We start from the raw sequence: 144,179 nt of genomic DNA, 5'->3' as shown, positions 1-144,179 counted from the left end.
CTGCAATGAACGTGTGAGTGTGTGTGTGTTTTTTGGTAGCATGATTTGTTTTCTTTTGTGTATATACTCAGTTATGGGATTGGTGGGTTGAATGGTAGTTCTAAGTTATTTGAGGAATCTCCAAACTCGTTTCCACAGGGGCTGAGCTAATTTACATTCTAACAACAGTATATAAGTGTTTATTTTTCTCCACAGCTTTGCCAACATCTGCTGTGGGTTTTTTTTTTTTTTTTACTTTTTAATAATAGCCATCCTGACTAGTGTGAGACGATATTTCATTGTGGTTTTGATATCTCTCTGATGATTAGTGGTGTTGAACATTTTTTTCATATGTTTGTTGGCTGTTCATATGTCTTCTTTTGAGAAATGTCTGTTCATGACTTTGCCCATTTATTAATGGGGTTGTTTTTTGCCTGTTCAATTACTTAAGTTTCTTATAGATTCTGGATATTAGACCTTTGTCAGATGTGTAGTTTGAAAATATTTTCTCTCATTCTGTAGGTTGTCTAATTTGTCAATTGTTTGTTTTGCTGTGCAGAAGTTCTTTAGTTTAATTAGGTCCCACTTGTTAATTTTTGTTTTTGTTGTATTTGCTTTTGAGGACTTAGTTATAAATTCTTTCTCAAGGCTGATGTTTGGAATGGTGTTTCCTAGGTTTTCTTGTAGGATTCTTACAGTTTGAGATCTTATATTTAAATTTTTAATCCATATTGAGTTAATTTCTTTATACGGTGAAAGGTAGAGGTCCTATTTCATTCTTATACATATGGCTAGCCAGCTGTCCCAACACTGTTTATTGAATAAGGAGTCCTTTTCCTATTGTTTATTTTTTCTTCCACTTTGTTGAAAATCAGATGGCTGTGGGTATGTGGCTTTATTTCTGGGTTCTCCATTCTTTTCCATTGGTCCATATGTCTGTTTTTGTACCAGTACCATACTGTTTTGGTTATTGTAGCCTTACTATATAGTTGGAAGTTGGGTAACATGATGTTTCAGGCTTTGTTCTTTTGGTTTAGAATTGCTTTGGTTATTCAGGCTCTTTTTTGGTTCAATACAAACTTTAGACTAGTTTTTTTTTAGTTCTTTGAAAAATGACATTGGTAGTTTGATAGGAATAGCATTGAATCTGTAGATTGCTTTGGGGAGAATGGACATTTTAACGATATTGATTCTTCCAGTACATGAGCATGGAATATTTTTCCATTTACTTGTTTCATCTATGATTTCATTCAGCAGTGCTTTGTAGTTTTTCTTATAAAGCTCTTTCACCTCCTTTGTTAGATGTATTCCTACATAGCCATTGCAATTGGGTTGTGTTCTTGATTTTGCTTTCAGTTTGAACATTATTAATATGTAGAAATATTACTGATTTAGGGATATTGATTTTGTATCCTGAAACTTTGTTGAAGTCATTTATCAGAGTTTTAACTTCTAATCCAGAAAGTATTGATAAGTAGTAACCCACACAAATAAAAGCTCTTTATGATTCTCAATAATTTTTAAGAGTCTAGAGAAATCCTGGTACCAGATATATGTCAACTAGAAAACAGCCATTATATTGATATCATTTTATGACTACAATGTAATATAACTACCAACTAGTTAAAAAATACATTTTGAAAAGAATTCAACTACTATGAAGATAAAAATATCCATGTTTGTCTAATTGAAAATAAAAATTTAAAGCTCAACAATTTAGAAATTGCAATAATGAATGTCCTATTTATATACTCTTGAGATTTGCCCAATGAAGAGGCTCAGAGACAGATTCCGAGCCTTAAGTGTTGATATTATTAATTAAGTAATGCACATAAATTAAGTAAAGAGTAAATTAAAAGTAAGATGAATAAGAAAAAAAACCTAAACTCAAAAGAAACAAGAGATTATCAATACAAATGAAAGTATAACTAAACAACTTATGCATCAGAAAAAATCATAGACACACAGACATATGTTTGTCTTAGAAAAAATATGATGGATATATTCTAGAAATTTGTATTCAAGAAATGAGAAGAAAGGCATCAATACAAACACGTAAGGGCTGTGCTCTTCAGAACTCTTGCTTGAGACTCCATTCTAGCTCTGCCATTGGTCTACTTGGGAGCAACTCAATGGCATAGCGCTGTCTTTTCCATCTCATATATTACCTAACTTATAGTAAATGTAAACTACTAAAGAGTTCTTGTTTATTTGTTTATTATTTTATGAGAGAAGAAATAAACTGGCCTATGGAAACCATGAAGTGTGCAAGGTGACTTTCTATGCTTACCTTTTTGTGCTCTTTCCTGAGGCCAGATACCACTTTCCTCTCTTTTAATCCTTGACATGACTTCGAACTTTTCTTTCATGTGGAAATTTAAAATATTAAAACTTGGTTAAATAGATTGTTCATTCAGACATATTAAAATTTTAACAGAAATAAACTACTATGCTCAAAAGATGAATTTTGGAATGTAAATATATAGCCTTGCCCAGAATATATGCTTTAAAATGGATTACGTTTTTGATTAATAAAATTTTACTTAATACTATTAGAAAAGACTTTTTCTTATACTTTTGGGGCAGAAGAGAATTCAGGATCTATTTTCTCAGCCATCCTCGGTATATCAGTCTTCCTTTGTTTTCTTTTCTTTTCTTTTTTCTTTTTTTTCTTTTCTTTTTTTTCTCCCTTCTCTTCCCTTTCTTTTTTTTTTTTTTTTGTGTGTGTGTGTGTATGTGTGTGTGTGTGTGTGTGTGAAACAGGTTCTCGCTCTGTCACCCACACTGAAAAGCAGTGGCACAATCGCAGTTCACTGCAGCTGAACCTCCTGCCCCTGGGCTCAAGCAATCCTCCCACTTCAGCCTCCTGAGTAGCTGGGATTATAGGTGCATGCTATCATGCCCAGCTAATTTTTGTCCTCCCAAAGTGCTGTGATTATAGGCATGAGCCACCATGCCTGGTCAACAGTTTTGTTTTCTACCCAGACTTAATCCATGTTCTGAGGAAGAATAAAGTCCTTGAAAATGGCCTTGATATTCACTTTCATTTCCTTTTGTCTGGTCAGCTCTTCTGGGCAGTTCCCACTTGTTTTTCTATCCTTCTCCACTTTCCTTATGCTCAAGAGGCTAATCTTTATAGACAGCATGAAAGGACCCACTTGTCCTTTAGGGTCCATTTGGATATGGCTGTTGAGAAGCACCTACAAGTATTTGGAGAATGGGTAAGTGCAGGATCATGGTTTTTCCTTCTCTGAATTTCTCCTTGTCAGGTTGTCAAGGCTTAGCTCCATTTCTCTACTGAAAATCATAGCTCCTGACAGAAAATTGCCTCGTTCTTTTTTATAGATACATATTCTACATATTCTGGGTTCCAGTAACCACTCCCTCCTCTTGCTCCTTTTTGGCAAAGTTTTCCTAAAGTTGGTAGCCGTGGGGTACTCTACCATCTTCTGTTGATTTTTTAAAAATACATTCTACCTAACTTTGTAAATTTTCCCTTTATTAAACTCTTCTCAATAAACCTATTTGAATGTGTCATCTTTTTTACTCCTAAGACCATAACAAAAATAGCATACACTAAATTTCTCAAGTAGAGAGTATGTTCTTCAGTTCTTTACGGATATGACAATGATGCATATAACTACAAAAAGGGCAACCATACTGGCTAGCATTTAATAAATCCATGTGCTAGACACTATTTTAAAAGCATTACATGGATTGATCAAATCTTATAATTTCCTTATAAAGTTAGGTATTATTATTAATTCCATTTCATAAAAGTGTAAACTGAGGCACAGAGAGATTAAACTATAGGTAATAAGTGGTGGCAACCTCTTCACACATTGAATAGCCTCACCCTCATTTTGATATCTCTCTAGTAATCCTATACTTATTACCTCTTAGAAATCGGAATAGGGCATTCTAGACTTTCCAGATTAGTTTTATTATTGACTTGTTTTTAACAATTTAGCTGATTTTTAAAATCTGAAATAAATTTAATACCCTTGTAAGAATTCACAGTAATATATCTATACATTATTAAATTACACATTATTTGGTTTGACCATTTATGCTGTTATCTATTGCTTTGGAAAATATAGTTAAAAATACCATTATCTTTGGATCTGTGGTTCCTGCTTTTGGGCCTCTTCCCTCCATGTCCTCACTTCTCAGCTTATCAATGAACATTGCAATACCCAGCTTTGTCTCCCTTGTCTGCATAAATCTGTACTAATTAGAAGGGGAGGTCTGAAAAGGAGCAACCAACCAAGATAATCTGGGAATGACATAATATAAGAAGGACAGAAAAACAAATGGCATTTTTTAAACCATATATATCACTTTACTATTCAAAATGGGAAATTTTTAAATAAGATAAAATTAATCAACTCACCTAATGCTAATAAAGTTATTAGAGATGGTTAATTTACTTATGAAAAAATATCTATTTTTTCCATCAACTTATATTTGTCTCATTTATTAATGCATTATATTGAAGAATGACTTATGATGAAGACTTAAGTCCTCCCTGTCAAGTGTTAAATAAGATTCTAAAACAATTTATTAATAGCTCATGAAATACCCAAATGTCCCTTCAAAAGCAAAGTCATAAATACAAGTTAAACACAAGTAACCCAGGGAAGATCCCATAGGAATGTATATTAAATAACTAGAAAGAGTAATCAAGGAGTACCAAAAAATAAAAGTTGATCGCATATAAATATCAGTGATCAAAAGGGAGGACAAATGTCTGTGATAAATTAGCTTTACAACCAAAGTGGTCTCTTAAAAATGCTGCTTCACTATCTTGTCAACACCAAGAGAAAGGCTGCCATGCTGCAGGATTTTTTCATACAGGAGGGAGGCAAATCACTACAGCAGGTCCAAAAGCATAGGTACAGTCTTGTGTTCCTCTTAAATCCCATCACATAGATTGATTTCTTTTTGCTTAGGGTAGTTCTGCTTTTAACATCTTCATGGAGTCATCTGACTTTTACCTTGAGTGCTCTTTCTCATCATAGAAGGACTCAAGAGAATGACATCATAAAATATTTGTGCTTGGAAATATCTTGGAGATCCTTTAAATCCTTAATATATAGCCAAGAAAGTTAAAACTCAGAGAGACTGGGTGTTCTTCCAAGGTCATACTAATCCTTGGTGGCAGAACTGAATCATTTGACTTGAAATTTAGCCTCCCCCCGAACCCACCACACTTCTACTAAAAAGCAATAGGTTCACTCCGAGAATTTCTGTGATCACACATTATTTATAGTCTACTCAGACTACAAAATTTGCTAGGAAATGTGTCTTATTAGTAATATATTCTTCAGCCTTGCCAATTTTATTCTTTTACTTTCTCTGCTGTATCCACTCTCCCTCCCCACATTCCTGCTTGCTGGGCCCTATTCCATATGGGATACTTGGCTTTTTAGCCCCAGACTTATCAACCTTAACTCTTTCTTTCATAGATCTTACATTATTTTTTGACAACATCATTCTCATAGATCTCAGGAGGCATTTCCAAAACAGAGGAAAGATGGACATCATCCAAGAATTCAATGCTAGTGGGACTAGTATGCAGTTCCTCTGGATAGTGGTAGGATGCTTTACTGAAATAGTCACTGGTAGTAAATACATGTTGGAAGATTTCCAGTAAAGTTTTTAGTTAGGCAAAGGCTTACATTAGATAACTAACTGTGCCATTTCACAATGTTAAAATTCTATGGTATATAAGTGTACTTTGGGATTTTCTGTAAAATATTAAAATAGGATCATTATTCTAAATGCATTTAAATCATAACTGAATAAAGGCTTATGTAATTGAAGAACTAATCAGATCATGTGAATCAGATTGATGGGCATCAGCTGGGTCCTGTGCGTCCAGCTAGGGAAGTCTGGCTAGTGTGAGGACTGCTGGGATCTGAGAAGTCAGTTGTGCCCAACGGGCTAACGAAACAGGAAAACTTGCAGAGGACAATGGGCTTCTGATGTCCAACTAAAATCATTGCTCTAAACATGTTTCTCTAGCTGTGGGTCTTTCAACAAGGTGATGTGTTCTAAATCTCAGTACCACTGCTTCTGGTATTGGGATCAATCTTTTCAGAAAAACTAAAAAATATATAGATTTTATACATCTGCTTAGAACACATTTGAAATCTAGTCAGAGAGAAATATATAGAAGACAAAAATGAGACAGAGATAAGTCTGTTTTAAGGATCAATTTTCCCTTGAGGGAGTTTTCTGATTCCAAGCTGATTCCAGGCTGAGAATCTAAGAAAAGCAATGCTTTTGATAGCCTTAGATATTTAGAGGACAGAAACTGAAAAGAACTATTTTTTTAAAATAAGTTAATTATTTAGCATTTACTATGTGTTAGTTGCCATGTAAAGCAAGTATGCACTTGCACACATGCACACACACACAAACACAAATTCCCCAGAAAAATACAAAACTAAAGGCTTTCAAAATACCCCAAATTGCTGATTATGATGTCCTATAGTCATTTTCCAAAAATTGTTACTGAGTAATTCCTGAAACATTTCTTAGTAATCATGATGGAAGACAAAATTATTCTTTAGTAGGACCAGAATACAAATTAACCTGGGACCCAGGATAATAATCATTATACTTATTTATTAAATGATTTATTTAAAAATGTAAGGAATGTTCCACTTCAGTTATCAGTAATAGGAAATGAGATATTGCCCTTGACCTCAGAAGAAAAACCAACTAGGATGACACAAAATTTTCTTGAAAAATTCCAGTAGTCTTGTATAGCTCAACATTATTATTATCTAACAGACCATTGGTGTTAAACATAGACGCACTTTATATTTAGAATAAAAACAGTTTGGGGCATGGCATAAAAGCAACACTGTAGCCATATTACTAAAACTAGTTTACAAAATCAATTTTTTTTGTCAATTATTATGTATATCTTGCTTTCCCTCTTCAACAGTTTTTACTAGTAATTTTCTTTGTCTTTTCTTGGAAAATAAAATTTTTGCCAATTAAAAATGTGATTCTTCTTTGACTTCTGGCCTCAAGTGATCCTCTCATGACAGTCTTTCAAAGTGCCATGATTACAGGTGTGAGGCACTAATCTAGCACCTAAAGGAACTAGAAAAACAAGAACAAACTAAACTCAAAGCCAACAAAAAAAAAGAAAATAACTAAAATCAGAGCAGAACGAAATAAAACTAAAACACTAAAAGCATACAATGGATCAACTAAATGAAAAGATTTTTCTTTGAAAGGATAAAAAAGATTGATAGACTGCCAGCTAGATTTAAAAAGAAAAAAAGAGAGGATCCAAATAAACTGAATCAGAAATGACAAAAGGTGGTATCACAACTGATACCACAGAAATACAAAAGATCCTCAGAGACTACTATGAACATGTCTGTGCACACAAACTAAAAAATCTAGAGGAACTGGAACCCAAGATTGAACCAAAAAGAACCAGAAATCCCAAACAGACCAATAATGAGCAATGAAATTGAATCACTAATAAAAAACCTAATAACCAAAAAAAGCCTTGGACCAGACAGATTCATAGCCAAATTCCACCCAATATACAAAGAAGACCTGGTACCAACTTTTCTGGAACTATTCCAAAAAATCAAGGAGAAAGGGCTCTTCCCTAACTCATTCTACTAAACCAATATCATCCTGATTCCAGAATCTGGCAAAAACACAATAAAAAAGAAAACTTCAGTCCAATATCCCTGATAAATGTAAATGCAAAAATCCTCAACAAAATACTAGCAAACTGAATTGAGCAGCACATAAAAAAAGTTAATTCATTATGATCAAATTAGCTTTATTCCTAGGATGCAAGGATGGTTCAACATATGCAAATCAATACATGTGATTCACCACATACACAGAATTAAAAACAAAAAACATATGATCATTTCAATAGATGCAGAAAAAGCATTTGATGAAATCCAACATCACTTTATGGTTAAAAAAAACCCTCAATAGTCTAGGCGTTAAAGAAACATACTTCAAAATAGTAACAGCTATTATGACAAACCCACAGCCAACATCATACTGAATGGGCAAGAGCTGGAGCATTCCTGCTAAGTACCGGAATAAGACAAGGATGCTCTCTCTCACTACTCTTATTCAACATAGAACTGGAAATCTGAGACAGAGCATCAGGCAAAAGAAAGAAATAAAAGGCATCCAAATAGGAAAAAAAGAGAAAGTCAAATTATCTCTCTTTGCTGATGATATGATTCTATAGCTAGAAAACCCTAAAGACTCTGCCAAAAGACTCCTAGACTAATAAATAACTTCAGCAAAGTCTCAGGATACAAAATCAACATACGAAAATCAGTAGCATTTCTATACATCAATAACACTCAAGCTGATAAACAAATTAAGAATTCAATCCAATTTACAACAGCCAGACACACAAAAATAAAATACTTAATAATATATCTAACCAAGAAGATAAAAAATCTCTACCAAAAAAATTACAAAACACTTCCGAAAGAAATCATAGACAACACAACCAAATGAACAAAAAAAGCAAAACATTCCATGCTCATGGATTGAAAGAGTCAGTGTTATTTGAATGTCCATAGTGCCCAAAGTAATCTACAGATTCAGTGCTATTCCTATCAAATTACCAATGCCATTTATCACAGAATTAGAAAAACCATTCTAGAATTCATATGGAACAACAACAACAACAACAAAAAGCCGGAATAGCCAAAGAAATCCTAAGCAAAAAGAGTAAAGCCAGAGGCATCACATTACCTGACTTCAAACTATTCTACAAAGTTACAGTAACCAAAATGCATGCTACTGGTACAAAAATAGACACATAGATGAATGGAACAAAATACAGACCCCTCAGATAAAGCTGCATTTCTACAACCAACTGATCTTCAACAATTTCAACAAAAATAAAGAATGGGTAAAGGATACCCTTTTCGATAAATGGTGCTGGGAAAACTTGCTAACCATATTCAGAACAGTAAAACTGGATCCCTGTCTCTCACTATATACAAAAATTAACTCAATTGGATTAAAGAGTTACATGTAACACCTTAAACTACAAAAATCCTAGAAGAAAATTAGAAAATACTCTTAGACATCAGCCTAAGCAAAAAATTTATGTTGCGGACTCCAAAAGCAAATGCAACAAAATAAAAAAAATAGACAAATGGTACTTAATTAAACTAAAGAGTTTCTGCACAGCAAAAGAAACTATCGACAGAGTAAACAGACGATCTATAGAATGGGAGAAAATATTTGCAAACTATGCATCTGACAAAGAATTAATGTCCAAAATCTATAAGGAACTTAAAGAAATCAACAAGAAAAAATACATAAATAATCCCTCTTAAAAATAGGCAAAGGGCATAAACAGACACTTCTCAAAAGAAGATGTACAAGTGGCCAAACACATTAAAAAAATGCTCAAGACCACTAATCATCAGAGAGATGCAAACCAAAACCACAATGAGATACCATTTCACATCAGTAGAATGGCTGTTATCAAAAAGTCGAAAAATAACAGATGTTGGTGAAGTTGTGAAGAAAGGAGATCATTTTTACACTGCTGGAAGGGAATGTAAATTAGTTCACCTCCTGTGGAAAGCAGTTTGGAGATTTCTCAAAGAACTAAAAAGAGAATTACCATTTGACCCAGCAATCCCATTACTGGGTATACACTGAAAGGAAAATAAATTGTTCTACCAAAAAGACACGTGCTCCTGTATGTTTTTCACAGCTCTATTGGCAATAGCAAAGATGTAGAATCAACCTAGGTGTCCATCAACTGCAGACTAGATAAAGAAAATGTGGTAGCTATACACCATGGAATTCTATGTAGCCATAAAAAGAATGAGATCATATCCTTTGCAGGAACATGGATGAAGCTGGAGGTCATATCCATTAGCAAACTAATAGAGAAACAGAAAACCAAATACTGCATGTACTCACGTACAAGTGGGATCTAAACGATGAGGATGCATGGACACATGGGAGGAGAGAGGAGAGAGAGGATCAGGAAGAATAACTAATGGGTATTAGGCTTAATACCTGGGTGATGAAATAATCTGTACAATGAACTCTATGACATAAGTTTACATATATAACAAGCCTGTATATATACCTTTGATCTTAAAATTAAAAAAAATTGAGACTACCTATAATAGGGAGATTGATTTTGAAAGATATTTTGAAATTTATTAACTATGCACTTCTCAAGAGATTGTGTCTTCAGATTCAAAAATCAGTCTCTACTTGAACTATTTACCTTTTTACCATTAACAATTAATGCTTAATACATATAAATTAGATATGTAATTGACTATATCCAATTATCCAATAACTATCCAATTATTTTATTGAAATTCCAACTGAAATACTGGAATTCCAACTAAAATTGCTGACATTCTTATTAGCTTTCTTTCCTTCCTTTCTTCCCTTCTAAGCATAGTTCCTGATATTAGTCAGAATAAAACATTGCTTTCAAATGATTATCTATGTAATAGTTGAATAAATGTAACCCTGTCATAAGAGTTCTGCTCTAATGTGAGAGTGGGGCTCAGCACTTCTATTAAAAAAATACTCTATTAGGGACTAAAGAAAAAATAGTTATTTTACTAAAGATTTCACAGGGGAAAAGAAGAATGGCAGTTTTATTGCACCACTCATAATATTTTACCTTCCCCAAACTAGAAAATTTTTATCCATCATTTTAATGATTATTTCTCTTACTCAAATGCCACCAAACACCTATTCTTTTCCAGTCCCTCCTCCTCCAACTTCTCTAGTGTTAAATATCCCATCTTGAATCCTTTTAGGTTTCACCATTTCTTATTCAAGACAATTTAATGACCTTGACTTCTCTAACTTTATATTCACATATCAATCAATGTTATCTTCACAATGAAGCAATATGTTAAAATTGTTCTTAGCCAAAAAAAATCGCCTCTAGATATCAGAATCTACTTGCAGTAGATAGATTGAGGAAATATACACATATTTCCCCCCTGTAGGTATATGTATTTCTTTAACAACTTTTTTCTGGCAAACACATTACAGAAAATGAAGAAATTTAAGATATTCTAGTTTAAATGTGAATAAAGAATCAAATATTTAATTTCTCTCATTCCAAACTCTGCAGCTACTAAAGTGTGAAGAAGTATGTATGTACCATAAATATTAGAAAGTTCATACTTCTCAATCTATTCTAGGAAGATCATGTGTAAGCAAATGTGAAGAAACAGAGAGGAAGAAGGTAAACCTTAGTTTTTGCAAGTTTTTAACATTTTTTCTTTTTAAAAAGACTATGTCTCAATTAAAGAATAGTTGTGAGAAACAAACAAAATAATTGTTGGTGCTTGAGCACATATGGAAATGTAACTCTAAGGACTTTTCTTAATAGAACTGGATTCATGTATTATATACAGTCATAAAGATTTATTTACAGATGGTTTTTGAAAGTCTATTGCTACTTTTCTAAGGAAGAGTATTTTGTAAGTGCCCATTAAAGTTAGCCAAATTGAACTGAAGTGTGGTTGGCCTAGAAGCAATCACAAAGACTAATTCAGTTGTCAAGCACATTTGAAGAAGATCTATGGGTTTTCTGTTTGACTTTAGCCGCCTCATTGATCAATTCCAGGCAAAGATAACATCTCTTATCATCCCTTCATCTCTATAGGGCATATTTCCATGAGAAAAACAATTCTTCATTCTTAAAATGTATGGAATGGACCATTTTACTTGCCACTTGAAAAATGCCCAAACATGGCAGACCATCTACAGATGACAGTCCCCCTCTATTTCTAACCATGTGTAGTTTGACAATGACTTAGCATTAAGGAGGAGTGCCATTTTAAGTAAGCATCAGCATATATATTGAGTAATGATTTCACTACAGCAGCACTTCACAATTTTGATGTAGTCAGTGTGTTGTCTTTTATTTTCATGGAAAACCAATGAAAAATAGTCAGCTTCGGTTATTGTGTGGTTCAACACAGAACTCTATCTCTCTGGAATATCATTTTCCCTGTAGACTTAACTGCTTTTGATCTACCCCACTGACAACCTAGGTTTTAATTTTTGATTAATAGTATACCAAGAAGAATTAAGGTGTTTCCACAGCCAATTGATAATTTTATTATCAAAGTATTTTTAAAATAGTATTGTGCTTCAGTGATCATCCTGTTTCTACCCCCACTCCCACCTAGCAGAAGCACTTAAATAAGGAAAACAAAGCTTGTATTGAAAACTTTTTGTTTGCCAAGCGCTGTTAGATGCTTTGTATAGATCATTCAATTTTGTAAAAAAAAAAAAAAAACAAAAAACCCCTGCATTCTTATCTCTTGTTTACAGATGTTGAAAAAAAAGACTAACAGAGATTAACTTACTCAAGGTGATACAAATACAAAAGTGATGATTTTAAAGTGCATGAAATTTTCACTTGGTCTGAAAATGTCATGCTTTTATATTCTGTCTGATATACTATACACTCTCCAATAAAGCAGGGAGGCAAAGCATTTTTGAGTGTCTACTCTATGGCAAGCATGATCTTGAGGACAACTCATTAGGCAAATGCACTCCAGTCACCTCTCTTGGTGGCAGGAACTATCTTAGTCATTTTGATATCTATCTTCCGTTTTATCATTGAGTCCTCAGGCAGCTCCAAGGCAAGAATTATTCTCACCATTACAGAGGCAAAGAAACTAGTCAGATAAATGAATTAACCAACGCAATTTCCTTGTGCTAGTAAATGGCAATATCTGAATTCACACTTAGATGGTAATGACCACTACAACCTGTGTTCTTTCCATCACCCAGACTCCCCCTTCTCAAGACAATTGAAATCCACGACATCTCCTGGACATAAATGAATATGGTTCTCTTGTGTGCTGACAGACAGTGGAACAATATTGCATCTGGATGTGAAAAACTTATAAAACAGGAGTCTTTTTATTCTTTGGACTCTTTTCTTTACGACAGGCCCCATGTCTGGAATGCCATTGAACTTGAATTTGCCAAGGGAAGATTTCTGACTCTCACAAAGGCCACCTGAGCCCTTGTTTGGAGCTGCTTGTATGCTTTTGGCTGAGGACAGCTCTCCTCTATTATGAGAAGACCATACTCACCAATGCGGATGTACCATAATGTGGAGAGATGCAGGCAGCAGCGGAGGAGCAAGGAGACTTGCCTAGCTAGCATAGGTGCTAGAAAGATCTAGCAAATGGATTTACAAAGGTTCAACACATTTCATCTCCACACCCAGGCTGATGTGTTTAGCAATATTTCATCTCTTGGATTAGAATAGTGGAGGAAATCAATGTTCTGACCTGGAGACTTATCAAGATAGAGGAGAGAGAGGCAATGGGAGCAGTCCATCCCAAGTGCAGGCAATAAGAGACTGCATTGTGTATTAAAAATTTAAAACCAACAATAAACCTGATTCAAAAAATCAGTTTGCTTTTTACTTACCCTGCACCAGCAATTCTAGACAATGGGATTAATAGAATGTTTCCTCATCAGAGCAGACCACTCCCACCTTTCACTTGTTAAACCACTGGAGATGCAGACTTGTCTTTCTTTGAACCCGGTTGAAAACACCATTCAAACCATAGCCCTTCCATAGGCCTGGGGTGAAAAAGCCTGGTTTAGAATTTAGGGAGTATTCATTGTGTATTGTTGCTATTGTCTCCTTTGAACTCTGTATATCAAAGGATTCCTGCAAATGTATCTGTTACTAAAACAGCCCATGGTAAATGGGATCTTAACTGTAATAAGCAGCTCTCATTCTTCAACTGCATTGAAAAGTGCCTTATAGATACCTGACACTTTATAGTGAACCTGACTTTCACATTCATTATCTCATTTTGTCCTCATAATGTCCCTGGCAGCTCAGAAGAGGAAATGCTATGAAACTGGTACACTGACCAAGCAGGACATATGTAGGATAATCAGCAAGTTCATTCCATTCTCACACCAACCATCTGAACACGCTCTTAAGGGCTGGTTCCTCTCCAGCCTCTGGATGAAACCTAGAGCAGGTCTCACAGATTTCCTTGTCTCTCATAGATTTCTAGAAGTCCGATTACTTTTAGTGATAATACGGGTTCACTTGTCAAGTTCTGTGTCATAATCAAAACCTTGAAACTTCCCAAATTAAAGCAGGAAATGAGTACTGGAAAAAGTGAAAATGACTCATTTTCCCACCCAAATTCCCACTCTAGAGTGTATGCAATTTGTTGGCTCATGCCATTTCCTTTGTTGAAGAAGAAAAAGTTGAGGAAACAGAAAAGGGATTACATTCCTGGCCAGGTACCCATCTAGTTGTGGTTTCCTTTGGTCATGGCAGATGCTTAAAGTTTGTGCTTTCTTTTATAGGGCACTTTCTTAGGTGTTTCAGATTTACTCTGTATTAGTCAGAGTTCTCCAGAGAAACAGAACCAAAAGGTTATATATAGATATAGATAAATAAGATTTTTAAAATTTAAATTAAATGTTGTAATTCCAATTTTTTACACTGGAATTGGCTCATGCAATTATGAAGGACGAGAACTCCCATGATCTGATGTCTGGTGGTGCAATTCAGTCTGAGATTAAAGGCATTCGAAGGGGCAGTGGAGGTACTAGTATAAGTCCCAGGGTCCTAAAGCCCAAGAACCAGGAGCTCTGATGCCTGAAGGCGGGAGAAAATGCATGTCGCAAGTCAAGAAGAGAGATAATTTTCTCTTTTTCTGCCTTTTGTTCCATTCAAACCCTCAACAGGCCCATTGGAGTGGGTGATCCCTACCACATTGGCGAGGGCAGATCTCCTCTCTCAGTCTACAGGTGCAAGTAGACAAATATACCTGAAAATATTTTACCAGCAATGTGGGCATCCCTTAGCTCAGTCAAGTTGGCACATAAAATTTATGATCACATCCTTGAGTTTAGAAAATTACCATCTGCAAATCATTTAAAGTAGGTAAACGCTTCTACTCCAGTTGATTAATTATTATTCCTTCTTTTATCTAGGGCTTTACTATATATATCCAGACATCCTTTTTGGTTGAGTTCTAAAGAGGCTAATAACTAGGTCACTTTGACCCATCATCAACCCTGTTTTCATTTAGCTGCTTGAACAATTCTAGCTACAGCCCTTTGCCCTTTTGATTTATTAGGCAGAGACAGATACCAGTCCACAGCACACCACAAACTGTAAGACACACATATCACAGCCACTATTTAGTCTTCTTGAAACTTTGGGGTGAAACTGAAGTATCCTATTTTACTTTCCATGAGAGTAGAGAAAATTCTCTCATATTTAGAATTTCCCTTAAGGAAATCCTCTGTCTAATTTTCAACTCTCCTGTGGTGGCCAACTTTAATCCTTTTATACCCTAAAGTCATTGGCAAAGATTACGCAAAGGCAGAAGTGTTGCAAATCTGGGTTGTCTCTACTACATTGCAAGGTTCATCTAGATGTTTTAGCATCTCATTTTGAAAGGTAGGAGTGCTTGACCCCTCTATAGTCTTGAGCCTCAACGTTAACCAAGGCTGGGAGAAAAATCTATTTTAAGATGTGGTGACAAATATTCACATTTATCCTCCATACCCCTACTTTACAAGGCCACTGAGGGTTCATAGTTTAAGGTTTCTGTGTGTCTGGATTTCTTGGAGATCAGAATAGCAGCATTTCTGTGTTAGCTTACTTATTATTTTAGAGGAATATATTTTTAATCTCACAATATTTTTAATCTCACACTATATTCTCGCTGAAATTGTAACAATGTGAGCCAGAAGTTAAAGACTGCACAGCACTTTGAGGAAGGAGAGAGCTATAGTCCCGGTGTCATGGAGCATATTTCCTCACAATAAAGTTGGCTCTCTAATTTCCCAAGCTAACGGGAGCTATTATGCATGTATACTTGCCTGCTTTTGAGAGGGCTATGCGTCAGTCACTTTAGATATGGATTCTGAAGATAGACGGATAGATGATAGATGTATCACAGCTTCATTTGATTAGGGTCCTTGCATTATGAGTGTTTAATTTATTACTTCATAAACCTCTCTGACATGACTGAATTGTGGAAGGCAGCTTGCACCAGAAATAATCTCTGCCAGTTTGGTGTTCGGCCGCTTCTCTTTTCAGAGTTGCCAAAAGAGACTAGCAATGCATGGGCACACGTGATTATTTACTCTAAATGCTTATATTCTCAAAAATGAATGACCACTCATTAGGCAAAGCCTTGAACTAAAAGAGAGCCCATCAAAATAATGCAAACCACGCTGGAAGGCTAAGATGTGCGCCTCTCCTGATTTCCTTAATGGAATGTGATCTAACAAGCTCTTGTATTTTTAACTTACAAAAATAAAAGAAAAAACAAGGGAAAAATATTTCTGCTGAAAATAAAGTTTAATTAAAAGGAAGTCTAATAAAAAAGAAATAAGCCCAAAACTAGAAAGTATAAAGTGCAAATGCATTTTCTCGTGCACATAGCTTTCTACTACAGGAGCATATTAAAATTAGTATTCAGATCTATGGGATAGAGATTCTATTATTAAAGCAACTGAAGAGTTTTAATATTATAAATATGTATGACTTTTTGAAACTGTAAGAAATATATTCTCAAAGTTCTACTAATGCTGAATATTTTAATGAAACTTAATGCGTTTTTATACAAGTGGTATAAATTATCCACTTTAAAATTAGATAAAAACGATTTGAGAAATAATTATGACTATGTGTTCATTAGATTGGAGTTGGAGGACTGCTGGATAAGGGCAGAGGGTCAAATCCTTCATCTGCCTCCAGGCACTCAATTCCATGACAATGCCCCTAAGCATATTATGGCAATTGAATCTCAATATTTAGAGGATTCTAATTTATTTCCACTCCTCCTTCACAAAACTGAGTCATTCATGGGAACTACTTGTTTAAAAAAAAGTGTAAATTTTTTCTTCTGCTTGGCCAGGGAGCCTATCTGGCCTGCTACTAGTCTCTGCTCTCCAGAGTCTCTGCTCTACAACCAATACCTGGCCTTTTCTAGATGATAGCAAATATTCTGATTGTAATATGTACTTAATAGAGGCATCGCTTTATCCTTGCATTGAGGTTAATCGCAAACAACCCTGCTTTTAAATTGCACTTAGATATATTTGTTTTAAGATGCTATATCTCTTCTGAATGTCTCTTTTTCTCTCTTACTGTCCTTATTTTTGTACACCTACCCTGTCTTCTCTCTGCCATGTCAATGTCTTGATGCCAATGTCAGTGAAGCATTTGTCATATAAACTAGAAAATGTTTATGTTCAGCACAGGCTCATTTGTATAGTTGTAATATATTTGCCACTACAGTAAATACAGTTCTTGTGATGTATAACGTTGTTACAGTCAATTGCAAACAGCATATACATGAGTGGTCTCATAAGATTATAATGAAGCTACCCTATACAGGTGTACCATTTTTTATATTTTATGCTGTATTTTTACTATACTTTTTTAAGTTTAGATATGCAAAAATTTACATTGGGTCACAATGTCCTACAGTATTGAGTACAGTAACATGCTGTACAGGTTTGTAGCCTAGAACAATAGGCTATACCATACTGCTTCGGCGTGTAGTAGGCTAGACCTTCTAGGTTTGTGGAAGTATGCTCTATGATGTTCACACACAGACAAAATCACCCAATCACGCATTTCTCAGAATGTATCCCATGGCTAAGCAATGCAGGACTATATATTATCTATCCAATTAAAACACATTTCACACACTATTTGGATAACAGTTTATAGATCTAAAATAATACAGGTGTTCATTTTTAAGGAAAATCATACAGTCTTGACACTACCATATTTTGTATGAAAAACACTATGTTTTTAAAAATAGTCATTCTAAAAAGACTATTGACTACATAGAAATCTAAGTTGAGCATTTTCTAACCTGTGATACCCATCTAAGTGAGAGTAAAGATGGGAGAAGATGTATACGGAAATAACTTGGGTATATTGCATGAAGCTGAGATTTTTGGTATGAATGATCCCATCACCCAGGTACAAAGCATAGCAGCCAATAGGTTTTCAACTCTTGTCTTCTACTTTCCCTCCCTTCTCTAGTAGTCCCCAGTGTCTATTGGTGCCATCTTCATGTCCATGAGTACCCCATGCTTAGCTCCCACTTATAAGTGAGAACACAAGGTATTTGATATTCTGTTCCATAGCCTAACTTGACCACTCTCTTCCCTGACAATAACAGGTTAGGTTTCTCTGGGGATATATGTCTTTCTGTGCATGTTAGAATATCAGAATCTGTGTTGGGGACAGGTGGGAGGGGAAGAATGTGCAAGTCACCTAATAATTTGGAAACAACTCCCCAGAAGATTTTGATACAACTCTTCCGTTACATCTTGTCTATAAATCTAGGTTTTGTATTAGGAAAATTGATTAAAAAACCCTGTGTTGGCTCCAGCGCAAAGAAAACTATGGCTGAGCAACTGGAAATGGGAATGGGGAAGGGAGACGGGAGAAGAGGATTCTTGCCACATTCTGTCCATTCTTAAGCCCTTGGCTTCAATGTTTTCTTCTAATGAATAGGATCTTTTAGATCTAACAAGGATTATTTCCCCTCTGAGTATAAGATTTCTTTCGCTTAAATTAGTTTCAGTTTTGAAGGTCTTCTAGTGTAGACTCAGCATCTGGTCTCCACTATGTTTTTGAATTGAATAAAAAATACATACACTTTAGACCATAGACATTATTATTATTATAATTATCTTGGCTTTAAAGATTTAAAAGAGAAAAATAAGGGCTGCCTGAACTTAAAAATATATGTCCTTTGTAGAAACTTTCTTGACTTCAGCATTTAAGAAATACTTGTCTTTTTATTTATACCACCTAAAGAGCAAATGTAATGATGGTGATTGAGATAATATTGTGTTTACATAGTGCCTTATTGTTGGCAAAGTGTATTAACTTAACATTATCCCTTTTTTTTTTTTTGAAACGGAGTCTCACTCTGTCGGCCAGGCTGGAGTGCAGTGGCGCGATCTCGGCTCACTGCAACCTCCGCCTCCCAGGTTCAAGCAATTCTCCTGCCTCAGCCTCCCAAGTAGCTGGGACTACAGGTGCCTGCCACCATGCCTGGCTAATTTTTGTATTTTTAGTAGAGACAGGGTTTCACCATGTTGGCCAAGATGATCTCGATCTCCTGACCTTGTGATCCACCTGTCTCAGCCTCCCAAAGTGCTGGGATTATAGGTGTAAGCCACTGCACCAGGCAACATTATCTCTTTAATTTGCATAATAGCCTAAGGTAGAATGCTTCATTTGTCCCCCCTACCACCCACCGCCCTTTTTGTACTACCAAATCTTTTTTTTTTAATTTTTTTTTATTATACTTTAAGTTTTAGGGTCATGTGCATAACGTGCAGGTTTGTTACATATGTATACATGTGCCATGTTGGTGTGCTGCACCCATTAACTCGTCATTTACATTAGGTATATCTCCTAATGCTATCCCTCCCCCATCTCCCCACCCCACAACAGGCCCCAGTGTGTGATGTTACCTTTCCTGTGTCCACGTGTTCTCATGGTTCAGTCCCCACCTATGAGTGAGAACATGTGGTGTTTGGTTTTTTGTCCTTGCGATAGTTTGCTGAGAATGATGGTTTCCAGCTTCATCCATGTCCCTACAAAGGACATGAACTCATCATTTTTTATGGCTGCATAGTATTCCATGGTGTATATGTGCCACATTTTCTTAATCCAGTCTATTGTTGTTGGACATTTGGGTTGGTTCCAAGTCTTTGCTATTGTGAATAGTGCCACAATAAACATATGTGTGCATATGTCTTTATAGCAGCATGATTTATAATCCTTTGGGTATATACCCAGTAATGAGATGGCTGGGTCAAATGGTATTTCTAGTTCTAGATCCCTGAGGAATTGCCACACTTACTTCCACAAGGGTTGAACTAGTTTACAGTCCCACCAACAGTGTAAAAGTGTTCCTATTTCTCCACATCCTCTCCAACACCTGTTGTTTCCTGACTTTTTAATGATCACCATTCTAACTGGTATGAGATGGTATCTCATTGTGGTTTTGATTTGCATTTCTCTGATGGCCAGTGATGATGAGCATTTTTCATGTGTCTTTTGGGTGCGTAAATGTCTTCTTTTGAGAAGTGTCTGTTCATATCCTTTGCCCACTTTTCGATGGGGTTGTTTGTTTTTTTCTTGTAAATTTGTTTGAGTTCTTTGTAGATTCTGTATATTAGCCCTTTGTCAGATGAGTAGATTGCAAAAATTTTCTCCCATTCTGTAGGTTGCCTGTTCACTCTGATGGTAGTTTCTTTTGCCATGCAGAAGCTCTTTAGTTTAATTAGATCCCATTTGTCAATTTTGGCTTTTGTTGCCATTGCTTTTGGTGTTTTAGACATGAAGTCCTTGCCCATGCCTATGTCCTGAATGGTATTGCCTAGGTTTTCTTCTAGGGTTTTTATGGTTTTAGGTTTAACATGAAAGTCTTTAATCCATCTTAAATTAATTTTTGTATAAGATGTAAGGAAGGATCCAGTTTCAGCTTTCTACACATGGCTAGCCAGTTTTCCCAGCACGATTTATTAAATAGGGAATCCTTTCCCCATTTCTTGTTTTTGTCAAGTTTGTCAAAGATCAGATAGTTGTAGATGTGTGGCATTATTACTGAGGGCTCTGTTCTGTTCCATTGGTCTATATCTCTGTTTTGGTACCAGTACCATGCTGTTTTGGTTACTGTAGCCTTATAATATAGTTTGAAGTCAGGTAGTTTGAAGTCAGGAACAAAGCCTCCAGCTTTGTTCTTTTGGCTTAGGATTGACTTGGCAATGCGGGCTCTTTTTTGGTTCCATATGAACTTTAAAGTAGTTTTTTCCAATTCTGTGAAGAAAGTCATTGGTAGCTTGATGGGGATGGCATTGAATCTATAAATTACCTTGGGCAGTATGGCCATTTTCATGATATTGATTCTTCCTACCCATGAGCATGGAATGTTCTTCCATTTGTTTGTATCCTCTTTTATTTCATTGAGCAGTGGTTTGTAGTTCTCCTTGAAGAGGTCCTTCACATCCCTTGTAAGTTGGATTCTTGGGTATTTTATTCTCTTTAAAGCAATTGTGAATGGGAGTTCATTCATCATTTGGTTCTGTTTGTCTGTTATTGGTGTATAAGAATGCTTGTGATTTTTGCACATTGATTTTGTATCCTGAGACTTTGCTGAAATTGCTTATCAGCTTAAGAAGATTTTGGGCTGAGACAATGGGGTTTTCTAGATATACAATCATGTCATCAAATCTTAGTAACTGCAATTGTCTCTTATTTCTCTGATCATCCTTTGGGAACTTCAGGCACCATCTGTCTCTGTTTGTCTGTCTCTTGCCCTCTCTCCTTTTTTCTGTCTTCTTCTCATTTTGGGTTACTGGATAACAGTGGTCCGAGAAGTTACATATGTTTCATGGGACTTTGACATCTCTGTAACATTGTTGCAAAGACAGCACATTATAAGAGGTTATTTTTTCAATTCCAATGAACATGTTTGGATATGTATATGATTGCCATTTAAATAGCAAAAATATACGCAATAACCTACACAAAACTTCTGTAAAGAAAATGCTATTGACAGCTGTAATAATGCCACTAACATTTGTTTCCTCCTCTATTACTTCTCATAAAAGTTTCCAAGGCCTCTCATATTCCAAGACTTTTGCTCAGTAAAGCTAAACATCACCTTGCCTATAAGGCATAAGTACTTGAAAGAAAATCCATGCTGCCAAAGAAGAAGCAGCAGTAACCCATACTTTCTTTATTTCAACCATTTCAAAAATAATCAGGTTCACAGCTGAGCAATGATCTATCCAAGAGAAAAGTGGTGTGATGACAGATCAGGTGATTTGACAATGAGGTGCTAATGGCTTAGAGTTATTTTCACTTTCTCTATTGCTAGAAAGATCCTGTTCAGAATTCAAAATCAGCTATATGTTCAAACTGCAGCCTGTGGCAAGGAAACATACACTTGGCCTAAGACAGTGCAGTGTTTGAAAGTAGAGCTGACCTTGAATTCTGCTGCTTTACTACTTAAAGTTATTAATCTTGAAAGGAACCTCAAAGAAGGTACAGCCAGCATTTATCAAAATGTAGTCTCTAATTTCAAGAATTCACAAAAATCAAGATCTTGGGCTATGCTCCAGACCCATTTAATCTGAATTTCTGGGGTTTGGCCTTGAGAAAATGATTTTTAAAGAAACTCCACAGGATTCTGATTCATACTAAAGTTTGTGAATCAATATTCTAGATCATCCTTCACTTTGTATGAATTGGTGATTTATTGTTGCCACAAATATGCTGGTTGTTTGAGTGACCAAAGTAAAGATAATTTTCAGTTAGCAGGCTGATTTCCCTCCATTTGAGTTTATGATACAATATCTGCATTAATTTAATGAATATATGTATGCTTGATTTGCTACAACTGAAGAAAACATTTTTGGCAAGGGAAAATCTTTATGCATAACAAAAACTTTTGCGAAAATCTGCAGTTTTTTCTGATACTATATAATGCAAGAACCTATCTTCATTTAAGAGCCTGATTGGAACAACTCTAGGTTGTAACATCACAAAAACACATCCATGCATGAGGTAAAAAAAATACTTTCAATGACATTTTTCTTTAGACACAAGTTACTTGAAATAATATATCAATAGGTATCAAAGGCTAAAAAAGAAAAATACAATCGAGAAATCCTAGTTGCATGGCCTTGATGAAGATACACAGAGATAGGTATATTACATAGAATTACATGAGTACAGAAAACCCAGGGTAGAGTTTTGTTCAACTTTGCTTTGCCAATTTTCATCTCCTTTTAAAAATGTAGCTAAAACTTTTTATATTAAATTTTATGCAATGATAATAAACAGATTTTTTTCTGAATATATCTTTATAATTGCCTTGGCTGTTAAGACTCTTTGGACCTGTTGCTCACTTTCAGGATACATTATTTAACAAGAGCAAGAAATAGGATGCCAGAATAAAATCCTTCTGATTCCCCATTAAGAACTGGAACCAAACCTTAGGTATTAGGGTTCAAAAACCATGGTTAACATTTTTTCTTTCATTTTTTCATTCCTGGAACATGGCCAGGACCAGAAGCTGCAATGTTGAAACGGTGTGAAAAAGAATATTTCGTCTGTGTTGCTGGCCTGATTGAAAGCAGACAGTACATTGACTTTTATGAAATTCTGTCCAAATGAGACTCTGGCACAATTTTATGGACCCCAGAGATTGAGCTAAACTGGGAACTAGAGCAGAGTTTCCCCAACCTGGAGTTATTGTAGAATAAATTATTCACATGCTGTGCTTTGTTTGAACTAGAGTATGCCCTTTAATTGTATTGGTTGCTCCTTTGGGCTGTAGAATTGTAGTACTGTCCAAAGATCCCCATTCTTTTTAATCTCCTGCTTATCTTTATCATGTTTCTGTCACCATTTTATAGATGACAGCTCCAAAATTATCACTTCTACACCTTTTTGCAGTCATTGTTTTAAAATGTGTTTATTTAAATGCACACTTAAAGGCAAAAAACAGAGCTCAAGAAGGAATAGACAGCTCATTTAACTTAGGATAGTGTTTAGAACATTCATTGGCTAAAAGTATTTGCTGTATTGTGAGCTAATGCCAAGTGGCTGAGAATGTTCAGTACTTTTTCAAACACTAGCTCTCACTAGCTGACAACAGTCTCAACGTGAGACCTTTTGTTGAATTTGAAATTTAAATCTACTAAATATCTCCAGATTTGCTCTATTTTATTTTATATTGTTGTATTAGTTATCTATTACTGAATAACAAGTTTATTCAAAGCTTTGTCCCTTAAAACAATTGTTTACTATCTCAAAGAGTTTTTCTAAAGGTCAATAATCCAGAAATAACTAAGATAGGTGGTGTGTAAGGCCGTTCTTGCATTCCTATAAATAAATACCTGAGACTCAGTAATTTATAAAGGAAAGATGTCTAATTGGCTCATGGTCCTGCAGGCTGTACAGGAAGCATGGTGCCGGCATCTGCTTGGCTTCTAGGAAGCTCTCGGTAAGCCTTTTTTTTTTTTTTTTTTTGAGATGGAGTCTTGCTTTGTCGGCCAGGCTGGAGTGGAGTGGCGTGATCTCGGCTCACTGCAACCTCCACCTCCCGGGTTCAAGCAGTTCTCCTGCCTCAGCCTCCCAAGTAGCTGGGACTACAAGCGCATGCCACCACGCTCTGCTAACTGTTTCACATTTTTTAGTAGAGACGGGGTTTCACCATGTGGGCCAGGCTGGTTTTGAACTCCTGACCTCAAGTGATCAGCCCACCTCGGCCTCCCAACATGCTGGGATTACAGGTGTGAGCCACCGTGCCTGGCTCTCAGTAAGCTTTTAATAGTGGTGGAAGGTGAAAGGTGAACAGGCACATCACATGGCCAAAGCAGTAGCAAGCCAGTGAGCATTTGGGAGGGGAGGTGCCACATGCTTTTAAACCAGCAGATATTGTGTGAACTCAGAGAGAGAGCTCCCTTATCACCAAGGGTCCAAGCCATTCAATAAGCATCTGCCCCCATGATCAGACACCTCCCACCAGGCCTCACCTTCAACATTAGGGATTATAATTCAACATGAGATTTGGTGGGGACACAGAAACTACAGGTGGTTTTGTTTCAGGATCTTTCATTAAGTTCCAGTGAAGCTGTTGGTTTGAACTACAGTCATCTGCAGCTTTGCCTCAGGCTAGAGGATCTGACTCCAAGCTCATATGTGGCTGTTTTCAGAAGGCCTCAGTTTGTTGCCATGTGGGCCTCTCTGTAGGGCTGATCACAACAAGACATCTGACTTTCGTCAGATTGAAAGATTTGAGAGAGAGAGACCACACTGTATTTTACGGCCTAGTCTCTAAGTCATACACTGCCACCTTCACCTTGTATTCATTACAAGCAAGTCATTAATTCCAGTCTACATTCAACTGGACTGGACGAGGCCAGGATCTTTGGGGGCCATTTTTGTGGCTGCCTAGCACAGCCTTCCCTCTGGATTCACATATGCAATAATATAGTTATATCCTCCCAAGTTCTCTGAGATCATCCCATTGCTGCTTTAGCTCAGACTCTAGGATCTTGTCATTTAAATCAGGTCTAAGTGCGGGTAAGGCTCCTTCTGTGAACTAGAGAAGCTAGTTGTCTGCCCTATACATACCCATCCTTGTGGACATAGATATAGAATAACTGACATACACACTGCTGTTCGCAAAGGATGGGGAAGGGAAAAGGTAGCATACAAGTCTTTGGACAATAGCAGTTCTCTCCTACTCAGCCCTGATCCTTCTTTGGAGTTGTTCTCCATTGTTCTTAATTCTTGTCTATTGGCTCATCTCCCACCACCAGATTCATTCTCCATGAGAGGCAGTGTGTGTCTGCAGCTGAACAGTTTCTCAGCCTGCTTTCTTCCACTAGCATTTTATCAGTTCAACGGCCCCTTCACTTTATGCTGTCTCTTTCATTCCGAACTGGCAGTATTTCTGTTAATATAATTCTTTTAAACAGTTTATGGGTCTTCTGTAAACCTTATTGGAGTTTAATAGAGTAGATAGAAACCATATCCACAAATCTCTTAAGAGAGAAGCCCTTCGGGGTGTCTGCTGAGGGACAATGCATTTAAATTTCTTAGAAATGTGATTGATGAAGAAGATCTGTAAGTTATACCCTTAAAATATTTAGATGGCATTTTGTCTAACTGAATGCAGACAAAGGCACCTCCTTTGATCTTTCTGAGGTCTTAATAAGGATTTTATCATCATAAACTTCCTGTCATCTTTAGACCGTGATTGCCTAAGATTTTGCTGGGTTTGACCTTTACTTAGAAGCCATTTCTTAATTTTAGTATTTTTTTTTTCCTTGAAGAGAGACTGAGAATTTTCAAAACCAGCCAGTTGTGGCTTATTTTTGTTAAATATTCCTTCCTTTAGATTATTTCTTGCCTTTAACATTGTACTCATCAGCAAGAAGAAACCAAGTGGCACCTTCAACAACATCTGGTTAAAAGTATCCTTTGCTAAATCACCTATCCCCAGTTCAGTGTTCAAAATTCTATGAACAGTTGTGTCTAAGGCACTTTAAGCTTTCACTAACGCTCTCTTCACAATCCTTGCAGCTTCTGACCACTGCTTTGTTCCAAAACTACTCCTACATATTTGCTTTTTTCTAGCAGCAGTGGGTACCAAAATCTGCATAAATTATCCATCTCTATGTAACAAATTGTTCAAGATTTAGTAGCTTAAAACTGCAATGATTTGTTATTTGATTCAGTTTATGAGGATTAGAAATGTAGGGATGGCTTAGCTGAGTGGTTCTGCTGTAGGATCTCTCATGAGTTTATACTCAAGGTGTTGGCTGGGGCTGCAGTCAGCTACAACTTTTTCTGGGGCTGGAAAATGTAATTCCAAAATTACTCAAAGGGCTGTTGGCAAAAGGTCCCAGCTCCTTGCCACATGGACCTCTCCATAGGGCTGTAGATGAGATGACAGCTGGTGTCTCTCAGAACACATGATTGAAGAGCAAAGAGAGTTACATCACACTGCGTTTATGACCTAGTCTCTGGGTCACTTCTGCCTTATTCTATTCGAAGTGAATCAGGACGTCTAACCCACACTCAACAGGAGGAGACTATAGAAGAGTATGAATATGTGTCAGGAGGCAAGGATCACTGGGGTTCATATTGGATGCTGGCTTCTTTAACTACAATTAACAAATCCTCTTTACTTTAGAAAACTGGTTTATTCTTACATTGATTGGTTAATATAATTTATATTTAAGACTTTTATAGCATAAGAATACCTTAGCAAGAAAATAGAATTAATGATGGGTGCAATTGTGTGGCATCACTTTTAGACCTATTTTTGACATTGCTGCATAGCAATATCTCATGTTTTATAATGCTGCAAAATTTGCAAAATATTTATATGCAGTACCTCATTTGGTTATTACATTAAGACTGTGAGGGAGATAGGATGAGTATCATCTTTGATCTCCAGGTGAGAAAAACTCCCAGGAGCTTAGATATGGTGAATTAAGTGCACCATACACAATTCCTTATTAAGTCCAACAAAGTCAGTTTTTTCGTCATGGTAATAAATAGATTTCTGTTTCTAACTTACATGTGTATGTGTGCACGTGCACAATACACTTGATGGTATGAATCGCATTTAGCCAGATGAGAGGCTTACACTAAGATTTGGAGGTGACAGAGTGGCAGAAGGGTGTGAATAGTCAATGGGTCACAGGTAAATAGGCATAGCAAACTCACCTGTGTTTACTGTGGGGTCTACACAGGCTGACTGACAGGCAGAAATCAATAGCACTATTTACATTTTTTGTTTTGCTTTCTTTTTCTTTCTCTTTCTCTTTTTTTCAGTTTTGCTGAGTGGATACTTCTATCAGCATAAATTCATGGAACATATGATGTAAATGTTTTATATTATTAGCTTTGATGTTGACTGAAAATTATGACAGCTTTTAAATTCAGTGCAAAAACTTTCAGGTTTTCTTAATATATGACTAAGGATATGGAAACATGGCAAGCTTGTGAACATTACCTGTCACATGCGTGGCTACTGTTCAAATAAAAAGTTAACCCTAACTACTTGGTGTTGTGGTCCTTGGGATATAACAGTTCCCTCATGTGGCACATATTTTAGGCAAAATAATAGTGGTTGTGGAAGGATGCAGGCGAAGTTTTTTAACGCAACCAATGCCATATTACTTGTTTTTTTCTGAAGCCACAGTATTATATATAATATATTGTCCTATAATATGTATATCTAAAAGTGTTAAAAATCCAGTACATTAAAATGTTTCAAAAATTATGTATGATTTGTGTAAATCTACATGGCTCCCCCATCTCTTCCCCAAATCTTAAAACTTTTAGATTTCAGTTATCTAAATCTAGTTTTCTTTTTAAATTTTAGCATGAAAAGGTGTTTTTCACAGGTACCATTTTCTTGCATTGTTGTCTTTGCTTTGCTTTCCTCTAAGTAAAGGACTATGTTACTGAATGTTCCACAGAGTTTTATGGAGAACACAAATTTTCTATGATTCTAATATATTTTTAAAAGGGAAAGTTCACGTTTAAATAAGTGTTAAAATGCTAGGTTAAATTAAGCTATCTCAGTTTCTCTGTTTCAGGATTTCCTGGAGATCTTGGTGACTAGTGTGCATTATGAAACACAAAATGAATGGCATTTAGAAGTGCATTAACATTTTTTGAACTCAGAACATTCTTCTAGTCTCCTCATTTTTTTTTCCAGAAGTATTTTTCAGTATTACTATATATTTTTCTAGTAGAAAACATTTTTCTTCTTTCAAAGTTTGCCTAACCATAGCATTCTGAGCTTCCCAACTTGGAAGTGAAATTTGAAAATCCCATTTTGAGTTATCTTATTTCAAAATCATTTTGTGTTTGCAAACATCAATGAAATGTATCTCTGCATAAAGCTTATAGTCAAAGCCATGTAAGGACATAGTAAAATATAGGTAGTCATAGTAAGAAATTTACATTGTATTAATTCTAAAATGACCTTATTTTTCTCACATATAAGATGAATGTTAATGTCTCTACTATATCCATATGAAAAACTAGTTGATTTGTCCCAAGTATAGCTAGTAAGCAGGAGAGCTGGTATATGAAGACGTGAATTCAGATATTCTGTTTCCATTTTCAGTACTCTGTCCACAATGTAAAATATACTTAAAAGAATTATATTCATCACATATGCCCACATTACACAATGACTAATTAGCCACCTCCCTGATTATTTAAAATATTTAATACAATTGATATTGTGAAAAAATGGTGCTTCCAGATGCACCTAACAAAAATACAAGTTGCTTAGTGATTTATCTTGTTTTCATGCCACAGATTTCTAGGATAGTACTTCATTCACTACTAAAATGAAACTCTCTGGTGTTAAATAGAACAATAGGTCAGCAATACATATAATATCATAACACGGTTGTTGACAGGGTGTGAGAAAAATAAACTTGCTGAAAGAAACTAGAAAAATTCTACAAATGCCAGTTAGAATTAAAATAACACTGGTAAAACAAAATGTTACATGTCTTGGGGCATAGCTGTACTATACATTTTTCATTTAACAAAATTGACATAGCCTTCTTAGAGTCAGGAAAATTCCATAACTGGATAGCTTTAAAATTGTGAGGCAGGTTTATTTTATGAGGCCAGTATTTCCCTGATACCAAAAGCCAGAAAAAAAGGTATAGACAAATGTCTCTCATGAGCTTAAATTAAACAATTTTAACAAAATATTAGGAAACCAAATCCAGCAAAGTATAAACAGACTTTCACGTAAAGATCAAAAGACATTTATTATAGTTATAGATGGATGGAGGCAACATTGAACAATTAATCAATGTAGTCTGCCCATTTCAATAGGCTAAAGAAGAAAAATCATGTGGATACAGCAATTGATGCAAAGAAGCATTTGACAAAATTCAATATCCATTCATGACAAAAATCCTAAGTGAAGTAGAAATAAAGAATTTCTTCCAATTCATTAAAAAAACCTGCCTATGTAGAAAACTAAAGCTAATATCATACTTAATGTGGGAAAACTCAGTACTTTCCCCTAAATACGGAAAAGAAGACAGGAATGTCTGCATTTCTTAGACTTATTTGAAATAGTACAAAAAATTCTAAATTCTAGCCAGTACAATAAGGAAAAAAAAGATGAAAAAAAATAAAGAAGAAACAAAAGGCAGATTGAAAAGGTATAAATAAAATTGTGCCTATTTGCAGATGCCTTTACTGTCAATACAGAAAACTCAAAGGAATCTACAAAATAATTCTTAGAACTAATATAAGAGTCCAGCAATGTTGTAGCATAAAAAATTAACAGATAAAAATCAATTGTGTCTCTGCATACTACTTGTGAATGCATAGAAACTGAGGTTAAAAAAAAGAAATTTAAAAAACCATTTATTCTGCTTTAAAGAAAGTGAAATACCTCTAACTAAACCTAACAAAATATGTTTCAATTTTTATGTTGAAAATTAAATTCTGCTGAAAAAAAATCAAAGAAGACATAATACGTTCAACAAATAGAAAACTCAACATTAGTGAAGATGTCAATACTTCCCCAAATTAATTAATTTTAATTCCTATAAAAATATCAGCAAAGACTTTTGTAGAAATAGACAAACTTAGTCTAAAAATTATATAAAAAAGCAAAAAATCCTGGAATAGTCCAAGTAATTTTTAAAAGAATACAGTGAAAATAAATGTCTACTAGATTTTAAGGCTTTACTTTACTTTAAGGCTCTACTAGATTGTAATATAGCTGTACTATGAATACAGTTTAGTATTAGCAGAGGGATAGAGATGTTAATGAATGTCACAGAATAGATTACCCATAAATATATGCACACAAATATGTCCAACTGATTTTCACTTAAAATGCAAAAGCAATTCAAGGGAGAACAACATTTTAACACATGGTACTAGAGAAACTGGACATCCATAGGCAAGAATATGAAGAAAGAAAAAAGAAAAAAGGAAACCTTGATTTATACCTCTCACTTTGCAGTGAAATTAATTCAAAATGGATTACACAGACTTACATGTAAAATGTAAAACTATCAAAATTTTGGAAGAAAATACAGGAAAAAATCTTTGGGACTTAGGACTAAGTAAATAGCTTCCAAACTTGACACCAGTGGCAATGATACATAAGGGGAAAGCTTAATAAATTAGACCTCATAAAATCAAAAACTTTAGCTTTGTTAAGAGAATAAAAAGACAAGTTAAACAGTGGTGTGTCTATGTTAACTGAAAATATTTGCAAATTACATATATGACAAAAGACTTGCATCTGAAATATAACAAACTCTCAACACTCAACAATTAGAGAAAATTCAATTAGAAAATGAGCAAAAGACTGTAAGAATATTTTACTGAAGAATATATAATGATGGCAAATAAGCACAGGAAAAGATGGTCAACATAATTAGTCCTTGAGGAAATTCAAATTAAAATCAAAATAAGAGTTTGGGTGTAGTGGTAACCAAATGTAGTGATAACCTAGTGATAGTGATATCAGAATGGCTAAAAAAAAAAAAAAACAATACAACGACAGCATCAAATGCTGGAGAGGAGGCTGAGAAGTGATCATTCATACATTGCTGGTGAAAATATGAAATGGTATAGCCACACTGGAAAAATTAGGTATTTATCTTAAAGAAATGAAAACTTAAATCCACACAAAATGGGTACACAAGTGTTTGTAGCAGTTATATTTGTGATAATCCCAAACTGGAAACCTAAATATTCTTCACCAGCTGAATGAGTAAATGTGATACCCACATACTACAGAATACCACTACGCAATAAAAATGGACAGAGACTACTGATTCATGCAGCAATTTAGATAGCTCTGCAAGTAACTATGCTGAGTGAAACTCATCCAAAAAGTTACATACTTTATCATTGCATTTATGTAACACTCTTGAAATTTTTGAATAAATGTGGAGGTGGAGAACAGAGGAGCGGTGTCCAGGAGTTGGGCATGTAGGAGGAAATGGTGGGTGTGCCTATATAGATGGTAGGGACAGGGGGCAGGGAAATTCTAGGCAGACAGGGAGAAGCCCCACCCTCAAGCCGGATAGCCTGAGATCGTTGCCCAAAGTGAGAAGTTATATCCTTGTTTTCCTACGCCACCCATGGCCTGGCCTGCTCCCCATATCCTGTGCCTATAAAGACCCCAGACTCAGCAGGCAGACAGGAGAAGCAGCTGGATGTCAGGGACTACATCTGGACGTCGGAGAGAAGCGGCTAGGCTTCAGATGGACAGCTTGAGGGTGCAACTTCGGAGAGGAATCTGGCTGGAGATGGCTAGACTTCAGGGGAAGATTACCTTCCTGCCCTGTCTTCTTTTCTGTTCTCCTTCCCCCTGAGAGCTGGGCACACTGGCTAACGCCTGTAATCCCAGCACTTTGGGAGGCGGAGGTGTGAGGATCACGAGGTCAGGAGATAGAGACCATCCTGGCTAACATGGTGAAACCCCGTCTCTACTAAAAATACAAAAAATTAGCCGGCCGTGGTGGTGGGCCCCTGCAGTCCCAGCTACTAGGGAGGCTGAGGCAAGAGAATGACGTGAACCCACGAGGTGGAGCTTGCAGTGAGCCGAGATCGCGCCACTGCACTCCAGCCTGGGTGACAGAGCGAGACTCCGTCTGGAAAAAAAAAAAAAAAAAAAAAAAAAAAAAAAAAAAAAAAAAAGGTAAAGGGCCCACTGAGCTGTTAACATTTAAGCCATCACAGACAGCAGAGCTAAAAGAGCACTGTAACACGCCTTCTGGGCCTTTAGGAGTCACAGGTACCCCTCAGATGCTGCCATGGGGTCTGCACAGAGTTTGCTCCTGCCAAGGTTCATAACCTCTCACCTGGCTCCTGCACCTGCTCACCTGTGCGCTCCCTGCCACGAGGGTGGAACGCAGCAGGTCCAAGTGAGTGGAGCTCACTCCTGCCGGTGCCAAAGCAGCCAGCAGGTTCCAGCACTCGTGCACTCCAGTTTCTACCTCATTTGCTAACATGCTCCCTCCAGTGAAAAGTTGAGAGTGGTGGCCTGAGTCAACGAGGCACCACTTTTGCAAGTCCTGCAGAGGAGTCAGGGAAATATCCTGTTTCTAAGTGACAGCACCAGGAAACCTTTGGGGGAAGATTGAACAGCTGTGGATTGTGGCAATGGCAACACAAATTTTTTAAAAAGTGAGGCCGAAACATCTTTTGACTTTATTTTAGAAATAATTTCATCAAACTAGGGAAGTAAGAAGGAAGCTAAGATAGCAAACTATGGTAAAACATCAGCTCCTGCCTATAGAAAAATAAAAGGTAAATAATTTGATAAAATAATCTTGGGGTTCACTCTAGAAATGACTACAGTAAACATAACAATGGATTTCTAACAAATATAAAAATCATGTAATTATATGAATTTAGTATTTAGAAGAAAATATTTGAATATTTTTATAATATTAGAGCAGAAAAGACTTTCATAAATATGATCTCAAACTGAGATAGTATGAAGAAAAGAACTTGAAAAATTGTCTACCAAAAGTTTAGAACACCATTATATGATATTTAAAGGGCAAAAGTTAAGCTGCAGGAAATATATTTGCAATACATATGAGGAGAAAAGGCAAATTTGTTGCATTTAAAAAAATAAAAAAGTAATAAAGATGAAAAGCAATAGAAAAAAAAATTTTAAATTTAAAACAAAAAGTTTAAAGTTGTAAATAGTTAACTCAGAAAAAAAAAAAAAATCTGTGTCTGACACACGCAGGACCTAGGCTAGACCTCAATGTCTGGTTCAGTTTTGAAGAGTGGTTAGGATGACTCCATGCTTAAGTTACCTGTATTCCTATCTTACTGGTCCAGCAAAGAAGAAATTAAAGTGGATATGCATGAAATGAGAATACAATTGAGTAGACAAGTTCCCAAGCAACCCATATTCCTTAGGGAGATTGTCTCTTGGTTCATTTCTCAAGGGAGCCTGAGTACAGAAAAAAAGTTAACAAAGTCAGAGGATCTCAGAGCCCCATGTTTGTAGCTTTTACACTATTTTTGTTGGGAGAGACCTCCTGAAGCCTCAGGAGTTCGAGTTTCACATAAGATTGCACACTTTATGGTTTTTATTTCTGAGTCACAGTACCTACAGCAGAACTGTCCATGCCATGCCATAAGACACATAGAGGAAGCTTGATATAACTTAGGAAGAAAAGAAAGAGATCTATTTAATATTGATATTGGTTAGGGTGTATTTAATAGATACAATTACTGAGAAGAGAAAATCAATACAATCATTGTTAGAGGGGATGGTATTTAAGTTTATTTAAGCTTTGTGGTCCCAGAAAATATCAGTGGTTAAGAAACCATTCATCACCACTCTTTTGTGTTCTTTTAATGGCTTACTGTAAAGAACCATCCTTCCCCATGTGACTTAGGTAAGACTCACCAATGACCCCCTGTTTACCCGTAACGAAGTGAGACACGACCTTCCAGATTTCTGGGTTTTGTCTCACAAATGAGTAGCTGAACTGTTTGTCCCCATTGACCAATCTGGGCAAATGCCACCACCTTAACCTGACCAAACTTTAGTTAGACTTCCCTCTTTCCCCAATCAGCTGAATTTTGATCCACCTATGAACACTGGACCATGCAGAACAATCCTCCTTGACGTCCTCTCCCAAGAATCAGCTGACTTCAGGGAAAAACATTTCTTGATCAACTGTCAGATTATGCCACTAGCTCAGCCCACTCCCTAACACCTGGTTTTTAACTACCTTGCTTTCTCCTCCCTATGAAAAAGTAGCTCCTCTTTGCCAGACCTTTGAGATGCTTGCAGATCCCAGCATCCTTGAGTTCTCCCTCTATTGCAAATTCCCCTCTCTCAATTACAATAGTCCCCTCGCTCTATTGCAGTAGCCCCTCTCTATATTAAAATAGTCCCCCTCCTTCTACTGCAATAGTCCCTTCCTTCTATCACAATAGTTCCCTCCCTGTATTGCAGTGGTCACTCGCCCTCTCTTAGCAATAGTCCCTCTCTCTATTACAGTAGTCCTCTTTCCTCTGCTGCAGTCGCCCCCCTCTCTCCACTGCAATAACCTCCTCCCTCTATTGCAATAGTCCCCTTCCTGTAGTATGATAGTCCACTTCCCTCTAAACAATAGTATTTTGAATAAAGCTTCTCCTTATCTATATCTCAATTTTTCTTTTATTATACAGAGGGAAATTTAGCCATGCCTGTAACAACTTAAAATGAATATACCGTTTTGCTCAATAATTCCTTTCTCCAATTGTTTTTACAAAAATACTCATTCATGTATGACAAAAAATATATGTCAAGAATATTCACTCTAACCTTACTTAAAATGGTAAAAACAAACATAAAAGAAAATATTGAAAACCTAGAAGCAATCAAAATACTTATCATCAGGCACTTCTAAATAAATCATGTTTTCCATATATTAGAATATAATCGTTGTAAAAATAAAAATATTACTTTTGATTTTGTTGATATAGGAAGCTGACCATGAGGTCGTGTTAAAAGAAAAAGGTAACATACATAACAATAGAGTGTGATTTCTGTTGCCCAAATTTGTGTGTGCGTGCACACACATACACACACATGCAAACTTATAGATACTCCTATATGGATTTATAGATCTAGGTCTATAGATATGCATATTTATAAATACAAATCTAGATCTACAGCTAAGCATACTCTATACAGATATACATATGTGTACATACAAATAAGTGTATAGAGAGGAGACACACACACACACATATACACACACAAACAGAAAGCGAGAGAGAGGCATTTCCAATTCAAAGTAGAATTTGGATTTCAAGGAAGGCAGGAAGAGACTCAGTATTTTTCTTTATACACTTTCTCCTGTCTAGATGTTCTGCAATGCACACACACACACACAGGTGCATGCACACATACACCCCTGTGTGTATAGGTATATGCAGTTTTTATTTTTAAAATTATCATATGGCAAACTACATTATTTGTGTATACAATTTCATGAGTTTTGAGATGTCTAGATTTACGTAACCTTCATAATACTCCGGATACAGAATAATTTAATCATTCTAAAACCCCCTCATGTGATCCCTTTCCAGTCACACCCTCCCCCTGTACATAGCCCCTGACAACCACTGGTCAGTTCACGGTTACCATTGTTCTGACACAACATTTTGAGACTGGCTTTTTTCCACTCAACATTATACTCTTGAAATACAACCAAGATGTTGCCTGTGTTGATAGTTTATTCCTTTTTGTTGCTAAATTGTTTTCATTGTTGGGACCTACCATAGTTTATCAATCCGTCATTGAAAGACATTTGGGTTATAACCAGTTTTAAGAAATTATAAATAGAGCTTCTTTAAACATTTGCATACAGGTTCTTTGTGGTCATTTTATTTTTCTAGGGCAAATCTCTAGGAGTAGAATTACTGCATCACATAGAAAGAACATGTTTAAGTTTATGAGAAATTGTTTAACCATTTTCCAGAGTGGCTGTGCACCACATGTAGTTTTTACAATAAAAATTTAATTAAAATAGCATGGATATGTGGCCAATAATATTTGGTTCTTAAGGATGTTCATGTCCTAGGGGACCCTGAATTCTTCAGGACATTTGAAACACTTCATTCTGAGTACAGAAGGGCTGCCAGAAAGGCAGACAGATAAATTAAAGTATTTATATGACATTACTTGAGGTGCTGACATTCTGTAGGTTCTATATTAAAAACATTCAGTACAGATTTTATGTATGAAATTTAGTAATTTGGGATTGGTGGAGAGGACTGATTCGGAACTCCCCTCCCTAAAGTTAAGTTATAATAACAAGAACAGTAACTTGGAAGCAAAAACTGGGCTTGGTCAAGGAAGCTGGGTGGTCTAATATTCAAGTTTATTGCTAACTCAGGCAGGATTATAGCAAGATCTGGAGTGGAAATGAGGGAGGGTTTCAATCCAAGACTTGGAAAACTGTAATAAGAGCTTCCTATCAGCTCTCTTACTTGGAAGTCAGGCAGGGCATTAGAAAGCAATCCTTTTGCCTTATTTCCTTATACTTAAACTAGTTAAGGATTTTTTTGTGTGTTTTTGTTTTAGTCCCCCCACCCCTCAATAGCTTTCCTCATTGTATTTCATTTACTTATTCAAGGTCTGGATGACCTCCCTTTTAGCCCACCAGATCTTCAGCCTCTTACTGTCTGGGAATCATTCACTCGTTTATTCAAAACTATTTCCTAAGTTCCTACTACATTTCAGGCATGCACTGGAGAAAAAAAAACAGACAAAACTCCTACTCACAAGGAGTTTAAACTCAGTAAGAGAAGAGAGACAAAACACATTTTATACAGTGACAGATGTGAGGCAGAGAATTAAAATAGGGTGACATGATAGAGTTACCAGGTGTCTCTTATCAATAGGGTCATCAGGGAATGTTGTTCTAAAAAGGATGGAGTGAATTGAGATCTGAATAACTAGAAGGAGTGACTCTAGGAGGGCTGACATTAAAAACATCCAAGGCATGGAGAACAGGCTGTATATAGGCCCTCACACAGGGTGCTCGCCAGTAGAAGAAAGATCAGTGTAGGTAACAGAATGGACAAGCGGAGGAAAGGATGTAGGAGTAGGATCACTTTGCAAGCCAGGGTAAAAAGTCTTTGTTGCCCTTGAAGTATATTGGGAATTTTAAAGGAGATTTACGTAAGGGAATGACATGATTTGGATTTTTGTCTGTCAAAGATCACTTTGGATGCCTTGTAGGGGAAGGATAGGAAGCAAGGGTGCCAGAATGAAAGATATGCCAGTGGTCTGGGGAGGCTTAGTGGTGACGTGAACTGGGTAGTAGCAGTCGAGGAGGAAAAAATATGGGCACAACTGGGATGTAGCAAAGGCGTTAGACATTGGAGGGCTATTTTTCCTTTTATGTTTATTTAGGACTGCATCTTAGGTGCTATAATTTCCTTCCTTCCTTCCTTCTTTCCTTCCTTCCTTCCTTCTTTCCTTCCTTCCTTTCTTCCTTCCTTCCTTCCTTCCTTCCACCTGTCTTTCTTTGTTTTTTTTTCTTTCTTTCTTTCTTTTCTTTTCTTTCTTTCTTTCTTTTTTTCTTTCTTTCTTTCTTTCTTTTTTCTTTCTTCTCTCTCTCTTTCTTTCTTTTTCTTTCTTTTCTTTCTTTTATTTGAGACAGGGTTTTGCTCTATCACCCAGGCTAGACTGCATTGGTGCAATCATAGCTCACTGCAGCCTTGATCTCTGGGTTCAAGCAATGCTCCTGCCTCAACCTCCCAATAGCTGAAACTATAGTGCATACCACTGCATCCTGCAAAATTTTTAATTTAATTTTAATTTTTTTGTAGAGATGGAGTCTCACTGTGTTGTACAGGCTGGTCTTAAACTCCTGGTCTCAAACGATCCTCCCACTTTGGCCTCCCCAAATACTGGGATTACAGGCATGAGCCACTGCACCTGGCTCGAACTTTATTTTAAAGTTTGGCTGCTGAAACTAGAGAGAACAGAGGTTTGGAGCAACTGTTGTGCTTAATGATAGATGCTGGAAAAAATAAGGTGTATCTGGAAATCTTTCAATGTTAATTGAATTATAACATGTCAGGGCCTTGTACCAGAAGGACCCCTTTATGAATAGACATCAACAGTTCCACTCTTCTGCATCCTCTCTTAAAAGAAATCCTGCTTAGCAAGGGATGAGGGTTGTTATTGTAATAAACAGAGGAAGTGAAGTGAATAGTTATACCAAGAAAATAGTTGTAAAAGTTTTCATCTCTGACATGGGTGTCAGATGCCATATTGCTGCCCCCCATATGTTGGGTTAGCATCACTCAAATGCTAAAATTCACAGTGATCCTATGAGCTATTTTGGTCATTGTCTTGCATTCAATATTTTGAGACTTTCAGAAGAATGTATCTATTAAAGATGAGGAGAGAAGGTTTATAACAGTGGTGACATACTTAATGTTTCTCAGCTCTAATTTGTTCATCTATAAAATGGGAAGAATAATACTTATCCATTATCAATCATTGTAAGGAAAAAATATAATATGTAAAACAACATGTAACGCACATGGCATGTATCATATGCTCAATGAATTTAGGCTATAATATTAGGCTTTGAAACACCTTTTCAGATACGGGATCTCCAACCAGCAAGTCATAGAGAGACGGGAGAATCTAATGCAGAAATGGAGAGGTGACAACAGCTGTGGAGGATACTCAGAATTAAGCTAGGGTAGAAAAGGAATGGAAGGCTAAACAGTATAACTGACACATCTGAGAAAAAATAACGAGGCTCAGATAAAACATATAAAGAATTTTGAAGCAGATCCTTTTTCTAGACAATGGTTTATAGCTGGTATATGGGATCAGCGTCAGATAGACTGTGAGGCATGGATGGCATTCCCTATGCAAAGCTCTTTGCTGAGATACCATATCCTGTATCTGGAAAGCATGATTTAGTGTTTTCTGTTTTGTTTTGTTTTAAAATTCCCATTCTTCCTTACTGGCAAATCATGAGGCTTGGGAGTGCTGGTTGTTGAAGGTTGCTCATGAACTGGGCAGGGCTACAGCTGTGTGAAGTGAAGCATCAGAGTCGCTGGTGGGGAGAAAGAATGAGACAGAAGAAACCAGTCGGGCGGTGGATGCTGACTCTGAGGCATGACGGGGCATCCTCTGTCTTGAACCTATCAATTTCAGAGTTTGAGGAGTCTCCCTGGAGAGAAAGTAGTAGAGAACAAATCTACACTCGGATCCCCTTGTTCTTCTACTTTTTCCTCAGTCCCAGGGAAAGGGGGGTTGCAATTTGTTAAAGTATTGGAAGCTCTCTGGAGCTTCTCTATTGTAAGCTGCAGTTTATCACTTTTCTTTGGAAGAATAACTAGAGATTCCCATAGCAGCTTGTTTGTATTTCTTTCCACTCCTAGATGCGTCTTACAGGAAAAAGGATTCTACCTTCATTTATAGCCTAAGTTTGGGAGAGTCACTGCGTTTATTCTTCTTTTAGCTATCGGAAGTCTAAGTTGGGATAGAATGCTTCAAGGAAATAATCACAACTGCTGTGTCATCTTTCTCAAATTAATTTTAGCACTTTCCTTCATCTTCTCTACCTTTTTCAGCCTAACAAACAGACCAGATGTTACTAAATTGTGATCTTCTTTATAGTACAAGGCTGAGGTCTCCAGGGTTTTAGGCTCATATGCATAGCCTCTCCATCGTCACATGCCCAGGGAATGTGGCTGTGTTTGGGGTTAGTAAATCTGAAGACATTAATTTTATTTAGCATCTCCTCAGCAGTAGCTCTGCATTCACTAATGGCACCTTAGATCTCTTGAGATAGCCACACATTAAACCAGAAATACATAAATTGTCCCGATTGCAAAAGTGAGAGATTTTTAACTCCTGAGTAACCAACACATTTTCATGGAAGGAAATGATCAGAGGTAAAATTCAAAATTGTAATTCATAGAATTTGGAACCAAAGATAATTTTATTTTTTTCAGAAACACACCAGGACTTTCAAACTTAAAAAAGAAAGGTTTAAATGCACCCCTTTTTTGTTTGGTAGAGATTCTTAGGTAAAAATAATAAGATAAATGTAAAATCATTTGGCACTTTGCTTATAATTAGTTTCTAAATAAATGCCAGTGGCTAACATTTGTGGTAATCTCACCACTGGCCTTGGTGTACATTAGAATAGTATCAGGTAGAGAAAATGGAAAGATTCTTTAGAGTTAGAAAATACATTTGATAAAGTTTAATTTTTATATTTTTATATAGAAAAACTTGAGTCCTAGAGAAGGCAAACGGTTAGGGTGCTCACAGATTTAGGACAGAAGCAGGAGAAATTAATGGATACTGCATCCAGAAGATGCCAGTTTGAATCTTTTGTCTGATTTATATGATCTATATGACTTTGGCCAAATTAGTGAGCTTCTTCCAGCTTTGGTGTCCTCATCTACAAAATAGAAATAATCATGTATCTATACAACTGAATTCTTTTCTGGGAGTGAAATGAAATAAGTTGTGTTGAGTTATTTTAAAAACTACAGAAAGCTATAAAACATGTTTATTGTTCTTTTAAAAAAGCAAAGGTAACATTTATTGGGTTGATATAACATTCCAGGCACTTTTTCTGAGAGTTTTGCATATCCATGTCTACACAATATTTTGCAAAGATTGTATTTTTTTTATTCTTACAATTGGGAAAACTGAGGCTTAGAATCGTGTCTGGCCCAAGGTTTTTAAACTTGGTTTCAGCTCTTTCCTCCTCCTTTCATACTGTCTTTTATACTATCTTTATCCAGATGGTTCTTTTTTTTTTTTTTTTTGAGACAGAGTCTCGCTCTGTCACCCAGGCTGGAGTGCAGTGGCGTGATCTTGGCTCACTGCAAGCTCTACTTCCCAGGTTTATGCCATTCTCCTGCCTCAGCCTCCCGAGTAGCTGGGACTACAGGCATCCGCCACCATGCCTGGCTAATTTTTTGTACTTTTAGTAGAGACAGGGTTTCACCGTGTTAGCCAGGATGGTCTCGATCTCCTGATCTTGTGATCTGCCCACCTCGGCCTCCCAAAGTGCTGGGATTACAGGTGTGAGCCACCGCACCCAGCCCTACCCAGATGGTTCTTCTAATGCAAACACTCCATAGGTGTTTTGATCCACTTCACTGTATTATCCATTTCAAAGATATTTTTATAAAGCTGATAAAAATTGAATTTAGTGTTTAACTTGTTTTATCACTTAGAAAATCATTTTTTCTTTTCTAGTGAGGCCACCTTGGTAGGAGAAAGTAAGAAGATATGACCAGTTATCTCCTCCATCAGACAAAGGCACTATTGATTGTTCAGGAAATTAAGTGGCCCCCTTTGCACCACAGTGCAAAAAATGTCCTCTTCTTTGGTGAATCTTTATTAGGTTGATTGTTAAAGCGACATCTGTACATATTAAATGTTTTATGGCCTTAAGTGTTACAATCCTTGCTCTGTGTGTATTTACATTTATATGTGTATCAATATTCTCAAGCAGGAACACAGCACTGCCCTTCCAGCTCCCTCCCCCAGCTAGAGGACATCTGGCAACTTGACATTTTGGTTGTCACAACCTAGGGGACAGGGCTATTACTAGCATCTACTGGGTAGAGCCAGTGGTACTGCTAAATATCTTATAATCCATAGTACTGCTCCTGCAATGAAGAATTATCTGGCTTATGATGTCAATAAAAATAATAATTTTCATCAGAATAGAGTTGCATCATTTTCAAAACACTTTCACATGCATTATTTTATTGATCCTCATAAAGTCATTGTGAGGTAATAAGCTTTCTCTCTAACTTATAGATGAGGAAATTGAGGTTTAAAAGGGAAAAGTGACTTTACCAATGTCATATTACTAGAAAAGTGAAGGTGTTAGAGCATGAAAGTTAATCTTCAGCCCTCTCTTACTTTCCATACTTTTTCCTGGCAATGTCCTGTGGGCAAAGATAAATGTGCCAGTCTCCTTCACTTCAAGCCCAGCATGGTACTTTCCACTTGCTAGAGCTTCAAAAATGTGTTTGTTGACTGACTAATTATAAATGACATCAAGGACAGTCAACCGTATTATTCCCCCCTAGTTTTTAAATAAGAAATGTCAACTGATATGGTTTGACTCTGTCCCCACTCACATCTCATCTTGAGTTGTAGCTCCCACAATTCCCACGTGTGGTTGGTGATAGCTGGTGGGAGGTAATTGAATCACGGGGGTAGGTCTTTCCCATGCTGCTCTCGTAATAGCGAATAAGTCCATGAGCTCTGATGGTTTTATCAAGGGGAAACCCCTTTCACTTGGCTGTTACTCTCCCTTGTCTGCCACCATGTAAGACATGCCTTTGCTTCCCCTTTGCCTTCAGCCATGATTGTGAGGCCTGCCCAGCCATATGAAACTGTGAGTCAATTTAACCTCTTCCATTTACAAATTACGCAGTCTCAGGTAAGTCTTTAGTAGCAATGTGAGAACAGACTAATATAACAACTCAGATCCCTAGGCAAGATTTCTGTGTAATTCCACATACATTTCCTGTTTTACATGAATAGATGCTATAGCATGTCTGTGTGTTTTTTTTTTTTTTTTTTTTTTTTTTTTTTTTTTTTTTTTTACAATTTTGCTCTGGTGTAAATCTTAGAGTAGTTCAAAATGTAAAACCCCAAAACTTTTAGCTAGCAACACGATGTAGCCATTCCGTGGCTTCCTTTTAACTGAATATGCACAGGCAGAGGAGCCAAGAGAAGGAACCAGCTTTTCTGAGTGACAGCATATTTCAAAGACAGGTAAAGGACAAACTGGAACAGAACTGGGGGTAATACATTGAAAACAAAACAAAACCCAAAACAAAACACAAAAAGAAACAGTAACATGCATGGATCTCTGCCCAGATTCCCACCCAAAAACTAATTTATTAAGGTGATATGATAACACTGTGCAACAATAGCCAGGCTAGCTTAGCTTTATATTTAGCTGAAGAAGCAATTAAAGACAAAAACAAAAAGAACACTCATACTGTACATGATGAACAAATCACAAGATGTTCAACACATTTGTTTCGCAGACAGTAGAAACAATCCACCTGCAATTTTTGAAATGTTCTCCAAACTTGAGTTAAAATTTTGTAAAACTGAAGCAAGCAGCTAACTTGGTCAATTCAGTAAGGGGGGAAGAAAACCCATAGTTATTTGGCAATATGTCAAAATACGTTCTGACAGAGAAAAAAAACTCCACATTCAAACTGATGATTTGGCTGAAATTTTCACTTTTTAATTGGCGCTTCTGTTCTGATCTGAGGCTGGCTATTTTTTTATTTTTAGCATTCTTTACCTTCTTCCATGCTTAGAGCCTCATTTTTTTCTCATCTTCTGTCTCACAAAGATTCTAGCTACTGGAACCGATCTTACTTTTATCAGTACATGTATCAATTTTTCTACCTTATGTATGAGTGCATATTGAATTTCTTTTTAAAACTGAGGACAAAATTAACTATGAATCTTTGCTGTGAGTGCTTGATATTTAACATTGAAATATTGAATGAAGAAGGAGACAGATTTATGGTCAACATGGGAGATCGTGAGTTCAGTTTTTGTCTATTTCCAACTTTAGTTTTCTGTTTTCTCAATATTTACAAAGAATATAAAGGAGAGAATAAGATTGTTTGCAAACCTTCTCTATTAAAAACTTTATTATATAAATAAATATAAATATATGGTTATATTTTAGTGCTTCCCTGACAGAAGGTGAATGAAAATTTCCCCTCTCCCTCTTAGTCTTGTCTTATATTATCTGATGATTTTTAAAATATTAAATAGATTGGGTTTAAATAAATTGATGGCATTTGATGAAAAATATTTGATATGGTAAAGTAATGCTGTCAGAAAGTAAGTAAATAAGCCAGATTGTTTTCATTATTATGTTAAAGCTGATAATGTACCTGTTCGCATTAAGCATCCTAAATCAAAACCAGTTTTTCTCTGAACAGTGTTTCTTCCTCTTCTTCCCCTCTCTCACCACATACTCCAATTCAAACTCCTAGAAAACAAGAAGCTTACCTGTCTTGAAGATAGACCCTATCCTTGCACTCGTGTTGACTCATACACATTTATTTCATAAGGGATCTTTTTGCATTTAAGTTATTTTATAAGGCAAAGAAAAATCTGAGATTATACTTTATTCTAATTCTACATACTCTGTTACATTTTAACCTGCATTAAATAAAAAGACATGAGAATATTTTTGAGACAATAGAAGTGGGGGAAATATTTTCCCAAATACTTGACCTCAAAGGATTGGACTGATTACTCTCATCCTACCATGTTGAGGGTTTCGACAGTGTTGACAGGATGCTGTCTTAATATCCAGTGATAAGACAAAACCATTTGCTTGTGTCTTGTAGTCTTTCCTTTTCACACGCCACCCTACTCCTGCCTGCCTTACAGCAGTTGATTGTGACATCCTCTCTTTTCCACATGGTTCAGGCCAGCAGATGTGTGCTGCTTCAGTGCTGATGAGCAGGATAGCAACACCTCCTGGGCAATGACCTTGTCATGTGACACGCAGTATGGCTGTATGATGCTAGGAAACAGCAGCAGCAGGCCAACCAAGCTTGCAGCCATCCAGAATGGCATGATTCATTTTGATCAAAGAATCAAGATGACTTGCAGACTAAGAGAAATAGCTCTAACCTGAAGGACGGTCTTTCTATAAACATCCCAAAAGGTGACATATTCTGGACTTGTTTATTCACATGCACATGAAAAAAAATACAGTTGTCTTCTCACTGTTATATTTGAATATAAAAAAGACAACACATGAATATTTGTACTTCTTAATGCCTTTTATTTTCCCTGAGGCACTTTGTGGGATTTCATAACTTATGAACTACATATTCTCCCAAACATTATGTATGCTTAGTGTGCAAGACAGAGCTACTGGCTCCTTTAGAGACTCAGGAAAAATTACAGTGATTTCCTGGATTACAAAATAGATAAATCTCATGCTTCAAATGTATAACTTGATGCTGGGGAGGTTGCAGAGAAAAAAGAATGCTTATAAACTGTTGCTGAGAGTGTAAATTAGTTTAACCATTGTGGAAAGCAGTACAGCAATTCCTCAAAGGGCTAAAAACAGAAATAGCATTTGACCCAGCAGTCTCATGACTCCATATATATGCAGAGGAATATAAATTGTTCTACCATAAAGATGCATGCACGACATGCATGCAAATGTTCACTGCAGCACTATTCACAGTAGCAAAGACATAGAAACAAACTAAATGTCCATCAATGACAGATTGGATAAAGAAAATGTGGTACATTTGGAATATTACCAAATATTATGGAATATTACTCAGCCATAACAAAGAACAAGATCATGTCTTTTGTGGGAACATGGATGGAGCTGGAGGCCATTATCTTTAGGAAATTAACACAGGAACGGAAAACCAAATACCACATGTTCTCACTTATAAATGGGAGATAAATGATGAGAACACATGGACACAAAGAAGAGAACAACAGACACTGGAGTCTCTCAGGGGATGGAGAGTGGGAGGAGAGAGAGAAGTAGAAAAAATAACTATAGCCGACTAAGTTTAGAACCAGGGTGATTAAATTATCCATATAACAAACTCCTGTGACACGGGTTTACCTATATAACAAACCTGAACATGTACCCTTGAACCTAAAATAAACATTTAAAAAAAAAAACCTTCAAACTCCCACAAATTTAGAATTTGCTATACACCCTGAATGTTTGCGTTCCCCCAAAGTTCACGTTAAAGCCTTATCAAAAAGGTAATGATATTACTCGGTTAGGCCTAGTGGAAGATCTAGGCCTTGGGGGCTCCCATGGATGGGGTTAGTGCCCTTATAAAAGAGGCCTCAGAGAGATGCCTTGCCCCTTCTAACATGTGGGGATTCAGAAGGTACAATCTATGAACCAGGAGATAGAACCTCACCTGACCCTGAATCTGCCAAGCACCTTGATCTTGGACTTCCCAGACTCTAAAACCATGAGAAATAAATTTCTGGTGTTTATAAACTACCAGTTTGTGGTCTTTTGTTATAGCAGCCTGAACAGGATAAGACACAATCATACTTCTTCATCAAGAACTTTCAAGAGATAAATAGGAGAAAAAAATGAGAGACAAGTAATAGTTTCTTATTAATAAAAGACTAGATATAAGCTTAACAAAGTGAAAATCATATAGAAGATACTACACATCCACATTTGGCTTTATTTCCCATCTTTTCATTTACAATGGTATGCCATTTTCTTTAGTTTTGTAGGATTTAGCTGTTTCCCTTTTAAGACACCTTTGTAAGGATCTTCTTTACTTCCTACTTTCCTTTCCTCTATCTTCCCTCCTTTCCAATATTCTTTTCCTTTTGTGAAAAACGGCCTTCTAAATTTATCTTGGGTTGGAAAATAAGGCAACTTAATTTTATATTATCTTTGAGATGTGAACAGAAAACACTACTTTTGTCTTGAGTTTAAAGACTTTCATTTCAATAACAGCTACAAAATCAAAACATAATAATTTTTTAGCTATAAATTATCTGTCCAGTTAAATAGTGAATTAATATCCTCATCTGAGCTTTCACCCACCAGGTTAGTTACTCTATTTTCTAACCATTTTACTAACTGATAATTGCTTACCTGCTTCATCTTCATCATCTTTGTTATGCAGAACATATTCTTTTAAAACAGCTAGAGCTTTTTTCCTATCTTCTGAACACTGTCATTTGGGAAAAAAAATGTATTATCTAAGTTTGCAATGGCTGTATTAATTTAAGATTCTTCCAGGTTTTATTTAAAGTGCTTACTTTTATGTACTTTGATATTTAGTGTTTCTGGGATCCATAAAGTTAACTGAAAAGACAAATGGCAGTAGGATGTAGTGCTGTGGGTGAAAGGCTATGCCTTAATTTGGCAAAGTGACTTTAAATTAGGCTCCAGTCTCAGTTGGTTCCCCATTATTTTGTTCCATTAACGTGGATTTGGAAAAAACTTTCAAACACCGACTCTTGTAAAATCTTCCACAGCCATCAGATGTGTCTCCTTAACAGAAAATAAGAGAAGAAAAATGTCACGAAGAACAAGGATTATCTTAACCTTGTACTACACTGATGAGAACCCTGCTCGAAGTCAATGATTGCACAACTTACCAGGATAACCCAGTGACTCAGTGTTGCAGAACGCTAATCTTCAGAATCAGGGTCAGAAACAGCACAAGGATTAAAGACTTTGCCACTCATAATGAGTGCCGGAGTAAAGGCTGACCACATTTCACTGATACAAGCCACAGAAAACATGCAATTACTTTAGAAGTTACTTTAGTGTCAGAAATTATGAAGAAGTATTTAATTGTGACTCCTTCCTCCATTATTCCATCTGCCTCTAATTTTTAACTGTATCAACTTAATAAAGAGCATTGTTTACTAAAGATACATTGACCTCTGTGTTTTCTTTACAGGAAATAGCTATTTTAGCAGCATGAACAATCGGTTTTCACAGATTCAGATTATTCCGCACATGTCTTTTCTTTTGCTATATTAACTGAGCAGAAATTCTGTTGAGCAGGGGAGGGTCATTCCAGAAAAGCATCAACTGTCAATAAATATGTGCTTACCTTACCATTTTTAGTGTGGATATCATTTAAAGAATTGGCTATTTCATCATCAGTTAACTGAATAGTTAATTTATTTGTTGGGAGGAGTTAGGACACAACATGATTAATTAGCTTAATGTATGTGTGCTAAATGCAAATACAGAGACAGCAGTGCCAAATTATGCATGCTTCATGTTCATTGGGGTTGAGTAGGAAAATGCAGTCTGGAAGCACACAGATTTCTACTGAGTCCTTCCTTTATTCTCTAGGGACTAATTCTCATATCAACCACACAGCATTTTATTTTTATCATTGAAACTGGGAAAGAAGCTGGCAAAATTTCCCGAATTTTAATTAAGCTGTCCAAAGACATTTCTTCACAGCCCACATTAAATGTATTAATATTAGAGCAATATTTATGTAAAATGGTATATTTAAACAGTATTTGGTGGTAATCTAATAACCATTCTTCCCTTATATTGAAAAATTAAAAAAAATCAAAACCAGCAAGAACAATATATGTATTTAGGGGAAAAATGTACTTTCTGTAACTGAGGTGAATCAAAAGGAAAACATTGATAATATTCAAGGAAATAAGATTTCACATATTCTACGCTTTTAATAACATAATTAAAGTAATTGGAAAGAAGTGTCTGAGTTGGGAGCATAGCAGGAACGCAACCCAGTGTTTTTCAGGAGCTAAGGTGCATTTTGGGTTGAGGGTTGATATACTAACAAAAGTACAGCCTATTAATTCTAATTCTAATGTGTTTTAAGGCCTGACTCTACTCTGGTGTGTTACACTGCAATTCTGGATTTATTACTACTACATAATTGTAATTATAGTCATTTTGTACTATTACCTTTGCTTTCAGTCTCTCCTTTTCTCTCTTCCTCTCTCTTAAAACCTCCCTCAGAGGCATTAAAGCAAGGGAGCTAATAAAAAAAAATGACTGGATGCTGTAACACAGATGCCACCTGACAGGTCTGAAAGCCTCCGTCACACATAGACCACTGGACTGTGTGACTTTTCTGATATGTGATGGCTATGACAATTTGTCCTGAGTTACCTTGAACTAGAAATTTTAAAATACATATTAGTTTACTGATGGATTGAAGGAATGAAAAACACCGTTCATTGTTCCATGAATGTTATGTTTGTGGAACCCCATTTATAAGAAAGGAAATTCTTCCCTGATATCTGTGAATGTTGCCCACAAATAATTTATAAATATATATCAGTCAAGAGGTGTAGAGTCAAATGGAAAAGCTTATCACGGCCTCTGCCAAAGATTCTTAATGCAAAGCATAGGAGTCTTCCTGTAATGTCATAATTATCAGCTGGAAGCCCTCCATACAAAATGTAAAAATAACCATGTGCCATCTGGTAATTGGTTTTCCCAGCAAATACATATGCAAAAGGGAAGCAAGAGCGACAACAAAATTGAAAATCCAGTGCACAGGAATGCTGTGTGACGGCCGGAGTTTTAATAAGCCACGTGCTGTGAAATCAGTTTTACAATCCCATAGCATAATAATATAAAGTATCAAAGGGTATATATATAAGCATGAAAGTGCCATTATATTTGTGGATATGGGCAAAGTGATTGCACTTAACATTTGGGCTTCCCATATTGAGAGATATCATTCTTAAGTGATTTTACCTGTAGTTAAATAGCAGCTAATGAAAGTGAGATAAAATCACCATGACATTTAGCCACAACTGAGGTTTATTTCCCCAGGTTTATTTCTCATGACTGAGTTTATGGCTATACAGTTTTCTCTCATCAAAAAGTGGCAGTCTCTTTTCAATATAGCACAGATTTTCATTATGCCATTAATGGTTTAAAAAAAAAGTCTATCAGTGTGAAATTGTTCAATTCTATACTGAAATCATTGGGTCAATACAGAAACTTGTTATGGAATTACTTTGACAGAAAGGTTTGGCTCGGTCTTTTTGTAACCTTGTACTTGGCTGCTCTTACCCTTCAATTCAGCCTCTAGGAAACTTTTCACCTCCTGCCATGGCAAGACAGAGGAAGCCCTAGCAAGAGAAAACATACAGGTAGCTTCAAATGCATCACTGGCCTCCTCCAGTGTAAAGCCTTCTAATATACAGTATTCTGAACAATGACACTACTGATCTGTTGCTTAAAGTATCTTCCTTTACAGTATCTCCAGACACTTATTAATTGTTTAGTTCTATTCCATTCAAATCCTTCTGGGGAGGAAAGGGATTAAAGATGGCTTTCCAGTGGCTGCCTTATACAATGCAGTTTGTCTTCTCCTTCCTGGTTCCATCACCCTGAGAGTGAATCACTGATGTTTGTCCTCACTGTAGGAGCCAAGGCCTTTCATCCCAACTTCACATGTCCAGAGTTTGATACTAAAAGAATCAAAGGGAACTAGGCCGTTAGGACACACAGATGACTGCAAACAATTCTGGGGTGCTGAGTTAACTCCAGCAGTGCTCCCAGATTTAAATTTTGTTCAGAAATAGATATGTAACAAAAATTCAATACTAAAATTGTTGAGTCTACCCTGCAATATTTTTTAATTATTCATGTATATTCAAAACCAATGCAATTTTATTTTTGACCTCATGTAACTAGGACACGGTCAGAAATGGGCATCTTCTTAGTCTGGTATGTGTGAGGCCAGACTTGTGGCTGTGATGGTCATGCAACACTTCAATTTAGTGTTAATTTGATTGCCTGGACAAAGGACCAGGGCTTTGATTTTACTTTTTGAGAAAATGAGGGAATAAAAGCTGAAATAACTTTCTGATTCCCACAAAGGTAGTATATTATACAGCTTAGTAGCTATGGATGAATGAAACTCTAGCCCCATAAAGAAGAAAAAGGCGTGTGGATTTATATTGCAGTGTATTGTTTAAGAGCGTATCCTCTGGGTGCAGTCTCAGCCTCACTGCTATTAACTCTATGACCTTAGTCAATACCCTTGCTTTCTCTAAGCCTAGTTGTCTACATATGTAAGTTGTTGACAATAATAACATAGTAGCACTGGAAGGGAAGTAGAGTAAAATAATAGTCAAAAGCATCATGTTAGGGGAAATATTATCTGAGTTTGCATTCCAGCTTCAAAATGCACTGCTGTGTCATCTTAGAAGAATTATTCAACACTCCTTTGCTTTAATTTCTTCATCTGTAAAATGCAAATATCAGAAACGAAAACCTTAAAGAGTTGCTGGGAGCTGTGTGTAGACCTCTTAGGATAGCGTTTCACATTTCAGTTGAACTCAAGACAAACTACTGCTGTCATTATCAGAATCTTACAATGACGTGTGAAAGTACTAAGATGAGTAAATAAAATGAGAAGTAAATAGAGTAAAAATTGATTTTTAAAATGTTTTAAAGTGTCTGTGAAGTAGCGTGCATGTGCTTCTGCATATGCAATTCTGTAGAGGAGTAGGTATACATAAATGTACCCAGAAAGTTTGGTATATGAGAGGGCATATATGCAAGGTATGACTTTCCTATACTTTAAATTCTGTCAAAGAGAGAGGAAGAGAAAAAATAAAGACCAGATATTTTTCGCCCAAGGTTGGTGTAGGGTAAATGCATGAGGGATGCTAATCCACTGTTTTTTTTTGTTTTGTTTTGTTTTGTTTTTTACCAGAGTTAATTTAAGAATTAGAGTAATATATCAATTATTGGATTTATATATTATTGTATGCTGAAAGGGTTAATGAAATGCTGATCATTATTCATAGCATCCCCATTATTATTATTATTTTTTTCTTTTTATTATTATTATTATTATTATTATTATTATTATAATACTTTAGGCTCTACGGTACATGTGCGCAATGTGCAGGTAAGTTACATCTGTATACACGTGCCATGCTGGTGTGCTGCACCCACCAACTCGTCATCTAGCATTAGGTATATCTCCCAATGCTATCCCTCCCCCCTCCCCCCACCCCACAACAGTCCCCGAAGTGTGATGTTCCCCTTCTGTGTCCATGTGTTCTCATTGTTCAATTCCCACCTATGAGTGAGAATATGCGGTGTTTGGTTTTTTGTTCTTGCGATAGTTTACTGAGAATGATGATTTCCAATTTCATCCATGTCCCTACAAAGGACATGAACTCATCATTTTTTATGGCTGCATAGTATTCCATGGTGTATATGTGCCACATTTTCTTAATCCAGTCTATCATTGTTGGACATTTGGGTTGGTTCCAAGTCTTCGCTATTGTGAATAATGCCACAATAAACATACGTGTGCATGTGTCTTTATAGCAGCATGATTTATAGTCCTTCGGGTATATACCCAGTAATGGGATGGCTGGGTCAAATGGAATTTCTAGTTCTAGATCCCTGAGGAATCGCCACACTGACTTCCACAAGGGTTGAACTAGTTTACAGTCCCACCAACAGTGTAAAAGTGTTCCTATTTCTCCACATCCTCTCCAGCACCTGTTGTTTCCTGACTTTTTAATGACTGCCATTCTAACTGGTGTGAGATGGTATCTCATTGTGGTTTTTATTTAATTAATAACTTTTCTGAGGTGGATTATCAAATTCAGATCCCACCATTTCAGGGAAACACTGTGTTGTCTTCTGCTGTCTTCTGCAGAGACCAGTTATTCTCCCCTTTCCGAAACAAGTGGCAGTAGCCATTGGAAAGGACATAAAGTCAGGCTTAATGGAGACTTCTTTCCTCGTTAGGAAATTACTATGCTTATGCAAATGAGAAAATGTTGATGGGCTATGGTGGGACAAGAAGAGACTTTTCCTGTTATCCATTCTTTTTATTTCAGTGTCTTGCCACAGTGACCTATTTCAGCTCTGATGGTAAGAGTCCCCAAAGTCACACCTTTGCAATGAATCAAAGGCAGGAAGTGTCAACTTTTATTTGCCTGTGGAAGTCAGTTCTATGGCATCAGTGGAAGGGCATCTGTGCATTTTGCTACAGACAAGGAAAACGAGCCACCCAATCTTCTGGCTGGTTTATACTCACACTAATGGGTAGAATCACTATATTCTTGTGATTATTTTTTTAATGCACCAGAAACTTCACTATTTCTAAATTTTTGCTAAGCTAGATATAATTCCCCAAGTTCTATTTGGCCAGGCTTGGTGGTTCACACCTGTAATCCCAGCACTTTGGGAGGCCAAGGCAGGTGGATCACTTGAGGTCAGGAGTTCGAGATCAGGCTGGCCAACATTGTGAAACCCCATCTCTACTAAAAATACAAAAATTATCTGGGTGTTGTGGTGGGCATCTGTAATCCCAGCTACTTGAGAGGCTGAGGCAGGAGAATCACTTGAAACTGGGAGGTGGAGGTTGCAGTGAGCTGAGATAGAGCACTGCACATCAGCCTGGGCAACAAAATGAGACTCCATCTCAAAAAAAAAAAAAAAAAAGAAAGAAAATAAAATAAATTCATGCTTTTCTATTTTCTAAATGCTCTTTTCAATACAAATTGTTTTCTTTTCAAATTCGATAGATAGTATTCCAAATTCAATATCTGCTTCTGTGCTCTTCTTGAGAAGAGCACAATAAGTGGTGATACACAAAGGATGATGATCTCCCAGGCAGTTCTATGCATTTCTGCCAAGTCTCAGAGGCAAGCTCATTCCTCAACAGTACTGCAGGCAGAAATATATGAACATGACCAAGAGGTTGATTTGTAGGTAAAATGAAGAGACCTTTTTATAAAGTTAGAATACCCCTCACATTGCTAGCCTGTTTGGTTCATCTGCTTAGCAATAGCAAAAAGCCCAACCACAGGAAGGAAAAAGAAATAAGATTGGGATTTTTCAGCTTTCTAAATCCATATGAAGCTCTGTAAATACAGGCTTTAACTTACTCATGGTTCTATCCTCAGAATAATGTCATTTAACTAAGATCTTTGAATAATAAAATAAATGCATATGATTTCAAATTTTATTCTAAACTTTCTAAATCTTGTTTTAGAAGTAGAGATGGCAAAAAAAGTAGTTTTCAGAATTCGAATATTCTTTCATTGTTTTCTTTAAAAGACAAAAAGTGTTTACCATTTTGTGTCTCAATACAGTGATTCCAATACTATTCATTGAACTGCATTTACGTTATAAAATGAATGAGTTTACATATAGGGTCACCAAGAACTGTAATAGTTACATGAAAAAAATCCACTTTATATGACAAGACATTTGAGGACAAGGCAAGGGCTGTTGGTCAAGAGTTACTTTATTGAAGGAGAACTTCTCTTGAGGCCTTTCAACTCTATTCATTTGAAAGTACAGTGCAGGCTGCTGACAATGTTTGGTATTTAGTGTATTTATTTTCTCAGAAGCAGTGGTTTTCTCTGATAGAATAGAAGAATTTGTCTTCTTAAAATTAATTAAATTTTGTTTTTCACAGAATATTTTAAAACTCTAATGTGCCATTTTCGGTATAAGGACAACACTTAGATATTACAATTATTTTCAATCAGAAAGTTATACTTCAAATTATCAATATTCTCTTGGTATCCTCACTTTTGATACACTAGTGACTATACAAACCATAATAATACAAATAAAAGAATAGCATTAATTTATTGAATGATAACAATATTCTTAGCACCATGACTAGCTTAATATAATCCTTTATTGTTGTTTAAAAAATTTTTAAGTGTTTTAATTAACTTCTCTGTAAATTGTCTTTCTGCCAAGGTATTATTTGCACTTGTCTAGGCATTGTGTATATTCATTTTTGGAAGTAATTCATTTAAGTGAATATTGCATTCTAAAATGAAACAAACATAAAAATTCCATGAACCTTCACTGTATTTACCACTTACTATACACTTATAAATAAGTCATAATATTGGATTGAGTAAATTAAATACAAAGGCAAAATAGAAAGTTAAACATAATAATAAGGTTAGGTTAAAAAATAATTGAAAGCAAGATGCATGAGGATGGTGGTTTGCTTGTTTGTTTAAGAACTGATATTTCCATTTTAACCAACTTAAATGAAGCTGTAGACTGGAGTGTTGTGTAGAATAATAAGCACTAGGGTTGATGTTTTAAATTTCTTAAAGCATAAAAAACATATAAATAGTAGAAACTGTCATATAAAAACAAAAGAATTTTGGAATATTTAGAAATACACTATAAATAAGACTGCATATAAATACAATCTTTTTAAAAAAGGGAATTTAGAGAGTATGATTGTTATACATAATCAAGTGAATTATGCTATTTTTAGGGGTGAAATGGAAAAGGACATCACTTCTTCATACTGCTTCTTATTTCTAATCCAACCAACCATCCGAAGATGTTTCCTTTACATTTATTGAAATATGCCACAGATTGATGTACCAATGACCACTTCTTTCTATTTAAACAACAGATGGAATGTTGGAATTGAAACCAGATTTGGGCATTCTGTTTTCATATGACAGTGCCTAGTATTTATCTATAAAATATGAAAATAAACCATTCTGGTAAGCTACTTGCAGGCACCATCAGTATTCAATAAAATAGCCATGAGGGACTGGTGGGGCAGAGACGGAAGAGCAAGATGTGATGTACAATATTTAAGTAATCAAAAACAAGATAAAAATATGTTGTTGCTCAATGTACCACCCTAGACAAATAAACATATCTGTATTTGAGTAAATACTGTTATTTACCTAGTTATAGTAACACATGATTAGGAAATAATCTCTAAAAAGATCCAGCAAAAAATGCATTCCTGTTGAGTGCTAATGCAGAATTTCAACTTGATTTTGGTTTTCATTAATGTAAAAAAGTAATCACACTGTCTGTGTTATAACTTTTTTTCTGTAATATTCTTTGAGGTATCTTTGAAGAGATAGTGATGGAAGCCTATATTTCATCATTCACTAGATTCAATAATTTAGAAGCTCCAAATATAACCTCGACTTTCCACTTTGTTACAAAGTTCCTAATATTCATAATCCAACAATAATATGTTTTAACAGCTTGTAACATAACCTTAGGTAGTTTATTTAAATAAGGGTTAGAAAATGTCTGAGAGCATGCAAGTGTAATGTTCTTCTTCAATCTCCCAGGAGATGTGAGCAGAAAAGAGGAAAGCTAATGCAGGTTGTGTCTTCAAGATATTCTGGGCAGTGGTTCACATCTTCTGTCTATTTTCAGTTCATTTTGAAGACACAATTCTCTTTTTAAGCATTTTAATCCTAGTCTGTTGGATTGCATGTCTCTCAATTGCTGTGCATATGCAAATAAGTAACAAATTTTCCTGCTTTCATAGCATAATGGACACTTTTCAAAAGCCAGACAGCATTACAGGGCATAGGTACAAACATCTGGTTCATCTCTTGTTGATTTATTAAGCCTCTCAGAAAATGAGGTCACACAACAACAAGAGCAGCAACAACAACAATACTAACATTTATTGAGCATTTACTATATTCTCAGACACTATTAAATTTATTCTTTATGTTTTGTTGTGTTTATTCCCCACAACAATGTTATAAGGAGGAACTTTTAGCTAAGGCATAAAGGGTTTCTCAGGAACTTGCCCAAAATCACAGAGCTAATCAGTGGTTGAGACATAGCTTGATTTCAGTCTGGCTCCAACTCGTTTGCTTTTATTTATACCTATAAACATTGAATTTCATTTATTTATAATGTCTCTTCTTACCTCTATACACAGGAACACTCATGAACATACACCCAAACCTTGCATAATTTACATAAATAAACAAGAGCAACAAACAAGAGCAATTTACATAAATAAGCAAACAGACTACAACTTATGAAAAGATTGTATTTTGAGAGTTCACGGCTGGGTGTGGTTGACATTCCTATAGATCCAGCTACATGCGAGGCCACAGTAGGAGAAATTTTTGAGCCTAGGAGTTCAAGATCAGCCTGGGCATCATAGCAAGACCTCGACTCTATAAAAAATTTAATAAATTTTTTTTAAAAAAGAGTTCAGAAATAGATATGTGACAAAAATTCAATACTAAAATTAAAAATACCCTGAAGTATTTTTAATTATTGATGTATATTCAAAACCAATCCAATTTTATTTTTGACCTCATGTAAGCAGGACATGGTCAGAAGTGGGCATCTTCTTGGTCTGGTAGGTGTGAGGTCATACTTGTGTGTGTGATGGTCATGCAACACTTCAATTTAGTGTGAATTTGATTGCTGGGACAAAGGACAGGGGTCTTGATTTAACTTTTTGAGAAAATGGGGGAATAAAAGCCAAAATAACTTTCTTATTTCCACAATGGGGAGCCCCATTTATAAGGTCCACACTATTGACTTGTATTTAGTGTGGACCTTATCTTTGCATGTTAGCAATTAAGGTAGATTCCTCACCTGATAACAAAAGCTCATTTAACATGTGTTATACCTAAAAAAATTCACCATTAATACTGTACTAATGGTCTTATAGATCTTACCCAGCAGACATCCCCATATTACTCTGAGTAAGAGTTTAAGAAATTTAAATGTCCTTCATCAATTTTGATGAGATTGAGACTTTCTTTTCTATTTTACCACCTTTCTCTTTGCTCCATCTGATAGAAAATGGGAGTGGAGAATCCCCCAACTATCAATCATTGCTGATGGTTTGGGGCAGTGGATCCTGCAAAGTCTGAGATCCAATACAGGACAAAAAAAAAGCACTAGGAAGTAGTTAGAAATCCAAACTTTTGAGACAGACAGACAAACATGGTTTTTCTGATATATGTGCTTTCAAATAAGGGTTCCTCCACTTTCTAACCTCTTTATCCTCTCTTAGTCTAATTTCATTTTATGTAAAATTACAATCGTAACTTTTAACTTATAGACATGTTGTGAAGATTGAATTATACCTGTGTCTATAAAGAGCCTAACACAGTGTTTGAGAGAACATTTAGCAGTTACTCTCACTATGGAATAGAGTTGGAAGATAGAGCTTTTCTTCTGGAGTACATTTGTGGGGATGAGTTATATTTTAGAATGGTGTACAACCTTTCCACTCTTTATTTTTTCCAAGCCATGGGGGTTAGTTAAGAAACATAAATATAAGGGTGTATTACTCAAATCTTAAAGTTTAACTTTGAAATCTAACATTTAACATAGAACAACTCTAGTTGGGGAGGAGTGGTGGCAGAGGTTAAATGTATCTTGAGAACTACATAAGTTAACCTATAAATAGGCAAGTAACCAGCTAGTTGGGAGTGTCCCCTGAAAATGATACAATAAGCTGTTTTATCATTGTTCTTATGGGAAAATTATTTTGACACACATATTTATAGGTTATAAAAAATGAAGAACCCATTTCAACATATTTAAAGTAGGCTTGAGTTATATAACAGTGCTGAGAGGTTTTTCCACCCCCCTATTATCCTAAAATCACAGGTAGATGCAAAGTTAAAGTCAGGAAGGGCCAAAGTTTCCATCAATGAGTTATCAAGAAATTGGGCCGGCCAAGGTCCACTAATACAGGCGGGTAGCACAGACTTTACCCCATGCTCGCTCAGTCAACAAAACATTCACAGATTAAGTCTCACTATGTTGCCCAGGCTGGCCTCAAACTTTCCTAGGGAATTGAGATATTATTGCCCATTAAAATGTACAGGGTTTTCCACCCCAAACCACTTCATTAGTTGATAGCAAGAACCTCATTGGTTGCCATGTGACATACTACTTAATATCCTGCTGATGTGAGACAATGCTTTGTAAATTCCAATATTTCCTGAGTATTTTTTTTAAGTTTTGGATGTAAAGCTATAAAATCTCAACTAACATAAAAGAGAGGCACCCTGGTGAGAAAGAGTGAGAGACTATTACCTTTCCTGTCGAAATGGAAGTTATACCCAGGGTTGCCAGATAACATATACAGTGCCTAGATACATTTGAAACATAACAAAGGAATAACTTTTTGTAAGTGTACTCCAAATAGTGCAGGAGACATAAATATGCTGAAGACATGATTGTAAAATATAAATACATGTAAAATACAAATTTATCTGGGTATCCTGTGTTTTTATTTGCTTAATTTAGGGACTGTTGTTGACTTTGACAAGGAAGATTACCAAAATTGCTCTACGCTTCACCTTCTATAAATCATAGAGCAACATACAGCAATGCCAGTAAGAGTTCCAGAAAAACTTCCAAGGTAAATGTTCTTACAATGCTAAAGACGGAGAGAGAAGTAGTTAACGGTGATAATCTAATGTTTAGTTTAACTGAATATTGTCAGTGACCTTCTGATTTACTTAATAAGCAAATATTTTGTTTTCTTTTTTTATAGGCCTCACATTGATTTTAAATGTAATAAAAAAGACAAAAACAACCATTTTTCTCAACTTACCAGAATGAAGGATGGCCTGGTTTTTCTCATTTTAAGAACTCTTTTAAGTTTTAATTTATTTGGAATTAGTAACTATTTTCCAAGACCTTACCTTCTTTTAAATTCAGAAGTGCATTTCAGTATTACCCACTAAAGGGAATAAGTGGAAGCTCTCTAAGATTTGCTCCTTTTGGGTCTCGCAGAAGACACTTTTTCTTCATCTATAGTAAGAACATATGGTAAAACTTCTGGTTTATTTTTGCTGTCTCTTGGACAGCCTTTCACTATCAAGTTCACATAGCAGATGACACATATAATTTGTCCGTCTTGGGGCAGAATTGTGCCTTCTTCCCCAAACCACTCATCACGTCCAGACTCTTAAACTTAACTCCAACACTTCCAGAAATTAAGGCAATTTTGACAACTGGATCCTCTTAGGCGAGCAACCTATGGCATGAAAATTTTAATAAATTCAGAAAATCTGAAATATTAATTTGCTAGGGCTATTGTTAAAAAGCACCAGAGACTTTGCGGTGTAAACAACAAAATTCACTTTCTTATAGTTTTGGATGCTGGAATCAGATCAAAGTGTCAGGAAGGTTTGTTCTTTTTTGATGGCTGTGAGGAAAGAGTCTGTTTCAGGCCTCTCTCTTGACTTGTAGATGGCCCTCTTGTCCCTATATCTTCTCCCTATGTCTTCACAAGTCTTCCTTCTGTACATGTCTGTGTCTGGATTTTCTTTCTTATGAGAACACCAGTCATTTTGGATTAGTGTCCACCCCCTATGACACCTAATCTTTAAAGACACTATCTGCAAGTCTAGTCACATTGTGAGGTCTGAGGGTTAGGACTTCAACATATGAATTTTTGTGGGGAAGCAATTCATCTCACACATCTGGTAACATCAAAACATTTACAAAATTACTTTAGGATAATGGAGCAAAGGAAAGATGGGGTCTAAAACCACAGGTTAAAGCATTAAATAGTGAAATACAAACAGGCAGAAAGCTCAGATAAGGAAGGGCATGAAGAAAAACCACAATGTTTGATTGCTGGCAAAGAATGACAAATACATTAATACTGGATCACATCTCCTTCCTCTCTTTTGAGGATTCTTCCCCATATTAAAATATAATTTCCCAGAACATCTGTCCCTGGAACTGTAGCTCCTTTTTTTCTCCTGCTCGTACCATACACCTGCTTCTGTTTCCTCCTAAAGTTTGGGAAACATGCATTTATCAAGGGTACTGAAAACCTTCCAGACAATTCTGAGATAGTTCTACAACTCTTCTAAGAATGAGTGGGGCACTCAACATTCACCTCCACATTGATGATGGCAATGTGGATTCAATATTGGCATTTTGAACCAGTAAAAAAGAAACTGTTTCTCTGTTGAAGAATTTACAGCACGTAGTATCACATTTAAAGATATATACAATCTAACTCTTTGTCCTACATTAATTAGTACATCTATCTTTATGTGAGTAATTTTTTTTCTTTAACTTATATTTTAAGTTCTGAAATACTTGTACAGGATGTGCAGGTTTGTTACATAGGTAAATGTGTGCCAGGGTGGTTTGCTGCATAGATCAACCCATCACCTAGATATTAAGCCCAGTATCCATTAGCTATTCTTCCTGATGCTCTCCCTACCCCCACCCGCCCCAACAGGCCCCAGGGTGTTTTGATCCCCTTCATGTGTCTATGTGTTCTCATCATTCAACTCCCACATATAAGTGAGAACATGTGGTGTTTGGTTTTCTGTTCCACTATTAGTTTGCTGAGGATAACGGCTTCCAGCTCCATTCATGTCTCTGCAAAGGACATGATCTCATTCCTTTTTATAGCTGCATAGTATTCCATGGTATATATGTACCATATTTTGTTTATCTAGTATGTCATTGATGGGCATTTGGGTGATTTCATGTCTTTGCTATTGTGAACAGTGCTGCAATGAACATACATGTGCATGTTTCTTTATAATAGAATGATCTATATTCCTTTGGGTATATACCCAGTAATGGGATTGCTGGGTCAAATGGTATATCTGGTTTTAGGCCTTTGAGGAATCACCACACCATCTTCCACAATGGCTTAACTAATTTACACTCCCACCAACAGTGTAAAAGCATTCCTTTTTCTCTGCAACTTCACCAGCATCTGTTGTGTCTTGACTTTTTAATAACTGACATTCTGACTGGCATGAGATGCTATCTCATTGTAGTTTTGATTTGCATTTATCTAATGATCAGTGATGTTGAGATTTTTTTTCAAATGTTTGTTGGCCACATGAATGTATTATCTTGAGAAGTGTCTGTTCATGTCCTTTGCCTACTTTTTAATGGGCTGATTGTTTTTTTCTTGTAAATTTGTTTAAGTTACTTGTAGACTGTGGATATTAGAGCTTTGTCAGATGGATGGGTTACAAAAAATTTCTCCCATTCTGTAGGTTGTCTGTTCAATCAGATGATAATTCTTGCTGTGCAGAAATTCTTTAGTTTAATTAGATTCCATTTGTCAACTTTTGCTTTTGTTGCAATTGCTTTTGATGTTTTCACCATGAAATCCTTGCCCATGCTTATGTCTGGAATGGTAATGTCTAGATTTTCTTCTAGGGTTTTTATAGTTTTGGGTTTTACATTTAAGTCTTTAATCCATCTTGAGTTAATTTTTTTATAGCGTAAAAGGAAGTGATCCACTTTCAATTTTCTGCATATGGCTTGCCAGTTCTCCCAGCATGATTTATTAAATACAGAATCTTTTCCCCATTGTTTGTTTTTGTTAGGTTTGTCGAATAACAGATGGTTGTAGGTGTGCGGTCTTATTTCTGAGTTCTTTATTCTGTTCCATTGGTCTGTGTGTCTGTTTTTGTACTACTATTGTGCTGTTTTGGTTACTGTGGCCTTGCAGTGTAGTTTGAAGTTGGATAGCCTCCAGCTTTGTTCTTTTTGCATAGGACTGTCTTGGCTATTCAGGCTCTTTTTTGGTTTTATATAAATTTTAAAGTAGTTTCTTCTACTTTTGTGAAGAATGTTAATGGTAGTTTAATGGGAATAACATTGAATCTATCAATTACTTTGGGCAATATGGCCATTTTCACAATATTGATTCTTCCTATCCATGATCATGGAATGTTTTTCAATTTGCTTGTGTCCTCTCTTATTTCCTTGAGCAGTGGTTTGTTGTTCTCCTTGAAGAGGTCCTACACTTCCCTTGTTAGCTGTATTATTAAGTATTTTGTTCTTTTTGTAGCAATTGTAAATGGGAGTTGATTCATGATTTGGCTCTCTGCTTGCCTGAAATTGGTGTATAGGAATGGTAGCAATTTTTCCACATTGGTTTTGTATCCTAAGACTTTGCTGAAGCTGCTTATCAGCTTAAGAAGCTTTTAGGCTGAGACAGTGTGGTTTTCTAGATGTAGGATCATATCATCTGCAAAAAAAGATAATTTGACTTTCTTTCTTCCTATTTCATAACCTTTATTTCATTCTCTTGCCTGATTGCCCTGGCCAGAACTTCCAATACTATGTTGAATAGGAGTGATGAGAGAGGGCATTCTTGTCTTGTGCTGGTTTTCAATGAGAATGCTTCCAGCTTTGCCCATTCAGTATGATGTTAGCTGTGGGTTCATCATATGTGGCTCTTATTATTTTGAGGTATGTTCCTTCAATACATAGTTTATTGACATTTTTTGACATGAAGGGACATTGAATTTTATTGAATGCCTTTTCTGTGTCTATTGCGATAATCATGTGGTTTTTGTCTTTAGCTCTGTTTATTAGGTGAATTATATTTATTAATTTGTGTGTATTGAATCAACCTTGCATCCCAGGGATGAAGCCAGCTTGATCATGGTGGACAAACTTTTTGATATGCTGCTGGATTTGGTTTGCCAGAATTTTATGAAGAATTTTTGCATCAGTGTTCATCATGAATATTGGCCTGAAGTCTACATTTTTTGTTGTATCTCTGCCAGGTTTGGTATCAAGATGATGCTGGCCACATAAAATGAGTTAGGAAGAAGCCCCTCCTTTTCAATTGTTTGGAATAGTTCTGGAATAAATAGTACCAGTTCTTTTTTGTACCTCTGGTAGAATTCAGCTCTAAATCTGTACTGTCCTGGGATTTGTTGTTGTTGTTGTTAGGCTATTTATTACTGTCTCAGTTTTAGAATTCCTTATTGTTGTATTCAGGGATTCAATTTCTTACTTGTTCAGTTTGGGGAGGGTGCATGCATCCAGGAATTTGTCCATTTCTTCTAGATTTTCTAGTTTATGTGTAAAGAGTTGTTTATAGTATTCTCTAGTGGTTGTTTGTATTTATTCGGGTCAGGGGTGATATTCCCCTTATCATTTTTGATTGTATCTATTTGAGTCTTCTCTCTTTTCTTCATTAGTCTAGCTAGTGGCTTATCTATTTTATTAATTGTTTCAAAAAACCAACTCCTGGATTCATTGATTTTTTAAAGGTGTTTTGTGTTTCTATCTCCTTCAATTCCACTCTGATCTTGGTTATTTCTTGTCTTCTGCTAGCTTTTGGGTTTGTTTGCTCTTGGTTCTCTACTTTTTAGTTGTGATGTTAGGTTGTTGATTTGAGATCTTTCTAGCTTTTTGATGTGGGCATTTAGTGCTGTAAATTTCCATCTTAATATTGTTTTAGCTGTGACCCAGAGATTCTGGTATGTTGTCTCTTTGCTCTCATTAGTTTCAAAGAACTTCCTGATTTCTGCCTTAATTTCATTATTTACACAGGAGTCAATCAGGGGAAGGCTGTTCAATTTCCATGTAGTTGTGTGGTTTTGAGTGAGTTTCTTAATCTTGAGTTCTATTTCGATTGCTCTGTGGTCTGAGAGACTATGATTTCAGTTCTTTTGCACTTGCTGTGGAGTGTTTTACTTCTGTTATGTTATCAATTTTAGAGTAAGTGTCATGTGGCAATTAGAAGAAGTGTATATTCTGTTGTTTTGGAGTAGAGAGTTCTGTAGATATCTATCAGGCCCACTTGATCCAGAGCTGTGTTCAGGCCCTGAATATCTTTGTTAACTTTCTGTCTTCTGGTGGCATGGGCTTATGAGGGGATCTCCTGATCTGTGGGTTGCAAAGATCTATGGGAAAAGCATGGTTTCCTGAGTGGGGCCGCACAATTACTCTATGTGAGTAATTTTATTTAGGCTTTATTAAACACAATTTTCTCCACTAGAAAATTCATAAGGTCTACCTTGATTAGCTCCAAAGAATACATATTTTGCTTTGGGAAAAACATCTGCAATTTATTCAAAGTAAAAAAGTATGGATTATATTTTTGGGAACTGGAGAATATTCCCTATTGTTTTTCTCTATAGCATTCTAAGGGTAAGTTGAAACTTTTGATTAGCTACTGATAAGCATTAAACACCCTATGAAGGAGAACTTTTCTGCGTTTTATAATATTTTTCCTGGTATACTACATATAGGTGCACTTAAGAGCACACATAGAGGTATGTTTAGAAAACCACTTCTGCCGAATTAAGAAATGCCATTTCAAAGCAACCTGCTATAAAAACAACAAAGCAACAAAAACATTCTGGCAAATTTGTGGCTTTTAAAGACAAAATGAAGGAAACTTACTGAATTGGTTTAATTTTCCTACATTTGTACCTATGGCTGAAAAAAACTTAAAATAAAGTCAGATTTTATATACTTAGACACGCCTGCCAGCTTCCATTATTCTTCTCAAGATAGACCTTTTTCTTCTGGTAGTACACACATTTTTAAAAGGTAGCATTAGAACAACTAGATATATCAATATACAAATATTGACCACAGATTTCTGACCTTTTTTAAAAAAAATTAAGACTACTTTACTTTTTCCCTCCATGATAAAAGTAACACTTGATCTGTACAGAGAAATGTAGAAAGTCCATGAAAAGGAGCAACAACAAAAAATTAATCAGTTCCATTACTCAGACAAAAATTTCGACATATTTTATCACTAGTGAAAATTATATTTTTAGTGATAATATTGCCAAAATATTTTGTGCATCTGTTGCTGTTTGTAGTAAAATAAAAAAATTAAAAGAGCTGGTGTATAAATAGGAAGCAGCTATTAACAAAGTAATGAATGTCTGGTATCCTGTTTGTTGTTTCAAGATAAAGAATAATTATTGGCTTAGCTAAGAATCTCGGTTTTGATGAGAAATTTGTTAAGTGAAATGTTGAGAGTGTTTCTATGTTGCTGGCCCATGGAATTTAAGTAGAGAATCATTACCAGTAGGTAGAAATAATTAGACAGGTCCAGAGAAAGCTGTGTTTTAATAAGTAACAATAATCCATGCAGAGATAGTCACTGCACTATTAATTTTCAGAGAAAAAGAGCTCAGTTCTTCTTGCTAAATTGAATCAGGGATATTAGGAGTCAGAAAACTGGTTATGCAAAATAAAACAGAACTTTGAAAAGAGGGAACACATAAAAAGTGGAGTTAAGCTGGGCGCAGCAGCTCACACCTGTAATCCCAGTGCTTTGGAGGTCCAAGGTAGGAGGATTGCTTAAGACTAGGTGTTCAAGACCAGTCTTGGCAACATAGTGAGAACTCATCTCTACAATAAATAAATAAATAAATAAATAAATGAAAATAAAAACCAAGGTCAAATTACCAGGTGTTTGGAATGGTGGCAGATTCAACAAACGGGGAAGAAGGTTGAGAGCGCAGGGGATCAGAAACAGCTTCCTTATCTATGTCTGAAACCACAATAGACATTTAGGCCCCAGTGGGGAATGGCTAGAGGGCCATAAAGACAGGTTACTTTTTGCCTTGTCTCCTATCTCACTGAACTCTCACTCTCAGGTTTGTTCCTAGGCTTCTTCCACCTACACCTTACAAGGTTGTGTTGTTTCTTAACAATAGCCCCATACTTCTCAGGAGCAACTCTTCGATATAGGTCAGTGACTTACCTCAGTGGTAATCTCTCCACAGTGAATATCCCAGAGGATAACATTCTTGTTTATTTTTGTTTCATCTTTTCTACCTTTCTTTTTTTATTACTGTATAGCAAAAGTAAATCTAAACTGTCCAGGCTGACATCAACCAACTAGCTTACCATATTATCATTCAATAGAGAAGATACATGTTTCTTTGAAAAGCATGTGAGATACAAGAAGCTGATAGAGGGTTCTACTTCAGATTCTAGTGATGACACAATCAAGCTTGATTTGGATTTGGAAAACAGAATATTCAAATATTAGGGAAGTTACAAGATGGTTTAGACTATTTCATTTCGAGTTCTTTTCCTTGAGATTGTATTTCTTCTTAAAGGAATTCAATTCTCAGAGTCATTTTTTGGGAGATGGGAGAGTAGAACAGGTTATGTTTTTTCTTTCTTCACTATCCAGTGGTGTATAGCATCTAAATAACAAAAATTATAAACTCAAATTTTTGTCACTGTGTTGGATAAGCAATACTAGATCCTTATCTGGAATACTGAGAACTGAGAAGGACTGCTTTCCTCTGTCATATTCTTCTAAGATCAGGGATTGGCAAATTACAGTCTGTTGCCTGGCTGCCTGCCTTTTTGGAAATAAAATTTTATTTTAGGCTGGTCATGGTGGCTCATGCCTGTAATCCCAGCACTTTGGGAGGCCAAGGCTGATGGGGTTTTGCCATGTTGCCCAGGATGATCTCAAACTCCTGACCCCTTGAGTTCAGGAATTTAAGACCAGCCTGGGCAACATGGCAAAACCCCATCTCTACAAAAAATACAAAAATTAGCTGGATGTGGTGGTGCAGCCCTGTAGTCCCAGATACTCGGGAGGCTGAGGTGGGAGGATTGCTTGAGCCTGGGAGACTGAGGCTGCAGAGAGATGTGATTGTGCCACTGCACTCAGGCCTGGGTGATAGAGTGAGACCCTGTCTCAAACAAAATCAAAACAAACAGACAAAATCTATTTTAGTACAGCCACTCCTATTCATTTTTGTATTCTCTACGGTTGCTTTTGCATTACAAGAGCAAAGAGAAACAGAGACCAAAAGACCAACAAGGTGTTACTCTGGTTCTTTACAGAAACACACACACACACACACACACACACACTCTCACACACACACAGCCTCTGTGCTTGATCCTCACTGTTCAATAGAACTTTTCACGATGGTGGAAATACTCTGTATCTGTGCTGTCCAATACAGTAGCCACTAGCCACATGTGGCTATTTAAATTCAATTTCAAATTAATTAAAATTAGATTAAATCAACAAATTATTCTTTGGTGCAAAAGTAATTGCAGTTTTTGCCATTACTTTTAATAGTTGCTCAGTCACTGTGGCTATGTGATTAAGAAACTATTAAAATTTAACATATTTTACTTTAGTATTTCTACTTTTGTTCAGTTTTAAGTATTTGCAATATTTCATTATTCCCAGTTGACTTTTGGTTTGTTTGGAAGTATGCTATATAAATTTCCAAAGAGATTGTATCTTCTAAGCTCCTTGTCTGCTTTTTATTAAATGAACTTAGTTGCCCTCTGGTCAGAAGCTGGTTTGACCAATATAAATTTTCTGAAATTGAAGGATAGCTTTAAATCTTAGCACATGGCCAATTTTTGCAAATGTCTTTCCATATGTACTTGAAGAGAATGTTTTCTGATAAGCCTAATGTTTATTATCCATATATTATTTTAGGCTTTATAATTTGACATTCAAATAACATCATTATAGATTTTTGGTTTGCTTGATCCATGGTTTACTGAGAGATACATGTTTAAAATTTTCGTAAGAAACATGGCTTTGACCATTTATTTTTGTAGTTGTGTTAAATTTGTCATTATATATTTTGAAGCTATGTTATTAAATAATTGCAAGTTTATAATTACCAGATCATCCTACTGCAACCTTTAAGTTTATGAATTGCCTTTATATTTCCAGTATTGGTTTCTGCCTCAAATTTTATTTTTTCATGATATTAATGTAACTACATATCTTTCTTTTGGATAGATAGTATTCCCTTTATGTTTTGCAGCCCTTTGATTTCAAAATTTCTTATATTTTAGTTATCAATAGCATAAACAGCATATGACAGAATTTTATTTTTTAAATTCCAGTTTGAATTATTTTTTAAAAAAATAAAGATAGGGTCTTGCTATGTTGGCTAGGATAATCTTAGACTCCTGACCTCAACCCTCCTGCCTCAGTCTCCCAGAGTGCTGGGATTACAAATGTGAGCAACCACGCCTGGCCATTGAAAATCTGTGTTCTAATTGAAGAGTTTAGTCTACTTATATTTACCATGATTGATATGATTGATAATTGGATTCATTACTCCTATCTTATCACATGCTTTTAACTAAACAAACTCTTTTTTCTGTTTCTTTCACTAGCATGTTTCCTGACTTATTTTTCCCTTTTTCACATTCTATTTTTTTATTTGTTTTGAAGTTAAGTGTTGTATGTCATTAATTTATGGTTTCTGGCTCTTTTTTACACTTGTAATTAAATTAGCAAAATCTAAAATTAAACCGCTTTTATTTTCTTCTTGAAAATCAATGATCTTAGAATACTTTAAGACCCATTAGCCTCTCTCATATTAAATGCTATCATATGCTATGATTTCAAGTATGTTTCAAGAAATGTTTTAGTCTGATTTTTGACCCCTAATATATGTTAAACATAATTATTATTTCTACTACATTCAAAGTTTGTTTAGATTTACCCCATATTAACCAAAGTTTTTGTTCAATATTCTTTTTTCATCAGGCATCATATTCCTGACCTGAACTATATTACCTGGTTTTTCTTTTGTCCTTATTACCAAAATCTAATTTTGCTATGTATAGAATTCTATATTCCCTGATATTTTATCTTAGCACATGGGAGCTATTATTCCATTGTCTTCTGTTTTTATTGTTACTGAGAAGTCTCTCCTCTTTCAGATTGCAATTCTTTTGTAGTTGATCTCTCATTTCTCTTTGGCTTGTTTGAAGAAATATTTTCTTTGGTGATCTCTCATGTGTCTTCCTGTGATTTCTTGGAAATCTCAGAGCTAAGGACTGTTTGCTTTGAATAACTATGAAAATACTTGTAGCCATTTTCTCTTTTAATAGGACCTTTTTCCCATTCTTTCTCCTTTCCTCCCTCTGAACTTCATTTAGGTATATGATATTTTCTTTTATTTTTATCATCCCTATATATCAACCCTTTCATATATACTCCATGTCTTTGTCTCTTCTGTGTTGCATGCAGGATAATTTCTTTGATCCTTTCTTCCAATGAACTAATTCTTTCTTCAGCTGAATCTAATCATCTGTTTAATCCAGGAGTCTTTTTATTAAAAGTACCAGAGTGTCAACTTGTCTGTCAGACTCCTGGCTCCTGTGGTCTCTGTTGCCACCATGCTATTTTGCCATTGTAGCATGAAAGCAGCCATAGATGATAGATAAACAAATGGGCATGATTGTGTTTAATAAAACAGATTTACAAAAACAGGCAACTAGCCCATGGGCCATAGTTTGCTGACACCTACTTTAATCTATTGATTGAGTTTTAAAAATTATTTTCCAATTTTAGAGTTATTATTTTTTCAATCTTTTATATTTATAATATTCTATATCTTGTGCATATTTTTATCTCTTTTATATTTTAAACACATTAAGTATAATTATCTCATATCTTGTTTTCTAATAGTTCTAATATCTAAATTCATTTATTTATATTTATTTATTTATTTTTTTGAGACAAAGTCTTTCTCTGTTGCCCAGGCTGGAGTACAGTGGCACCATCACAGCTCCTTTCAGCCTCAACCTTGAGGAATCAAGCGATCCTCCCACCGCAGCCTCCCATGTAGCTGGGACTACAGGTTTGTGCCACCGTACCTGGTTAACTGAAAAAAAAAAAACTCTAGAGAAAGGGTCTTGCTATATTGGCCAGGCTGGTCTTAAACTCCGAGGCTCAAGTGATCCTCCCATCTCAGCCTCCCAAAGTGTTGAGATTACAGATGTGAGACACTGCATACAACCTAAATTTATTCTTACATATTATTTTCTACTGTGTGTTGTTTCTACAGGCTTACACTCATGGTTCCTTACTCATTTGTGTACCTTGTAATTTTGATTGTGTTACTTTTCTTTAAAATGAAATTTAATGAAGGCTGTTTTAAGTTATATTATTCAGAGAAGGTTTACATCTTCTTCTCTACTTGACTGAGAGTCTACCTACCAGTAAATATTTTAAGTTTATCCTTAGAAGTTGATTTTACAACACACAGATAGTATTAATTCATATTGCAATCATGTATTATTTATGTTGCCAGTCACAAGAAATATGTTTTCTACATACATAACAAGCCTCCTGTGGTGGACATGAAAATGTCCCACTCATGTATATTCTGCTGCAGAGAATGTAATGGACTGATGGTCTCATATGTGATCCTTTTGAATTAACCACTGCATTTACACTGAAGACATGCTTCTACAGACTGCTCCCAGTCAGTGTCTGAGCTTAATGAGAATACTAACGCCAGTCTATTTATATAAGATATGAGACCTCTTTAAATGGGAACTTCAGATCCAGGATTCTTTATTGGTTTAGACAAAACTTTCTTGGACTGTTCACTAGTCTAAAACTCTTCCTACCTAATCCTTGTTGTGCCTTGCTTCTCTTGTACCAACGTTAGACCTGCATCATTCTTAAGTGTCTCCTTGCCTTCTCTAACTTCCACTATTTTATCTTTAAGAGACATTTCTCCCATTAAAATTCATGTACATAAAAAGATTAGATGCAAGATTATTTTATGAGTGTGTATATATATATTTGCACTACTTGCAGCTAGTGTTTTGCCTAGGAGCAAAACACTTTTAAATTCTACTGTTTTCAAACAAAAGAATCTTAATCTACTTCAACTCAACCTGTTTGTAAAGTTTATGGCTTTGTATATTACTGACAGTGTAGAATATCTGTATCTCAGATGCTTGTTAGGGAATAGAACTGATACTTAATACTCATCAAATCCAGTTGATTGACCAATGCATCTAAAATCTACTTGTTCCTCTAAAAAGCATTACAATGTGGCTTATCTTAAACTACAATGTTAGTCATCTGCTACAGATGTGGACCTCATTATTTCTCTGCAACTCATCAAACGCCACCATACTTCATCCCCCCCACTTTTAATTTCTCTTTTTCTGAATTTACTTTGACATAATCGGAGGAACTTTTTCAAAAATTCTAATGTAAAATGTAGACTTGTCTCTAAGAAATGTATGCTGTTGAGGATGTTCTTATATTGATAACATGATATCAAATGTGACCTATAAGAGAATTTTTTCTTTTATGTCATTTTTAGGATTTGTGTTTCACTTAAGACACTAATTAATTGTATCTGATTATTTCATTGAGTTGTGGAACGGGTCATTATTATTATAGTGACTGCTGAAAAATTGAGTTAGATTTGAGACTTATGTGTAATTTTGTTCATTAGTCTCTCTGTTGGATTTATTTTATTTTATTTTTTATTTCCTATACGTGTGTATGTTTGTATATTAGTTTATTTTCCCACTGCTATAAACAACTGTCTGAGACTGGGTAATATATAAAGGAAAGAGGTTTAGTTGACTCACAGTTCCACATGGCTGAGGAGGCCTCAGGGAACTTACAGTCATGGCAGAAGGCAAGAGAGAAGGAAAGGCATGTCTTACATGGCAGCAGGCAAGAGAGAGCAAATGAGTGAAGGGGGAAGAGCCCCTTATAAAACCATTAGATCTCATGAGAATTCACTCACTATCATGAAACAGCATGGGGGAAACTGCCCCCATGATCTAATCACCTCTCACCAGACCCCACCCTCGACACGTGGGGATTACAATTTGAGATGAGATTTGGGTAGGGACACAGAGTCAAACCATATCAATGGGCATGTATGTGTTTGTGTGTATCTTTATGTATTGCTGAGTAGCATTACAGTGTGTGCCAATAGCATAATTTGTCTATTCACCTGTTAGTGAACATTTTTTACCCTAACAGTATATATATTTATTTATTTTACAATCTTTGTAGGTAAGTATTCTGCTCTAAAATCTGTACTTTTCCTTCCTTTGAGATTATACCATAAGCATTAATCTGTGTGGTTATATAGTGCTCATAATAATTACCTTTATAATTGGATTATATTCCTTCAAATGAGCTCACCATAATTTACTTTGATTGTTTATATGAGTGAGACAGAGTCAAAAATATCAAATATAAGCATCCAAAAGCTTTCCCCTTCTTTTTTTTTTTTTTGGTTTCTTCAGGCCATTTTGTTTGATGATTTCTGAACTCTTTCTATGTGGTCCCAGTGCATGGTGGCCAGGAAACTGGGATGGGTGAGAAAGTAGAGTTAGGAAAAGAAAGGGAAAGGAAAGCCAAACAGGAGAACTGGCTAAAGTTGGCTAAAGTTTTATCAAGGGGAGAGAGACAAGAAATACTAGAGTTAGCTTCCTGTGATGTGGGATTTGCAAAGAGAAGTAGAACAAATACTGAAGATATTTGTTGTTTGTTGTGTAGGGTAAATTCTTTCTTTGTCCTCCCTTAAGAATGCATTCAGAAATGGCATACATGATTCAGCAAAGCCTTTGAAATCCAAACTGAGTTTCTTCAGGAAATAACAAAATACCTAATAAAAACATAGCTATATTTGGTTTACATTTTCGTCTGTTTTTTTTCTATTATTTAGCTATTTTAAGTAAAGCTTTAACAAAAGTAATGGAAACATTTTTAAGACTCTTATTTATGCCTTAGGTAATAAAATAGAAAACACTATCTTAAAGTTGAATCTGAGGAAGTGGGGCAGAGTTTTTGTTTTATCTGAAACATATTAACAATGATGTCATCAAGAATAGCATAGAGATAAATTTAATTAAGATAAATTCAGTACATTCAGAAGCCAAAACAACCAAAAGAATCAGTATGCAAATTAGCAAAAAGATACCCTTCAGTCACATGTGCTATGCAAAGTATCTGACATGCAATTAAAAGGCAATATAATTTTCAAGATAATAGTAAATATCAGTGCAGAGCTAATTTATATGTAACATTTTTATAGTTTATATACTTAAAAATCATCTTAAAGTGAACAATGTGGAAGAAAGCAAAAATTAATGATCATTTGAAATATCTCACTTCTAGAGAGCCAGAGAATTTTAAATAATTTTGAGTGTCTATAGTTGTTGACCAAAAAAAAAGTCAAACTCTGTAAAATATTTACAGAGTTTTATTCTGAGCTAAATATGAGTGACCATGGCCTGGGGTACAACCTCAAGAGGTCCTGAGAATATGTGCCCAAAATATTCAGGTTACTGTTTGATTTTATACATTTTAGGGTGATAGAAGTTATAGGCAATGATATAAATCAATACATGTAAGGCACACATTGATTTGGCCTAGAACTGTGGGACATCTGGAAGTAGGAAAAGAGGTGTGGATGGTGGGTATTACAGGTGATAGGTGGATACAAAGATTCTCTGATTGACAACTGGTTAAAAGAGTTAAGCTCTTAAAAAAAAAAAAAAGATAAAGGGCGTTGTGGTTGTGGAAGCCAAGGATCTTGTCATGTAGATGAAGCCTGTAAGTAGCAGGCTTCAGAGAGAATAGATGGTCAATGTAAATGTCTTCTTTTTTTTTTTTTTTTTTGAGACAGAGTCTTGCTCTGTTGCCCAGGCTGGAGTGCAATGGCACTATCTTGGCTCACTGCAACCTCCGCCTCCTGGGTTCAAGTGATTCTCCTGCCTCAGCCTCCCAAGTAGCTGGGATTACAGGTGCCTGCTGCCACACCCAGCTAATTTTTGTATTTTTAGTGGAGATGGGGGTTTCACCATCTTGGCCAGGCTGGTTTCGAACTCCCAACCTCATGACCCACCCGCCTCGGCCTCCCAAAGTGTTAGGATTGCAAGTGTGAGCAACCGCGCCCAGCCTATAAATGTCTCTTTTCGGACCTTAAAAGGTATCAGACTTGGAAAAGACCTAGAAAATGGAGGAGATTCTCCACAGAATGCAAATTTTACCCACAAGAGACAGCTTTACAGAGCCATTTCAAACTGTCGAAGAAATATATTTTGGGGTAAAATATTTTTATTGCTTTCAGGGCCTGCTATCTGTTGTGTGAGGCTATACAGGAAACAGGTTGGAATTTGGTATCTGTTTGCTACAAAGAGTCTGTTCTGTTAGTCTTAGGATCTCTATTTTAATGTTAATGTTGATCAGTTGTTTCTAAACACCATAGAGAGAGGGTATAATGAGGCATGTCTGACCTCTCTTCCCATCATGGCCTGAACTAGTTTTTCAGGTTTTTTTGGGATCCCTTTGGTCAAGAAGTGAGTCCATTCAGTTGGTTGGGAGGCCTATAATTTTATTTTTGGTTTACATAGTTATGCCTCTTTTTAACTGGTGAGGAATGTTTTTAGAGGTCACTAAATACAGGGGCAGATGTTGACAACACATATATAAATATTAACAAGAGAAACTGGAGTTAAGAATGTCAGGCCTCTAAGCCCAAGCAAAGCCATCATATAAGGATGCCTTTTTGGTTATAGATATGATCAGGATGGGCATCAACCTGAAAGGAAAATCATGGGCTCTGCATACCTGAGGATAATTTAAACGTAAGGAGCCATCAATTCCTTGGATGAGTAAAATGTAGCTTTCCTGGATAGAAAGGTCCATGTCAGATGATCTTTGGAGATCTGTGCTAGCTTTAGAACTCTCCAAATCATTTCAGTGATTAAGCTAAAAATAAAATAATATTTATATGAATTCTGACTAAGCAGTCAATCAACAAGTTCATGACAACTATTCTTGTGATTGGTGGAGATGGAGTCAGTCGATATATATTTTCACTATTCCAGCATGCTCAGGAACAGAATTGGGTACATATTTATATTGACCTTGACTTTGCTGTTGAATAAAATCATCTAGGAATATATAATGTATTTACCAATGTGGAAAATTTATAGCATTCTCATTCAAATTTCTAGCCACAATGTTTATAAACTCATCTAGTATCAGTATCTTTCACCAAATCTTGATTACCAAGAAGGTGGTTACTACGCCCTTTACAATATAATAGTGACTAGCAAATTTAGTAGACAGAGTTCAGAGCTGATAAAATTGTTCTCTTTACTATATATATTGTAGAATTGTTTATTTTTTAACAATAATTTGTTTAATAAAAATAAAATTAAATTATAAAAATAAAAGCAAAGGCAAGCATTCAATAATATTGTGACATCAAGTAAGTCTTTTGTATAGTTACCTGACTAGAAGTGTGTAATTCTTTGCTAGCACTGAATATTTCTTACTCTACCAGGAAGGTGATGTTTCTGCACAGTTTTAGTGCACTTATTTATACATTATAGATGTTTATTAAATTTTTGATAAGCAAAAATAAAATTAGTTTCATTAAACCTGTACTTACAAAATTAACATAAAACACACAAACACATCCAAAACAAAAGTTTGCTCCAGCAATTGATAGCAAGAGTCAATTACATTGATTTTCATTTTCATGATTTCAGATCAATTTCCAATGTTCCTTTTTTTTTGTTTTTCTTAATTTAATCTTAGTCACTAGGTAGATACAGCCTTAAATTATAATTCTTCCATTTAAAGGATTCATGACATTTTAGCAATTGAGATGCCTGAATTAGCAAAGTGTAATTGCAGATTTTAGGATTAATCCTAGAGTTTAAAAGCTAAACTTAAGCATGGATCAGTGTTTCCCACTAACTAGTGACACTCTTTTGCCATTCAGTTTCCCAACTGATAGAGAGTGACTATTGCAGATAATGTTTCTGCATTTAAACCCATAAGAATTATTGTGAAAGCAAGTGGAACTCATGAGAGACCAGGGGGTTGGAGTGAAAGAACCCTTGCAGTGAAAGGAATCAAGGATTGTCTTTAGAACCCATGCTACCTGAGCAACCAGGTCAAAAAATCTTCCTCTAATGAAGATCCATCCATTACCATGACATGCAAGCTCTGGCTGTAGATCACTTTCATGGTCTCCAAAGAAGCTGAGCAGTTATCAGTAACATTCAAAAATCCACTGGAAAGTCATTCATTTCACTTTATGGTCCTAATTAGCCATTTGTATAGTTCTATAATTAAATATGTTCCTTTCTCATCAAGTTTTTCACTTTAGTAATGATACCACTGTGCCACAAACAGGCCCCATGCTGCTGGGTTTGGGACTTATTCATAGCATTTAATTGGTCACCCAGTGGTTAGCCAATAACCCCTTCTATGGGAAGCAACACTCTGAATGCTGTTAATGGGCTGGAGGCACAGTGATTGCCTCCTGGTACCCAGCAGTACTGGGAATAAAGCAATTTCCTCCACTGTGTTGTGTGCCCAATAGCTAATCCTTTCCACTCCTGAAATGCACACTATTTGGTTATAAGTATTTATGCTGGCTTACTTACCGCTGGGTTGTTAATAGGCAGTGATTCTTCAATGCTCCTTCAGTGAAGTTACAGTCTGCTTGCTGACTGCTAATTAAAACAAGTTTGCTCTCTAAGACTGCAACTAAAAGGTAGCAAGGTCATCTTATTTAATGCAATAACCTTTTATTTAACAATGTTGATACACTAGTCATATGTGCACATTTTGCAAACTGGCAAGTCTATTATTGTTTGCTTCAAAAGGACAAAATTGAGCTACTGACTAGTCTGCTTTCCTTTGAAGTGGAATTGTTAAAAATCCCCAGTTCAAGCCTCTGTTATACAGTTGAAACACAAGGCTTGCCGCAGGATTCTATTTACGGTATTTGGGCTTCTGAAAACAAATAGAAAAAAGTCGTCTGTACTAACCACAAATGCCTAAGCTATTAAAGTAATACTTGGATTCTATTCCCATGTGTTTTGTTTTAATTATAGTTTGATATATGAAAGGGCATTATAGAGTCTACAACTTAGAAAGTAAAACAATCAGTCGATGGCACTTCCTAACCGCCTGCTTGGTGTAAATATACATGATGAAGTCTTAGAAATGGGATTCTGTCCAGAAATGGGATTCTGGACAATAAAATAAAATAAAAATTGGAGTGACCTGTAACAAAGACAATCATATTTTGGCTTATATAATGCCCAGATATTTTAATGTCACATCTCATAAAGATCTGGGGAAAAATCTAATTTGCTGATTTTTTGATGTGCATTTCTTCCTTAACATTCCTGAGATTTACCTCCAATGATGACAAAAAAAGCAATGTAATGTACTCTATAAGACAATATGGTACTTCTTCATACCTTAGGCACTTTTCAGAGAGCCAAGAATGTCAAAGTTAATTATTCAGTGGTCTCAAAGTTTTCTTAACTCAAAGTTAAACATGATTATTTTAGAAAATATAGTTCTATCTTTCAACCATAAAAAATTAGAAACAATTTAAAAATTCTCCATTCATAACAGAAGGAGAAGACATATTTTAAAGGCAAAATGTAGCTGTGCAAAAAGCAATGTTGTCTCCTGGGGCAAGGTGACATCACAAGAAATTTGTCTCTAGTGTGTAAAGCAAATACATTTTAGAGGGTTTTAATATCAAGAATTTAAACGCCATTTGGGAGCTAGTGTCCTATGTTATATGCCCTACAAAATATGTTCATATGTAGCTGCAATTATGTAGATACAAGTGCATACAGTAAACACTTTTTGGTAGTGATAAATCAGTACTATTTCCCTATTGCTCCTGAAAACTAAACAAATGACTTGGATATATATTTAAGTCATGTAATAATTCTAAATGGCCACTGATTTTTGCATGATGATTTTGTTTTCTGAAATTTTACTGAATTCATTTGCTAGTTTTAAAAACAGTTTTTGATGTATGTTGAGTCCATAGGGTTTTCTACATATAAGATTATGACCTTTGTGAACAGAGATAACTTTATTTCTTCCTTTCCATTGGGATGATTTCTATTTCTTTTTCTTGCCTAATTGCTCTGGCTAGGACATTCAGTACTCTATTGAATGGAAATGGTAAAAGTGGCCATACTTGCCTTCTTTCTGATCTTAGAGGAAGGGCTTTTAGTTTTTCACAGTTGAGTATGATATTGGCTCTAAGCTTTCCATATATGGCCTTTACCATATTGAGGTAATTTTCTTCTGTTCCTAGTTTGTTGAGTGTTTCTATCATGAAAAGATGTTGGATTTTGTCAAGTACTTTTTATGCATCTATTGAGGTGGATCATACACTGTTATTCTTCATTCTGTTCATATAGTGTATCACATTTATTGATTTGCTTATGTTGAACCATTCTTGAGTCGCCATGATGAATCTCACTTGGTTATAGTATAAAATCCTTTTAATGTGCTTCTGAATTCAGTTTGCTAGTATTTGTAATGAATTTTTTCATCTATGTTCATCAGGGATATTGCCCTATAGTTGTTTTTTTTTTTTGTTTGTTTGTTTGTTTGTTTTTTTCTTTGTAGTGTTATAAGGATTTGGTATCAGGGCAATGCTGGACTCAGAAAATGAGTTTGGAAGTATTCCCTCCTCTTCAAATTTTTGGAAGAGTTTGAAAAGACTGGTGTTAGTTCTTCTTTAAATGGTTTGCAGAATACACCAGTGAAGCCATCTGGTTCTGGACTTTTCTTTGTTGGGAGGTTTTGACTACTGATTCAGTCTCCTTACTATTATTGGTCTGTTCAGATTTTCTATTTCTTATAATTTTGTACACTAACAACAAACTGTCTGAAAAAAATTAAGAAAACAATCTCATTTCAAATAGCATCAAAAAGAATAAAATATGTAGGAATAAACTTAACTAAAATGGTAAAGCAGTTGTTCACTAAAAACTGCAAAATACTGATGAAATAAAATAAATTTAAAAAGAAAAAAATAAATAGAAAGACATCCATGTTCATGGATTAGAAGACAATATTGTTAAAATGTATATACTACCCAATGTGATCTAAAGATTCAGTGCAATCCCTATCAAATTTCCAATAAAATTTTTTACAAAAATAGAAAAAAAATCATAAAATTCATATGAAACCACAAAGGACCCTGGAAAGTAAAAAATAATCTTAAGAAGGTGGCCGGGCCTGGTGATTCATGCTTGTAATCCCAGCACTTCGGGAGGCCGAGGCGGGTGGATCACCTAAAGTCAGGAGTTCGAGATGAGCCTGGCCAACACGGCAAAACCCTGTCTCTACCAAAAATACAAAAATTAGCCGGGCATGGTGGCAGCACCTGTAATCCCAGCTACTCTGAGGCTGAGGCAGGAGAATCACTTGAACCTGGGAGGCAGAGGTTACAGTGAGTGGAGATCACGCCACTATACTCCAGCCTAGGTGACAGAGTGATGCTCTGTCTCAAATAAATAAATAAATAAATAAATAAATAAATAAATAACAAATAATAAAAAGAATCTTGAGGAACAAAAAAGTTTCAAGTGTCACAGTTGCTGATTTCAAAGTACAAACATTTTATTGTTTTCATTTTATTGCCCTTTTCAGATACTGCTTTTTTTTTTTTTTTTACAAATTGAAGGTCTGTGGCAACTCTGCATTGAGCAAGTCTATTGGTGCCATTTTCCAAAGGCATGTGCTCACTTCATGTCTTCCTTTTGGTAGTTTTAGCAACATTTCAAACTTTTTCATTATTATTATAATATGTTATGGTTATCTGTAATTAGTGATCTTTGATGTTACTATTGAAATTGTTTTGGGGTGCCGTGAACTGTGTTTATTCAGAATAACTGTGTTATTCAGAAAACCTAGCTAAGATAATTGATGAAGATATACACAATAAACAATAGATTTTCAGTAGAGATGAAACAGGCTTATATTAAAAGAAGATGCCATCTAGGACTTTTGTAGCTAGAAAGGAGAAATCAATGCTTAGTTTCAAAGTTTCAAAGGATAGTCTGCCTCTCTTGTTAAGGGATAATGCAGCTAGTGACTTTGAGTTGAAGCCAATGCTTATTCACCATTCTAAAAGTCCTAGAATGCTTAAGAATTATGCTAAATCTACTCTGTCTGTGTTCTATACATGCCACAATAACAGCTAGATGAAAGCACACCTGTTTACAACATCATTTACTAAATATTTTAAGCCCACTGTTGAGACTTACTGCTCAGAGAAAAAAGATTTCTTTCAAACTGTTACTGCTTATTGACAATGCACCTAATCATCCAGGAGTTCTAATGGAGATGTACAAGTGGATTAATGTTGTTTTCTGGGAAAGATTTTCTTTCTCCTCTATTTATGAAGCTGAGTTCAGTGGGAAATAACATTTTGGGCTGGCATTCTTTTTAAGAAGGCTAAAAATAGGCCCCTAATATCTTCTGGCTTATAAGATTTCTGCTGAGAAGCCTACTGTTAGTCTGATGGGATTCCCCTTATAGGTAATTTGCCCTTATTCTCTAGCTACTTTTAAGATTTTTTCCTTTTGGGTTGACCTTGGATAATTTGTTGATTACATGTCATGGGGATGGTTGTGTTGTATAGTTTCTCGCAGGTGTTCTCTGAATTTCTTGTATTTGGATGTGGATCTCTATAGCAAGATTAGGGAATTTTTCCTGAATTATTCCCTCAAAAATGTTTTTCAAGTTGCTTACCTTTTATCTTTATTTCTCAAGAATGCCAATAAATTTGGTCATTTTACACAATTCCATGTTTCTCAAAGGCTTTGTTAATTTCTTTAAATACTTTTTTCTTTATATTTGTCTGACTGGGTTAATTTGAAAGACTGGTCTTTGGGCTCTGAAATTCCTTCTTGTGCTTAATCTTGCCTTTTGTGAATGCTTACAATTGTATTTTGAAATTCCTTTAGTAAATTTTTTAATTCTAGAAATTCTATTTTTAAAAAATATAGCTATCTTATCTTTCATATTTCTGTATTATTTTTATTTTTTTAATTGAATTTCAATTTTCTCTTGGATCTTGTTGAGTTTCCTCAAAATCAATATGCTGAGTTCTTTACTTGTCATTCCAGACAATGTATATAGGATCCACTCCCAGAAAGCTGATATGATCCTTTGAAAGTTTCACAACACTGGCTTTTCAAACTGCTGGAGTTTTTATGCTAATTCCTCCTCATCTGAGGTAGCTCTCACTTCTTATTTTTGAATTCACTATCATTTGGATGGGGTTTTTAATTTTTAAATTCTTTTTTCCTTGAAGTTATGTCTGTGGTATATGTTGTGTATGATTGTTTTGCTTCATTTTGGGATACTGTTCAGGGAGCCAAGGCTCTATATGGGCTCCTTGGTTGTGGATGGCTTTTGAAATTCCTTTAGTGGTGAATATTTTAATGGTAAATTCTTTTAGTGGTGAAATTCCTTTTGTGGGGAATTCAATGTTGCTTGTTGCAGTGACATATTAGATGTATAAGTCAACATACTATCTCCTGCAGAGCTGAGGGTGTGGAGGTCTCAGAAAGCTTATCTCATGGACTAGAACTAAGCCAATTCAGTAGCAGGTTTTTAATTTGGTAGCACAGTTCAGGCTGCAGTCTATTAGATGATGCTTATGAGTAAGAGCTGACAGATAGGCTGCTGCTAAGTGGAAGCACCTTCCTGATGAGGATGGTGGGAAGAGATTGTGTTGGGGTGCATTGAGGTCTCGTGGAAAGGGTGGAGGGTTCACTAGCTCCTTATCCTCATTTAGGAAAAACATAATCTGCTTCCCTATCATGCCCCTATCACAGGGCTCATGACCTTCAGTTTAAGGATTTTGTTCTTTGGTTCCCAACTGCAGTGTGGCTGTGGGTTGTAGATATGCCTTTCTGATGGCTACCATTAAAAGTGGGGCTTGGGGCATAGCCTCTTCTCCCTCTCTAGGGAAGGAATTTTCACAGTATCTTCTTCATTGCCAGGCACTGCCACTCTATGTAGGGATGGGTAGCTTGGCCCCTGCCCCCACTGTGAAAGCCCCAGAAGTCAGGGTTTACTTGGAGGGTAGAGGGGAACAGCCACAAAAAGTGTGAAAAAAGCTTTCTCCCAGTGCACACTCTCATTGGCTCCCAGTGCAAAGAACTGCGGCTGCATCTGCAGCAGTGTACAGGGAGGTTGCTGGCAGATGGGCGGTGACCCCATCTTCATGTCTATTCCTGGGTCAATGCTGCAATTAGCCCAGTGCCTGCATCTCCTTTGTACTAAGAGTGGCTGTGGCGAGCTGTGCTTCCCCTTCCCTTAGGGGTGGTCCATACTGAGGGTTAGATCTGCAGGGGCCCTGCAGCTCTTCAGGGCACCACTGGCCGCCCTGTGTTTAACAAAGTCAGGGCAGGTTGTGGGAGTATGTTTGCAGGGAATGTGGTAGTATAGTGACTCAAGGGCAAGTAATCCCAAGCAGGGTCATGTCCTACCATGGGCATAACCAGTGTGACACCAATAATCTCAGTTCCGTCAGAGAGAAATGCAGGAACATCTGTGTGAGTTGGCCACTCAGGTAGCTGTCCCCAGGAAGTTCCCAAATTGCCACTGATGGCATTACCTGGGTTGTGAGGACAGAGGAACTCCCCAAGAGTTTCACTATCAGCAGATTGTCAGAAGGCGGAGGGGAGCAGAGAAGCACTTTCACCTATCATTTCCATAGGGCTTCAAATTCCTTGGGGGTCAGTCTCTGCCAGACTCCTGCTGATTTTCCTTTTCTGTGCCCCAGCTTCTCTCTGTGGGCACTCTGACAAAGCATAGCTCTCTTTTTTCAGTTTTCTGTTCAGAACTTGTCCATTTTCGAGTAATTTTGATCTTTCTGAGGAGAACTGACATCCAATATCCCTAGCCAGCCATCTTGAAAACTCCTTATTGGCTTAATGTTTTTTTTTATGTCTGCTAACACAACATCCATTCTATAGCCCATGGATCAAGAGTAATTTCACTTTCAAGTCTTATTAATTAAGAAATAAAATTTTTAAGGATATACCTGCAAAGCCACAGGGGTGGAGCTGCCAAAGGCCGTGGGAATCCACCTTTTGTATTGGCGTGACCTGCGTGTGAAACATAGAGTCAAAGATCATTTCGGAACTTTAAGGTTTAATGAATGCCCTACTGAATTTTGGACTTGCATAGGGGCTATTTCCTTTCATTTTGACTAATTTCTCCCATTTGGAATGGGTGTATTTACCCAATGCCTATAACTTTATTATGTTTAGAAAGTAACTAACTTGCTTTTGATTATACAGACTCATAGGCAGAAGGAACTTGCCTTGTCTCAGATGAGACTTTGGACATGGACTTTTGGGTTAATGCTGGAATGAGTTAAGACTTTGGAGGGAACTCTTGGGAAGGCATGATTTCATTTCAAAATATGAGTACAGGGGCCAAGGGTGGAATAATATGGTTTGGCTGTGTCTCTAGCCAAATATCATCTTGAAATGTAGTTTCCAAAATCCTCACATGTTGTGGGAGAGACCCAGTGTGAGGTAATTGAATCATGGGAGGGGTTTTCCCCATGCAATTCTCATGATAGTGAGTGAGTTCTCATGAGATCTGATGGTGTTATATGGGGCTTTTCCCTTTTTGCTCAACACTTCTTTCTACCGCCCTGTGAAGAAGGTGCCTTTCTTCCCCTTCACCTTCTGTCATGATTGTAAGTTTCCTGAGGCCTTCCCAGCCATGTGAAACTATGAGTCAATTAAGCCTCTTTTCTTTATAAATTACCCAGTCTTGGGTATTTCTTCATAATAGCATGAGAAAAGACTAATACATTAGCAATTTTTTAGCAATAAAGTGTTTTTAAATTAAGGTCTGTTCATTGTTTCTTACACATAGTGAACACTAAGTACACCACAGTAGAATGTAAGCATCATTTTTATGTCTACTAGAAAACAAAAAAATTTTACGTGAGTCTCTATTGCAATGGTTGCTCTATTGAGGTAATCTGGAATTGAAACCACAATATCTCTGAGGTATGTCTGTATGTTACAAGGCTACAGTAATTAAAGCAGTATGATACTTGCTATAGACTGAATATTTGTGTCTGTCCAAAGTTCTGTGTTAAAATAGTAACCCCCAGAGTGATTATACTGGGAAATGGGGTCTTCAGGAAGTAATTAAATACCAAGGATGGTACCCTCATAAATGGCCTTAGTAGCCTTATTTTATTTTAAAAAAAGACAGTTCTCCAGTTCTTTTCTGCCATGTGAGGACACAGTGAGAAGATGACTGTCTGTGATCCGTTAAGCAGATCCTCACCAACAACAAATCACCAGTGCATTGATCTTGGTCTTCCCAGTCTCCAGAACTGTGAGGAATGAATGTTGATTGTTTAAGCCACCAAGTCTATGGTATTTTTGTTATAAAAGCCTGAACAGACTAATAAAGAACTGGCATAAATACAGGTATATAAACCAATGAAACAGAATAGAGGGCCTGGGGAATAAACCCATGCATATACCATCAACTGATTTTTGACACAAGAGCCAATTATACACAATGGAGGAATGAAAGTTTCTTCAAAAAATGATTTTGAAAAAAATAAAGATTCATGTACAAAAGAATGAAATTGGACTCTTATTTTACATCATACACAAAAATTAACTCAAAATGGATATTGATGACTTAAATATAATACCTAAAACTGTAAACATCATAGAAGAGAACACAGGAGAAACAACTTATGACATTGATTTTTGGCAATGATTTCTTGGATATGACACCAAAAGCACATGCAACGAAAGCAAAAATAGACAAGTGGGACTATATCATGCTAAAATGGCTCTGTTCTGCAAACCAATCAACAGAATGAAAAGGCAACATATTGAATGGACAAAAATATTTAAAAACCATATATCTGATAAGAGGTTAATATCCAAAATATATAAAGAAATCCTGCAACTTAATAGCAAAAAAAAAAAGACTGAAAGATGGGCAAAATACTTGCAAGGACATTTCTCCAAAGATGACCTATAAGTGGCCAATATATGTATGAAAAGATACTGATCATCATCAGGGGAATGCAAATTGAAGGAACAATGGGATATCATCTCAAACTTGTTAGGATGGCCACTATTAAATAAAAAAGAAAATAAGATGTTGGTGAAGATGTGGGGAAATTAGAATCCTTGTACACTGCTGGAAATGCAAAATGGTGCAGACTTTATGGCAAACAGTATGAAGATGTTCCTCTAAAAATTAAAAGTAAAATGACCATATGATCCAGCAATGACAATTCTGGGCACATATACAAAAGAATTGAAATTAGGATCTTGAAGAGATGTCTGCACTCCCTTGTTTATTTCAGTGTTATTCACAATAACCAACAAATGAAATAACCAACAAATGAAAACAGCCTAAATGTTCAATGACAGATGAGCAGGCCTGCTGTGCCACCACCACCACCACTGGGATGAGTGTGTGCGCTGATGCTGGCACCCCCATTGCTGCCCCACCTATGTGCAGGCAACCCGCCACACTGCTGCAGCTGTTGATGAAACTGCCATTGCAAAATTATAATTGAGACAGTGAAAGAGTTCTAACCTAACCCAACTCCATCTTGCTTCTAACGTCCAAGTTGTCCTTGTTCATTCCTAGGCATAGGATGAACTAACTTTGGGAGGAATTTAGTTTATAGTTTAGCTTTGAAACAAAGATGATAACAGCCCTTTCCTCAAACAAACCCCTTTTCTGCCTGGGGACTAGATTGCCTTTGCAGGACTAACAAATTAGCCACAAGATCAGAAATTACGGTTTAGGAGTCATGCAGCTGGAGGCCGCAAGATTCTAAACCTCCAAATTGCTCCTGGGGATAATGTTACAATTGCAAAATCCAAATCAGTGCTCGAGATATTTTGCAGACCCTGTTCTTGATGGATCAGTTGGCACCACCCAGATGGATAAACTGGCTCATCTGGTCTTGTGGCTCCCACCCAGGAACTAACTCAGCATAAGAGGATAGCTTTGTTTCCTTATGATTTCATCTCCAACCCAACTAATCAGCACTCCTGACTCACTGTCCCCCTGCCCACCAAGTTATCCTTAAAAGCCCCTCCTACCGTCTGGGATGTGAGGAGCACCTCTGCCCAGCCGCCGCTCAGTCTGGCAAGTGAGGAGCACCTCTGCCCGTTCCCCCCACCTTCTGAGAAGTGAGGGGCACCTCTGCCTGCCCGCTTCACCATCTGGGAAATGAGGAGCACCTCTGCCCGGCTGCCCACTGTCTGGGAAGTGAGGAGCACCTCTGTGCAGCTGCAGCCCTGTATGGGAAATGAGGAGAACCTCTGCCCAGCCCCCCGCATCGTCTGGGAAGTGAGGAGCACCGCTGCCTGGCTGCTGTGAAACCCTCCAAGTGTGAAGTGATAGCCTTGTGTGTGATCTTTCTGCCCTCCTCAAGTTTGCATTTTTGACATTAAAGTTTGCTTTTTAATTAAAAACAAAAACAACAACAAGAAAAAAACTCTGATCCCTGAATTGTCAGGGAGACTGATTAGAGTAATAATAATACAATTCTGTTCTCCTGCACTGGCGGCTCTGCACGAATTACTCTTTCTCTATTGTAATTCCCCTGCCTTGATAAATTGGCTCTGTCTAAGAAGCAGGCAAGGTGAACCCACTGGGCAGTTACACTGGCAAACATGAGTGAGCATGGATATTGCTGCTACCACCTGAACAAAGTGTTTTGGCTGGCAACAAAGTGTTTTGGCTGGGTGTTGGAGCTAGTGGACCAGGAACACTTCAGGTCCTCTAGTGCAGCAGGTTCCTAATCTCAAGGGGCCAGAGAACAAAGCCAGGGGCTCAGTACCAGCCCCCAAGAGTTAGAGCATGCAGCCTAGGAGTGCTGAGCCAAACCTTGGCCCCCTGAAATCTTCGGGAATCAAAGCCAGTTGACAAAACCCACCTTAATTCACAATCAAACCACCAAAGGGCATCAAAGGATACAAACGCAAAAACCCCATTCATGAACAGTAACTTCGGAGATTAAAGGAACATCAGCCCACACAGATGAGAAAGAACCAGTGCAAGAACTCTGGCAACCGAAAAAGTCAGAGTGTCTTCTCAGCTCCAAACAACTGCACTAGTTTCTCAGCAATGATTATTAACCAGACTGAAATAGCTGAAATGACATATGTGAAATTCAGAATATGGATAAGAATGAAGATCATTGAGATTCAGGAGAAAGTTGAAGCCCAATTCAAGAAATCTAAGGAATACTTGAAACAGTATAGGAGCTGAAAGATGAAATGACTTTAAGAAAGAACCAAACTGATCTAATGGAGCTGAAAAGGACACTACAAGAATTTCATAATACAATGGCAAGCTTTAACAGCAGAATAGCCCAAGCTGAGGAAAGAATTTCACAGCTTGAAGACTAGTTCTCCAAATTAATTAATTCAGACAAAAATGAAGAAAAAAAAGTAAACAAAACCTCAGAGAAATATGGTATTATGTAAAGAAACAAATCTACAACTCAATGGCATCCTTGAAAAAGAGGGAGAGAAAGTAAGCAACTTGGACAACACGTTAGAGAATATCATCCACAAAAATTTCCCTAACATCACTAGAGAAGCCAACATTCAAATTCAGGAAATTAAGTGAATCCCTACAAGATATTATACATGATGACTATCCCTAAGATATATAGTCATCAGATTCTCCAAGGTAAAAATGAAATTAAAAATATTAAAGGCAGCTAGAAAGAAGGGGCAGGTTACCTACAAAGGGAACCCCAGTAAGCTAACAGTGGACCTTTTAGTAGAAACCCTACAAGCCAAAAGAGATCAGGGGCCTATATTCAGCATTCTTAAAAGAAAGAAACTCCAATCAAAAATTTCATATCCACCTAAACCAAGCTTTGTAAACAAAGGAGAAATAAGATCTTTTTCAGACAAGCAAATGCTAAAGAGATTGATTACCATCAGACCTGCCTTATAAGAAGTCATTAAGGGAGTGCTAAATATACAAATGAAAGGTTATAGCCAGCCATACCACAAACACACTTAACTACATAAACCATTGACACTATAAAGCAACTACACAATCAAATCTACATAATAACAAGCTAACAACATAATGACAGGGTCAAATCTGCACATATCAGTATACACCTTGAATATAAACAGACTAAATGTCCCAATGATAAGGCACAGAGTGGCAAGTTGGATGAAGGTGCAAGACCCAACTGTATGCCGTCTTCAAGAGACCCGTCTCACATGCAATGACACCAATAAGCTCAAAGTAAAGGGATGGAGAAAAATCTACCAAGCAAATGGAATGCTATTTTAATTTCAGACAAAACAGACATTAAACCAACAATGATCAAAAAAGACAGCAGGGCATTCCATAATCATAAAGAGTTCAATTCAACAAGAAGACTTACACCTGTTGTAAATATATATGCACCCAAAACAGGAGCACCCAAATTTATAAAATAAGTTATTAGAGGCCTATGAAGAAACTAACCCCACAATAATAGTGAGAGGCTTCAACACTATGAGACACTATGAGACAGGTCATCAAGGCAGAAAACTAACAAAGATATTCAGGACTGGAGCTCAACACTTGACCATTTGAACCTAGCAGACATCTACAGAACTCTCCACCCCCAAACAACAGAATATACATTCTTCTCATCTGCACATGACACATAATGTAAAATTGACCACATAATCAGCCATAAAACAATTCTTAGGAAACATTAAAAACATGAAATCATACCAACCACACTCTCAGACTATGATGCAATAAAAATAGTAATCAATACTAAGATCAGTCAAAATCATACAACTATATGGAAGTTAAATAACCTGCTCCTGAATTACTTCTGGGAAATAATGAAATTAAAGCAGAAATAAAGAAATTCTTTGAAACTAATGAGAACAAAGATACAATATACTAGATTTTCTGGGACATAGCAGCGTTAAGAGGAAAGTTAATAGTGCTAAATGCCCATATCAAAAAGTTAGAAAGACCTTAAATTAACAATCTAACATCAGACCTTGAAGAACTAGAATGACAAGAGGGAATCAACCCCAAAGCTAGCAGAAGACAAGAAATAACCAAAATAAGGGCTGAATTAAATGAAATTGAGACTTAAAAAACCATAGAAAAGATCAACAAATTCAGAAATTGGTTTTTTGAAAGAATAAATAGGATAGACCACTATTAGACTAGACTAATAAAGAAAAAAGGAGAGAAGATCTAAACAAGCATTATCAGAAATGACCAAGGGGACATTACTACTGACCTCACAGAAATACAAGAAACTCTGAGACTATTATGAAGACTTCTACAATACTATTATGAAAACCCCAACATCATTAAACATAAGAGAAATGCAGATTAAAACCATGATGAGATACCATCTCACACTAGTCAGAATGGCTATTACTAAAAAGTAAAAAAATAACATGTTGGTAAGGTTTAGAGAAAAGGAAGTGCCTATACACTGCCGGTGGGAATGTAAATTAGTTCAGCCACTGTGGAAAGCAGTTTGACTAGTTCTCAAAGAACTTAAAATGGAACTACTATGCCCCCAGCAATCTCATTATAGGGTATATACTCAAAGGAATTTAAATCATTCTACCATAAACACACATGCACATGTATGTTCTTCTCAGCACTATTCAAAAGAGCAAAGACATGGATTTAACCTAAATGCCCATCAACAGTAGACTGGATAAAGAAAATGTGGTACATGTATACCTTAGAATATTACACAGCCATAAAAAAGAATGAGATCATGTCCTTTGCGGCAATATGGATGGAGCTGGAGGCCATTATCTAAAGTGAACTAACACAGGAACAGAAAACCAAATTCCACATCTTCTCACTTATAAGTGAGAGCTAAACATTGAGTACTTATGGACACAAAGATGGGAACAACAGACACCAGTACCCACTTGAGAGAGGAGGGCGGGAAGATGGGAAGGATTAAAAACCTACCTATTGAGTGTTATGCTTATTACCTTGGTGATGAAATAATCTGTACACCAAACCCCTACAACATGCAATTTACTTATATAGCAAATCTGCACATGTACACCTCAAACTAAAGTAAAAGTTTTTAAAAATAATGATTGCTACATTTGAAAAATACACACCTTAAAAATGAAAATGAACTGAAACTTGGGTTTGCCTCTTTCTCTCTCCCCACCTCTCCACTGTCTCCATTCTATAGTACAAGTGGCCTCCCATACCTGCCTGTGGACATTTCTGCTTGCACATCCAAGCTTGAACATATTGCTAGCATACAGTGTCCCCATGGCCACCTCTCTGGCCAAGGTGCACATCCTGACAGCAGGGTCTTCCATCAAAGAGATATACAAATAAATACACATAGGACTTTTTAATGTGAGGCCACTTTTGCCTGTATCTAAAAGAGATACTGAATCTAGTCTTTTTCACTTCTTAATATAAATGTATTCTGAATTTTAAAATGTAGTTAAAATAATAACTAAAAAGTAAAGCCTGCATGACTTTAAAATATGAACTAAACCTTTAAGTTTCCTTTAAATATAAATGCACATAAAAAGAGAAGCATAAAGAAATAAGACAGATAATGGACAAAGAAAATGTGGTGTGTACGTACAGTGGAATATTATCCAAACGTAAAAAAGTTGGAAATCATCCCATATGCAACAACATGAGTGAACCTTGAAAACATTATGCCAAGTGAAATAAGTACACCACAAAATGACAAATATTACATGTATCTAAAATGGTTAAACTCAGAAACACAAAGTAAAATGGTGGTTCCTAAGGGCTCTGGGGAGAGGGAAATGGGGATTTGCTGTTTCAGTATAAACTTCAATAATACAAGATGAATAAGTTCTAGAGATCTGCTGTACAATTTTGTTTTGTAGTTGATGATACCTTACTGTACACTTAAAAATTTGTTAAAACAATCCTTCATATATTAAAGGTAGGTTCTCTTCTTAAATTTATGCTCAAAGGAAAGGACTTGAAATTCTTGACTGGTTGCTTTTTCCTTCTATATATCTTTAGCTTAAAACTGCTATTTCAGTATGCACTTACAGTTTAGACAAAAATGTTGATTCAAGTCTAGAAAAATAATGCAGGATTTGAAGGATGTAGCTTGAAATTTTCTTCAACTTTTTTGCAACTGTGAAATGTATACAATATATTATTTAAAAACGTTGCATTGTATTCTAACATACTGAAGCCTATTAACATTTAACATGTATTATTAAATCAATGATAGTTTTTACTTTAAACTCAACATTGCTTTTAATTATAAATTCATCTGCTAAAAAGCAATAAACAACTTCAAAACTCTTTTGGGGAAAGAAGGTTGGTGTAAAATAAAAAATCCTAAAAGTAAAAGAAAGTATGTTCCTAAAAAGATAGAGAAAAAAGTTTAAATTATTTAAACTAAAGTGTAATAAATTATGTCTTGATACAGCTAATATATCATCTTTATTTGTCTTGTTTTATAATACTTCTTTAGAACATTCATTGAGTTAATATAAAAGCAAATTATAATTGGTTCAAATTTAATGAATGTACACATTTGCACATCTATATGTACCCACCCACAAATCTTTATTGATAATGACTCATTGATAGTGAGAAAATAACAGCAAAATACTTCTAAGTTGAAAATCTATTTCTACTATTAACAAATTACCCAACCTTGGGAATGTTATTTTCTCTCTTTGTTCTTTGTTTCTTCTTCCAGAAAATATTAGTACATCTATATTACAAATAATTTCAAAATAAAAATAAATATTCACTACCTTTGAAATAGTTTTGAAATATTGTTTATCTATATTCATATCCATATGCCATATGTGTATGCATATAACATATATACATAAATATACTGTATACAAACTTTGACTTTTCTAACTTATTTGTGATTAGGATAATTCTAAAAGTATAATTTATTTAACATTGAAAACAGTTGAATGCAGAGATGAAGAGCAGAAGCTGTAGCCAGGCTTGCTGGTTCTCTCTCTCACTGTCTGTGTCACACTGGACAGTGTTCTTATCTTTCCAACAGATGAAACCATAATATCTACTTCACAGACTTACTGAGAGGACTAAGTGAGGTAATGTACAAAGTGCTTATAACAGTGTCTGGGACATTACAAAACCCAATAAACATTGGCTATTATTATCATCATTATATGAAAAATCTTATTTGGTTCTTGCCACAATATTTGATATATACTGGCAAAAAGATTAATAAACATCATTTCTGTCCACATGGGTTTAAAAATCTTCTGAGGTTATTACATTATAGTAAATGAACAAGCAAACAAATAAATTGTTACAGTTGGGATCAATGTTATATGGGAAATAAATTATATGCTTTAATTTAGAATAATAGGAGAATCTCCCTATCTGCTGTATTCAGGAACAGTCTTTCTAAGATCTAAATGGTGAGGAGCCAGCCATAGGCAAAGAGCAGAGAGAATATTGGAGGAAAAAAAAGTCTTGTGTTTGAGTAAGTGAGATGGAAAACAAGAGAGTGGTTGTCAGAGAATGAGATACTTGGAACGAAAGTTTGGAGGGCTTATAGAGTCAATAATGGATATTATTTAAAGCGAAAGCATAGGAGTACATTGCAGTGGTGGAGTGAAGAAAAATATATTTGGAGATAAGGATTATAAGATGAGAGGGGAAAGAGTGTCAGATGATTTAGAGACACAAATGAAGTCACAGCATGAGCTATGTACAGGCATAGGGAAAGCCCGATAAAGGAAAAGGATTCAGATGATTAGAGAAGGTCAGGATACAATAGGAACTAGAAGCTGTATAGGTAGACACTGTGAGTCTTAGAGAAACAAGGGTTTTTTCAGAAGGAATGGGTGAGAAAAGGCCTGGGGCTGGCACTAGCGAGCAGAGAGGAGCCCTGTCTTCTTCCACAGGCTCTAAGCCAAATGGGGTATTAGAAGTGGTACCTTTTACTTGAGATGGCTCCCGAACAAAATATGTTCTCTAATTTTGAGTTAAGATAACAAAGTGATGTGAATCTTTTCAATACATGGAGATTGAGGATATAAAAGAGTTTGGTGATGACATAGAAGATGCTAGAGGCAAAGTAATAGAATGTCTCGCAAGGCAAGCATGGCAGATTGTCATATGGTGAGCCACAGTGAATCATGTCCTTATATAATCCCCTCTTCCTAAGTGCAAGTGGAAACTGTTATTTGCTTCTAACAGTAAAATATGGTTAAGGTGATGGGATGTCACTCCCATGCCTATGTTACATTGTTACATATGCTGTAATTTAGAATAATAGGAGGATCTCCCTCTCTGCTGTATTCAGGAACAGTTTTTCTGAGTAAGATCTAAATGGTGAGGAGCCAGCCAGTCTATAAGAAGACTCTGTCTCGGCAAACTGCAATGAGAGATTCAGTGGCTGGTCTTGAAGGAGCAGACAGCCATGTTGTAAACTGCCTACAGAAAGGATCACACGACAGGGAATTGTGGGTGACTTGTAGGACCTGAGGGCAGCCTCCAGCAACCAGCCAGAAAGAATCCAAAGCCCTAAGGCATACATCTAATGACAAGGAAATTAATGTTGTTAATGTCCCAAATGAACTTGGATTTTTCCCTAGGTGAGTCTCTAGATAAGAACTCAACCTGGCTGACATCCCGATTGCAGCCTGGTGAGAACCAGAGCAGAGAATCCAAAAAAAAACTGCCCAGACATTTGTCCCGCAGAAACTGTGGAATAATAAATGTTTTTGTTTTAAGTCACTAGATTTGTGATTGTTTATACAGCAACAGAAAATTAATAAAACAAGAAAGAGAAGGGGAATTGGATCAGACCAGAGAAGGTACATACCCTATTGGAATGAAACAGAGTAAGCATAAACTCTTGACCAAACCTGAGTTTTGGTTGAATTAATTCCAACAGTTTCTTAGAGGAGAGTGGACACTTGTTTGTAGGATTGTGATCATATATATTGAGCTCAAAGGAATGGTGACTTTAGTGAGGTTGTTCTTGGGTTGAGTTAGCTATCCCTTCACGCTAGAAAAGATGCTATGGTTGCTTTAATTCTTCAAAGGCTGATTTTATCTGAGATCTGAGATAGCCTTGTAGAAGAAGGTGAACAGATCACAGAGCAGATCTAAGATCTCATAGTAGAATCGTTATTCTAATTTTAAACACAGTGAAACAGATCTTATCAAAGCTCACGTTACTAGTAAGATGCAGACCTTGGATTTGAACCTCAGCCCTGTGACAAGAGATTTTATGTACTTAACTGCTCTGTGATAAGCATCAGCAATGAGTGGTGGATACTGGACTGGATCAAATGGGTGTTAGGTGTAGAGTACTATAAAGTAGAATCAGCTTCACCAAGATATGGGCTTATTTCCAGCATACAGATAAAGAAGAGAGGGAAGAGCAATGCACAATGTGTGAAAGAAACAAATTTGTAAGTCCAACCAGAGGAAGAATGTTTCACATATACTGAGCTTGGATTCAGCTATAGGAGCCATTTGAAGTTTAAGGTATCTACAGCAAATGGGAACTAGGATAAGGATAAGTAGAAGGAAAAGAAGCTGAAGAGAAATAAAAGAAACAAGGGCTAAAAAAGGAAAAGGAAGAAGAGTAGTACATTTATAATTTGGAATGGATAAAAGAAGGGAGGAAGAAACCCAGTGGAAAAATAGTTAAGAAAAAATGTTTTAAAAAATATTTGGCTATTCCATAACAACCTTAAGAAGACAAAAGAAGAGCTAATAATTAAGAACTATAGAATTTGAAATTTCTTACATGAGGGCAAGCTGTTTCGCAATGACATTATGTTGTAGGACTCCTGATTGAGGTGAAAAAATAAATCAAAAGGATATATTTGGGTTTATTCAAATATCAGGAGTTAGGGATCTCAAGCTGGGTTTCAGGTCAGCAGAAAGACTGGCATCATTTGGTGATTACATACGAAGGCAAAAAAAAAAAAAAAACTGCTTGAAAAACTTGGAGATACTTCTGCTTCACAGGCTAAATTGTCTGTAAATTTTATCCAGGAATGGCCTGGTTCTGAAAGATGCTGTTGTGAGTTTATAGTACCAGGAATAGACTTATTGGGTTTTAAAAGATAGTAATAAACCAGAGAGACACCCAAGGGAAAAGAGAATCTAAAACTACTCACAGAAGTTTTTCATTTATGGTCAGATAAAGTTATGATTGAAATCTGAGACACTCAAAAGGATCTGGGGTATTCCATTAGAAAATTTAAGAAATAATATATATATATATGTCATCGGGAGTAGTGTTATGGATTTGAAGAGATAAGATAAAAAAATAAATTTTAACTTGACAAGATATCTCACTTTTAGGAATCTATTCTACATAAAGAAAATAATGTATTTACTTATTGAGAACCTTACACACTTAAAAGCATTCAACAGATTTTTAAAAAATTTATTCGTGTATTTATTCATTTATTCACAATTTAAAATTTATTGTTTTTAATGCTTCCTGGTGGATTCAGTTGCCCAAGGAATGAATAGACTTAATATTTTGCTGAGGTATACAGTTTAACCATATGCACTGCCAGGCTGCTGTGTGGAGACTTACAGGCTAGGCAGCAAATACTCCTATTTGGCTGCCCATTAAGTGTACACTTTAAAATGACTTAGCTGTTGGTTATTATTCTTGCCACTATAACGCTTCAATTTTTGAGATAAAATTCCATTTCCTTATATATATTGGCTTTAGAAAAACAGAAAGTCAACTTCTAGTGTAAAGGGAGGATTCATAGACTTGTGCAATCCAATAGGTCTTTTGACATAGGCCTTGAGAAAATGATGAGTTTACTGAAAAAAGGCACTGCAGTGTTTCTAAGAGAAGTAGCTACTCAATTATCTGAGCATAGGAAAATGCTCCATTCAACATGTTCAGAGAAGTCAGAGAGAGCTTCACTTTGGAGCTAACATGTTGAGCTGAGATGTGACGGTTGAGTACATTAGAGAGCTGTCTCCTTTTCCTGAAATGCATTCTTGCCCTGTCTCTCTTCATGTGTGATAGTCTAGGCTGGCACAGACATAGTGGTGATTGAAACTTATGGGAAATCATGAGACATTTCAGGTCAGGTGCACTGGCTCATCCCTTTAATCCCAGCATTTTGGGAGGCAGAGGCTGGAGCATCTCTTGAGCCCGGGAGTTCAAGACCAGCTTGCGCACACACTGAGATACCATCTCTACAATAAATAAACAAATAAATAAATAAATAAATAAATAAATAGGTGTGGTGGTGGGCACTTGTAGTCCCAGCTGCTTGAGAGGCTGTGGCCAGAGGATTCTTTGAGCCCAGGAGTTTGAGACTGTCATGAGCCATGATTGTGTCACTGCACTCCAGCCCAGGAAGCAGAACGAGACCCTGTCTTTTAAGGAATAAAAAGGTATCTCAGAGGCGAAAATGAAAGGTTTTGATGATTGGGGCAGTTGAAAATGAAAAAGTCTAGGATAACACTGCAGTTTTAAGGTTGAACAATTAGTTCAATAGCGATATAGGAGGCAAAGGCATGGGGAACACAGGAGGGAAGCCAATTGGATGGAAGGCCAATACATTCAAAATGAAGATCATGCTAATACTTACCTCATAGATCTGTTATGAGCATTAAATGAGTTAATAAATATGAAGCGTATAGAACAATGCCTGTACATTGTCATCATTTAATAAACATTAACAAATATTATTAAGAGGAATAGTAAGTAAACTTTTATATAACAAATTGATAGATGGTCATAATAAAAAGTTATTCACAATAAAAAATGTATAAAATGACAAAAAAAGCATACTATTTAACTGAGTAGTCACATATTATATAAAATATTGAGTTGAAAATGATTAGGCTGGTGGAACTAAGAGAAATTTGTTTTTATGTTAAAATATTTGTCTAGACATAATAGAAGTTGACTGTTTCTATAACTTTTGAGGTGAAAATGGGGCATTATATGCAAATTGCTCATAACCATGTTATAATAAAAGGGATGCTAAATTAGAGAAAAAAGAGGCAAAAATTGAGTTTGTAATCTCAGTTCAATAAAATTTCCTGTGACTGTAGGAGTAGAATACAGGAAGATATGGTTTTACAGAGATGGTGATAGGGACAGGATGAAAGAAAGGAGAAAAGCTGGAAAGGCAGTGGCCACAGGGGAAGGATATTGGAAACACACACAGGAAACAAGGCTTTGAGCTGGGTGTGGTGGCTCATGCCTGTAATCCCAGCACTGTGGAAGGGTGAGGTGGGAGAATTGCTCGAGGCCTGGGCAGTATAGAGAAGTTCAAAACCAGCCTGGGCAATATAGAGAGACCCTGTCTCTATGAAAAACAACAAAAAAAACAAATTAGCCGGATGTGTTGGTTTGCATCTGTAGTCCCAGTTACTTGGGACCTGAGGTAGGCAGATTGCTTGAACTCAGCAGGTCAAGGCTGCATTGAGCTATGATTGTGCTATTACATTCCATCCAGCCTGGGTAACAGAAAGACCCTGTCTCAAAAAACAAAAGAAAAAAAAAAAAAGAGAGAAAGAAAAGAAAAAGAAAACAAGGCTTTGGCTTGAGAAAGTAAAAGAGAAAGGAAACTTTAAAACTAATAGGAAAAATTGGATAAAGATCTCTAAACACCAAATGAAGAAGGAAAAGTGGAAATGGGATCAATACAGAATCTTTTATGAAAGGAACAAGAGAAGGAAATAGGTTATGATAATGTCAGTGAAATCATTGAAATCACACAAATATCTGGGCAACATATTGTGAAATCAAAACTTTTAAAGAATACATCGGGAAGAAAGGTTTTTACCTATGGTACACTCTGAAAAATGAAGTTAGATATATTTTAGCATAACAAATTTAGTTTCAGATATTAGGGAAATATTTATTGCAAGATGTAGGACTAAGATTGGGGATGTCACATCAGTCAACAACTGACAAGAGCCACGTGAGGATAATATTTATATTAATATATATATATAAGACATCTGAAACACTTGAGTATATTGGAATGGATAAGATTATAGATAAGTATTTGGAAAGGGTGAAAAATGAAATTTATAACAATCTTAAAAAATGCAAAAAAGGAATGTAAAAAATACAACCATTTAAATTGATGGTGACATTTTGCATATAACATGAAGGATAATATTAGAATTTCAGCATTCACAGAAAACGTGCAAGAAATAAATATTGTAACTAAAACTTATCCTTGAAACCAAATATTTAAATTGGCATATAGAAATGGAGATACAAAACCACTTATTTAAATGTATATATTAACAGTTTTGAGTATTTAACGAAAAGGGATAGACATACCTCGGCTAATTAAATAAAAGTGAACAGGCAACTTACAGAATAGAAGAAATTTTTTGCAATCTACCCATCTGACAAGGGGCTAATATCCAGTATCTACAAAGAACTCAAAGAAATTTACAAGAATAAAACAAACAACTCCATCAAAAAGTGGGTAAAGGATATGAACAGACACTTCTCAAAAGAAGACATTTATGCAGCCAACAGACACATGAAAAAATGCTCATCATCACTGGTCATCAGAGAAATGAAAATCAAAACCACAATGAGATACCATCTCACGTCAATTAAAATGGTGATCATTAAAAAGTCAGGAAACAACAAATGCTGGAGAGGATGTGGAGAAATAGGAACACTTTTACATGGTTGGTGGGAGTGTAAATTAGTTCCACCATTGTGGAAGACAGTGTGGCGATTCCTCAAAGATCTAGAACTAGAAATACCATTCAACCCAGCAATCCCATTACTGAGTATATATCCAAAGGATTATAAGTCAAGCTACTATAAAAACACATGAACGTGTATGTTTATTGCGGTACTATTCACAATAGCAAAGACTTGGAACCAACCCAAATGTCCATCAATGATAGACTGGATTAAGAAAATGTGGTACATATATACCATGGAATACTATGCAGCCATAAAAAAGGGCGAGTTCATGTCACTTGCAGGAACATGGATGAAGCAGGAAACCATGGATGAAGCTGAGAAATCATTCTCAGCAAACTATCACAAAGACAGAAAACCAAACACTGCATGTTCTTATGCATAGGTGGGAATTGAACAATAACACTTGGACACAGGGCGGGGAACATCACACACCGGGGCCTGTCAGAAGGAGGGGGAATGGGGGAGGGATAGCATTAGGAGAAATACCTAATGTAAATGACGAGTTGATGGATGCCGCACACCAACAATGGCACATGTATACCTATGTATCAAACCTGCACACTGTGAACATGTACTCTAGAACTTAAAGTGTAATTTTTAAAAAGTGCAAATAAAGACCACTTTTACGGCTCCTTTGGATGATTTTATGATGTTACATGAAAAGAATCACTCCCAAAGCGGGCAATTTGGTAGCTGTAAAAGGAGTATGAGTAAATCCCAGTGAGAATAGAAATAAATAGCATATATAGTGGGGATGGTCGAGGATATGGGAGCCTGCACCTTTCCAAGAGAAGGGTGAGGATTCATTAACAATGAACAATGGAAGCCTCTCATAGAAAATTTGAAAGATTTAAAGATCAAATTAAAAATTCCCAGCTGCAAAAGTGTTTATAGGTTGCTTAAAGTAAAATAAGATAAGCAATGGTGGATAATAGTAAACCATAGAAAATTTAATCCTTTTATGTCTTAGAAAGAGAATGGATGATTATTAGGTATTATGGGTAGGGGCAGAAATATCAAGAACAAATCCAAGTATTGCCAACTTAACACATAGAGGATTTACGAGTAACAAGTAATGGATGTAGACAAGATAAACAAAGAGATTTAAGATGGATTAGAAGGAGAGAATGCAGATAAGTTGTTTGCAGAACTATCTTAACAGCAAGCTATATCTATATATATAATATGTGTGTATTTATATATATACGTGAGTATGTGTGTATGTGTATTTTTGTGTGTGTATGAATGATAAGATTCCAAGAAATTTAATAGCGAGTCATTTAAGGGCAGGCACCAAAGTTCAATAAATGATTTATGGTCTCCTTTGTCTAGTCCCTGCAGAAAGCCAGTGCTTTGTGGCTGAAAGCTCTACTGCTGCACTTTTCAAGACTTCTGGGGTCCAACCTAGTGTCCTTTGACTGTTGATTTCAAAAGCATGGGAGAGAAAGCAAAACAATCACCACCATGAGATGGAGAAGATTAACAATTATATGTTTAAAAAGTAAATAGAATAAATATTAGAAACTAAATATTAGAAACTGGAGGCCACTGATGTCATTAACACCAACTGCAAAATTTTTAAAGAAATTTTCTACAAGGACTGGTGAAAAATAGCGTATGGCACAGTACTCCAGCCAGAGCACAAGACTACCAAAACATAGAATTTAGCTGCCTTAATTTTGGCAAACAAGACAAATCACACAATATGTTTAGGGAAGAGAGGAACCATTCTTTGCGGACTAAAGAAAAGGCTTCTATTCAGACAAATCATGATTTTCTCTTTTCAAGTTGTTGGTTTCCAGAAAAGGTCTAGGAATAAATGAGAATAAAATGACTGCATCTTCATTCTGACTCAAGTAGTGACAAGGAAATTAAACTATAAAAGGTCACATAGCCTGTTACTAGATAAAAAGAAAATAGTTACCACATTTGACTGAAGTAAAGATGAAAAAACCTAAAAGCAGTAATCCATAAGTTGACTTTAGTCACTTATTAACATTGTCTATCTGTAAATAATAAATTAAATGAAATATATGTCAGATAAATTAACAATATCCACTCAAAAGAATATGCACTCAAACAATATCCACTCAAAAGTAAAAATAAAGTCTATTAGAGGTAGAGATATGTAGCAGAAAAAGAAGTATGTATACCAGTGAACTTTTTTTGGAGAAGAATCTACAAAATGAAATGAAAGTGAAGAAATAAATAAAAATGAACATGTCTGGAGATTTGTAATTTTAGAAATACTGCACATACCTTTTCAAGTAACTTTTTGGTGATTTTTTTCCCCATCTTTTAGTTATGTAGGATTCACATCAACAATATGCACTGCCCTGAAGATGATAAACTCACTGACCTTAATGAAGACTCTAAGCTTAGAAGGGGGCTCATATGTTACACATTATCACAGAATATTTTTGTGATTTATTGTACTTTATATTATTTTTATGATTTTACCTTAAAAAGCAGATGAATGTAATAAAAAAGAGGTCAAACTTAAAAATTCCATATGTTAACTGAATGCTTAGATAAGAGTCATTCACTGAATAGATATTTATTCAATACCTGCTGAAGGCTAGTTACTGTGCCAGATAATGGGACAAAATGTTGTCATGGTAAGGATTTGTATATGATTTGTTCACCACCATCTTCCCATTAAAACAAGACCTAGTGCATAGCAGATGCTTAATAAATATTCACTGAATAAGTGAATGGCACTAATAGGTTAGTTTTCAAAGTGTGCAATTTAAGAAGCATGGCAATAAGTAGTATGATATGGGATATATAGCGTGTTCTGAAACACCTAGAAGGGTGCCTAACTTGTTCGAAAACTAATGAAGATTTTCAAGGATCAAATAATTTTAAAGAGAGACAAATAACAGTTGACGTTACATGTATCTGTATGTGTGAGTGTGGGTGGGGTTGGGTGAGAAGGGTGAAGAGGACTACTTAGATGAAGCCTACACGAAGACCTCGAGGAAACACCAAAACATCCTAGGACCTGAAAGGAGCTCCACATAGCTGAAAACTGAGTGTGAACGAGACCATAGCAAAGGGTTAAACTTGAAAGGTAGGATTTCCTTTTATGTCATATGAAGGAGATAGAATTTTATGGTAATAGAAATATAAAGTCATTGAAGATTTTAAGCAGGAGTGTGACACACGCATTTGTGTTTTAGAAAACACCACCTTGACATCTTGTTCTGGTAGGATGGTGAAATAAATATTGTAACATCTTTCTCACTACAAATATGTTAAAATTTTGAGTAGAAACTCACAAAAATTATTTGTAATGTGCAATAACATTCTTTTTTGCCAGAAAGAGAGAAAACGTCAGGAGAAACAGGGACTATGCTTTAGAGACAGAAACACGTGAACTGATGGTACAGACATCTAGAGAAGGTCAGGGAGATATTTTGTTTCTCCTGATATCACAAGAATTCTATTTAATTTTGCACTTGGTCAGGGAGTGAGGTTCTGGGACTACAAGAGGTGAAGACATAGAAGTGGAAAGTAAATATAAAACCAGAAATTTTAAAAAGCCATACTCACAAATACTGGTTGAACAAGAAAAATTCCACATTCTGGTACAGGGAGATGACAGTGAAGCTTGTCTCCATCTGATGTGAGGTAGAAAAAATTAAAAATTTAAAATTTAAGTCCCCAATTCTGTTATTTCTCTTGATGTGAGGTCCAAACTTACACTACTTGTATGATTCAGGCAATACCAAAACAAAAAATTAACATGAAACTTAGTTTCAAGGTTGTAATTCACTTAGGTTCTGTCAGAGCAAACACGAAATTCATCTAAGAAGATATGCTTACAACCCATGGCCCACATGATATATTTGAACTCATAATGTTAAGGAATCTTTGGGGTGTTGCTTTTCTGGCTGGAAACCTCTGTGGCTGGTGGTGCCTTTGCCTGAGTTCTTGTCCTGTGTCCAAGAAGAATGAGGTACACAGACAAGTGGAGAGTAAGAAAGATGTAGAGGAGCTTTATTGAGTATTAGAACAACTCAGAGTAGACCCAGGGTGGGTAGCTCCTCTCTGTAGGGAGGTCGAGTGTTCAGCTCTTAACAGAGAGGAGGCCCTGGAGTGGGTGGCTCCTGTCTGCAGGCAGGTTGTCCTGGCAAGTGTTCAGCTCTTAGCAGAAAGGGTAGCTCCTCTCTGCAGCTGGTTGTCTTGTCAACAATACCTAAATTTAAAAAATACTCAAAAGTATAGTCCATCATAAGCAACATTCAGGAAGGAAAAAAGAAGAGATTTCAATCTGGAGAACTTAATAGGACAATGTGAAAAGAGACTATAAAACAAATATGTTTAAAATGATACTTGAACTCCAATGGGAAAATACTTTATTACAAAAGAATTGGCGTGTATAGGTAATTCACATATAACCTTTAGAATTTAAAAATATAGTAACTGAAATTAACAATACAATGTGCCACATGGAAGTTTAGATGCAGATCAAGAGAGCATGAATAAACAGAAATATGAGACATGGGGAAATTATTAAGAATGCAGTATAGGTGCAAGGACATGGAAATTACAAAATAGTGGTTAAAAGAAATAATACTAGCTGGGCATGGTGGCTCACGCCTGTAATCCTAGCACTTTGAGAGGCTGAGGCAGGTGGATTGCTGGAGCTCAGGAGTTTGAGACCAGCCTGGGCAATATGGTGAAACCCTGTCTTTACTAAAACAGAAAAAAATTAGCTGGGCATGGTAGTGTGCCTGTAGTCCCAGCTACTTGGGAGGCTGAGGCAGGAGAATCACTTGAACCTGCAAGATGGAGGTTGCAGTGAGTCAAGATTGTGCCACTGCACTCCAGCCTGGGTGACAGAGCAAGACCCAGTCTCAAAAAAAAAAAAAAAAAAAAAAAAAGAAAGAAAGAAAGAGAGACAGAAAGGTCCAACATGCATATAATAGGATCAGTAATAAATAGATAAAATGCATGTAGTGACAATGGCTGAAATTTTATCATAGCATATGAAGGGCTCAAAAATTTTATTTTTAAAAAATACAAGTAGTTGAGAGAAAAAAGAAAAATGATTTTACAGCTAGGTACATCATAATAAAATTGCAGACCTCTAAAGATAGAAATAAATTATTAAAATCTTCTAACAAGCAAAGACAGATTACCTAGAATGAAAGAATGCCTGAAAATAACCTTCTCAAAAGCAAAAATGGGGATTATATGACAATGGATTATCTTCATAGCATTGAGAGAAATACTATCAAACTAAAACTGTATGCTTATCTAAAAATAATCCACCTCAAGTGAAGACAACATAAATATGTTTCCATACAAGACTGATAAAATTTTCCACTGAAAAATCTTAATGGGAAGAAAAAGTTTGTTTTTCAGGAAAAAGTAAGCTAAACTCAAACAGATTAACATGCAAGAATAAATGCTAAATATGTAGACAAATCACACAAATTAATTGTGATATAAAGTAATTCTGGTAAGATACCATTATTAACAATAATAAGTATTATAAGTTAGAAATAAAGATGTAATTTAAGACAACTTAACTATGTACATTGAGGGTGACTGAGTTTTATTTAGGAAGAATATAAAGAAAATAAATATTTAAGATTTTCTTTTGTGAAATCTTTTGCTAAGATTTTAAGGGAAATATCTCAACATACAGAAACGTTATAGATAACCTTAAACATAGTACACAAAGGAAAGAGAAAAATAAGAAAAACTTTATAAAACCAGTAGAAGGCAAGAAAGAAAAAAAATGCCAAAGAAAATGCATCACAATGAGCAGGCCCAAAATAAGAAGACAAGAATAAAATCAAATATTAGTAATCACAATATTTTAAAGAATAAATTTGTCAATGAATAAAGAGACTATTCTAATGTTTAAAAAATAAAGCAATAGCACCTGGCTAGATGCTTTTATTATGCACACATGTAAAAGACCACAAGATAGGTGGAAAAATAGTAGAAAAAGACAAAGCAACTGAGGTTTTGAGGGTTTACTTTATCTGTGATTCTTTCACTTTCCATGTCCCCCTGAATTTCCAGATGGTCTCTTCCCCCTCATGCCAATAAGGCTTCCATTCTCTGCTAACTAAGCTATACATAGTTTGGGGAGACAATTACAAGCATAACAAACTTGCAAATCTTACCCAGAGAAGTTCCTTTTTCAGGGGTACATTCTCCCAACCCCATTATCCCTCATTTTTTATTCTTTTTTTGTAGGCTCCCAGAAATTTATGATGTTTATACATCAGCCAGTAGTTTTGGGGGAAAATACACTCAGGATTGCGATCACAGCCCTTTTATGACCATCTCACTTTTTGATTTTCCTCTTTATACTTCTAACTTCTCTGTTGCTTTACATTCTGATATCTGCCACCTAAAGCCATTACAGTTCTCCAGTTCCACAACTACTGGGCAAAGGGTATTCGGCCAAAAAAGAAAACCAAAATCTTTCAGTGGTTACCCATGTAGTAGGGTCTTTAAAGAGTAAACTCTACTTCAGTTTTTGCCTTCATTTAGTGTTTTTTGTTACTTTCAAATTATTTTTATAATATTTTGGATCCGTATTATAATTATTTTTTATAGAAGGAATCAACCAAACTCTTCACACAAGGATTTTCAGAACTTCCACCCATTTTGTTTTTGTGTAGTTCTAGATTCTTTAAAATAAATATATATTTTAAAAATAAATATATATCAAGTGTCAGTCTTCAAAGTCCCAAATTTAGGCATTGGTTTTTGTTGTGAGATATTTTCAAAGATTCATTCACAGAATAGTGTCTAGTCATACAGTACAATAACAGCTTTATTATCAACAAAAATATTTTTTGATGTCTAAGTCTACATTATTTGAAACAGAAGTGTCTGGTTAGAAATTACATGCAATATTCTTAGTGGGATAATGTGCTGTTGAAATGAGAATGCATATAAAAATATAAAAGTTAAAATTTTCAATTTAACCTTATTGGATTTATACTGATAACTGTTTTCAAAATACAAGAGTCCTATCTAGGTAAACGGTGGTGGGTGAGTAGATAGATGGAGAAATTCTTAACAAATTTTGTTTTGGCAGTGGTAAACTAATTGTATTTTCTTTTTGAATTTTAAAATGCTGACCACATTGCTGTAAGCTGTCATAATACATTTATTATTGGGTACTAATGGATAAAACTACGTATTTCATTGATGAAAGTAAATCATTTATTTTTCAGATCGTCCATATGTTTCAATATCTAGGAGTTGAAAGTAACTCTTTTTGAATTTCTACCAAAAGATGTTTCCATTTAAAACCACAAATAATTTAGAGTACATGTACGTGTAGTGGAGTCACACTTTTTCTAGAATTCAGACTTATAATAATAACAACTAATGAGTTATAGCGACAACATGGATGCAAAATTTTATGGTTAATCTTGTTAATTATGCTTTTTCTAATGCTAGGTCTAATACATATAAATTAAATGATAAGATTTATTATAAGAAAACACAGCTTTATGTCCTGCCTGGAACATAAAGCTTTGAAGTTTCTAGTTTCATTTTTCTCTAATTATAGTAAATGATAAAACAAACATTTACATGCATAAATTGTGCAAACACTATGTTTCAAATTTAGGGCCCAATGAGTAAAGGTTGATAAGGTCACATTAAACCCATGCATGCTAATAATTTATGTTATTTTGCCTGCCAAATATAATTGCTATCTCAAAATAGCACAATTGACTTGATACTATGGAGTAATACATTTAGCAGTACCATATGAATGCAACGAGATTAGACTGAAAATTTCAATTTTTTTATTTTTATGTTCATTCTCATTTCAACAGCATATTAACCCACTAAGAATTTCACATGTATATTTCTAACAGACACTTTCTTTTAAAATAATGTAGACTTAAACATAAAAGAATTTATGTTGATAATAAAGCTGTTACTGTACTGTATGACTAGAAATTCTTTTATTATTTTATACCTATTTTATTCCTTCAAATGAATTATAGCAGAACAAAAAGTAACATGTGCTCACTTGCTTACTTTCATATTACTAGTGAAAAACATTATCATGATATTCATCTCTACTCAAAATATATTGAAACGTACATTCTTATTTTGATATATTTTTGCATCCAATGAATATCGAAATAAATGATCCGTAAAATCTTGAAAATAGTATGTAGACATGATAAATTTTAGTGTGCCCGGTACACTTTTTGAATGGATGCCCCCTAATTATATACTATTTATAAACTGTACTGTATTTAGGGAACTAAGGGGCATTGAAGACCTATTTATTTCCCTTAAAATTCATCATTGATTTTTATCATAAACATATAAGATTTTCATGTGATCTGATGAATTTTTTTTTTTTGTGGAGGGACGGAGTTTCGCTCTTGTTGCCCAGGCTGGAGTGCAATGGCGTAATCTCAGCTCACCACAATGTCTGCCTCCTGGGTTCGAGCGATTCTCCTGCCTCAGCCTCAGCTGGGATTACAGGCATGTGCCACCACGCCCAGCTAATTTTGTATTTTTAGTAGAAATGGGTTTCTCTATGTTGGTCAAGCTGGCCTCGAACTCCTGACATTGAAAAATGAAACATTGAAAACAAAATACTTCCTTGATCTTTATTTAATAGAAATGTAAACATGCACCAATAAGAAATAGTAAAAGAAAATGTCTTTTATTCAATTTCCAGTGTCTAGAGGCCCAATTTTTCTGGAAATATATGTGAAGTACTACGTGTCTTACCTTGTAAAATTAATTAATATACCTCAAAACTTAACGGCAAACAATATATAAAAATTTGTCTCCTTAAATATTCAGGATTACAGCATAGGTTAAGAATGAAGTCTTGTGTTATCAATATATTATTCCAGACATACTTTGACTTTCTGCTAAATTATGTTCATAGGTACCTCTCAAGTAACATGAAATGCAAATTTATTCTTTAATTCAGTCCGTCTTTATATTTCAGGGAATTAGTATTTACTCCCCATGGTGGGGGGGACCTTTAAAAAGAACTCTTCTTTAATTTAAGTCCTTGCATCAATATGTACTGGTAGTGTCACCAATTTTTAAAAAGTTCTCAAATTTAAGTAATTCAGGATAAAATACAATTTTGATTAATCTGGGTAAAATCCCCATGAAGTAGATAGAAACAGAGTAGATGCTAAGCTTGGTATAGAATTCAGAATGAGCCAGGAAATGATGCAATTTAATTGGTATTACTCATTATAAGATTGACATCCCCAAATATAAAATAATTCTAATATCTTACAATCCTATAATAATAATGTCATCCATACCTACTGGGGGAGATTGGTTCCAGAATCCCTGTGGTAACCAAAATCTGGGTGTATCCAAGTCCCAAGGTCTGCAGCACAGAACCATGGATATGAAAAGTCAGCCCTGGTATTTGTGGGGTTTCACATCCTGCCAATACAGTATTTTCTATCCGTATTTGGTTGTACATGCATAACCCACCCTCAGGGAGGGCTAACTATAATATCTTATTTTTAAAAAAAATCCTAGTATAAGTTGTGTTGGCAGTTCAAAACCTTGTTCAAGAGTCAACTGTACTTACCAATTCTTGAACCAGAAAAATAATTGGCCCAGAGATACTATAAATGAAGCATGCTGGAGCCTTCCATCTATCTCCTGGGATGGTCACCTGCAGACTAGCATCAGCATGCATCACTGCAAAGCTCCATCTCAAGAATAGGGTTTCACTTGCCTCTGCTCTGCTTACTATCTTTCCTATATGAAATCCCATCAGACATGTGTATTCATTCTCTGTTTCCCTCAGCATCCTACCTCAGGGGATGGGAGGTGTATGAGCACGCTCCTAGCTCCTCACTGCAAATTCAGACCTTGACTTCCTTCCGTTTCCTTTGGTACACACTCATGGAGCTGGAAAAGCCCAACAGCAGCAAAACCACTGAGAGTGGTACTAGGAGGGAAGAGTGGCTGAGGCTGTTAAATATTTCATTAGTAGAACCACATTTCTTCAAATCACTAAAGTTAGTGACAGTCATGGCCTTCTGTAATATAAATGTGTACACTTCATTTTGTTTTGTACAGACTATTTTTGGAAATAAAACAATCCCGATTCTGTTTTGAAGAAGAAATCAGAAGAAGAAAACAAACATGATGCCTCAGAACTATTTTCATTCTCTTCTCTTTTTAGTGACACCTGCTTTGACCCTGTCAACATTGTAACTAAAATGATGTGTTAGATGCCAAGAAATTAGTTAATACAATGTATTTCGAAAAGTAGTATTGATCAATACCAATGACAGAAATATACTTGCTTAAGTCAGGCATTAGAAACCTGGAAGCAAGTGGAATACCAGTGAGATGAGAGGCTGTAGAAAAAGAAACACAGCAATTACTGGACACTCGCACTATGTTCAGCATCTCCTCTGGAGCATGGGGATCTTAGAATCTTAAATGTTTCCAAGGAAAATGGGAAGATAATGACCCAATTTCATTGGTTTCAAACTAATATTTTATCAATTCACTTTGGGTTCCATTGCTTACAAAACTTTCAGACAGATTTGACTTCCTCAGACATAAAATATTAACTCTGTAAAAGCAGACAAATTACTTAATGCACTTTCATTTTTAAGCAGCTTGGAAGAACATCCTAGGAAAACACCACCCCCTCCCACTCCATCCACACAACATCAGCAGGAGGTTTGCTCATTTGGGCTAAAGTCCATTTGCACAAACTCTTTTGTTTCTTAAGGTATTAGGAATGAATGTTTTACTTCTAAGAGCTTTACCTAAACAGTTTCAGAATGAGTGTATGTGGTTATCAACCTAATATTCTTTAAGGAAGGATCATGGGCTGGTCATGCTGGCAAAGCCAGGGGCTGTGCTTTACACAGAAAAACTGTAAAGACTACCTCGACATAAATTTTTTTTTGTTGTGAATTGTATCATCAGATATGTAATTGGCTTAAAAGATTCTTCCTAAGGGGTGGTGATGATGGTGGCAAAATCAATGTTTAGTAATGAAAACAGTCTTTCATGCATATGAATGAGATACACACTTTCAAAATACCATAAAAGCATGATCTCATTCTTAGAAGAAGTTGAGATGTGATGTTTAGGAGCTAAACCACACTTAATGTCAGAAAAAAGAAGCACCAAAAATTAAATGCTTCATTTTTTTTCTCAAGGAATAAATATAGCACACATATATACATACACACAGATACATACAAATTACGGATAGATCTATATCTTTCTACATCTCATCACACACACATATAAAGCCTGAGTCATTTTGATTGTAAAACAAAGATTGTTATTGAAAAAAATGTAATAATTCTTTTATTCTATCAGGTGACTTAGCTGGGGATGTTCTAAATTTTGGCATTGTTCTTGATATTTGGCTAAAGTCTATTTTTGGGTCTTGTTTTTGGCCTTAGCCACTTGAAGTCTCTATAGTCTACTGCTTTTTTCAACATTACTTCTGATCTCTATGGACTAGTGAGTATCGAATAATAATAAAATTAGATAAGTTATCATCATACTTAATCATGCAACTCCTTCAGTAATAAAAACATGAAGGTCATTAGATTTAGTGCTAATACTAGAATACTCACTTTCTTTTTTTTGTTGTTATTCTTTTTTTATTTTATTATTATTATTATACTTTAGGTTTTATGGTACATGTGCGCAATGTGCAGGTAAATTACATATGTATACCTGTGCCATGCTGGTGCACTGCACCCACTAACTCGTCATCTAGCATTAGGTATATCTCCCAATGCTATCCCTCCCCCCTCCCCCCACCCCACAACAGTCCCCAAAGTGTGATGTTCCCCTTCCTGTGTCCATGTGTTCTCATTGTTCAATTCCCACCTACGACTGAGAATATGCGGTGTTTGTTTTTTTGTTCTTGCGATAGTTTACTGAGAATGATGATTTCCAATTTCATCCATGTCCCTACAAAGGACATGAACTCATCATTTTTTATGGCTGCATAGTATTCCATGGTGTATATGTGCCACATTTTCTTAATCCAGTCTATCATCGTTGGACATTTGGGTTGGTTCCAAGTCTTTGCTATTGTGAATAATGCCGCAATAAACATACGTGTGCATGTGTCTTTATAGCAGCATGATTTATAGTCCTTTGGGTATATATCCAGTAATGGGATGGCTGGGTGGAATGGAATTTCTAGTACTAGATCCCTGAGGAATTGCCACACTGACTTCCACAAGGGTTGAACTAGTTCACAGTCCCACCAACAGTGTAAAAGTGTTCCTATTTCTCCACATCCTCTCCAGCACCTGTTGTTTCCTGACTTTTTAATGATTGCCATTCTAACTGGTGTGAGATGGTATCTCATTGTGGTTTTGATTTGCATTTCTCTGATGGCCAGTGATGGTGAGCATTTTTTCATGTGTTTTTTGGCTGCATAAATGTCTTCTTTTGAGAAGTGTCTGTTCATGTCCTTCGCCCACTTTTTGATGGGTTTGTTTGTTTTTTTCTTGTAAATTTGTTGGAGTTCATTGTAGATTCTGGATATTAGCCCTTTGTCAGATGAGTAGGTTGCAAAAATTTTCTCCCATTGTGTAGGTTGCCTGTTCACTCTGATGGTAGTTTCCTTTGCTGTGCAGAATCTCTTTAGTTTAATTAGATTCCATTTGTCAATTTTGGCTTTTGTTGCCATTGCTTTTGGTGTTTTAGACATGAAGTCCTTGCCCATGCCTATGTCCTGAATGTTAATGCCTAGGTTTTCTTCTAGGATTTTTATGGTTTTAGGTCTAACATTTAAGTCTTTAATCCATCTTGAAATGATTTTTGTATAAGGTGTAAGGAAGGGATCCAGTTTCAGCTTTCTACATATGGCTAGCCAGTTTTCCCAGCACCATTTATTAAATAGGGAATCCTTTCCCCATTTCTTGTTTTTGTCAGGTTTGTCAAAGATCAGATAGTTGTAGATATGTGGCATTATTTCTGAGGGCTCTGTTCTGTTCCATTGATCTATATCTCTGTTTTGGTACCCAGTACCATGCTGTTTTGGTTACTGTAGCCTTGTAGTATAGTTTGAAGTCAGGTAGTGTGATGCCTCCAGCTTTGTTCTTTTGGCTTAGGATTGACTTGGCGATGCGGGCTCTTTTTTGGTTCCATATGAACTTTAAAGTAGTTTTTTTCAATTCTGTGAAGAAAGTCATTGGTAGCTTGATGGGGATGGCATTGAATCTGTAAATTACCTTGGGAAGGATGGCCATTTTCACGATATTGATTCTTCCTACCCATGAGCATGGAATGTTCTTCCATTTGTTTGTATCCTCTTTTATTTCCTTGAGCAGTGGTTTGTAGTTCTCCTTGAAGAGGTCCTTCACATCCCTTGTAAGTTGGATTCCTAGGTATTTTATTCTCTTTGAAGCAATTGTGAATGGGAGTTCACTCATGATTTGGCTCTCTGTTTGTCTGTTATTGATGTATAAGAATGCCTGTGATTTTTGTACATTGATTTTGTATCCTGAGACTTTGCTGAAGTTGCTTATCAGTTTAAGGAGATTTTGGGCTGAGACAATGGGGTTTTCTAGATATACTATCATGTCATCTGCAAACAGGGACAATTTGACTTCCTCTTTTCCTAATTGAATACCCTTGATTTCCTTCTCCTGCCTAATTGCCCTGGCCAGAACTTCCAACACTATGTTGAATAGAAGTGGTGAGAGAGGGCATCCCTGTCTTGTGCCAGTTTTCAAAGGGAATGCTTCCAGTTTTTGCCCATTCAGTATGATATTGGCTGTGGGTTTGTCATAGATAGCTCTTATTATTTTGAGATACGTCCCACCAATACCTAATTTATTGAGAGTTTTTAGCATGAAGGTTGTTGAATTTTGTCAAAGGCCTTTTCTGCATCTATTGAGATAATCATGTGGTTTTTATCTTTGGTTCTGTTTATACGCTGGATTACATTTATTGATTTGCGTATATTGAACCAGCCTTGCATCCCAGGGATGAAGCCCACTTCATCATGGTGGACAAGCTTTTGGATGTGCTGCTGGATTCTGTTTGCCAGTATTTTATTGAGGATTTTTGCATCAATGTTCATCAAGGATATTGGTCTAAAATTCTCTTTTTTTGTTGTGTCTCTGCCAGGCTTTGGTATCAGGATGATGCTGGCCTCATAAAATGAGTTAGGGAGGATTCCCTCTTTTTCTACTGATTGGAATAGTTTCAGAAGGAATGGTACCAGCTCCTCCTTGTACCTCTGGTAGAATTCGGCTGTGAACCCATCTGGTCCTGGACTTTTTTTGGTTGGTAAGCTATTGATTATTGCCACAATTTCAGCTCCTGTTATTGGTCTATTCAGAGATTCAACTTCTTCCTGGTTTAGTCTTGGGAGGGTGTATGTGTCGAGGAATTTATCCATTTCTTCTAGATTTTCTAGTTTATTTGCGTAGAGGCGTTTGTAATATTCTCTGATGGTAGTTTGTATTTCTGTGGGATCGGTGGTGATATCCCCTTTATCATTTTTTATTGCATCTATTTGATTCTTCTCTCTATTTTTCTTTATTAATCTTGCTAGCGGTCTATCAATTTTGTTGACCCTTTCAAAAAACCAGCTCCTGGATTCATTGATTTTTTGAAGGGTTTTTTGTGTCTCTATTTCCTTCAGTTCTGCTCTGATTTTAGTTATTTCTTGCCTTCTGCTAGCTTTTGAATGCGTTTGCTCTTGCTTTTCTAGTTCTTTTAATTGTGATGTTAGGGTGTCAATTTTGGATCTTTCCTGCTTTCTCTTGTGGGCATTTAGTGCTATAAATTTCCCTCTACACACTGCTTTGAATGCATCCCAGAGATTCTGGTATGTTGCGTCTTGGTTCTCGTTGGTTTCAAAGAACATCTTTATTTCTGCCTTCATTTCGTTATGTACCCAGTAGTCATTCAGGAGCAGGTTGTTCAGTTTCCACGTAGTTGAGCGGTTTTGAGTGAGATTCTTAATCCTGAGTTCTAGCTTGATTGCACTGTGATCTGAGAGATAGTTTGTTATAATTTCTGTTCTTTTACATTTATTGAGGAGAGCTTTACTTCCAAGTATGTGGTCAATTTTGGAATAGGTGTGGTGTGGTGCTGAAAAAAATGTATATTCTGTTGACTTCGGGTGGAGAGTTCTGTAGATGTCTATTAGGTCCGCTTGGTGCAGAGCTGAGTTCAATTCCTGGGTATCCTTGTTCACTTTCTGTCTCGTTGATCTGTCTAATGTTGACAGTGGGGTGTTAAAGTTTCCCATTATTAATGTGTGGGAGTCTAAGTCTCTTTGTAGGTCACTCAGGACTTGCTTTATGAATCTGGGTGCTCCTGTATTGGGTGCATATATATTTAGGATAGTTAGCTCTTCTTGTTGAATTGATCCCTTTACCATTATGTAATGGCCTTCTGTGTCTCTTTTGATCTTTGTTGGTTTAAAGTCTGTTTTATCAGAGACTAGGATTGCAACCCCTGCCTTTTTTTGTTTTCCATTTGCTTGGTAGATCTTCCTCCATCCTTTTATTTTGAGCCTATGTGTGTCTCTGCACGTGAGATGGGTTTCCTGAATACAGCACACTGATGGGTCTTGAGTCTTTATCCAATTTGCCAGTCTGTGTCTTTTAATTGGAGCATTTAGTCCATTTACATTTATAGTTAATATTGTTATGTGTGAATTTGATCCGTCATTATGATGTTAGCTGGTTATTTTGCTCGTTAGTTGATGCAGTCTCTTCCTAGTCTCGATGGTCTTTACCTTTTGGTATGATTTTGCAGTGGCTGGTACCAGTTGTTCCTTTCCATGTTTAGCGCTTCCTTCAGGAGCTCTTTTAGGGCAGGCCTGGTGGTAACAAAATCTCTCAGCATTTGCTTGTCTGTAAAGTATTTTATTTCTCCTTCACTTATGAAGCTTAGTTTGGCTGGATATGAAATTCTGGGTTGAAAATTCTTTTCTTTAAGAATGTTGAATATTGGCCCCCACTCTCTTCTGGCTTGTAGGGTTTCTGCCGAGAGATCCGCTGTTAGTCTGATGGGCTTCCCTTTGATGGTAACCCGACCTTTCTCTCTGGCTGCCCTTAACATTTTTTCCTTCATTTCAACTTTGGTGAATCTGACAATTATGTGTCTTGGAGTTGCTCTTCTCGAGGAGTATCTTTGTGGTGTTCTCTGTATTTCCTGAATCTGAATGTTGGCCTGCCTTGCTAGATTGGGGAAGTTCTCCTGGATAATATCCTGCAGAGTGTTTTCCAACTTGTTTCCATTCTCCCCGTCACTTTCAGGTACACCAATCAGATGTAGATTTTGTCTTTTCACATAGTCCCACATTTCTTGGAGGCTTTGCTCGTTTCTTTTTATTCTTTTTTCTGTAAACTTCCCTTCTCGTTTCATTTCATTCATTTCATCTTCCAGGGCTGATACCCTTTCTTCCATTTGATTGCATCGGCTCCTGAGGCTTCTGCATTCTTCACGTAGTTCTCGAGCCTTGGTTTTCAGCTCCATCAGCTCCTTTAAGCACTTCTCTGTATTGGTTATTCTAGTTATACATTCTTCTAAATTTTTTTCAAAGTTTTCAACTTCTTTGCCTTTGGTTTGAATATCCTCCTGTAGCTCGGAGTAATTTGATCGTCTGAAGCCTTCTTCTCTCAGCTCGTCAAAGTCATTCTCCGTCCAGCTTTGTTCCGTTGCTGGTGAGCAACTGCGTTCCTTTGGAGGAGGAGAGGTATTCTGCTTTTTAGAGTTTCCAGTTTTTCTGCTCTGTTTTTTCCCCATCTTTGTGGTTTTATCTACTTTTGGTCTTTGATGATGGTGATGTACAGATGGGTTTTTGTTGTGGATGTCCTTTCTGTTAGTTTTCCTTCTAACAGACAGGACCCTCAGCTGCAGGTCTGTTGGAGTACCTGGCCGGCCGTGTGAGGTGTCAGTCTGCCCCTGCTTGGGGGTGCCTCCCAGTTAGGCTGCTCGGGGGTCAGGGGTCAGGGACCCACTTGAGGAGGCAGTCTGCCAGTTCTCAGATCTCCAGCTGCGTGCTGGGAGAACCACTGCTCTCCTCAAAGCTGTCAGACAGGGACATTTAAGTCTGCAGAGGTTACTGCTGTCTTTTTGTTTGTCTGTGCCCTGCCCCCAGAGGTGGAGCCTACAGAGGCAGGCAGGCCTCCTTGAGCTGTGGTGGGCTCCCCCTAGTTCAAGCTTCCTGGCTGCTTTGTTTACCTAAGCGAGCCTGGGCAATGGCGGGCGCCCCTCCCCCAGCCTCGCTGCCGCCTTGCTGTTTGATCTCAGACTGCTGTGCTAGCAATCAGCGAGATTCCGTGGGAGTAGGACCCTCTGAGCCAGGTGTGGGCTATACTCTCCTGGGGCACCGTTTCCTAAGCCCGCCGGAAAAGCACAGTATTCGGGTGGGAGTGGCCCGATTTTCCAGGTGCCGTCTGTCACCCCTGGAAAGGGAACTCCCTGACCCCTTGCGCTTCCCGAGTGAGGCAATGCCTCGCCCCTGCTTCGGCTGCCGCACGGTGCACTCACCCACTGACCACTGTCTGGCACTCCCTAGTGAGATGAGCACGGTACCTCAGAAGGAAATGCAGAAATCACCCGTCTTCTGCGTTGCTGACGCTGGGAGCTGTAGACCGGAGCTGTTCCTATTCGGCCATCTTGGCTCCTCCCCCTAGAATACTCACTTTCAAATATAGATAAGCATTCTATACGCCACTTGGAGTGAAACTATCTTCATAAAATTAATAGGTTGAAATAATGTTCATAACTGGAATTTTAAATATATATGTAACATTGCAATAATAAAACACTTCAATAGTTACTGTTGATTGTGAAGTCTTTCAAGTATTTTTTAAAAACAAAACAGTCATTGACAGAAAATGATTGACAGTCATTGTGTCAATAATTTTTATCTTTAACATGAAGATGCTTGGATTTTATAAGTTTCAAAGAAAAATGTGGAATATTAAGAAAGAAGAATATTGTATGTTTTGTTCAACTTTATTGTGGTATAATTGTTAAAAATTACATATATCAAATGTATAATTTGATGATTTGCCATACACATACATTATGAATTGAATAGCACAATCAAAGTAATTAACACATCCATCACCACACATTGTGTGTTTGTGTGTGTGGGTGTATGTGTGTGTGTATATATGCACATATGTTTCATTTTTTATATTGATTCATCCACTGATAAACACTGTGAAATGATTACCACAATCAAATTAGTTAACACATCCATCACTACATTGTGTGTTTGTGTGTATATGTATATATGTGTGTTTATATGTATGTATATATGTGTATATATTACATTTTCTATATTGATTTATCCATTAATAGACACTAATATTGTTTCCATATTTTAACTTGTATAGATTATGCTGCAATAAACATAGGGGTGCAAATATCTGTTTGAGATACTGATTGCATGTTCTTTGGATATGAACCCAGAAGTGGGATTTCTGGATCATATGGTAGTTCCACTTTCAATTTTTTGAAAAGCCTCCATTTTTTTTCTGTGACGACTGTACCTAGTTTCATTCACCCTAACAGTGTACAAGGATTCTCTTTCCTACCCCCTTGCCAATAGTTGTTATATATTTTATCAATTTTAGAATAGTCATCTTAACAGGTTTGAGGTGATATCACATTGTAGATTTGGACTAGAAAGGGAATAGAGACTGGGTGCGGTGGCTCAGGCCTGTAATCCCAGCACTTTGGGAGGTTGAGGCGGGTGGATCACGAGGTCAGGAGTTCAAGACAAGCCCAGCCAAGGTGGTGAAACCCCATCTCTACTAAAAATACAAAAAATTTAGCCGGGCATGGTGTCAGGTGCCTGTAATCTCAGCTACCTGGGAGCCTGAGGCAGATAATTGCTTGAACCTGGGAGGTGGAGGTTGCCGTGAGCCGAGATCGCACCACTGCACTCCAGCCTGGGTGACAAAGAGAGACTCTGTCAAAAAAAAAAAAAAAAGAAAAAGAAAAGAGACAACACAAATAAGTAAAATCATAAATGAAAGAAGAAACATGACAACTGACATCACAGATAGAAAGGGTCACAAAAACTACCACAAAAATTATATGCCAATAAATTGTATAACCTAGAAGAAATGGATAAATTTTTGGACACATGGTATATCAAGACTGACTCATTAAGAAATAGATAATCTAAGGCCAGGCGTGGTGGCTCATGCCTGTAACCCCAGAACTTTGGGAGGCCGAGGCAGGCGAATCACCTGAGATCCGGAGTTTGAGACCAGCCTAGCCAAAATGGTGAAACCCTGTCTCTACTAAAAATTCAAAAATTAGCCAGGCGTGGTGGTGTGTGCCTGTAATCACAGCTACTTGGGAGGCTGAGGCAGGAGAATCTCTTGAACCTAGGAGGCAGAGGTTGCAGTAAGCCAAGATCACACCATTGCACATCACCCTGGGTGACAAGAGCAAAACTCTGTCTCAGAAAATAAAAGAAAGAAAAAGAAAGAGATAATCTAAACAGACCAATAATGAGTAAGGAGACTGAAGAAGTAATCAAAAATTTCCCAAACACAAAAAAAAGCTTCACCAATAAATTCTGCCAAGCATTTAAAGAGGAATTAATGCCAATCCTTTTCAAACTCTTTCAAAAAATTGAAGAGGAGGGAACATTTTCAAATATGTTATACAAGGTAAGCATTTCTCTCATACCAAAGCAAGGTAAAGACATTCTAGAAAAAAAATTACAGTACAACAACCTTGGTGAATATAGATGCAAAAATTCTTATCGGAATACTAGAAAACAAAATTCAACAGCACATTAAAAGGGTCATACATCATAAACAAGTGGAATTTATCCCTGGTTCAACCTTTTTAAATCAATATGTCTGTTAATACACCACATCAACAAAATGAAGAATAAAAATATATGATCCTGTCAATAGAGGCAGATAAAGTATTTGACAAAATTCAACATTCTTTCATAATATAATCTCAAAAAATTAAGTTTACAAGGAATGTACCTCAACATAGTAAAAGCCATGTGAAACAAGCCTACAGCTAGCATCATACTTAATGCTGAAAAGCTGAAAGCCTTCCTTTAAGATCAAGAACAAGGCAAGCATACTGACTATTGCCATTTTTTTCAACATAGCACTAGAGGTCCAAAACAGAGCAATCAGACAGAAAAAGAAAGAAAGAGCTTCCACATCAGAAAGGAAAAAGTTATATTATCTCTGTTTACAGATGACCTAATCTTATGTAAGAAAACCCTACAGACTTCACCAAAAAACTATTAGAACCAGTAATTCAGTGAAGTTGCATTTCTGTACACTAACAAAGAACTAAAAAAGAAATTGAGAAAACAATCCCATTTAAAATAGCATCAAAAGAATAAAATACTAGAAATAAACTTAACCAAGGAAATGAAAAGATTGTACACAGAAAACGACAAAACACTGATGAAAAAAATAAAGAAGGTACAAATAAATGGTAAAACATTCTGTTTTGTGAATTGGAAGATATGATATTGTTAAATGTCCATACTACCCAAAGTGAGCTACAGATTCAACACAATTCCTATAAAAATTCCAGTTGTATTATTCACTAAAATATAAAAAACTATTCTAAAATTTACATAAAGCTACAAAAGACCCCAAAGAGCCAAAGCAATATTGAGAAACAAACACACAAAAAGACTGGGAGCGTCACACGATCTGATTTCCAGTTATATTACAAAGCTGTAGTAACCAAAACAATGCAGTATGGGCATAAAAACAGACACACAGATGAATGGAACAGAATAGAGATTTCAGAAATCAATCCCTGCATTTACAGTCAACTAGACTTTGATAAGGACACCAAGAATACACAATGAGGAAAAGACAGTCACTTAAGAAATGGTATTGGGAAAACTGGTTATTTGCATGCAATGGTATTGGGAAAATTGGTTATTTGCATGCAAAAGAATGAAATTGGACTGTTACCTTACACTGTACACAAAGCTCAACTCAAAGTGGTTTCAGAGACTTAAATGTAAAATCTGAAACTGTGAAGATAAGCTTCTGGAAGAAAAAATAGGGGAAAAACTTTATGACATTGGCCTGGGCAATGATCTTTTGGCTATGACCCCAAAAGCAGAGGCAACAAAGCAAAAATAAACACATCAAATTATATCAAACTAAAAAGCTTCCACAAAGGCAATAGAAATAATCACAATTAACAAGGTGAAATGACAGCCTACAGAATGGGAGAAAATACTTGCAAAGTACGCATCTGATGAGGGTTTAACATCCAAAATATATAAGGAGCTTAAACAAAGCAATAGCAAAAAAAAAAAAAAAAAAAAGAAAGAAAGAAAAAGAAGAAAGAAAGAAAGAAAAAGAAGAAAAGAAAGAAAGAAAGAAAAAGAAAGAAAGAAAAACTCAAGTTTAAAATGAGCAAAGGACTTGAATGGACATTTACTATGAAGTCATAAAATGTAACGAGATCATGTCCTTTGGAGCTGGAAGCCATTATCCTCAGTAAACTAAAGGAGGAATAGAAAACCAAACACCACAAGTTTTCACTTAGAAGTGGGAGCTGAACAATGAGAACACATGCACACAGGGTGCAGGGAACAACACACACTGGGACCTGTCGGGGGGCATGGGTGGTGTATGGGGAGGGAGAACATCTAGAAAAATAGCTGATGTATGCTGGGCTTATTACCTAGGTAATGGGTTGATAGGCGCAGCAAACCACCATGATACACATTTGCCTATGTAACCTGCACATCCTGCACATATATCCCAGAACTTAAAATAAAATAATTCAAATTAAAATAAAGAAATAAAACATACAGATGGCCATATGACAATGTGCTTAATATCATTGTATGTTTTTTGAGCTAAGAAGTTTTCGAATTCTTCACAGAGGTATTATTTTTCCTGCATTAATATATCAACTTTTAAAAACATGACTTATAAAGATATTTTAACAAATGAAATGGTAAAAATTAATTTTGCAGTACTGTAGATTCATTTTTTCATCCCCAAATTTCATTTTGTGATGGTATTTGATTTTGGTCTTGGATTTAGCTGAGTATCTATTTTACTGCATGGCTAATCAGCTTTATCTAACTAGTATAATTTATGCAGATGGAGATTAATTTCATGTATTTGTGGCAAATATATCTATAATACATTTCAGGTTAACCTAGAACCTGTCAACTTCTTAGCAATGGCATCATCTATATATGTATATACATATATATATATATATATTTTTTTTTTTACCAATTTTAGGAATTCTAGAGGTTGCTAATCCCTACAAAATTTCCAATGGTATTTTTCACATAAATAGAAAAAATATCTCCAAATTTGTATAAAGACACAAAAGACCCCACTGGCCAAAGCAATATTGAGAAACTCTAAGTCCTAACCTTATTGCAACAATTCTCTGAGAAGGAGCAAGGCTGAAACATTTTAAGAGTCAGAATATATGTGAGTGTTGGCATTCACAGGGTTGAGGTTAGAGAATTAGATTAAATTGTATTTGCCTGTCAGTTCACAAAGAGTAACTAAACAAATAAAATATGGTAAGCCCTCACTCAACATCCTCCATAAGTTCTTGGAAACCGTGACTTTAAGTGAAACAACATATAATGAAACCAATTTTACCATACACTAATTGATATAAACAAGATGTAAGTTCCTATAGCATATTTCTGGTCACAAAAACATCACCAAACTTCTAAATAAAGGCCCCCAAATCTACCAATATTAAATATTTAAATAAGTGTGAGCTCTACACACATTTATGAAAGAGCAATACAAACAAGTAAGGTAATTATTTACCCAGTTATTTCAGTTCAGGATAACGAGTGGCCAGAGCCTATCCTGGCAGCTCAGGGCCAAGGCTGGAACCAACCCAGACAGGACACCATCCCATCGGGCACACTCACACATACAATCCACACACTCAAGCTCAAACCATGTAGACATGCAGATTCACCTAACCTCCATATCTTTGGGATGTGGGAGGAAATTGGAGTACCTGGAGAAAACACACAGACATGGGGAGAATGTAAAAACTCCACATGAACAGTGGTCCTGGCTGGGAATTGATTTTTTTTTTTCCTTTTGAAAGGAAAGTATTTCGGGACCCCCAAATCACTAAGCTAAAGAGAAAACTCAAGCTGGGAACTGCTTAGGGCAAACCTGCCTCCCATTTATTCAAAGTTACCCCTCTGCTCACTGAGATAAATGCATATCTGATTACCTCCTTTGGAGAGGCTAATCAGAAATTCAAAAGAATGCAACCATTTGTCTCTTATCTACATATGACCTGGAAGACCCCTCCCTGCTTCCACGTTGTCCCACCTTTCCAGACGTTCATCTTACATTTGTTGATTGATGTCTCATGTCTCCCGAAAATGTCTAAAACCAAACTGTGCCCTGACCACCTTGGGCACATGTCATCAGGATCTTCTGAGTCTGTGTCATGGGCGCATCCTCAACCTCGGCAAAATAAACTTACTAAATAAACTGAGACCTGTCTCAGGTTTTTGGGGTTCACATCCTCATCAGTGTTACAATACAAAAGGCTTTCAGTGAAAGGATGTTACTGGAGGATCAGCTGTATCAATCTAAGAGAAACAGGTCATATATGCCAGGATTCTTGCAGTATTCAGAACTTTGTTCTAAAGCACACTATTATAGCCCCAGTTTGGGGTAGACTGCAGCCGTCATAGATGATACGTGTTCTTGACTTATGAAATCACCCACAGTTATTCTTCATGAACCAAATATGTGTGTCTTTTAGAGCCTGGTAAATACTACTCTTAAAAAGATAAAAGAAATAAGATATTATTGTCATATCAAAATGTTGATGTCAGTGACCAGTGTTCAGACCTGCTCATCTTTTTTCTAACATCATAATGTCATAGTGTCCCTGACATCCATGGTTAAAGTGTGCTTACCCCAATATTCTACTCATCTTCATATCCATAAAATAAAGTTGGGTAAGACAAAACAGCAAACAACTAGAATGCTCGCATTTAAGAAACAGAGGTATAAGGAGCAAGAAGTCAAATGCTCTGTAGAAAGCAGCCTTCTTGGTCCCTCATTTCAGAGAAACCCAGTGCTAGCATCTCCTCCTCATGAATGTGGTACATTTGAACACAAATGGGAAATCTAATGACATTATAAAGCACCTTGAAAGAAAATTGTTTTGCCTAAAGAAGTGTACAAGTAGGGGAAGCATTCATTAGTAAGAAGGCATGGCAATGTAACAGACAGCCTCAAGAGAGACCTTCTCACCCCATGAGCCAAGCAAGGAACGTGTCACCTCGCTGCTTTTATTTCAGGAAAAGATGACTAAATTTCCATTGCTGGAAGGATAGTCATGCTAAAGCATTTATGGTTGAATTGCTATGCAGTAAGTGCTTTTGAATTGAATTCTTAAATTCCAGAAAATGAGGTTGCAGAATACATACACAAACATACCTACATAAACATTCACATAAGCACTAGATAGATAGATAGATAGATAGATAGCTAGATTGATAGATTGATAGATAGATGGAGTCAACTTAACAAATAGAGAGACATTCTCTAAAAGAAAAGATGTTTATTTGGGAATAGAACATTGCAATGAGAATATTCATGCCATTATAAACTGTGTGTGTTTTTAGGGATGAAAAGGAAGACAAAAGTTTTTAAAGAAAACAATGAGGAGGGTTATATAATTGTTTTGAAATAATTATACTTCGCTACAAAGATCAATAACAAGGGTACCGCCAGTCCGAGATTAGAATGGCATATGTCTTTACAGAAGGATTTTTTTTTAATAAACTTGTGATGGCCTTTATACAAAGTTGTGGTTTTTGCAGTCTTTTGTGATAATTTTTGTTATCAGGTATAGAAGCATGAGAACTCTCCCTTCATGGCCGTCCCTGGCTCTATCTGCCAAGGTTTTCATAACATCAGTGACTACATTTTGATTCTGAATCTTTCACAGTAAACAGACAGTTCTATATAAAATCAATCTTGTAGAGAACCAGTATTTTTGAGACTATTTTAACAATATATTTAATTTTTATTTTTCTCATATGCTGAATATAAGAGTTGTTGAGATATATCTCCTTGATTTTGATCATCCTTCATACTGCACTCAGACAGCCTCCACTACCCGCAGAATAAAATAAAATTTCTTGGCTGGGCATGGTGGCTCACGCCTGGAATCCCAGCACTTTGGGAGGCCAAGGTCAGGAGTTTGAGACCAGCCAGACCAACATGGTGAAACCCTGTTTCTACTAAAAATACAAAATTAGTCGGTCGTGGTGGCTCATGCGCCTATAATCCCAGCTACCTGGGAAGCTGAGGCAGGAGAATGGCTTGAACCCGGGAGGCGGAGGTTGCTGTGAGCCGAGATTGTGCCACTGCACTCCAGCCTGGACAACAAGAGCGAAACTCCGTCTCAAAAAAAATAAAAATAAAAAAATAAAATTTCTTAACAGGACTTTTAATGTCCATGATAGTTTTATCCCCACCTTATGCAAATTCTTTCTACGTATAACTTGAAGCTTTTGTCATCTCTCCCTTAGACTTAACTATCTACATCATCCTTTCCATCCATGGACTGTCTATTTTTATTTCAAGATTCAGGACAAAGTTTGCTTCCTGCATGATACGTTCCAAAATATCTCCAATCATAAATGAGTACTATTTCTTTCCCCAGATCAATAATAGTTCATCTTTTTTTCTGCCTTATGCTATAGTGGGGCACAATACATCTGTATTTCAAGGTCAAAGAATATTGCTGCAATTTCCCCAGTTAAGAGTAGTATCATCTGTTAATGAGATTACTTTGTAATTGTTCCTAACTGACTTTCCTGAATGAAATCTTGCCCCTTCCAACGATCCATTTGCTATCCCAGTGGCTCTCAACTGTTATGCTATAGCATAGGGTATAATTCAAACTGTCCATAAGAATGTCACCAGATTTTAACGAAGATGTGAATTTTAACTAGAGCTTTATAAATACACTGTTAAATAGTTTGACAGGATACTGAGCAGGATAGGTCACAAAAAACTGCAGGGTGCAACTTGTTCCAAGTTGTAATATAATGTAGAATTTACATCAGAGAGTAATCTAGTGTGTACTAAAATATGTAAACAATTTGCCTTTGTGGAGTAGGAGAGCAAAGTCTACTCAACAGTGACACAAAGATGAAGGGCAGCCAATATCCAATTTACTCTGTGGATGCTTTACTCCATACCATAAATCATTGTTATACCACTGCAATGTTACCACCATTAATTGTTACCAAATTGTTTGCTTTGGTTTTCACATTAATACTGCCTTCATGCGTGCCTCTGACATTTCTCATATACACCCACAGCCCCTCATTTGCAATTCTGAAATCAAAATATTCTGGCGACCAAACATTTCATCTTAATTCATTTACTTAAAAATCTGATCTGAACTGATAAGTCCTGTTTAAGGTGAAAATTTATACAATCGGATGAAGATAATTTCACATATTTGGTTGTGGAATATTGCTACTGACCCCTCTGGGGGTGCTATACAATATCCAGTGCACTTACCTTAATAGTTTTCTAGAAGTCCAACATATTCTGAATTCTAAATTATATCTAGTTCCAAGGGTTTTGAATAAGAAATTATAGACATGTATTTAAAATATGTATTTCAAAACAAATGTGGAGAATGGTTGATATTGAGTGAAGTTTTCCAAAAGACAAATCTAACTCTACTTTTCTGCTCCGTAAAACTCCTAAGTGTCTCTTCATTGCCCTCAGATCCAAGCTCCTCAATCTAGCACACATGGTCCGTGTAATTTCACTTCTGTGAATATTTTCATCTTTCATGCCTGCCCCAGATTTACTGATGAGCTCAGGACGTGTCCAAGCTCTTTTGCAACCTACTGGCTTTTCACATAATTCTTTCTCAGCTTAAAATACTTTTTCCCTTCTAGAAAATTTCATAACTCCTATTAATCTTTGTGTATCAGCTTTTTTAACTTACCTCTTAGTGCTTGGCTTGTTGTTGCTTTCAAGGGCTACATAGCATTCCTCTAAATGTAGCATTCTTTTTTTTTTTTTGAGATAGAATCTCGCTCTGTCACCCAGGCTGGAGTGTAGTGACGCGATCTCCGCTCACTGCAAGCTCCGCCTCCCAGGTTCATGCCATTCTCCTGCCTCAGTCTCCCGAGTAGCTGGGACTACAGGCGCCCACCACCATGCCCAGCTAATTTTTTGTATTTTTAGTACAGACGGGATTTCACCGTGTTAGCCAGGATGGTCTCGATCTCCTTACCTCGTGATCCGCCCGCCTCGGCCTCCCAAAGCGCTGGGATTACAGGCGTGAGCCACTGCTCTGGGCCGTTAGCATTCATTTTATGTTATATATTCTAATTTCCTATTCACTTTATTGTACTTACATCCATTTTGTTATATTTTTAAGGGCTGAAACTCTCTTGTTGACCTCATTGTATTCTCAGTTCTTAGAAGAGTGTATACACAATCATACTTGCTTAATAAATGCACTCGAGTGAATAAAACATGGTACAATTGGCCCTTGAACAACATAAGGGTTAGGGAGATGACTCCCCCGCAGTTCAAAATCTGTGTATAACTTTTGACTACTGTTGACTGGAAGCCTTTCTAATAAATAAACAGTTGATTAATACATGTTTTGCAAGTTACATACACTGTATTCTTGTGTTTGTTTTGTTTTGTTTTGTTTGAGATGGAGTCTTGCTCTGTTGCCAGGCTGGAGTGCAGTGGCGCAATCTTGGCTCACTGCAACCTCTGCCTCCAGGGTTCAAGTGATTCTCCTGCCTCAGCCTCCCGAGTAGCTGGGACTACAGGCACGTGCCACCATTCCCAGCTAATTTTTGTATTTTTAGTAGAGACGGGGTTTCACCATGTTGGCCAGGATGGTCTCGATCTTTTGACCTCGTAATCCACCCTCCTCAGCCTCCCAAAGTGCTGAGATTATAGGCATGAACCACCACACCTGGCTCTGTATTCCGTAAGATAAGCTAGAGAAAATAAAATTTTATTAAGAAACTTATAAGAAAGAAAAAACATATTTATAGTACTGCATTGTGATTTAAAAATCAGGATGTGGTTGATGATGTTGATAATTGATTAGAAAAAAACAATGTCAAACTTACCTTTTCTATAGACATAATTTAATCATTTCATGTTTTAATCAAATGGAATTAAAAAATAATTTATTAGTTATTAGTTGACTAGCTTATCTCCAAGATTTTAGGAGAATATGGTTTATAAAAAAATGGAATGGAGAAATTAGGGAACATTTGGGTAGATTAAGGTGCTATCTGAGCATCATCCAGAAGTATTTAACAGGAAGACAGGATTGATTAGAAGCCTCTTTTCTATTCACTTGAAGGGCATCGTGTGAGGAAATAGTCACACTTTAGAAATGCAGATAATTTGGAAAGATACCTTTTAATTTGATATAATTTCAAACTTACAAATCATAAGAGTAGTAAAATAGTAAAAGGAACAACAGGATACTTTTTACCCTGATTTACCAAATGTTATACATATACATATGCACACATACAGTTTTTGTTTTTTCCCTGAACCATTTCAGGGACCTGAACTTTGAGTAAGCTAGAAACACCATGCTCCTTTAAGCATGAATAATTCTATGTGAAGTCCCTAAGAACAAGGCCATTCTCTTACAAAACCACACAGTTCAGTTAACACAATCAGGAAATTTGGTATTGATTCAGTGCATTACTAATCCATAGTTTATCTTTAAATGTTAAAAATTATCCTAATAATGCTTTATAGCTATCTTTAGCAGGTCTGGGATCAAACTGAGGAAAATGCACTGTATTTAGTTGTCATATCTATTTTAGTCTCCTTTAATCTGGATCAGTCACTCAGCTTTTATTTCTTTATGGGCCTTGGCATTTTGAAATGAAAAGCCATTTATTTTATAGCCTGTCCCTAATTTGGATTTGCCTGATGTTTTCTTGTAATTGGAGTTATGTTATGCTATTTTGGCAGGGATATTATAGAAGCAATGTTGTGTCCTTCTCAGCGCATAACAACCAGAGAAACATGGCATGGGTTTGTTCCAATATTGATAAGGCTTTACTTATTAGTTAAGTAACTATTCTATCCAGGAAATATTTTTGTATACTTATTAAATTCCAGGAACTACTCAAATTCCTATCTGAAATATATTAATCATTTGCTCTAATGAAATTTTAGTAGTGATTACAAACAATTGGAAACAAGGCAAGACACAGACCTTTCCCTTAAGGAGTTTCACATACAAATACAATGAGACAACGATATAAAAGCAAATAATTTAAATACAGTGTAATAACTATTTTAAGACTATGTTTTTAAGCTTTCCTAATGAATTTTCTAAGATACTTTTTTCATTTTCTGCCCATGTCCAACAGCATAATGCCAAAGGGATGCTGAATGATTTGATATCTGAAATTCTGGGTTTTACTCTCTATAATCTAACGTGTTAGCAATGAAAACTGAAACAAAATACATACACTCTCTATCTACTAAGTGAGAATAACAATAGGGTCCTTAGTAGGTAAGTACTTACTGGCAGATTACATTTTAAAAATGTGAAATATATACAATATATAATGTGAAATATATAATATATAAACATACATATTATATATATTTTTATGAACTTATATAAACATATATGTTCAATATATAATTAAACATATATTTTAATATATGATTAAACATATATTTTTAATATATAATTAAACATATATGTTTTATTAAGATATGTTTATATAAACATATATTTATATGTTTTAATATATAAACATGTTTATATTTTCATATTTCACATATATATTTCTTCATTTAATCTACTAGCAACTTGTATATTACCATTGGTAATCTACCATATATATGGTAATCTGTAGATTCACTCAGAGGTCAGGTGGTATCTATATTGATATATATATTAACATATATAATGATATAGATATATTATGTCAATATGTTATGTTGATATATAAATTGGAATAGAAAAACCACAAGATTTACAGACAGTAGTCAAACAAAATATAGATAATAATACTACACTATTGAAGGACAATAGTAAGAATCAAATATAATATTTGTGAAAATATGTAAACTGATGCAGACACTCACACACACAAACCTGCTTATAATTTTGTTGTCATTATAAAAGCTTCAATTAGCTATGTTATTTTTGTACATCTCTACCTCCTTTGCTTTTGAGGAGAAACTGTGTCATTTTTCTTTTTACATCCTTCAGTGACCTCTTCAGTGTATTTTACTGAATAACTTTGATGTTGTCTGTTGAATGTTTGAAATATTATGAACTATGTTTGGTATCTTTATTGCATGCACTAAATCTCATATTAACAAAATACTTCTGTAATGTTTTTAGAACGCAACTTATGGTATACTTCAATATTCTTATTAATTTATTGGACACAAAATGGCTATGGAGATAGGGTGTCAGTAATGGAGGGCCTGGATTTTCACCAGCTGTGGCCTCGGGGAAGTCATTTGCCTTCTCTAGACCTAAGCCGTTTTTTCTTTACATTATATTATAAGTTTTCTTAAAATAATGCTCAAATGTTTCCCTTTTCTAATTTTTTGCCTCTGCCTTGGTGAAGCCAAGAAAAAGAAATCTTCAAAATATTTTTACAATATGTAATGTTCACCTAGAAACTTAGAAATATACAAATGAAAGTAGGTAAACTAGCACATGACGGCTTTAGTAATTTTACAAATTCATAAGCAATAATAAAAACAAAAAAGTTAAAATTTTCTAGCCTGTTTGGATTACTCATGTTTTCCCACTTACTACTTTTTGGTGTCTCCAATAATAGTTGGCCATGTGTCACTGCAAAGATCTGAAATGTTCATAAATGATTGTAAATGCCTCCGCTAACTGTGACCACATCCAGTTTAGCCTTGAGTAAGAACGTCTTAACCTTGGCACACACTAAACACCACTTCCTGTTAGCTTCAAAGAGCACACTTAAACTCAATTCCTTCAGATAGTTTCTTCAGCTTTCTTGGCTTCTGAAGAGAGTATAATTTATTGATGTCTTTGTTCATGACTAGACATCCAGTGCCTGTGTTCTCAGACAACATTTTAGCTGCCTGGGTTTTTGGTAATCACACGATAATTTTGTTTGAGTAATTTCTCAATGGCACTAAAGCACAGTCTATCTGATCTATAGCCCTTATTATGACTAATTTCTCAAGGCCAGTAGTGCATGGTGAGTTTTATTGAACAGCCATTAATATGAACACAAGACGATTTAGCAAAGTGGTCAATAGGAGGAGAAGCCAAATAATCTTATGTCCAGGGAACAGTGAAAGGAAGGGATATGGTAGAAAAGCAGTTTATTCTACGGTCATCTCTTATCCAGGGCTAATGGATGAATGGCTTGAGATGAATTTGCCTTATTGAGTAGAAATCTATATTTAACACTAGATAATACACTAGCAAATTAAACACACAAGCACACACATGTGCATACAAATAGACACACAAAACAACATAAAACCAAAAATTATTGGCCTAATCAATCAGAAATATTAAACTGTGCAAACTAGAGTATGTGTAAGAATATAGACACAACTCTAATTCTATGATATAGTAAGTGGCAATGTGTATTTAGAGGAAAAACATTTGACTTTTCAGTACGAAAGAATTGTAATATAAACTATGGCTTTGCTAAGATTTTTTTTTTTAACTTAACTTTTTTGAACCTCCATAATCTCACTTGTGAAATTGGCAAATAATACTCATTCTGCAAAATTATTGTAACAGTTAAATTAAAAGAGACATGAAAGTTCCAAGTGCAATGCTTAAAACATGAGCCTTCAGAAACAATAGCTATTTGCTATGGAGAATGATATGAGAAAAGAAAAAGAAACAACAGTTATGATTCATTTGCCAAAGCCCATTCACAGGAAGAGTCACTGCATGGCTTAAGTAATTGCTGTCAGAATGATTACTTTAGTAAAATAAAGACCTTTTTTATTCCTGTTATGTCTGTCCCTTTTTAAATTTCACAAATAGCAGAGTCACGTATGGCAAGCCAAAAAAAAATCAGACAAAACACACACAATCCACTTTACATCGTGTAATTAATTGCTCAGCAGTTTCAAACCAAAGAATAGAATGAGATCTAAGAATTGTGCTCTTTATTTCACTCTTTCGGGAGTTACAGATAATTTTTAGCTAGTAAGAATTTTATTTGTTTTTCTTTTTTCCACAAATAGTGGCTACCAGGTGAAGAGGTTTACAGATAGTTGACAGTTAATAACTAATAAGTTAGAAATCTTAAGTAAGTAAACAAAAAAAGATGACTCTTCAAAGTTTCTATAGAAAGTAAATTATATATGTATAAATTAATTTCAAAATGAAATTAGTAAATTAACAAGTAACATAACTAAGAAAAAGCCTAGTTATAATTTGAGAAGTCATCTTCCCTAATTCCAATCTAATTGCCATTTTCCTTCAGAGTGTAACAGAGATTTTGTAGGCAGAGGAACACACTAGTACTAAATTGACACGTTTCAATACCTCCAGAAAAAAAAAGTAGCCACTATTAATTCTCCACATAAAGCCACATTTCATTTGGCTATGTGCTATTGGCCATTTGATATGGCTCTAAGAAAAGATCAGGGAGAAATGTACCTCTTTGAAAATTTCAGCAAGATGAGAAGAAATCCAATAGGATTTCTCTCTGCTCACATTCCCTCTTCTGGAAAGAAATAAAAAGTGGCCAAACACTTTCTGCCTTTGCATGATCTCTCGTTAAGATGAGCTAGCAAATCTAGCTATAAATGTATTTCTGTTAGTGTGCCACCAACACCCCTTTCCAAATGACAGATGAAGCAACTCCAGTCCTGGGAGTCACTGTCTCAGACTAAGAAAGATCTCCGTCTCGGGACAAAGGGTTGGAAGCAGCATAGTTAATATCATTTTATGTTTTCAGGTTGCCCAATTAATAAAAAAAGAGCTTGTGGTATCTTGGACAAATTTCTCACTTGGGGTACCTTGAAATTTAGCCATAATTGTGATTAATTAAAAAAACAAAAACCAAGGCAGAGAAAAAAGCTATCACCAAATTTGGCAGATTCTGAGATGAGAAATCAGCCTAATAATTTATTATTAATTCAACAATTAAAATTAAAATAATAATACAATATCTAGATTGTGAAATTATTTCCCAATTAAGAAGACAGTGAAGGAAACTATTGAGATGAACACACAGTTTTATACTAAAGAGAAAAGGTTGTTCTGCAACTTGTTAGCCCTGTGACCAGGTACTTAAATGTCTTTATGCATGTCATCCTCATCTAGAATATGAGGATAGGAATGGCAATACCTACCTCATATTCTTTCTGTGATGATTAAGTGAAGTCCATGTAAAATCATTTGATAAAGTCTGGAACACAGAGAAATCACAAATAATAAATATTAGCTCTCACTATTATTATTGCACAGACGTTGAAATAAAGTAACCTGGAATAAAACGTTAAAAATGTTAATGTTGCACAAGAGTATTGGATGATATAGAAAATAGTTATACTATAATGTCAATATAGGAGAAGCATGATCAGAAAATGTGTATTCAGTATAACTTTCATTTTAGCACTGAATATAAATGCAATAAAATATTATCAACGATTATTTCTGGGTATTGAAAATATTGGCAGATTTGGCCTTCTTTATGCTTTATTAGATATTCCAAATTTTCTTCAGCTGTTTATAATTCTTTCTCAATTAGAAAACAAAGTAGACAGTGGGTGTTTATATTTAAAAGCACTCATTCATTATCAAAGCAAACGAGATTATAGTACAACTATAATTTCCATCTCCTCAAGATTTCTCAGGCAAAGAAAGGAAAAGGGAATGCAGAGAAAGATGGAAAGAAAATGCTCATTCTTGTATTTCTACTAAGGTGAAGACATTCCAGAGCCCAATGAAGAAAGAATAATCAGAATATTATTTGAAAGGTTTTTGTTCTTCTCTTAAAAATAAGGAATGCAAGCTCATTGGATAATAATGTAAATATAATATATATTACTTACATATTATTATATATTATTTATGTATTATATAAATATAATATCAAAAATAATATAAAATAAGTCATTCCCAAGAATGAGTATTTATTGTGGGCCTTTGGGTACTGAGTATTGTGAATTATTGACCCCTTTTTCAAGGGCCATACAATTAAATCTATATAATAATTTTTTTTTATATTTGTATTTTTTTTATTGATTCCTTGAATCATTCCTTTAGAATACATTTGTTGATGGTCCACTGAATTTGAGGTATTTTTCTAAAAGCTAAAGGTACATAAAGAATTAAAACATGATCCTTATTCTCAAAACGCTCAGGCAAGCTATATGGTTAATGACCGCTCCAGGCATTCAGTGGAAAGGACACAGGAGGAGTGCCACTAGGGGAAAACATCATGGGAAAGGGAATATTTCGGGTATCTGTTTATAATTTACCAAGGGAGGAAAACTATCACCTTACTTAATACTATCCAATCCAAGATGTTTAAAGAAACTTTAAAAAATGACAGTGGTTTAAAGATATTAAAGGTGTTATATGTGCCATATGGAAGCATGAATTATAAGACTTGTATCTAGTTCTTCTTCTACATAAGTGTGTGTTTGTAGGCAAGTCACTTTACGAGTAATACTTTCTTTTTGTCTAGACTATGAACTTTAAAGCATAAGACCCACAAGGGCAAGTTTATCCACGAAGTGTGTTTGTATTAATTATGATGCATTTAGCTCTAAATAACAAACAATCTAAATCAAACTAAAACATTAAAGCAAATTTGGGGTTCACAGAATTGAAAAATGCAAGACCTCAGGCAGGGTTTGATCAGGGTTATCATTCAGTTTTTCATGGGTTTTCTAATCTTTTTTTTGTTTATGGATGTTGGTTTCAACACACATTTCTCATAGCAGTGGCAGGCTATCAACAGCAACTACTACTTCTAATTGTTTCCTTGTTTCCATACATGTCCAGAAAGAGAGAGGACAAAGAGAAAGAGAGAAAGAGTGACAGACAGAGAGAGATAGAGAGAGAAAGAATGAAGAGAAGGTATGTTCTTTCCTGCAGTCGTCATGCAAAATAATTGGACTTTTTACTATTTGAGTCATTTCTGAACCAATTCCTGTAGATAGGTTAATGCCACGTGATGATTGGCCTAGGCTTTGATTAACTGGACCTATCACTGTGTCAACATAGAATTCCTGTGATTGGATTAAGTCCCTAGGTCTGAAAGTAGGAATGCTATGGAAGAGGAAGGCAGGAGAGTGAGTCAGAGAGATGCTATGACACAGGTGTTAAGGGACAAAGACAGCATCTCCTTTGCTCTGTTTTCATATCATTTCATTGAAAGTTACCAAATAATTTGAATTTGTACATACTTTCTTTCATTCAAAATAGCTTTCAGAAAACAACACAAAAATTTCATCATAAGCACAGGAACTTCTGATGTTATCTCCATTTTTGATGAAATTGACACCGAAGTCAGAGGCAAAAAGTTGTGTTCAGAGCCTGGTACTACTTGAATTTCACAATAGCATGGGTCTTCTTGAAACATCAGGGGGCACTTTGAGGGATTGATAAGATTTTCAAAATGTTACGTTAATTCCACCAAGATGAGAAGCTGGAAAAACAGTCTAAGTGCTGACATTACTATTTACTTTTATTTTAAGTAACATAGAGTAGAATTACTTCACATAATACTTTGAAATATTCTGTGGATAAAATTTTTCACCAGTTTCTTTTAACTTAAAGATACAATTAAAGGCAGTAGAAAAAAAATGACTTCGTGCTGACACTGTATGGTGTTCCCCCAACTTTTTCTATATTTTAAGTGCATTTCCTCTTTATGTTATTGTTTTTAATACAGGCCATAAACTATTTCATGTCTTACAGAAGAACAACATAGGTTCAGGACTGAGACAGCATTTTCTGGGTGTGACAGATTTGCTCATTGTCATAGGGAGTGCAGTAACCTTATCAATCACAAATTTATTTTGTGATTCTTTAGACTGAGTCTTGGTGTACCCTACTTAATGAGTTATAAAAATTGAATGAGATGATGTCCATGAATATACTTATCAGTTCCTGACTCCGACCCTCCCTCCCTCTTTTCTTCCCTCCTTGCTTCCTCGCCTCCTTCCCCTCCCATTCTCACCTCTCCCTTTCTTATTCTCTTCTCTAAAATTAATATTTAAATCATTAAGCTGTAATGCAACTGCAGAAACATATAAACTGCTTGTAATAGAACTAAACTATTGATGACCCAATATTAACTATTGTTCAAGTACGTTTCGGAAGAATTTTGCCCCCTCACTGTGATCTTTGTCCACTGGAGTTGCTGCACTGATTATGCTACATTAAATGGCAAAGAAGTCTTTCAAGATGGTATTACACTTGCTCTTCAACTGACTTTAAAATAAGGAGATTATCCTGGTTGTTAGAGTGGGCCCCTTGTAATCACAGGAGTCCTTGTAAGTGGAAAAGGAAAGCAGGGAAGACTATTAGAGGGGTGTGGCTTGAGAAGAACTTGACCAGCTGGTTACTGGCTTTAAAGATTTAAAAGAGGGCCGAAAACTAGGAATGTAAGTGACCTTTAGGAACTGAGAATGATCCTCATCTGACAGGTATTTTAGTCCTACAATCACAAGGAACTAAATTCTGCCAATACCTGAATAAGCAAGAAAAACAATTCTCCCCTAGAGCTTCCAGAAGGGAATGTAGCCCTGCTGAGACCTTGGTTTTAGCCTGGTGAGACACATGTCTGTCTTCTCACCTATAGAAAATAATGCACGTTGTGTTGTGCCATGAAGTTTATATGACGGCAGCAATAGAAAATGAATCCACTAACCTACTCACATACTTCAAAATGATTGGATACTCAACACCAGACTCAAAAAATAGAGGTGAGAGGTGGGGTAGAAGAGAAGATACCTGTTTATTAAGTGCGTTGGATGGAAAAAGAAGTCTTGACCCATAGCTTCATTTTCTCCTGGACCACAGCAGTGTTAGTCCATTTGTGTTGCTATTCAGGAATACCTGAGACTGGGTAATTTGTAAAGCAAAATAGTTTATTTGGCTCGTGGTTCTGCAGGATGTACATGAAGCATAGTGCCAGCAGCTGCTTCTGATGAAGGCCTCAGGAAGCTTACAGTCATAGTGGAAGTTGAAAGGGAGCCAGCATCACATGGCAAGAGAGGGAGCAAGAGAGATGCCAGACCCTTTTAAACAACTAGCTTTCTATGAACTCAAGAATAAGAGCTCACTCATTACCATGGGGAAGTCAAGCCAAACCATTCACGAGGGCTTCACTCCCATGAGCCAAACACCTCCCACCAGGCCCCACCTCTAACATTGGAGGTCACATTTCAACATGAGATATGAAGGAAACAAAACATCCAAACCATATCAACAGCTAATCTGTATCAGAGTACTGTCCTGTTTAAGGGTACAGATTCTGTTGAAAGCTATGGGGAATATTTGGGTCTCAAAGTATAAACTGAGTAATCAATGTACACACTGCTCAGCCTGCAGGAGGGCTCTCTCCTCTAGTAATGTTCTCTCCTCGTCCACCACTCTCCTAGACAGAACCAGAAGTTGCTCAGAAAGGCTCTGTCTAGGCCAAACTTATGAGAAGCAGCAGCTGATTGCTCACTGGTGTGTTTTTTTTCTTAAGACCTATGAGCACTACTCCAATTATTATTGACTATACAAACTTAGTTTGCTTAAAAGAAAATATTAATTATTGCTACAAATTTAAAGGGAAAAAAAGCTTATGGTGAAGAAAGCAGTGACCAGCATAACATGCTCACTTTTGCTTTTCATAAGCAAAGGCCATTCATAAATAGGCTGACATTTGCTAACTTTTCTTCATTTTCTAAAGTCTTATAGTCAAAGAACTAAATAAAATAAAATAAAATAAACAACTCCTGTCTTTCCAGAGATATCTGTCAACTCAGATCAATCCAACAAATGTTTATTGGATACCTAGTATTAAAATGGTTTTAAAAATATTATAATAATAACCATCACTTATTGACTACCATGTACTGTTTTAATAGGTTTATATTTAAAATTTCATAATGATCTCATATAACAGACATAATTATTAGTTCTATTTGATAGGCTGGGAAGGCAAGACATTGCAACAATATGTTAAATATGCTGAGAGATCCAGAATGAGTAAGACTCTCCTTCTACCCTCAGAAAAACTATAATCCCAGAGAGAGAATCAGCCAATAATATAGTACTGTCATAATATATACTGAAGCCAGAATTGGGGTTATTTAGTTTTTATAAATGGATAGAGGTGATGCCTGCATAGCAGGGCACGAATGGCTTTATGGATTGAGTGGCATCTGCAAAGTTTCTGGAAGAATATTTTTATTGGCTCTATTTACTGAGCAATTAACAAGCACCAGGCTCTGCATATATCTTGTCTGTAATCATTATAATTGTACTCATAAGAAGGGTATTATTATTCCTATTTTATAGATGAAGAAATCTATTCAGATAATTCATACTTGAGCATGCCTCAGAATTATATCAAATGCTTACTAAAGCAGATTTCTGGTATCTACTTACAGAGATTTTTATTTAGTAGGTCTGAAGTGGAGCTGGAGATTTTGCATTTCCACTGTGTTCCCTGGTAATGCTGATGTTACTAGTCTCAGATCACACCTTTGGAAGCGCTGGTTTAAGTTATTTGACCCAAGTTTTACATGGTTAGTTAGCAGCAGGATTAGGACTTGAGATTTGAATGCAGGTCTTGCAGGGCTGTCTGCCTGAGTCAAAAGCCTGTATGTATTCTTGCCGTTGAAGTTCTACATCCTGTAAGTTTATTTGGTGAATAAATGCATTATGTCAGTTCACTTGTCTAGTACTCATCTTCTCCCACTCTTTCTCCCCCAAATTAATGCAACCTGTTTTTTTTTCTGTGGCTTAGGAAAATCATTTGCTTGCTTTGCAGTTATGCATTTTCTAGAACAGCTCAAGAGAGACACTCAGAATAACTCAGTATTTATCAGAAAGTGACATCTACAAAAACGACCTCAAATGAAAATTAAAGATTACCATTTAAACTATAAATTCATCTTTGATAGCATCTATATTTCAATAACAAACACCCATTTTAATCCTGCTGTGTACTCTACATTTGTACATTGATTTATTAAGGTTTCCAAACCCCCACACATTTGCACTAATTTCCTTGGTCCTCACTGTAACTCTGTGCACATTTTCAGTACAATTTTTGCATCACTTTTCACACAGGAAGCACAACATCAAGTGAAGTGGCTTCCTCAAGGTCCATTGGCTGATAATTTCAAGACTTGTTGGTCTTTTTTTTATTATTTTTCTTTTATGAGACAGTGTCTTGCTTTGTCACCAAGGCTGGAGTGCAGTGGCATGGTTTCAGCTTACTACAACACCCACCTCCCAGGTTTGAGTGATTCTCCTGCCTCAGCTCCTGAGTAGCTGGGATTACAGGCACCTGCCACCTCACCTGACTGATTTTTGTATTTTTTCTCAAGGTGGGATTTCACCATGTTGGCCAGGCTGGTCTCGAACTCCTGACCTCAGGAGATCCATCCGCCTTGGCCTCCCAAAGTGTTGGGATTACAGATGTGAACCACTGTGCCCGGCCCACTTGTTGGTCTTCTGAATTTCCTTGTAGTACCTATTCTCGCTGGTGAACAAGGCATTCAAATGTATCTTTAAGAATGATTTAAAGCAATAAGGCTTTCTGATAACAGATAGTTTTTTATTTAAAATATGATTATCCTTCATTGCTGAAACAATTCCATAATAAGGAATTAAAAACTGGAGTTTTTATTAGAGGAAGCAGAGGAAGTCAAATTTTCAGTTTTAATCTGATTGCCGACATTAATACAGAGGACTGTATATAGGAAAGGCAAGTGAAAATTCAGTATTAACTTCATTTTTTCAGTATACATATACCTCTAATAATTTCATGTATATGACTAGAGATTTAATGGATCTTCTGTCCAGAATGATGATTACTCTTTTATGAAATAATCTAGAACACAAGTATCCTGAAAGACTATCGTTTTCACTTGCATTGAGTAGGGAAACTCAATTCTACCTCTCGCAAGCCTTTAGCACTAAGAGGAGCAAAGTTGGTAAAGTGATACTCCTTCCTTTATATGGTAATTGAAGAAATTTCTGTTATTGAGCCTTCCTAGACTTAACTGCATTACCCTAGGGCACTTAAAGAAAGAAGTCCCTAATGCAGCAGGAGATCCTAAAAGTAGAACAAAAATTTCATAGTCTTTTATATCAAGAGGGACCTCTGTTTTGTGCCTGAGGTCCATTCAAATCTAAATCCGCTCAGCCCCCTATTTCACACTTATAAAAACCAAGCTTTTGAACATATTTTACTTCTCCTATTTGCCTCTGAGGAACTATCACAAAATGAACCACATGTTTAACATGGCAAATTATGTTACTTATATAATAGGATTCTTGAAAACCTGAAGCACTGGGTATTGAAAGAAACCACAGACGGGGAAGATTGTGGTGGAACTTATTACCTAAGGTTTTTTTAGCCTGAGCTTTGGGGAAGCAACAACAGTGATGTATCTAGTCCTCCGTGCTTTGCAGCAAAGGTAAGTTAACTCAGTGTAGGAAAAGGGGTCAAGCTTTTTCTGTAGCAAATAGACAAAGTTGAAAGCAACAAAGGCTTGCAAGTGGTGGTCCCAAGCACTATCCAAAGAGCAAGCCCCTTGTGTACACTGTGGAGAGGTCTGAGGTCACACGTTGGTTCTTTTAGCAACCTCTTGCATGGAGGAAAGAGCATGGTCACAGACTTCATCTTCAAATGCAGGGCTGATGACGCACATTGCCAAGGTCCTGCTCCTCACACCTGAACAGATGACAGGATTTACATTTCTCTGTTCACCAAGTTGTTGATCTCCTATGAGTAGCACAGTCAGAGGCATCTTTTTTGTTCTATATTGGGAAAAATACATCACTATAGCTGAGCTTAGAGAATCCTAAAGATAAAATTGCATCCCAAAGCTAAATTTCAAAACTTATTTTGTATCTGGAATCAAGGTGTTTAAGTAACAGGAATACATGCTTGTACAAAAATTCATTTTACTAATGTTCATCGAGACTCCAATGACAACAGTTTCACATCTTAATAGCTGCAGTTGCACAGCACAGAAGCTTAGTATTTCATTTTTTCTCAATTAGCCTTCCCCAAAGATGCTGAATATTCAGCATAATTATTTTAGGGCCCCAAAAATTGTCTTCAGTTTTAACAGTAATGGCACCCTATGGTTAATTACTTAGGGTGATAAGACCTGAAAGAGTTTGGTGGGATTTTTTTTTTCCATTTACTGTACACTTTTGAAACCAAGTAAAGCAAATTGTGTGTCATATAGTTAAAGGAAAGTGTCAGAAGTTTAGAATACAAGTTTGCATAGTTTTTGCTTAAAAATGTGATTATCCAAATGAAGTAATGGTTTATTTTTGCTTTATTCTTTCTTTAAACATGTATTGCATATCATCTAAAGTGGGTCCTGTCAAAGAGACAAAACTGTAAACCCTGACATAAAGCAGTTGCCCATCTAGTTGGAAATACTAGCAACAAACTTTGAGGTACAGAGACTCTGCCCAGAAAAATGCCTGGCAAATTGTAAGATCTTAATAAGCAGGTGTTTAATGAATGAATATTTAATAAAAATAATGTAGATAAATAATAAATAAATAAAACATAGGCAAATGGTTGCACCAATAAATATTACACGATTGTGTCATAGGTGTTAGAGAGAGAAATATGAATTCGAAAAGTTTGAGAAGGCCTATTTGAGCCTGTTTGCTTATCTGTAAAATGTCTATTTATATCAGCTTGATGAGAGGATAAAATGAATTAATTGAGATCATCTGTGATATTACTTTGTAAAACACAAGTTTATCCACAATAATAGAACATTGTATTTCATAAGGAAAAAATGGAACTCAGCCTCAAATAGCGAGCATGATTCAGCTGGCCAAGAATGCAGTAAACGCACATTTCTATGGCTGAAGAAAAGAGCAAGGCATGTCTAGGAGACCACAGATGACCAGTATACTTGGCTAGGTTTATATGTTGAGTTCAGAATTGAAATTTCAAAGGCAAACTGTTGTTAGAAGGATAGAAAGTTAGCATTTAATCTTATAGCGACTCAGTGAAGATTTTCACATTGGCAAACAGCTTGATAAACCTGATGTTTTAACAGTAAAATCTGAATAGGCAGAATTGCAATAGGGTGGTAAATAGGAAGAACTGCAAATAAAGAGAGGTTAAAGTCTGGAAATCCACCAGAAGACTGTTAACTCCGTTGAAATGATATTTACTTGAACTCAGTAAGACAAGACATGAACCTGGAGTAGGTAAGCACTTATGGTGATCAATACATCCATTGCATAATATATAATAGGCAGAAGGCATAATAAGTTCATTGCAATTGGTGTTTCTTCACATTTAAGGAATTAGGAATTAGCCTTTTTTGTGGGGTATGTAACCACATAATTATCAAGACTCTATTCCATTTATTTTCAGATAGAAACTCCTTCCGGTTTTTACTCTCTTCCCATTAAACTTGCCTAAATGATCATATTTCACCATTTTTAAAAAGTCTGATTGTTATCAATTACTTAAAATGGATGTTTAATATTGATTGGTGATATATCTCAGGTCAACTGGTGATTGATCAGGCATAATTTCAAAGACAAATAGCAAGCAAAAGTCCTCACTGGGTTGTCTCTGAAAATATTTTACAGAGATATTCTACAAAAGTTGTCAGTAACATGTAAGATATAGAAAGTAAAATGAATATACACTGTTTCTTAGCATGCACATTTCGCTAGGTGATAGATTAAATGTCTGTAATTAACAATAGGAAACAATTTGTTCTAACATCCTAAAACTTTTCATTCTATTTTTTTATTCAGGAAGATAAATCACATGCAAATTCTGTTATTAACACTTTCTGTGTAAGAAAAAAATCTTTGAAAATGTGATTTTTATCAGATCTTTGTCATATTTTTCTTCTGAGGACCTATAGGAATAATATAGAAATATACACACACACACACACACACACACACACACGGACACAGACACACACACACATAAAGAAACATTTTATTAGTGCCTGACTAAATTTGATTACTGAAAAGTACATAATTTTAAATATTTTTTGGCATATTTGAGAATTGTACGTTATAGGCCTTCCAGAAAGGTAGAGAAGGTGCAGGTGCATTTCTTAAAAGAAAGTAACTTCCAAAAGTGAATCCATGAACCAGAGAAGGAAAACACAGTTGAAAACAAATGCATGAGAATAATAGACTCAAGAATCTGCTGGATAATACTGTGAATAATAGATCATCTCTAATATGGACATGGATGACTTTTCTCAATACTGATTATACTATGGGAAAGGTATAAATACATAAAAGCTATGAGGAGTGGAGGAGCATAGGCTTCAAACTCAGACATCTGCTGGAAGTCTCATTTTGCTGAAAGTAGAGAATAGATAGTATTCATCAATTGCCTTCTGACTTTTTTTTTCAAAAGTTTTAGGCAGCAAATGAGGAGAAATTATATTTAATTCTTTCAAAAGGATAGACTTTGTTGATGATTAAAACTGTTTGAAAGGATAAAAGTAATTGGCCACAACTTTTTAGAATTTGATGACCCAGAGAAGGAACATACTGTGTGGGTGCAATCAGCTGCTTACAAGTAGAAGAAAGTGCTATTTAGTATACAATGAATTCTCTACTTGATTAGTGAACACTCTTTGAGAGATTGTATTTTATCTGAAAAATGGAAATAATGAGTTATTACTTTATAATCTCTGCACTTCGTTGAGCTGAGCCCCCTATACATTGAAGTGCCTTTAGTGAAATTTTCTAGACTTCCTTTAGTGCCTAGGACCAACCAACAGTGCCACCCTTGAAGAGTGCCCTGAGCCCAGAACCAATATCCTGTGGGTCTTGGTCACTGGAAGTGCTATTGACAAAATTTTCTAAATTACCCTCTGGCACCTGGGATCAGACAGAGATGGCAATGGTGGGCTGTTCTGAACTAGTTATAGCCCCGCCCCTTTCCTCTCTTCTGTCACACCACCCACCACAGATGTGGTTTATCACATGCCCCTCAAAGCTCCAAGACACATGCCCATGGTCATCTTTGGGCCCTGTACTTTAGTTCCCAGAAGGCAGCCTTGCAAACAAATCACTTCCACCAGCCAGCACAGTATTCCTTTCATGGCATCATTTAAAAGTGGGCTGTCAAAATGCAGCATGCACATTGATTTGGGTTACACAAATTGTGTATGTATATATATATATATACATATATATATGCAAGATTCCACACAAAATACCCACAGCCCTGCAAATCCCATTGGCCTTATTATTATTACTATTCAGAAATACAATTTTAAAATCATACAATTTTAAAATCATCTAGAATCATGGTTTTATAATCTTTTTGTTTTAACAGTCATCTATAAAATTTAAAACTCCAGTGACTGACATCAGGCAGCAAACTATACTTCCTTAAGAAAAGATATTTGGAAATTGATAATTTACTGCTATAAAAGTAGTAAGTATGATTTCTCAGAAAAGTTACATTCCTTTAAATTAAATATATTTTTGCTGCATGGAAAACTCAATATTTGGCCTTTTTTCCTCCACAATTCACCCTGAACTCACAAAATCTCTCACAGCCTGGCATACCTGCTCTTAAGAAAACCTAAGAAAAATGTCCAGAACTATACAGAAAACATAGTAATACTTCAGTCTCCATAGGGGATCATTGCAGGACCTCTCACAAATACCAAAATCTGTGACTATTCAAGCCTTTGATATAAAGTAGTGTCATATCCGCATATAACCTATATACATCTTGCCTTATACTTTAAATCATCTGTAGGTTACTAAAAATAACTTATACAATGTAAATGCTGTGTACATAGTTGTTATACTCTATTATTTAGGGAATAATGGCAAGAAAAAAGTCTGTATGTGTTCAATTCAGATGCATTTTTTTAAACAAATATTTCTGATTTGCAGTTGTTTGAATCCACAGATGATGAACCCACAGATAGAGAGGGCTAACTGTCCAAACTCAGAGAAGAGGGAGGCACAGAGCTGGTGTCTATATAGAAGCACTACCACATATCTTAGTCCTTGAAAATGCCAGGAATTCCACCTTTTCCTTTTTGTACCAAGCAACCACCAAGTATAGTCCACCCTTGTTTTATTTCTTTTCTCCTCACTATCCTCTTCCAACCACAAGCACAACCACAGTTTTAGAGGTCACATTTAGAAGCACAATAGAAAATGGCCCTGTATAAATGTGAGAATCTGAGAGCTCCAGGTGTACACCATTTTGCGGCTATTGTACATCGGGACTGGAGTCAAAGGATAAGGCATGATTTCAGTAAAGAAGATATTTTTCTCTACGGAATACTCTATTGAGAAATTGACTATATTTTGAAAAGGAAAGAATGACTACAAATGAACATACTAGAT

Source organism: Pongo pygmaeus, chromosome 13 (genome assembly GCF_028885625.2).
Source record: "Pongo pygmaeus isolate AG05252 chromosome 13, NHGRI_mPonPyg2-v2.0_pri, whole genome shotgun sequence".
NCBI classification, from domain to species: domain Eukaryota; kingdom Metazoa; phylum Chordata; class Mammalia; order Primates; family Hominidae; genus Pongo; species Pongo pygmaeus.
This window is presented reverse-complemented; position numbering follows the sequence as displayed.